The following is a 144,179-nucleotide window of genomic DNA, read 5'->3' as shown; positions in this document are numbered from 1 at the left end:
AGGGAACACAAGAAAATCTGAGGATGCTGATAATCCAAAGCAGCACACAAAATGCTGGACACAGCAGGCCAGGCAGCATGAATGGAAACGAATAAACAGTCGGCGTATCCAGCCGAGGCTCTTCGTCAGGACCCTTCCTCTGTGCTGAAGAAGGGTCTCGGCCCGAAGCGTCAACAGCCGACTCTTTTCCAGAGATGCTGCCTGGCCTGCTGAGTTCCTCCAGCATTTTGTGTGTGTTGCCTCGGCTTAAAGGCACTGATTTGGAAAGTCAACACAGGATATGATGGAGACAGAGCAACCAGGTAGAATCACAGTTCTTGCAGTCAACAGGGTGAAAATAGGTATTGGCATTGCTTTTTTATTATTTTCATGTGTACCAAGATATACTGAAAAACTTTGGGTGCCATCCATGAGACCATAAGAGCAGAATTATGCCATTTGGCCCATCAAATCTGTTCTGCCATTCCATCAGGTTGAAGTATTATCCCCCTCATTCCCATTCTCCTGCTCGTTCCCCATAACCTTTGGAGAATGTGTGGTCCAGATAGCTGTGGGATAGGGCTGTGTTGGAAAAAGTGTGGTCAGGATATCTGTGGGATAGGGGTTGGCTTGTCACGGATATCAGTAGCTAACACATCCCCTGGGATGGGGATAGGATGTTCAGAAAGAGAAGGGAAGAGTCAGACGTGGACCATGTGAGAGTACGAGAACGCTGGAGGTAAGCAGCAGAGGTGATGAAATGTTCAAGTTGTGTATGGGTGTGGGAAGCAGCCCTGATACAGTCATTGGTGTAGCAGGGGAAGGCCTGAGGGTGGGGGGTTGCTGAGCAGGCCTATCACTGGGATTGTTTTACATATCCAGTGAAGAGACAGACAACTTGGAGCTGAGGGAGTTCCCAGAACTCTGCTTTGGACACAGTGAGTGGGATGAACGTAGGAACGGTTCAGTGTGGGAACGAGCTTGGCTGGGCGAGAGGGATTGGTGGTGGAAGCAAAACCGGTTGGTCATCTGCTGGAGGAAGAGGTGGAGGGCTCCCAGACCCTCCTGGTCTGGGACGGAGGTGTAACGGTTTGGGCACCCGTGTGAAAACCAGCGGGATGAGGTCAGAATACTGGGAAGTGTCAAAGCGGAGGATGGTATCAAAGGTGGCAGGGGTGTAAGTGGGATGGAATTGGACGAGGAGAGAAAGGATGGTGTCAAGATAGGAAGACAGAGTGTTGAAAGGCAAGAGCAGACTGAAACCCTACCCGTGGATCCTCGGGGGGGAAGCAGGAGCGGGTTGCACGGCGTTGATCCCCTGAGATCAGTGACTGTCCGATGTGCAGTGATGGGCTCGCCGTCCTCTGGAGGCTTGAGGAGGTGGCTGAGGGACGACTCTTTACCTCCATCATGTAATGTGGAGCATTCCATGTCTCTGGGCCAGCTCTCGATGGAGATCAGAAGGACGAGTGGAGATCTGATTGAAACACACTGAATACTGAACGGCCTGGATGAAGTGAATTCAGAAAGGATGCTTCCATTAGGATGAGAGTAAAGTGATACCCCTTAAAACTGAGGTGAGCGCAATCCCTCCAGCCAGAGGGTGGTGAATCTGTGGAATTTGTTGCCACGGAGAACAGTGGAGGCCAAGTCATTGATTTGAGGCAGAGATTAACAGGTTCTTGATTAGAAATGGAGTTAAGAACATAGAACAGTACAGTACAGCAACAGGCTATTCGGCCCACAGTGTCGTGCTAAAAAGCAAATTAAAAAAACCTGAACACCAATCCCTCCTACCTACACGATGTCCATATCCCTCCATCTTCCTTATATCCATGTGCTCATCCAAACGTCACATAAAATCCTCTAACGTATTTGCCTCTACCACCATACCAGGCAGCGCATTCCAGGCATCCACCACTCTCTGAGTAAAACACTTACCCCTCACATCCCCCTCGAACCTACCCCCTCTCACCTTCAATGCATACCTTCTGGTATTAGACATTTCAACCCTGGGAAACAGATACTCCCTGTCTACTCTATCTATGCCACTCACTATCTTCTAAACTTCTATCAGATCTCCCCTCAGCCTCCGACACCCCAGAGAAAACAACCCAAGTTTGTCCAGCACGTGCCCTCTAAACCAGGCAGCCTCTCAGTAAACCCCTTCTGCACCCTCTCCAAAGCCTCAACATCTTCCCTCTAGTGGGGTGACCAGAACTGTACACAATACTCCAGATGTGGCCACACCAGAGTTCTATAAAGTTGTTACATAACCAGGGCTACCATAAGACCATACGGAGAGAAAGCAGGAGAGAGGGATTGGGAAAAAAAATCACGGAGGAGCAGACTCGATGGGCTGAATGGACTAATTCTGAGGCAGAGGACGGTACACCAAAGGGCAACAGTACCACCATGGTCAGCAGGCTGGGCTGGTCCTTGGAGGGTGGGGTTGGGGAGTGTGGGGGAGGACTGTGAAAAAGCATTTGCAGTTTTTAGCGCAGATACATATATAAAGTCTGTCAGGACAGATGGTGTGTTTTATCTTTCCTCTGTCGGTTCTGCTTACAAATCAAAACTGTTGGTACATTACATGCAAGTGATGATGTCACGGTGTCTCATCAGTATTCTTAAAGCAACGTACACACATGTATAATAGATATTGTCAGCCAATAATATTCCCTACAGTTAAGACGATGTCATTTATATAAGCATTAACTGGGGTTGGATTCTGTGCACCCCACGGAGAACAACCTGCCAGCCACGAGGCTACCGGTGGCCGTGGCCCGCTAAACCTTTACTTCGTGCCACCAAAGTGACCTTTCTCCAACGTGCTGCTTTCCCTGAGATCACCTGCGATTTTACTTACTTGATCAATGAGGGGCTTGTCAAGTGCTTGGTGAAAATCAATTATACTCCGTTAGATGATCCGCACTCAGTCGACATCCAGGCATGACCTCGGCTGCACCGAGTGTCCGAGGTTCACCTCTGTCTGCGGGCTCTGACTCCTGCTGTTCCTCAGGGACGTTTCCAGCCATTGTCCCCCCCCACCACCTCCCTCAGTCTGCTCTGCACCCCATCACCAACTTCTCAGTCCTGCAACTCCAGTCCAGCCGGCACCGGAAGGTGCCTGCACACTCTTCCCTGAGTCGTACCGCACAGAAGCAGGCCCCTCAGCCCCACTCGCCATGCTGACTGCGATACTCAGTGAGCTGGACCCATCTACTTCCACTTGGCCCACTGCCGTCTAAACCTCCTCTGTCCATCTACTTATGGGACGGCCTCATTGGTGAGATCCTTCATAAACTGGGGGGGGGGGGGGGGGGCGCTTTGTCGAGGCACCTCAGCTCCATCCACCAAGAGCAGAATTTCACAGTGGCCAGACATTTTAATTCCCGTTCCCTTTCCGACATGTTGGTCCATGGCCTCTTCTTGTGCCACGATGAGGCCACCTCAGGGTGGAGAAGCAACACCTTATATTCCTTCTGGGTACCTCCAACCTGGTGGCATGAATATCAATTGCTCCTTCTGGCAAAAAATTTCCCTGCCCCTCCCCTCTTTTTCTATTTCCCATTCTGTATTCTTACCTCTTCTCACCTGGCTAGCACCCCACCCCCCCCAGAACCCTCCTCCTTCCCTTAATCCTATGGTCCACTGTCCTCTCCTATCAGATTCTTTCCTCTCCAGCCTTTCACCCATCTGGCTTCACCTATCACCTTCTAGCTATCCTCTGTCCTCTCTCCCACCTTCCCTTTTCCGTCTGGCGTCCTCCCCCTTCCTTCTCAGTCCTGAAGAAGGGTCCCGGCAAGAAACGTCGACTGCTTATCCCTTTCCATAGATGCTACCTGACCTTCTGAGTTCCTCCGGCATTTTGTGTGTTTTGCTTTGGATTTCCAGCATCTGCAGAATTTCTTGTGTTTATCATCTACTTTTCTAGATGGCTTTTGAGTATCACTAATCTGGCTACCTCAACCACAATTTCTGGCAACTCATTCCAGATACCTACCATCCTTTGTGTGAAGAAGCTGCCCCCCGATGTCCCTTTGACCTCATATTTATGCCTTCTTGTTTTTAATCATCCCATCTCTGGGGCAAAAAAGACTGCTTTTACCTGAAGAAGGGTCTCAGCCCGAAACGTCGACTGTTTATTCATCTCCATAGATGCTGCCTGGCCTGCTGAGTTCCTCCAGCGTTTTGTGTGTGTTGCGTGTATTTCCAGCGTCTGCAGATTTTCTCTTGTTTGTGCATTTAGATAGATAGGTATACTTTATTAATCCCGAGGGAAATTTGGTTTCATTAGAGCCGCACCAACCAAGAATAGAGTGTAAATATAGCAATACAAAAAACCCCCAACAATCAAACAACAAAATGCAAACTATGCCAGATGGAAAATAAGTCCAGGACCAGTCTATTGGCTCTATTTACCCTGTCTATAGCCCTCTTGATCTCGTATACCTCTGTCAGGTTATTCATCAATTGCCCATATTCCAGGAAATAAAAGTGCAAGTCTATGTAACCTCTCCTTGTAACTCGGGCCCCCAAGTGCAGGCAAAATCCTGGTACTCTTTCTAGTTTAATAACATCTCAGAACAACGTGAACAAAACTGTGCACAATACTCAAAGCACAGCCTCTCCAATGTCTTATGTAACTGCAATACAAGTTCTCAACTTCTATAATCAATACCCTGCGCCAAATGCCTTCTTCGCCATCTTACCAACCTGTGATGCCACTTTCAGCAAACTACCCACTTGCCCTCCTTGCTCCCTCTTTTCCCTAACACTCCTCACAGCTCTGTCCTTCTCTGTCTAAGTCGTACCCTGAATTGATCTCCAAAATGCACATATATCTTGACTGAAAGCCATTTGTCCTGACGAAGGGTCTCAGACCGAAACGTCGACTGTACCTCTTCCTATAGATGCTGCCTGGTCTGCTGTGTTCACCAGCATTTTTTGTGTGTGTTGCTTGTCAATCCTCAGTCCAGTTACCTAGCTGATCAACATGCCCTGGTAACTTTTTGTAATGTTCTACAACACCACGTATTTTAGTATCGTCTGCCGACTTGCTAAGTCTGCTTTATATGTGCACATCCAAATTGTTTATATAATTTGCAAACAAAGGTCCCAGCACTGACCCCTGTGGCGCACCACTAAACACAGGCCTCCAGTACAAGAAACAACCCTCGACTATCACACACAAAATGCTGGAGGAACTCAGCAGGCCAGGCAGCATCTATGGGAAATAGTAAACAGTTAACGCTTTGGGCCGAAACCCTTTGGCAGGATCACCTTCTGCTTCCTACCACTGAGTCGATCATGAATTTAATCCGCCTTCTACCTCACCTTCCAGACCAGCCTATCATGTCAAAGCCACATTTACTATCCTTTCTATTATAACATCCTCCTCACATTTTGTAATCATATCTTGGACCAATATTATCACACTTCCTCCTATCTCACAGCTTGCCTCAAACGCACACAAAGTGCTGGAGGAATTCAACTGGCCAGGCAGCATTTGTGGAGGGAAATGAACAGTCAACGTTTCAGGACGAGACCCTTTATCTGGGGTGAGGAAGTTGACATACAGCCTCTCATGCCTGCTGTGCAATAGTATTTCAGAAACATCTGAGTAATATTGTAAATATATTGTTTGATTAAGCATTTATTACAGGTTATATGTAAAAGTATGTGAATGGCATACGTCATCACGTCACCATGTCATATGTGTGTGCCTCACTAAAGTGAAACAAAGTAGACATGCATCGTCCGGTATACTTTTCTTTCCATTAGTTTCTGGAGTTACAACACATAACACTGCCCACCTCTAACCCATGTTTCAACAATGGCCCCTGTGTCACACTGTGCCCTCAATTCACTCAATTTATTACTACGATTCTTTGCATTAAATTAAACCAGTTAACCACTGCCAAAAGAACATTTCCTTTTCCTCCTCCTATTTTTTTCTCTCTGTCTTCCAAACTCATTCCGCAGTTTCCTAGACTCCTTTACTAAACTCCCAATCTTCTATGTCTAGCTTTGGTCTTCCTTCTTCTGAAACTGCCCTGAGGTTCCCTGTCCCCTATCAAACAAGTCAAAACCCTCCCCAATAGTACTAGCAAAACTCCCTCCAAGGTTCTCCATTGAACCTTCTAAAGCCAAAAATTATCCCAAGGAGCTTAAACAAATAAAAGGTGGCTCAGAACCTGGTACTACTAGGACCAGTGTTCAAAACCTTGATCAAAGGTGAGAAGGAGACAGAGAGATTTAAGGAGTGATTATAGTTTAGGAAGTCAAGTAATGGTAAGACATATATGCACTGAATGGTTGTGCATGAGGGAGTATTGAGCAACAGAGGAACATTAGTGTTCCAGTCCATAGAAATTCGAAGGTGGTAGCATGGGAAGGTATGGTAGTGAAGAAGACGCCAGAATACTAGACTTCATTGGCTGAGGAGTAGCACATCAGAGCGAAGAAGTAATGGTACAACTTTACAACGCATTGCTGATATCACAGCTGGAATGCTGTAAGCTGCTCCTGGTCTCCTTGCTATGGAAAGTACACGATCGTACTGGAGAGGACACACAAGAGGTTCATCTGGACGTTTCCTATGTTGGAGCATTTTCAGTTCTGAAGGGAAGCTGGATGGGCTCAGCTTGGAGCAGAGGAGACTGAGGAACCTTGTAAAGGTGTATAAAATTATGAGGGGCTGAGAGTGGACATGAAGTATGAAACCTTTCCCCACAGCCGTGCGTCTTTCAGCAGGCAGCGATAGGTTTGTTTAAGGTGAGGAGTCAGAGGCGTACGGAAGAGCTGAGGAAGAAATTTTCCACCCAGAAGGTGATTGGAACCGGGACCACGTGGCCTGAGAAGCTGATGTAGGCAGAGACCCTCGCAGCATTGAAGGAGTCTATAGTCCAGCAGTTGAATAGCTGACGCACTGAAGACGGTGAATCAGGTTCCACAACCCAAGAACCTCACTTTCAAGTACTCTACAACTTATGTTCTCAGTATTATTTTTTATTTATTCTGTTGTATTTCTTTCTTGAAAGAAACACCAGAAAATGAATCTCAGGGTTGTAGATGGTGACACAGACATACTTCGATAATAAATATACTTAGAACTTTGAAGTTCCGGTAAATGGAATCAGTGTGGATAAATGCTCGCTGGTCAGCATGGATTTGATGGGCTGAAGGGCCTGTTTTGTCTTGCATGCGTCCATGAGTTCTGCAGCTCAAAGCCAACAGGCAGGTGGCTCAGCCCTCTGTGGCGGTGTGAAGCAAAGGGGAGGAGACGGGAGAGGCCAGATCCAGAGGAGAGCGGCTGTTCTCCCAGGGCCCTTGGACTGACTGAGATTACCCTAGGAAGCCAGGGAAACACCATCAAGGGCTGCCTGTTCCACTTGCACAATAGAGGGAGGAATGTAAGGCACACCATCAGACACAAGGCCTTGCCACTGGCTCACAGTGTGCATGACATATTAGTCTCACACAGGAAGGGAATTAAAGATGCACAAGATGGAAAAGGGGGATAATTGAGAAACTAATCTCGCTGATGTCACAGTGGCATATGGAAGCTGTCAGATGTGAGAACCTTCATTACTGTTCAAAGCGTTTCGCCGTGCTGTTACAATTGTGACTGTATCAGCCCAAGATTTAGTGACGTGTAATCATGACCTTACAAAGCCCAGCAGCGAGGAACAGAGTCCCAGCAATGGCATTGATTCTATCCCACAGCTAAATACAGAGGCAGAAGTTAAAAATAACCTTTTACTGAAATGGAAACTTCTCTCTAAACTGGTCCTTTACACTTCTCTCACACATGCAAAGGGTGCCCGTCTCTGTCTGTGTGTGTACTGCGCGTCTGTATGTCTGAGTACATATTGCACTGTGCCTGTGAATGTGTGCATGACAGCAAAAACGTCCGTGTCTGAAAGATCGCAATCAAGAGAAGATCTGCAGATGCTGGAATTCCGAGCAACGCACACAAAATGCTGGAGGAACTCGGCAGGCCAGGCAGCATCTTCGGGCCGAAACTCCAACTGTACTTTTTTCCATAGGTGCTGCCTGGCCTGCTGAGATCCTCCAGCATTTTGTGTCTGTTGCTTGAATGAAGGGTTATGTGTGTATGTGTATATATATTAGGTACCTAATAAACTGGCCACTAAGTGTATGTTCATTGTCTTCTGCTGCTGCAACACATCCACTTCAAGGTTTGGGATGTGTTGCATTCAGAGATGCTCTTCTGCACACCACTGATGTAACCTGTGGTTATTTGAGTTACTGTCGCCTTCCTGTCAGCTTGAACCAGTCTGGCTATTCTGCTCTGACCTCTCTCATTACACAAGGTGTTTGCGCCCTCAGAAATGCTGCCCACTGCATGTGTTTTTTTTTGTTTTTCGCACCATTCACTGTAAACTCCAGATACTGTTGTGCATGAAAAACCCAGGAGATCAGCAGTTTCTGAGACACTCAAGCCACCCCATCTGGCACCAACAATCATTCCACAGTCAAAGTCACTTCAATCACATTTCTGATGTTTGAAGTGACAACAGCTGAACTTCTTGACCATGCCTGCGTGCTTTTTTTATGCATTGAGTTGCTGCCAAGCGATTGGCTGATTAGATATTTGCATTAACGAGCAGGGGTACATATAGGCATCTGTTAGTCTCATGAGACCATGGATTTGCGCCTTGGAAGGTTTCCAGGGTGCAGACCTGGGCAAGGTTGTATGGAAGACCAGCAGTTGCCCATGCTGCAAGTCTCTGCTCTCCACGCTACCGATGTTGTCCAAGGGAAGGGCATTAGGACCCACACAGCTTGGCACCGGTGTTGTCACAGAGCAATGTGTGGTTAAGTGCCTTGCTCAAGGACACAACACACTGCCTCAGCCAAGGCTCGAACTAGCAACCTTCAGATCACTAGACGAACGCCTTAACCACTTGGCCACGTGCCAACACAACGAGCAGGGGTACAAATGTACCTAATAAAGAGGCCACTGAGTGCATGTGTCTATGTGTGTGACTGTGTGTGTGCATGTGCATTTATACATTTGTGTGTTTGTGTGATGGTGGAACACAACTAAAATCTTCCAGTTATGGGATGAACAGAGTCACAGAGTACAGCACAGAAACAGACCCTTCAGCCCATCTCATTCATGCTGAACAATGGTTGTATTAGTTGTGGAGCAGCTAAGTTACTGGACTAACAATCTAAGGACCTAGGTTCAAATCCCTCCACGACAGCGTGGAATTTAAATTCTGTGAAGAGTTGACCATATTTATCCGACCACAGAAACCACAGGATTGTTGTCAACCCCTTTGCTTTAGTAAGACAGACCCAGGAGACTGCCAGAGGCTGAAACCTGGAGCAACAGGCAATCTACTGGAGGAAATCAGTGGGCCATGGAGTCAAAGAGCAATACAGCATGGATATAGGCCTTTCTGCCCATTGTCCATGCTGACCATGGTGCCCACCCCGCTAGTCCCAATTTCCTGTATTATCTCTCTAAGCCCCACATATCCATGTGCGTTTTAAATGATAGAGCGGTATCAACCCCCTCAGGTTGCTTTTAAATCTTTCCCTCTCACCCTAAACCTGTGCCCTCCAGTCTTGGACACCCCTACCCTGGGGAATAGCCCATACACATGTGCGTCTTATGTGCATCTCTCATCAATTTAAATGTTTCTCTGAGGTCGTTCCTCATGTTCCTCTATTCCAAGGAACAAAAACCACGCCTGGCTAACCTTTCCCTGTAACTCAAGCCCTTTATTGTGGCAACATCCTGATGAATCTTTGCAGTTTAACCTCGGGAAGCATCTGTGGGGGGAAAGGATTTAAAGGCCCTGAACCAGGGCTTTAACCTGAAATGTCGCCCATTCCTTCCCTGCCCCACCCCCACAGATGATGCTTGACCCACTGATTTCCTCCAGCAGATTGTTTGTTGGTTCAGTAACAATCTATGGTCCTTATCCTGTCTGGGCCCACAGACCCTTAGGCACCCTACGAAAAGGCCAGGCAAGCCACTTCCACTCACCTCAGACATTCCCTCTCTCCCCTCTTCCATAGGCACCATCATCATCATTATGTGCTATTTCATATGACATCATCATTATGTACTGTTTCATATGACATCATCATTACATGCCATGCCGGATGACATCATCATTATGTGCTGTGTTGTATAACCTAGGCGATCATAGTCTTATCCATGACCATGATTGTTCTTGCCAAATTTTTCCACAGAAGTGGTTTGCCACTGCCTCCTTCTGGGCAGAGTCTTCACAAGATGGGTGACCCCAGCCATTATCAATACTCTTCAGAGATTGTCTGCCTGGCGTCCGTGGTTGCATTACCAGGACTTGTGATGTGCACCGGCTGCTCATACGACCATCCACCACCTGCTCCCATGACTTCACGTGACCATGATGGCGGGGGTAGGGGGCAAACTGCAGGCTAGCGGAGGGAAGGAGCGCCTTACACCTCCTCAGGTGGAGACGTATCTCCACACCACCACCCTTTCCATCAGGCAGAAGACACAAAGTCCTGAGAACAACGACCACCAGGCTCATGGACAGCCTGTACCCTGCGGCCATAAGATTATTCTATAGCTCCCTAGTGTGATAAATTGGACTCTTTACTTCACAATCTACCTCATCGTGACCTTGCACCCTATTGCCTTCCTGCGCTGCGCTTTCTCTGCAGTTGCTACACTTTGTTCTGCATCTGTTATTACAACGCACTGTGTAACTTCACGAGGAATCCCACCCACCCTGCTCATGGACTGTTTGTCCCACTCCCATCAGGGAGGAGGCTATGTAGCATCCACACCAGGACTACCAGACTCAAAAACATTTACTGTCTACAAACAGTAAGGAAACACCCACCATCGCTGCTTTATCATTTCACGTCGGTCACCTTTCGTACAGACACTCCTGTGCCTAGCATCACTTTATGGACAGACAATCAATTTGTGTATATAAGCTAACATATATCTTTATGATAATTGTGTTTTTGTTATTGTGTTCTGCATCCTATAGTGTTCTTTTTGCTGCATTGGATCTGGAGTATAATTATTTCAATCTCCTTTACACTTGTGTAGTGGAACTGACATTAAACACTCTTGAAGCTCGAACCTTGATTGCTTTGATCTGTATGAACAGTGTGTAAGACAAGCTTTTCACTGTACCTTCGTACATGAGACAAATATAAACCAGTTCCAAATCCCATCCAGTTGTAGGTGACTCATCAGACCCTTCTGAAGGGCAGTTAGGGGTGGTTAATGCCATTGACACAGAGATTCCCGAATTATAGACTTAAAAGGTCATTGGAGGGAACTTAAAGTGATAATAATCCCAAAAGAGGAAAAAAGACCAAGCAAAGTCCAATCCCAGAATTTTAACAGAAATGGCTGCAGTAGTAGTGGATGATCAATGTTATCAATTTACACAACACAAGGACAGGCCACTCGGCCCATTGAGGCCATGCTGACCATCAAGTGCCCCCTTCCGCTAATATTACCACGCTTGGAGTATCGTACTCATCTCTGGTCACCTCGTTATAGGAAGGATGCAGAAGCTTTAGAGAGGCCACAGAGGAGATTGACCGGGTTGCTGCCTGGATTGGAGAGCACGTCTTATACGAAACGGTTGAGCAAGCTAGGGCTTTTCTCTTCAGAGTGAAGGAGGATGAGACACGACTTGATAGACGTGGATAAGATGATAAGAGGCATAGATAGACTGGAGCTTTTCTCCAGAGTGATAATAGATAGTACAGGAGGGAATACTTTTTTTTTAGATTATGAGGACACACAGTCCTCTTATTGTCATTTAGTAATGCATGCATTAAGAAATGATATGATTTGTTCCTCCAAAATGATATCACAGAAACACAAGACAAACTAAGACTAAAAACAACTGACAAAAATTACATAATTATAACATATAGTTACAACAGTGCAAAGCAATACCATAATTTGATGAAGAACAGACCATGGGCACAGTAAAAAAAGTCTCAATGTCTCTCGGAAGTCCCATCATCTCACGCAGACGGTAGAAGGAAGAAAACTCTTCCTGCCATGAGCTTCCAGCACTGCAGACTTGCCGATGCAGCACCCTGGAAGCACCCAGCCCAAGCACCAAGCACCATCTCTGCCGATGGCTTCGACTCCGGCCCCAGCAACAAGCAATAGGCAAAGCCGAGGATTTTGGGTCCTTCCCTCTGGAGATTCTCGATCGCACAGTAGCAGCGGCAGCGAAGCAGGTATTTCAGAAGTTTCTCCAGATGTTCCTCCGTGCTTCTCACGGCTGTCTCCATCAAATCAGGATTGTGCATGGCATCCTACTTCACAAGTATGATATCAAATCGGAGTGGCCGCACCATGCGCGCTGCATCGCGTCGCGCCACCATCTTCTCCTCCCCCCTCCAACTTTAAGCTGATTGGAGGAAAGTATAGGGGTAATTTATTACTCAGAGCGGGGTAATACATGGAAGGTCTGCACACTGTCAGATGTGAAGGTGGAGGCAGATACATTGAGGACATTTAGGAGACTCTCAGACGGGTGTGTGGATGAAGGAACAATGGAGGGGTATGAGAGAGGGAAGTGTTAGACTGATTTTGGAGTAGGTTAAAGGGTCAGCAGAACATTGTGGGCCAAGGGCCTGTACTGTGCTGTTCTACATGTTCTATAACCTTATTCTCATCAACGCCCCCCGATTCTAACACTCACCTACATGGTGGGGGCCTCTTATAGCAGCTAATTAATCAACCAAATCCACACGTCTTTGAGATGTGGGAGAAAACTGGAGGGCCCAGGAGAAAGTCACGTGATCACAGGGAGAACGTGTGAACTCCGCACGGTCAGCGCCAGAGGTCAGGGTTGAACCTGGGTGTCTGGAGCTGCTCTACCAACCGCACCTTCTTCGTCCCAATGCATTGCACCACCTTGAGTGTGATCTTCCGAAGTTCTCTCGGTCCGTGAAAGGAACCAGCAGAGTGGAAAGAGATGAAAAGCTTGTGTCTGGAGAGGAGGATGACTGAAAACAGGAACTCTAGCCTTAGCCCAATGTCATTCCCTTCAAAAATGCTGGAATCTATCTATTTATTTAGTTATTTAGTTAGTTAGTTAGTTAGTTAGAGATACAGTGCACAGTAGGCCACTCCGGGCCTTTGAACCACATCGTTCAGCAATCCCCCAAATTTCTTTTAATGCTAACCTATTCACGGTACAACTTATAATGACCAACTAACCTACCAACCGGTAGGTCTTTGGACTGTGGGAGGAAACCGGAGCACCCAGAAGAAACCCACGTGGCCATGGGGAGAACGTACAAACTCCTCATATGGACGTAATAGTTGGACATTTAAATCATTATCACACGATTCCATAACACCAACACAGGAGAAAGGGGAGGAGGCGAGGCACCCGAGGGAGGTGATGAACGGGACGAGGAGAAGAGAAGGGGTGAGGGAGAATGGAAAAAGAGGGAAGGGGGAGGGCCGAGAAATGACCTGAAATCAAGGTGATGCGTCTACAGTCAAAGTCAAGTTTATTGTCATATGCACAAGTGCATTGGAACACTTGGTTGCAGTAGCCCAGGTACATGGCATCGTTTGCAAAGAAAAAACGTAAACTAAACAGAAATTATGCAAATGTAAACAATAAAGAACATACTTACAGCACTGTTCCAAAGTCTCTAAGCACATATACTGTATAGAACCAAGGTGCCTAAGACTTTTGCACAGTACTGCCGCCTAAAACACAAAACAAATTTTCTGACATATGTGAGTGATGATAAACCTGATTCTGATATGGGTCTCTGTTGTGCACTGAGAGTGGGAAGGGGGGCAAGGAGAGGGGAATCATGGATGGGGAAAGGGGAGGAAGAGGGAAGGACCAGAGAGACATTCTGTAATGATTAATAAACCAATTGTTTGGAATCAAATGACCTTGCCTGGTGTCTCAGGACTGGGTGTGTCTGCACCCACACCACCCCCACCCCTGGCACTCCTTCTCTGCCACCTGACCTGCACCCGTCCCACGGCGCTCTCCCTCGCCATTCCCAACATCCTTTGCTCCCGCCAGATTTACAAATTTGGCTTCCACTCCATATTGATAAATATAGTACTGTACTGTGCAACGTTCTTAGGCACCCTATATATATATATATATATATATATGTGCTGAAGACTTTTGCACAGTACAGTAGATTTAAAAAAAACAAAGTGCAGATTGGTTGAAGTGACCATCCTGAGGTAGTGATTAGGATGGCACAAATAACTGAGGAATTGGGATTGTCATCCCTTCCTACAAAGGATCCAGGGAAATCTTGCTGCGTTTGTACCGGGCATGATGAGATCACACCAGGAGCAGTGCAGTGGGTCTTTTGTCTAAGGGGGGGATAGGGCAGCATTGGGGTGTGGGTGGAGAGTGATCAATAAGCTGATTCCTGCCTTATAAGAAAAGGGAGAGTAAACTGGGACTTCTCTCTCTGGGGATTCGAAGAATCAGTGGCAGTCTTGTTGAAGGATGTGTGACTCTGGGGCTGGGGGTGGGGGGGGGGGGTTGGGTAATTGATGATGAGTGGATCCTGAGAGAATGTTCTCCTAGTGAGGGTTTGTAGAACAAGGGTATGGATTCAGAATGAAGTCACCCATTTGTATTGTAATCGGTCTATTATCGTCACATGTACCAAGATACGATGGAAAGCATGTCCTGCAGGCTGTTCACACAGATCAAATCGCTACACAGTGCATCGAATTAGATTAGATTATGAGGACACTCAGTCCTCGTTTATTGTCATTTAAAAATGGTACAATGTTCAAATGGTACATTAAAAAATGATACAATGTTCCTCCAGAGAGATATCACAAGAAACACAAGACAAACCAAGACTAAAACTGACAAAACCACATAGTTATAACATATAGTTACAACAGTGCGAAACAATACAATAATTTGATAAAGAGCAGACCATGGGCAAAGTACCGATAGCCTCATCATCTCACGCAGACGGCAGAAGGGAGAAACTCTCCCTGCCATGAACCCCCAAGCGCCTCAAACTTGCCGATGCAGCATTCTGGAAGCTCCCGACCGCAGCCGACTCTGAGTCCGTCCGAAAACTTCGAGCCTCCGACCAGACCTCTGACACCGAGCACCGAGCACCATCCTCTGCCGAGCGCTTCAACCTGCCCTGGCCGCCGAGCAACAGGCAAAGCCGAGGACTCGGGGCCTTCCCTCCAGAGATTCTGGATCACACAGTAGCAGCAGCAGCGAAGCAGGAATTTCAGAAGCTTCACCAGATGTTCCTCCGTGCTCTCACGTCTGTCTCCATCAAATCAGGACTGTGCACGGCATCCTACTTCACAGATAACAGACATCACCACCGGAGTGGCCGCTTCGTGCTGCGTCGCGTCGCTATCTTCTCCTCTATTAGAATAATAGAAACAGTAACAACGCAGAATAAAGTGTGACAGCTACAGAGAGAGTGCAGTGCTGGTAAATGATAAAGTGTGAGAGCGTAATGAGGTAGATCGCGAGGTCAGGAGTCCAACCTTTCATACAAGTGGTCCGTTCAGGAGGCTGGTAACCAGAGGGATAGAAGCAGTCCTGGAACCTGGTGGAAGGAGAACTTTCTCTCAGCGCATGAAAGTTTGGAATTCTCCGCCCCAGAGAGTCATCAGATGTATTTGAGGCTGGAAGAGATGTTTAGGGTGATGGGGAGTTGGTGGGATCAGAGACCACAGTTGTAGTGTAATGAGACGGTGACTGCCCTCCTGCTCACAAGGCTCTTGGTCTTCCCTGGACCACAGTCAAAGATGATGGACTGGGTCTGGATAAGTTGCATTGGAGAGTAGTGCCAGCTGACTGGGGCACTGGCCCACTCCCGTGGAGTGGTGGGAGCTGCCAACATCCTCTCTTCTGCAGCAAAGGTAGAGGGAAAGCTTGGCGGAGGTGCTGGGAATGGCGAGGGGGAGTTTGGTAGGGTTAATAAGGTGGCAGTTTGAGCACAGAGGTTGAAGAGCAAGAAACAGAGAAGCAAGCCGATCCCCTTCTCTCAGAAGGCCGGTGTGGTTTGGGGATAAAGGCTGATTTATACTTGTGTGTACTAGCTTACACCGTAGCCTACACAAGTGGGCTACACCTTTGTGAGCATTTATACTTGTGCGTTGGTGTGTCTGCGTCGCTCTGCAATTCACTGCCAAAACGCTAGTTGGCGCTGAGGTTTCTATGCCACTGAGTTGAGTTTCTTCGTGTTGAAACTCAACACGAAGAAACTCAAACTTCAAACAATATCGACTGTAACTGAAGGAGGGTGAATTTTCTGTGCTTGTCCGGCCTCTGAGAGACATGGACGAGGAAATGCATTGCAAATATTTTCGGATGTTGGCAGGTAGATTTGACGATTTGGTTCATCGTCTCCAACCATTTATTTCGCATCAGTGTACGGACAGTATACTCAGAGACTGGTAATCACCATTCGAGTTTTCACTTCAGGTGGAAGTCAACAGGCTGTAGCAGATAGCTACAAACTGGCGACAAGCACAGGGTCCTCCATAATTTTGGAGGTCTGTAAAGCTTTATGGAAAGCATTGCAGCCAGAGTTCCTTCCCTGCCCTTCAGTCGCCCAGTGGGAAGCTATTGCAGCGTAGGAGGAAATGCGATGCTACCAAGCAGACCAATCACAGTTGTTGCGGTCTGCGACACCACGACGTGTAGTTACATTATGGGAGAGGTGCGCGTTAGGCTGTGGCATAGGGTTGGCGTAGAATACAGTGTAGGGTACACTGCTATGCCATACCTACGGCGTACATTTGACGCACAAGTATAAATCAGACTTAAGCTGTTCACTCCTCATCCCAGGTTCCTGGGTGGTGAGGAGGGGGTCCATGTGCATGTCAGTCTTTTTACCTTCTCTGACCCCTCCTGGAAAGACCACACTGAAGGCCACAGGAAGCCCAAACCTGGGACAGCCCCTGCAGCCTAGAACAGCTTTCTGAAACAGAAGGCAGTCTCTCTGATCCAGTTGTGTGCCAGACCGTCAGCTGGGCTGGGAGGAAGGGAGAATGCACAATACAATACGTTTATTGAGCCGGCTGCAAGCAGTGTATAAATAGCTGGGAGCATAAAAAGCGTGGTTCAGAGATAGACACGGCCCAGATTTGCGTCCCCATGGAACTGGACTAGATCAGCACAGCAATTATTCACTGTTACGTGCTCCAGTTCAAGGCAAAACAAAGAGACAGGGCATCGGGGAGGGGGGGGGGGGGGGGGGGGGGGAGAACAGGCTGCAGAGCCAATTGGCTGGATTCCGTGATACATCCCAGAGATACGTAGAGACAGACCAATCTGCACCAGCACTGTACCCATGAACTCTAAATCCCAGACCCATCCCCACCAGTACTGTACCCATGAATTCTAAGCCCTAGACCCATCCCCACCAGTACTGTACCCATGGATTCTAAGCCCCAGACCAAACCCCACCAGTACTGTACCCATGGATTCTGAATCCTAGACCAAACCCCACCAGTAATGTACCTCAGTGTTATACAGTGACAGACACATCCACACCAGTACTGTACCCCAGTGTTGTACAGTGACAGACCCATCCACACCAGTACTGTACCCCAGTGTTGTACAGTGACAGATCCATACATGCTAGTACTGTACCCATTGTTCGACAGTCAAGGGTCCTCCTGCGCTGATACAGTTCCCTGTCTTTATGCAGAGAGCACCTCCCAAACCCATGACCTTGATCTCTAGAAACCTCAGGCACACAGGAACACCATCACCTAGAGCAGCGGTCCCAACCTGGGGTCTGCGGACCCCTCACCTCATGGTTGGTGTCCATGGCATAAAAAAAGGTTGGGAACCCCTGCTTTAGAGGTTCCCGTCCACGGGGCCCACCATCGCAACTGCGGAACAACTGTGCGGAACTCGCCAATTTCATCAGCTTCGCTACCTACTTCCACCTCATCTGACTGACTTGGTCACTGCTCTTCCCTTTCCTGATCTCTCTGTCTCCATCTAAGGAGATGGAGTACTCAGTGACATTTACTACAAACACGCTGACTCCAACCACTCCCTGGACTGCTCCTCCTCCCACCCTGGCTCTTGTAAGGTTGCCGTTCTCATAAAGCAGTCCAGATGAAGGGTCTCAACCTGAAACGTGGGCTGTCCATTTCCCCCCACAGCTGCTCCTGACCCGCTGGGTTCCTCCAGCAGTTTGCTTTTTAGTTTTGTTTGGATCTGTGGAATTCTCTGCCCAATGAAGCAGTGGGGGCTACCTCAGTAGGCATATTTAAGACAAGGTTGGATAGATTTTTGCATAGTAGGGGAATTAGGGTTATGGGGAAAAGGCAGGTAGATGGAGATGAGTCCATGGCCAGATCAGCCATGATCTTATTGAATGGCGGAGCAGGCTCGACAGGCCAGGTGGCCAACTCCTGCTCCTATTTCTTATCTTCTCATGTTACATATATAACCCGTCCTCATGGTCGATGGGTTAAGTTCCAGGAAGCCTCTCCCAGCAGGGCTGTGGGAGCACCTTCCCTGGAAGAACCACAAAGGTTTCCGAAGGTAGCTCACCATCACCTTCTGATTGTAAAGGATGGACAATAAACACTGGCCATCCCAGTGATACCAGGTTCCAAAAAAATAGACAACCAAAGTAAGGAAAGGTCCTACAGAGTTGTATATGTCCCAGCAAGTCAATATGAGTTTATTGTCATATGCATATGTACAGGTACAATGGAAGATTTCCTTGCATCAGCATCACAGGCGAATGGGTATAGATATCACACAGACTTTAATCATACAAGATAGTGAGGAAAAAGACTGCATGACAAGACAGTCATGCAAAATTACAACTAGAGACACGTCTGTAATAGTGCCAGAGGTGGTCCGTAGTTTTCTGCTACTGAGGTAAGTTTTGGACGGTTCAAGATCCTGGTGGCTTTGTAAATAGCCATCCCTGAACCTGGTGGACACACACAAAATGCTGGAGGACTCAGCAGGCCAGGCAGCATCTATGGAAAAGAGTAAACAGTCAACGGTTTGGGCCAAGACCCTTCATCAGGACCGGGGGGAAAAAAGATGAGGAGTAACGTTAAAAGGTAGGGGGAGGGGAAGGAGAAACACAAGGTGGGAGATGAAACCGGGAGGGGGAGGGGTGAAGTAAAGAGCGGGGAAGTTGATTGGTGAAAGAGATAAGGGGCTGGAGAAGGGGGACATCTGATAAGGAGAGGACAGAAGGCCATGGAAGAAGGAAAAGGGGGGGAGGAGCACCAGAGGGAGGCAATGGACAGGCAAGGAGATAAGGTGAGAGAGGGAAAGGGGAATGGGAATGGTGAAGTGGGGAGGGGGGATTTACCGGAAATTTGAGAAATCGATGTCCATGCTATCGGGTTGGAGGCTACCCAGACCTGAGTGTGGCCTCATCATGACAGTAGAGGAAGCCATGGATTGACATATCGAATGGGAAGTGGAATTATAATGAGTGGCCACCGGGAGATCCTGCTTCTTCTGGTGGACAGAACTTCTGTACCTCCTGCCTGATGGTACCAGCAAGAAGGGTCCACGACCCGGATGGCGGGAATTCTACAGCGAGAAGAGTCCATGGCCCGGATAGAGGGAATTCTTCAGCAAGAAGAGTCCACGACCCGGATGGCGGGAATTCTTCAGCGAGAAGAGTCCATGGTCCGGCTAGAGGGAATTCTTCGGCAAGAAGAGTCCACGACCCGGATGGCGGGAATTTTTCAGCGAGAAGAGTCCATGGCCCGGATAGAGGGAATTCTTGATGATAGATGTCACTTCTAGAGTCAGTGCCCTCTGTAAGTTCTATTATCGGGGCGTGGGGAAGGGTTGCGTCCATGATGGATCAGGCTGTGTCCACCACTCTTTGTGTTCTTGTGTATTCGAATTGCCACACCAGGCCATGATTCCAGCAGTTAGGACGCTTACTGCAGTAGATCTGGAGAAATTTGTTAGCATATTTGGTGATATGCCAAATCCCTTTCAGCTTCTAAGAAAGTACCTAGAGGCACTGACCCACCTTCTCTGTAAGGGTAAGGAAATTGAATTGAAGATAGCAGTAATCCACCAGGAAACATAAAACTGGACTACAAAACTTTCCACAGACATTTACAAAGTAAAGCATTGGTTAGCACAATGCTTTACATTACAGGCGACTGGGGTTCAATTCCCGCCGCTGTCTGTAAGGAGTTTGTACGTTCTCCCCGTGACCGCGTGGGTTTCCTCCAGGTGCTCTGGTTTCCTCCCACAGTCCAAAGACGTACCGGTTGGTAAGTTAATTGGTCATATTAGGCTAGGATTTAATGGGGAGTTGCTGGGTGACCAGAGACCTAGTCCACACTGGATTTCAATCTATCAATCAATCAATCAATCAATAGATAGACAGAGATATAGATAGGTAATTAATAAGTAAATAGATAGAAAGATAGATACAGTGTGTGTGTATATATATATATATATATATATATATATATCAATAACTAAATGGATAACTAGATAGATAAATAAACACAGAAAGATAGATAGATAAATAAGCAGATAGATAGATAGAAAGACAGGCAGATAGATAGATGGACAGACAGGTAGACAGATAGACAGATAAATAAACAGATGGATAAACAGATAGAAAGACAGACAGATAGACGGATAGACAGGTAGACAGATAGATAGATAAATAAATGGATGAATGAATGAATGGAAAAAAATTAACACAGGTTCCTTACTGGCAGAAGTAGGAATTACTTTGGGACACAAGGAACTGGCAGAAACGCTAAACATACTGTATATCCAATGCAACACACAAACATGCTGGAGGAACTCAGAGGGTCAGGCAGCATCTGTGGAGGGAAATGGACAGTTAATGTCCATTTGCCTCTTTGTTGCTCCAGATTTCCAGCATCTGCCACCTCTGTGTCAGTCGACATGGAAAAGGCAGGGCAAACTCCAGGGAAATAGTGGGGAACAAAGGGAATGACGGAAGTGAATAAATCAAAGATATCAATATTGGTGAGAAAAGGTGCACAGGAAAGTACAGAAAACCAGTAACCCCCCAGGATGTGATAGCCTACACTTAATAATAATGATAATAATTATTATAATAAGTGGTTACAGTAATTTAGAAAATTATACGTTAAAATATAGAAGATACAATTATTTGCAGAGCTGTGGATAGTGAGGAAGGTTGCCAAAGGATTTGGTAGAATATATATTAACTGGAAACTTGGGCAGAAGTTAATCTGGTCAAATGCAAGAGGAAAATATACCATAAATGGCAGTACTCTTTGAAGAATTGATGTACAGAGGGATCTTGGGATGTCGGTCTATAGTCCCTGAAAGGGGCAAGTCAAAATAGATAGGGTGGTAAAGAAGGCCTACAGTATGCTTGCCTTCGATGGTCGGGGCACTGAGTATAAAATTTGGTAAGTTATGTGGAAACTGTATAAAAGTTTAGTTAGTCCACGTTTGGAGTTTTGTGTGGACTCCCGGCTGACACACTATAGCAAGGATGCAGTAGCTTTGGATGGGGTGCAGAAGAGGCTGACCAGGACGGTTTCTGGAATGGAGTGTAGAGAGGTTAGACAAGCCCAAGTTGTTTTCTTGGGAGCGTTAGAGACTGATGAGTGAACTGATAGATGTATATAAAATTATGAGACTCCTAGATAGGGTTGATGCCCAGCCTTTTCTTCATAGGATGAGAATGTCAAAAACTAAAGATAGATTTAAGGTTAACAAGGGGAGTTTAAAGGAGATATGAGGAGTAAGTTTTTTCACACAGATTTGTAGATTCCAGGAATGTGCTGCCAGGGGAATCGTTAATGAGGGTAACCTTACTCTACTTGGACGGACTCCCTTTCGTGGGCTTCTGTTCTGAATGCTATTTGCTTGTTTGTATTATTTGCTCGATTTGTTTTTTTTCTCTCTGTACATGTGGTGTTTGATAGTCTTTTTTTATGAGTTATTTTGGGTTTCTTTGTTTTGTGGCTGGCTGTAAGGAGATGAAACTCAAGGTTGTATAATGAATGCATTCTCAGATAATTAATGTACTTTGAAATTTGAACATTGTCTGGTCTAGACTTCTCCAGGAGAGGTAATACTTCTCTGTACCTGAATCAGAATCAGGTGTATTATCACAGTCTTAGATGATGTGAAATTTGTTGTTTTCTAGCTGCAGTCCAGAGCAAAGACATAAAACTTCCAAAAGTTACAAAATAAATAAATAGCATCTCAATAATCCCCTCGAATGCATCAACGTTTATATTTTTTTGTCCTGGAAGGAGTAAGTGGGATGTAGCTGGGTGTGCGTGCATGTGCATGTGTGTGCGTGTGTGCGTGAGTGTGTGTGTGTGTGTGTGTGTGTGAGTGTGTGCGTGTGTGGGCGTGTGTGGAGTTACACTTCCCATTCCCACACAGACACATTTGTCCACGATCTCCTTCCCTGCCACATCGAGACCAGGTGAAAATTAGAGGAACAGCACCTCATATTCTGTCTTAGTGGCCTCCAACCTGACTGCATCGACATCGATTTCTCTGACCTCCAGTAACCACTCAACCATTCTCCCCTGATCAACCCTGCCCTCCCTCACCTACTTCTTTTCCTTTATACCCTCTGGCCCTATTACCCCTTCTCTTTCCCCTCCTGCACCCTCCCCACCTGCCTATCACTCACACCTTCCTCCTCCTGGAGCCCCACCCCCTTCCTTTGCCTACTGTCCTCTTCCATCAGACTCCCTCATCTGCAGCCCTTTGCCCCTCCCTCCCATAACCTCCCAGCTTCTCACATTCCTCCAGTTCCCTACCTTCCCCCTCACCTGGCCTCACCTATCACCTGTCTCCTCCCTCTGCCCCCCCCCCACTCTTTCTTTCCGGCTTCTGATGAAGGGTCTCAGCCTGAAACGTCAATGGTCCATTTCTCCACCCGAGTTCCTCCAGCATTTTGCGAGGTGACTTTGAGTACAGAGAAAATTCAGCATTTAAGGAAAGAATGAGACTGGTTGGTAGCAGGCAACCAACGTTTCAAGAACAGCTTCTTCCCCTCTGCTGTCAGATTTCTGAACATTTCCTCAAACCATGAACACAACTTGACTATTCCTCCTTAGAACAACTGTTTTTGTAATATATGGTCATTTGTATGTCTTACACTGTAATTTTTTCTACAGATGCTGCCTGGCCTGCTGAGTTCCTCCAGCACTTGTGTGTGTGTTGCTCTGGATTTCCAGCGTCTGCAGATTTTCTCTTGTTTGTAATCGCCGAGGTTGAGTGAGGCTAGAACTGGAGGTCATAGGCTAAGGGTGAAAGATGAAATGTTTAAGGGGAATTTCTTCACTCAGAGGGTGGTGAGAGTGTGGAACGGCAGAGGTGGTGGATGTGGGTTCGATTTCAACAGCTGAGAGAAATTTGTTAAGCACGTGGATGGAAGGGGTACGAAGGGCTATGGTCAAGACACAGGTCAATGTAACGGGGTAGAATGGACTAGATGGGCCAAAGTGCCTGTTTCTGGGCTGTGGTGTCTATGACTTCATGTTTGCAATAATTCCTTTAACATTCTCAATCACTCAGCCGCCAGAAGCTTGAGACCTTCCAATTCTCTCAATATTTATCTGCGTCATCTTTATTTAAATTGCAGTAACCTTTTATCTTGAACTACTAATAGATTTTTAATTGAACAAGGGAGATAGGTGGAAGCAAAGTGCAGACTGTGTTGTCACACCTGCCCTTGGACTTCGCGGTGAGCTTCACACGAGGGCTTGAAGACCCTGCCACTGAGCTCCCCCTACAGGCCCCTCGGCCCATTACACCACGGCCCAGGAGCTGCAGGAGACAGGCAGATGTATTCAGAATCTCAATCAGCTTTATTGTCACCGACACAAGTTGTGAAATGTGTTCTTTCATGGCAGCAGTACAGCGTAAGACATAAAAATGACCATACGTTACAAAAACAACAGGAATTCTGCAGATGCTGGAAATTCAAGCAACACACATAAAAGTTGCTGGTGAATGCAGCAGGCCAGGCAGCATCTGTAGGAAGAGGTGCAGTCGACGTTTCAGGCCGAGACCCTTTGTCAGGACTAACTGAAGGAAGAGTGAGTAAGAGATTTGAAAGTTGGAGGGGGAAGGGGAGATCCAAAATGATAGGAGAAGACAGGAGGGGGAGGAATGGAGCCAAGAGCTGGACAGGTGATAGGCAAAAGGGATATGAGAGGATCATGGGACAGGAGGTCCGGGAAGAAAGAAAGAGGGGGGGGGACCCAGAGGATGGGCAAGGGGTATAGTCAGAGTGACAGAGGGCGAAAAAGGAGAGTGAGAGAAAGAATGTGTGCATAAAAATAAGTAACAGATGGGGTACGAGGGGGAGGTGGGGCCTTAGCGGAAGTTAGAGAAGTCGATGTTCATGCCATCAGGTTGGAGGCTACCCAGACGGAATATAAGGTGTTGTTCCTCCAACCTGAGTGTGGCTTCATCTTTACAGTAGAGAAGGCCATGGATAGACATGTCAGAATGGGAATGGAATGTGGAATTAAAATGTGTGGCCACCTACCACCCCACCAGCCTCCGGGTCCAACATATTATTCTCCGTAACTTCTGCCACCTCCAACGGGATCCCACCACTAAGCACATCTTTCCCTCCCCCCCCCCTCTGCATTCCGCAGGGATCGCTCCCTACACAACTCCCTTGTCCATTCGTTCCCCCCCATCCCTCCCCACTGATCTCCCTCCTGGCACTTATCCGTGTAAGCGGAACAAGTGCTACACATGCCCTTACACTTCCTCCCTTACCACCATTCAGGGCCCCAAACAGTCCTTCCAGGTGAGGCAACACTTCACCTGTGAGTCGAATGGGGTGATATACTGCGTCCGGTGCTCCCGATGTGGCCTTTTATATATTGGCGAGACCCGACGCAGACTGGGAGACCGCTTTGCTGAACATCTACGCTCTGTCTGCCAGAGAAAGCAGGATCTCCCAGTGGCCACACATTTTAATTCCACATTCCATTCCCATTCTGACATGTCTATCCACGGCCTTCTCTACTGTAAAGATGAAGCCACACTCAGGTTGGAGGAACAACACCTTATATTCCGTCTGGGTAGCCTCCAACCTGATGGCATGAACATCGACTTCTCTAACTTCCACTAAGGCCCCACCTCCCCCTCGTACCCCATCTGTTACTTATTTTTATGCACACATTCTTTCTTTCACTCTCCTTTTTCTCTGTCCCTCTGAATATACCTCTTGCCCATCCTCTGGGTCCCCCCCTCCTTGTCTTTCTTCCCGGACCTCCTGTCCCATGATCCTCTCATATCCCCTTTTGCCTATCACCTGTCCAGCTCTTGGCTCCATTCCTCCCCCTCCTGTCTTCTCCTATCATTTTGGATCTTCCCCTCCCCCTCCAACTTTCAAATCCCTTACTCACTCTTCCTTCAGTTAGTCCTGACGAAGGGTCTCGGCCTGAAACGTCGACTGTACCTCTTCCTAGAGATGCTGCCTGGCCTGCTGCGTTCACCAGCAACTTTTATACATTACAAAAACAATTGTTCTAAAGAGGAATAGTCAAGTTGTGTTCTTGGTTTGAGGAACCGTTCAGAAGTCTGACGGCGGAGGGGAAGAAGCTGTTCTTAAAACATGCTGGAGGAACTCAGCAGGTCGGGCAGCATCTGTGGAAACCATCAGTCGACGTTTCGGGCCGGAACCCTTCGTCAGGACTGAAGAGGGAAGGGGCAGAGGCCCTATAAAGAAGGTGGGGGGAGGGTGGGAAGGAGAAGGCTGGAAGGTTCCAGATGGAAAACCAGTAAGGAGAAAGATCAAGGGGTGGGGGAGGGGAAGCAGGGAGGGGATAGGCAGGAAAGGCAAAACGTTGACTGATCGTTTCCACGGATGCTGCCCGACCTGCTGAGTTCCTCCAGTGTGTTGTGAGTGTTGCTTTGACCCCAGCATCTGTAGAGTATTTTGTGTTAGCTGTTCTTAAAACATTGGCCGTGGGTCTTCAGGCTCCTGTACCTCATCCCTGATGGTGATAGTGAGAAGTGGGTATGTCCTGGATGGTGAGGGGCCTTAATGATGGATGTTGCCCTCTTGAGGCATTGCCTCTTGAAGATGTCCTCGATGGTGGGGAGACTTGCGCCCGTGATGGCAATGGCTAAGTTTACAATCCTCTGCAGCTTCTTATGATCCTGGGCATTAGTGATGCAAACTGTCAGAATCCGCACCCCCCGCCCCCCCCCCCCCGTACGTCGGTAGAAAATTGCTCGTCTTTGTTGACATACCAGACCTCCTCAGACTCCTCGTGCCTCGCAGCCAATGGCGTGCCTGCGCCATGATTGCATCATTGCCACTGGGCCCGCCCAATATGCCGATGCGACACCCAAGCTGATGGAGGAAGGCAGCATCTGTACATCTGGTCAAAGGGAAGATGGAGGGAAGGGATTGGAGGATCTGTCCTGGTCCACGTGAGAAAGCTCTACAAAGGGTAGTCAAAATTGCCCTTCACTTCACTGGAACCAGGGCACCAGGTTACCCTCCATCAAAGACCTATATCCATAAAGGTGCTGGGAAAAGGCCAGCAATATCACAAAGGATCTCGCCCGCTGCTAATGGACTCTTTCTTCCACTCCCATCAGGGAGGAGGCTACCCAGCATCCACACCAGGATCGCCAGACTCAAAAACAGTTACTTACCCCAAGCAGTAAAGCTGATCAACACCTCCACCCACTAACCCACCCCAACAGACCCCAAAACACCACTACTTTATCATTTCCTGTCAGAATCACCTCGTGCACAGACACTCCTGTAATCGGTAATGGCTGGGGTCACCCGTCTTGTGAAGACCCTGCCCAGGGGAAGGCAATGGCAAACCATTTCTGTAGAAATATTTGCCAAGAACAGTCATGCTCATGGAAAGACCATGATCGCCTATGTCATGGTCACGGATCGAGGAAAGAGGAAGAAAATCAGCAAGGTGGGTCTTTCCCACAGGCAGATTAAAGACAGATGGAAAACCATGATCACTCACGTCATATATCATGACACATAAATGAACAAACATATGCGGTACATCACCATAGACACGTCATACAACATGACACATAACACATGAATGAACATACACGGTACGTCACCATACACACATCATGCAACATGACACATAACAAATGAACAAAGATATACAGTATGTCACCATATACTTCCTTGGGATTCATTTTCCTTGCAGGCATTCACAGGAGAATAGTATGTATGAAAATCTAAACATAGGCAAGACTGTAAACAAACAATGTGCAAAGGACAACAAATGGTGTAAATAAAAAATATGAAACTGAGGAACTGAGTTGTAGAGTCGTTGGAAGTGAGTCTGTAGGTGGTAGGATCTGTTCAGATTTGAGGTGAGTGAAGCTATTAACACTGGTTCAAAAGCCTGATGGTTGAAGGGTGATAACTCTTCCTGAACCTGGTGATGAAGGACCTAGGGTTCTTGAACCCTGGATGCTGGAACATTAGCATCCAGTCCACGGCCCCACTACCTGTCCTATCTCACTGGCTGCAGATCAAATGCTCTGATCCACCTGTCATGACCTAATTGGCCCATAAATGTACCATAAAACTGCCCTACCAAGTGCATTGGCCCACACAATTATGAAATAACTACAGGAGATGTTCCTCCAAGAGGACAATTGCCTTGCCATAGGGTTTGGAGGCTTGCGTGCCTCAATGATCTGGACAGTATGTTGGCTGGAGTCAGGGTTTATGCTTTGGCTCTTGGTAGGGTCACCCATGCCTAACAGGTCAAAGGGTAGAGGCCAGACTAAGAGTGGTCCACCAGTCCTCCAGGTTCAAGGGTTCAGCTCAGGGCTAACAACCCTGACTGGTCAAAAAAAAACTATTACGGAAACAACAATGAAAATTCCTTCTACATCTGAGTGCGACGGTATTCCTGAGACTCGACCTGGGACTTGCATGACTGACAGGAGTGAAAAGCAGGAGGAAGCTACTGACACGATGAAAGAAGCCCTGAACACTGGTAGAGATGGAGGACCTTTGTCACTGCCCTAAATGCCAGCGAAAGCACAGGAGATGTTGGGAACACCTGGGGTAAGGCGTTTTTGGTTAACGTTTCAGGTCTCAGGCACTTCGTCATAACACATCAGAAAAGGCCACACCAGTTGGGCTCCTCCAGTTAGCGGTCCCCGATCACCAGCCCAGTAACCCCCTCCCCATAGCTGCGCACCACGAGCAGCAGAGAGGGTCACGGATAGAGCCGCCTCCTCACAACTCCAGTGGCCCCGAGGGTCACTTCACTTCCTTCCTTTCCCACCTTGATTTAAGACCATAAGACACAGGAGCAGAATCAGGCCTCTTGGCACAGTGAGCCAGGCCCAGAGCCATCAAAAACTCTTTCATCCCCAGAATCATTCTCGTAAAAAACATCCTGTCTGGACCCTCTCCAATTCCAGCACATCCTTTCTCAGATACGGGACCGAAAACTACTCACAATACTCTGAATGCGGTCTGATTAATACCTTATAAATCCTTGCTTTTATATGCTAGTCCTCTTGAATTGAATGCTAACATTGTGTTTGCCTTCCTTGCTTCCAGCTCAACCTGCAAGTTAACCTTTCGAGAATCCTTGCATAAGGACTCCCAAGTCCCTTTGCACTTCCAGATTCTGAATTTGCTCCCCAGTTAGGAACTAGCCTGCACCTTGACTCCTTCTTCCAAAGTGTATGACCGTACACTTCCCTACACTATATTCCATCTGCCACTTCCGTTTTCCCATTCTCCAAATCTGTCCAAGTCCTTTTGCAGGCTCCCTGCACCCTCAACACTGCCTGCCCCTCCACCTATCTTTGTATCAGCAGATCTACCCTACTAAACCTTCAATTCCTCCCGCCCCCACCCCGTCCCAGCTACGGACCATTCTGACTCACTGTCTGCATTCCTTCACTTTCCCTCCAAGCAGAGAGTGGTCAGGGTCAGGGTCAGGACAATGGAAAGGGAAGGGGGCAGTCAATGGCCTTTATCTTTATCCTCTAGGATTGAGAATCACTCATTTCCCTCCCCTCTCCACTCCCCTCAACGATCGCCCAGCCCAACCTGATCTGACTTCCCACCCCCACCCACCGCCCACCAGCCTCAGCAGCATTCCACAGCAAGATCAGTCACAGAGGTGAGTCACTGAGCGACAGTCCTGTTGCAGCATGTGGCTGCCACAGGGAACGTGCCACCGGGCCTGTGAATCACACCAACCAGGCAGTACAAATAACTTCACTCACCGCAACACAGAACTGATCCCACAAACTATGAGCTCACTTTCAAGGTCTCTGCAATTCGTGTCCTCGATATTTATTGTTTATATATTTATCATTATGTTTTATTCCACTTTTTTGTGCTTGTAATCACTTGCACATTCAATGTTTGTCCACCTTGTTGTGTGAGATTTTTCATTTCTATTGTGATTCTTTGTATTTAATGTGACTGGCTGCATGGAAATGGATCTCAGGGTTGTGTGCAGTGACACAGACAGTGCTGTGCAAAAGCATTACAATATTTTGCCTAAAACTTCTGAACAGCCCTGTACTTGTAAACATGGGGCAGGGAGCGTGTTTGTAAATCTGGCGGGAGAAGAGGATGTTGGGAATGGGGAGGGTGGAGCGCTGCAGAAGGGATGTGGGACGTGTGGCAGAGGAGGAGTGCCCTGGGCCCTGAGAAGCCAGGCAAGGTCATTTGATTACAGACAATTGGTTTGTTGATCTTCACAGAATGTCTCTCTAGTGCTTCCCGCTCCCACCCCTCTCCCTTCCCCTTTTCCCAAGCATGATTCCCCTCTCCCTGCCCCCTTCCCACTCTCAGTCCAGAATAGAGAACCAAATCAGAATCAGGTTTATCATCACTCACGTATGTCTTGAATTTTGTTTTTAAATGGCAGCAGTACAGTGCGACACATAAAATTACTACAGTACTGTGCAAAACACTTAGGCACCCTAGCTATATATATGTGTCTTGTAAAAGCCATGAAAAAGACATCATCACGGACACGCAGATGCACACACACAGACTCACAGGCACGCAGGCACACGCCAAAAAAACAATGTGGAATAAAGTGTAAAAACTATGGTGCAGGTAAATGACAAAGTGCAAGATTATAATGAGGTAGATTGTGAGGTCAAGAGTCCATCTTATTGTGCAAGAAGTCCATTCGGGAATATGACAAAAGTCGGGTAGAAACTGTTCTTGCACCTGAAGGACTGACGGCCCGGTATGGGAACACCAACGCCTTTGAGCAGAAAATCCTACAAAACATAGTGGATTCACTACATGACGGATAAAACCCTCCCAACCATTGAGCACATCTGCATGAAACATTGCCGGTGAAAAGCAGCATCCATCGTCAAAGATCCTTGCCAGCCAGGCCATGTTCTTTTCTCACTACTGCCAAGAGGTAGAAGGTACAGGACCCTCAGATCTTGCACCACCAGGTTCAAAATCAGTTATTGCCCCTCAACCATCAGGCTCTTTAACAAAAGGGGATAACTACATTCTTTTAAGGACTGTTTTATCTTGTTAATTCACACTCGTTATTTGTAACCCTCAGTCTCGGCCAGCACGAGTTTGTCTAGGGGAAGACAGCCTCTGGCCCCACCAAACTGAGAAATCTCTTTTGTGTGGATGCTGTGTGATGTGTTGCCCTGTTACAAATCCGAACCGCAAAATATCAGACGGTACACCGTATGCAAATAGATGATTGAACTTTATAAATTTTAATCTGAGTATAGGGTTAGTAAAGAAAAAGGGCCCAGTTGAAGGAAAAAGTCAAATGTACATGTTGGAGCTCACTGATAAGGCCGCTCGTCCACCATCGACCTCCTCCGAGCGTTGCTGACCTTCGGACCCTCGCTCCCCGTCCACTCTCGTCCAGTGGCATACCGACTCTCTCCACACATGTCTTCTCTCACCGACAAAAGACTGCAAAATCCCTGCTCCTAGACTCACAAGAAAGAACAACATGCCTCTCATTGGCTCACATACATTCCAAAGGCCCCGTTATCTCGAGTCATAACCCAAACATTGCTGCGACAGAGAAACCATTACCTCAGCAGTGGAACATTACAGAGCGGCCATTATGTTGTCGTGAAGCCTTACAGCGCGTTACATATTTATATTTGTACTTGCACAGTTTGTTCTCCATCGTTTACAGTTACTCCTCTATAGATTTGCTATGGACGCCTGCAGAAAAAGAATCTCAGAGTCGTACGTGGTGACATGTATGCACTCTGATACTAAACTTTATCTTCAACTTTGACTCTGTGTGTGTGTGTGATGGGCAGATGGAGAGGGTGGGAGAGAGGACAACGGGATCGGGAGGAGGGAAATGACAGAAGGAGAACAATTACTAGAAGCTAGATAATTTGATGCTCATGCCGACAGGTTGGAGACTGCCCTGACGGACTATGAGCTGTTTTTATTTCTCTTTTTAACGAGACACCTTTCCAGCCCTTTGAGCCGCGCCACCCGGCAATTCCTGATCTAATCACGGGACAATATACAATGACCAATTAGCCTACCAACCAGTACGCCTTTAGGCGTTGGGAGGAAACCAGGGCACCTGGAGGAAATCCGTGTGGTCACGGGGAGAACGTACAAACTCCTCGCAGGCAGTGACGGGAATTGAACCTGGGTCGCCCGCACTGTAAACCGTTGTGCTGACCACTACGCTGCTGTGCCGCCTCTGTCGGGTTGTTCCGATAATTAATGTTTAGCCCCGACCTGCAAGTGGAGGAGGCCGTGGACAGACACGTTAGTGCGGGAATGGGAAGTGGAATTAAAATGGTTGGCCACCGGGAAGATCCAGATTATGGTGTCCGCGTCCCTTAGGTGCAGGTGTTGCGGAGAAGGCTGACTTGTCTGCACCTGCCTTCTGTGTAGCGACAGGAAAGGGAGGTGACCTCTTTGAAACATGTCACAATTCAAATGACCTTGCAAGGGTCTGGGCTGTAAAGATGTTTCCCTCTAAACCTCAAGGCAGTGAGTCAGAATTGGGAGTCACCCAGGAGAAACTGAGATGAGTTCCTTCTCTCAGAACGTTGTGGGTCTGAAAGAGTGATTTACAGGAAATTTTACTTTAGGCAGATTAAAAGGATGTAAAATTGGCATAAAAGATCAACAGTGATGAGAAGGGAGTTGACCCGAAACATTAACTGTTTATTCACCGTTCATAGGTGCTGCCTGACTTGCTGAGTCCCTGCAGCATTTTGCACGTGTCGCTCAAGATTCACAGCATCTGCAGATTCTCTTGTCTTTCAGTTTTCTCTCTTTTTGTCTACATCCACCTGCTTGGCTCTGCCTTCCAACAGCCCCTCTGTTGCACACTCCTATCCGCCACGTTGAAATCCTGTCTTATATTCCCACCTTCCTCTCTGTACTGACCGTCTCCCCTCTCCCTTCTCTGTACTGACCGTCTCCCCTCTCCCCTCCGTACTGACCGTCTCCCCTCTCCTCTCTCTGTACTGACCGTCTCCCCTCTCCTCTCTGTACTGACCATCTCCCCTCCTCTCTGTACTGACCATCTCCCCTCCTCTCTCTGTACTTACCGTCTCCCCTCTCTGTACTGACCGTCTCCCCTCTCCTCTCTGTACTGACCATCTCCCCTCCTCTCACTGTACTGACCATCTCCCCTCCTCTCTCTGTACTGACCATCTCCCCTCTCTGTACTGACCGTCTCCCCTCTCCTCTCTGTACTGACCATCTCCCCTCCTCTCTCTGTACTGACCATCTCCCCTCTCCTCTCTGTACTGACCATCTCCCCTCCTATCTCTGTACTGACCATCTCCCCTCCTCTCTCTGTACTGACCGTCTCCCCTCTCCTCTCTGTACTGACCATCTCCCCTCCTCTCTCTGTACTGACCATCTCCCCTCCTCTCTCTGTACTGACCATCTCCCCTCCTATCTCTGTACTGACCATCTCCCCTCCTCTCTCTGTACTGACCGTCTCCCCTCTCCTCTCTGTACTGACCGTCTCCCCTCTCCCTTCTCTGTACTGACCGTCTCCCCTCTCCCCTCTCCTCTCTCTGTACTGACCGCCTCCCCTCTCCCCTCCGTTCTGACCGTCTCCCCTCTCCTCTCTCTGTACTGACCGTCTCCCCTCCTCTCTCTGTACTGACCATCTCCCCTCTCCTCTCTCTGTACTGACCATCTCCCCTCTCTGTACTGACCGTCTCCCCCTCCTCTCTGCACTGACCGTCTCCCCTCTCCTCTCTGTACTGACCGTCTCCCTTCTCCTCTCTGTACTGACTGTCTCCCCTCTCCTCTCTGTACTGACCGTCTCCTCTCTCCTCTCTGTATTGACCCCTCCCCTCCCCTCTCTGTACTGACCATCTCCCCTCTCCTCTCTGTACTGACCATCTCCCCTCTCTGTACTGACTGTCTCCTCTCTCCTCTCTGTACTGACCATCTCCTCCTCTCTCTGTACTGACCATCTTGTCCCTCCACCCTCAGTCCTGAAATGTCAACAATCCCTTTCGTCCTACAGATGCTGCTCAACCCGTTGAGTCCCAGCAGCAGATTGTTCCAGCAGCAGGTTTCTCCGTGGCAGATTGTCCCAGCAGCAGGTTTCTCCATGGCAGATTGCCCCAGCAGCAGATTGCTCCGTGGCAGATTGCCCCAGCAGCAGATTTCTCCGTGGCAGATTGTCCCAGCAGCAGATTTCTCCGTGGCAGATTGTCCCAGCAGCAGATTTCTCCGTGGCAGATTGTTCCAGCAGCAGATTGCTCTGTGTCTCTAGATTCCAGCATCACCGGTCTCTCGTGCAGCCATAGATCTGTAAGTGCTGAGGTGCTTCAGACAGAAACACCGGGGTGGGACATCCCAGTATCGCGTATCTCCTGCCATTTCACTGAGCAGTGCTCAGGTGAGATGCCTATGCCCTTGAAGGTTGCTCCCCTGACAGGCACAGAGGAGAGGGACATTTAATGGAATGGGAAGACCTGGACAATTGGATGCACGCCAGGAGCGAGTCTCCATACACTGGAGGACAGTTGGGCAAATAAAAGAATGGCAAGGTTCAGCACACAGCGGTGAAGCCCCCACGAGGGATGTGTGAGCTCTGCACCCAGCAGGATGCTCGAATGGTTTCTACTTCTCTCCTTGTGTCTGGGCATCTCTGTATCTGTGAATGGAGAGCCCACTGGTGTGAGGGTTCAGGGAAGCAGAGTGCAGTGCTTCCTCCCCAGGATCCACCCCTCGGAGTTCAGCCACCGGCAGTGCTGACTCCCTCGGCAAAAAAACGATGGAGCTCTGAAATAAAGGTGAAAGTGCTGGAAACACTCAGTAGGTCAGGCAGCGTCCGTGCAGATAGAAACTGTATCAATGTTTCAAGTCGAAGACCCTTCGTCAGATGACCTAGCTCTGTTTCCCCCTCCAGAGAGACACGGATGCCTTCTCCAGTGGGAAAATCCTTCTGGTGATCATGGGCTGGGGGATTCAGTACAGGGACCGTCGGCTGCCGGTACCGGTGGGAAGCAATCACTGGTGCTGGTTACACCACACGCATCAGACCAAGTGAGATTATTCCTCTGTATGGAGCTGGCAACCTCTCATGAGTGGCAAATTGGAGTCAAGTCAGAGGTGTGTGGGAAAGAGCCCGTGGTGAGGAGGCTGAGAGTCACTATGACCTTGATCTCCATAGAGAGACCAATCCAGACACAAGTGTACAACTGGTCTTTATTCTGTATTGTTGTTGTTCCGCCTTTGAACGTCAAAATCTACAACACGTTACAGGCCCTTCGGCCCACAATGTTGTGCTGACCATGTAACCTTCTCTAGAAGCTGCCTAGAATTTCCCTACTGCATAGCCTTCTATTATTCTAAGCTCCATGTACCTAAGAGTCTCTTAAAGACCCTATTGTATCCGCCTCCATCACCATCGCTGGCAGTGCATTCCACACACCCACCACTCTCAGTGTGAAAAACTTACCTCTGACATCCCCCTTGTACCTACTTCCAAGCACCTGACAACTATGCCCCCTCGTGTTAGCCATTTCAACCCTGGGAAAAAGCCTCTGGCTATCCACACGATCAATGACTATCATCATCTCATACACCTCGTTCTACTTCAGTGCACTGTGAATGATACAGTCTGTGTGAACAGTAAGACAAAATTTCACTGTATCTTGGTTCATGTGATACTAATAGTGCAATTTGATAAACTAGTCGATCCCCACGGAAACACCACCTTGTATATCCGACCCTGCGAACACTTTGTTCATTGAAGAGGGTGAGAAGAGCTGTCTTATTGCTGAGGACTGTCTCGGTGCGAGTCCCTCTTCCTCCCTGAATGGCCAACCACATCCTGAAATGGGGCACTGGCTCTGCATACACATAGGATCAGCTGACTCCTCCTGGTTGTCCCTGGAAGGAACAGCAGTGTGGGGGAACAGAGGGATCTTGGGGTCCAAGTCCACAGATCCTTCAAAGTTGCCGTGCAAGTTGACAGGGTGGTTAAAAAGGCATGTGGTGTGGTGACCTTTATTAGTCAGTGGATTGAGTCCAAGAGTTACGAGGTAATGCTTCACGTCTGGTTAGACTACACTTAGCTGGCTGGTGGCATAGTGGCATCCACACCAGACTTCGAGGCAAGTGGTCCTGGGTTCGAATTCGGCCGGCCCCTTGCATGCTTTCCACCTGTACTGGGTTGAGCGTCGAGCTGGCAACTCGGCCTCGTAAAATAACAGACAAAAAGTGCTGAAGAAACAGCATGGATGCTGCCTGCTGTGCCACAGGGCAACAAGACTACATTTAGAATTTTGTATTCCGTTCTGGTCACCTCATTACAGGAAGGATGTGGAAGCTTTATAGAGGGTGCATAGAGATTTATCAGGATGCTGCCCAGATTAGACAGTGTAGTTTGAGAAAAGTTTGAGCAGGTTTTGGAGAGAAGGAAGGTGAGAGGCAACTTGATGGAGTTGTATAAGGTTGCAAGAGGAATAGGTAGACAGGGCAACCAGCACCTTTCTCCAGGGCAGCAATGGCCAATATCAAAGGGCTTCCATTTAAAGTGAGTGGAGAAAAGATTCGGGTAGGTGTTTTTTGACACAGAGTGGTGGGTGCATGGAGCTCACTGCTGGGGTTGTGGTAGAGACAGATACATTAGGGGCGTTTAAGAGACTCTAGGTTAGACACATGGGTGTAAAAAATGAAGAGGTGTAGGCTGTGTAGGAGGGAAAGGTTAGATTGATTGCGGACTAGGTTTATATCGGATAGCACAACATTGTGGGCCGAAGGGCCGGCACTGTGATCTACCATTCTGTGTTCTCTGTTCTCTGTCCTACTGAGGCAGCTCATGGACAGTCACAGCACAGAGCCACCGCTCCGGATGAGGTCAGTAGGTGCAGAAATGTGCGTAGCGTGACATTAGCTGGCGGGAAGAGGTCAGGCACACGGTCCGAGATCCAATTCCACTTGGAACTAATCATCAGTGTCCTTCTTCCTGGCAAAAAAACAGAACTTGTGTTGTGTAGAAGCTGAACAGAATCAGAATCAGGTTTATTATCAGGGACATATGTCGGGAAATGTGTTTTGTTCTGTGAGAGCAGTACAGTGCAATACATTAAAAAATGAACTAGATTCAAGTTGCGAGAATGTTTAATGTCATTTCCAGTATGCATGTGTAAAGGAGAACAAAATAATTGTTACTCTGGATTCGATGCAGTACAAAAAAACATAATAAGACAAAGAACAATAATAAAAAACACAATAAATATAGAGAAGGTAGTTTATATACATAGATTGATAGTATGTACATGAAGTGACACTAGGCACGGGAGTGTCTGTACCTAGGGTGATTCTGACAGGAAATGATAAAGTTGTGGTGGAATGGATTAGTGACTGGAGGTGTTGATCAGCTTTACTACTCGGGGAAAGTAACTGTTTTTGAGTCTGGTGGTCCTGCAGTGGATGCTAAGTGGCCTTCTCCCTGATGGACATGGGACAAACAATCTTTGAGCAGGGTGGGTGCAATCGTTCATGATATTACCGGCCTTTTTCTGGTATTTTTCTGTATGTATGTCTTTGTTACAGTAAGAAATAGATTTTTTTAGATAAATAAGTAGTGTACAAAAATAGCAGAATAGTAAGGTGGGATTCAGCCTGATTACAGAGGGGGAAGAAGCTCTTCTTAAAACATAAGCAACACACATCAAAGTTGCTGGTGAACGCAATAGGCCAGGCAGCATCTCTAGGAAGAGGTACAGTCGACGTTTCAGGCTGAGACCCTTCGTCAAAACATAAAGTGTGTGCCTTTGGGTTCCTGTACCACCCACTTGATGGTAGCAATGGGGAGAGGGCATGTCGCGGATGGATGCTGCCTCCTTGGGCCGTACTTTTTGACGAAGTGTGGCCAGTGCCCATGATGGAGTCGGCTGATCTCCGCAGCTTTTCTTTCGATCCTGTGCATCGGAGCCTCCACACCAAGCAGTGCTGTAAACCAGCCGGAATGCTCTCCACGGGGCACCTGTAGACATTTGCTAGTCTTCGGTGGCGGCATACCAGATCTCCTCAGTGGGCGCTGTGTGGATCCATGATCCAGTTTCTATTCGAGACTGAGAGAAAGGAAGACTTTTGGACCATTGGGGGGGTGGGGGGGAGGAAGGGCTACTGGACCAGGAGATGAGGTCAAAGGGCAGTCACAGCATAACAGACCAGTAGGGACAAGTGTCATTCTCCTGCTTCTATTTCCTGCATTCCAACGTAGGGGTCTTTCTGGAGTGAACCCTCAGATTCTTGGACTAAACCCCATGACCGACTTGGTGCCCAATATTAGATTCCAAGTGAATTTCCCAACACTGCTGTGACAGAGAGGGTGGTCCTAACATTCTGAAGAGGACCAACACAGCCCCTCAAGCCTCACAACAATGTAACAGAACAAGAGTAGGACTAAGCCATGGGGCCCTTCAAACCTACCCAACCTTCAATATGATCAGGCCTGATCTACCTCAGGCCTCACTCAGTTCCTGCTCCATGCCAGCTCCCCATCACCCTCGATCCCCCTACCTTACAAAAACTGATCACTTTAAACACTGAACAAGCTAACCTCCACACACCTCTGGCAGAGAAGTCAAGAGAGTCATCACCCTCTGCAAGAAAAAATTCATATGCACCTCAGTTGTAAATAATATTCTTCTTATCTTGAAAATATGTTCCCATATTTGAGACTCCCCCACTAATGAATGCATCTCAATGCCCTCTGATGATCTTACATGTTTCACTAAGATCTCTCTTTGTTCTTTTAAACTCTCTTGGTAGGACAACCCTCTCATCCCAGGAATTAGCCTGGTGAATCTCCTCTGGATTGTCTCCAGTACGATTATATCCCCTCTTGGGTATTGGGACCAAACCTGTGCAAACCACTCCAGATGTTGCCTCACCAATGTCCTCTTTTGCCTTTCATTCAGGTCAGGCCTCATCTTGCTCTTTGACACCACGTTTAAAATTCTCACTGGGTTAAAAAACCACCTGCTTGTTGGAAAGCTGTTGTTTCCAAATTTTCGGAGCTCTTTGGGAGGGAGTTAGGGATTCTCACTGGGGCGTTTCTCATGATGGGCACTCTGAGCTCCCTGTGGTACGGGATCCAAAATGGACTTGGCCCTCCAGATGTGATCATGGTATAGATTCAGATTCAGATTTACCACATACAGTGAAACATGCAGTGAAACGCATCATTTGTTAACAACCAACACAGCCAAGGGCGTGCTGGTGGCAGCCCGCAAGTAGCACCTCACGTTCCAGCACCAACTTGTCATGCCCACAATGTTCAGCAGCACAATACAGGCAGCAACAACAGCAAAACAAACCAAGACAACAGCAGCAAAGCAGGCTCCTTTCCCACCCCCATCTCCTCACACACATACCCAGACCTCCAACCCCAGGGCAGGCTGCCTCTGGGCCTCTAGGCCTTGGTCCCAAACCTTCAAATTCACATGCATTCGGCCTTGAACCTTCAGTTCCGGCCCGACCTCACAGACTCACCCCTCAGGCCTTTACCTCCAGACTCACTGACTTTGGTCCTGGACCTTCAGACCTCTGCATCGGACCTGCTGATCTCGGTCAGGCTTTCTCCCAATGCAGCTGGTACTCACCTTCTGCATCGGCGGAGACTGCGAATGGTTCTGAGAGTTTTCAAACGCATACTTCTCCAGTTTGACCCCCCGTCACCCATCTCTCACCCACTGCCTCAGCAGCCAGAGCATCATTATCTCCAGACCTGACTATTCCCACACAGCCTGGATGGCCTCCCTGTTTCATAACGAGTGTCCCTTTCATCCAGGCCTGCTCTTCCCATAGACCCATCGCTGATTTTAGGGCACAATGTGCGCAGCACTGTAGGGTAAGGCTACTACAGTGCCAGCGACCCAGGTTCAATTCCTGCCATGGTCTGTAAGGAGTTTGTACATTCTCCCCATGACCGTGTGGGTTTCCTATAAATGCTCCAAAGTTGTACGGGTTAGTAGGTTAATTGGTGTAATTGGGTATTGCAGGCTCATTGAGCCAGAAGGCCTTGTTACAATGCTGTATCTTGAAATAAATCAAAAGAATTCAACTTTATATTCCGATTTCTCCATTGCTTCACCTTCCTGCTCTTTGCCACCTCTTTCAAAGTAAATTTTACTATCACATATGCAACCCTGAGATTGATTTTCCTGTGGGCATACTCAGCAAATCTATAGGATAGTAGCTATAACAAGATCGATGAAAGGTCAACCGGAGGGCAGAAGATAACAAACTGTGCAAATGCAAATATAAATAAGTAGCAATAAATAATGAGGACATGAGATAAAGAGTCCTTAAAGGGAGATCATTGGATGTGGGAACATCTCAATGGATGGGCAAATTGAGTGTAGTTATCCCCTTTTGTCCAAGGGTCTGATGGTTGAGGGGTAGTAACTGCTCCTCAAACCTGGTCGTGCGAGTCCTGAGGCTCTCGTACCTTCTACCTGACGGCAGCAGCGAGAAAAAAGCCTGTCCTGGGTGGTAGGATCTCTGATGATGGATGTTGCTTTCCTACGACGGTGCTTCATGTAGCTGTGCTCAATAGTTGGGAAGGCTTCATCCCCATGACGTGTAGCACCTCAACCTCAGATTTTTCTTCATTCCCTCAAGGCTGGCCTCTCTCTCCTCCCAGTTTTACTCAACTCACCATTGACAGCTTGGGAAACAATCCCATCCCTTCCACCAGTTACATCACCAAACACCCCCATTTCTCTAACTCTGAGCCCAACAAATCTATTAGAAGTGGGTGCAGGCCATTTGGCCCTTTGAACCTGCTGCAGTGTACATTCAAGATCATTCAAAGTAAATTTATTATCGAAGTCCATATATGCCGCCACATTCTACATTGAGACTCATTTTCTCGCAGGCATTCACAGTAAAAATAAAGAAAGACAAAATAGGATTAATGAAAAACCGACAAAGGAAGAAAGATTGACAAACAACCAATGCACAAAAGGAGACTGACTACAAATAAAAAGATAAATAATACTGAGAGTGTGAGTTTTGGAGTCCTCGAAAATGAATCCATACGTTGAGGATTAGAGCTGAGGTGAGTGAAATGATCCACGCTGGTTTAGGAACCTGAGGTTGAAGCTAGTTTTGAACCTAGTGGTGTGGGACTGAAGGCTTCTGTATCTCCTGCCCAATGGTAGTAATCAGAAGTGGACATGGCCTGGAGGTGGGGGACCTTGAGCATGGCTATTCTTCCAACTTTGGCATCGATTTCCTGCCTTTATCCTCAAATCCATCAATCCTCTTAACATCCAGAAGCCTGTTTACCAAGGTTTGCCAGGATGTTCTCTGGATTAGAGGGCATTTGCTGTAAGGAGAAGTTGGACCAACTTGGGTTGTTTTCTCTGGAGCTGCAGAGGCGAAGGACATGACCTGATAGAGGGAACAGATAGAATAGAGAGACTGTAGATAGATAGACTGTCATATGTTGAAAGATTGGAGTGACTGGGGTTGTATACACTGGAATTTAGAAGGATGAGAGGGGATCTGACTGAAACATATAAGATTATTAAGGGATTGGACATGCTAGAGGCAAGAAACATGTTCCCGATGTTGGGGGAATCCGGAACCAGAGGCCACAGTTTAAGAATAAGGAGTAGACAATTTAGAACGGAGTTGAGGAAAAACTTTTTCACACAGAGGGTTGTGGTTCTGTGGAATGCTCTGTCTCAGAAGGCAGTGGAGGCCAATTCTCTGGATTCTTTCAAAAAAGAGTTAGATAGAGCTCTTAAAGATAGCGGAGTGAAGAGATATGGGGAGAAGGCAGGAAAAGGGTGCTGATTGTGGATGATCAGCCACAATCACAGTGAATGGTGGTGCTGGCTCGAAGGGCTGAATGGCCTACTCCTGCACCTATTGTCTATTGTCTAGAGAGCCAACATCTTTTCCTCTGGGTTGAAATGTCTATTACTAGGGGGCATGCATCTGAGGTGGGGGGGGAGGAATAATTCAAAGGAGCTGTGTGGGGCAAGTTTTTTTTACACAGACAGTGGTGGTAGTCAGGAAAGTGCTGTCAGGGAGGCGAAGATAACAGAGCCATTTAAGATTAGGCACATAATTACACAACGAATGGAGAGATTTGGACATTTAGTTAGGATTTTAATTACTGGTTTAATTAGCTCGGCACAACCGTGGGGGCAGAAAGGCCTGTTTCTGTGCTGTACTGTCCGTTGTTCACTGATCTCCCTTCTGTATGAGCAGTGTCTGAGCATCCAATGCCCTTGGGAAAGAAATTTCAAAGGTTAATCACTCTCTGAGTGAAAAACCTCTTGACATCTCAGCCCTGAATAGTCTACCCCTTATTCTGAGACCCTCCCTCGTTAACACACTCCACCATACCTGCGGCACCTTTCCAAAAGCAAATTGCTGCCGGAGTTGAAATATCTGATATTGGGGATGCTCAGCAGGTCAGGCAGCATCTGTGGAGAGAAATGTTTCAAGTTGGTGGCTGCTTGTTAAAATCTGAAGATCTCGTTAAGATCTGACACTGATGGTTGGCCTCATCAATGACGATGATGAGATGGCGTACAAAGAGGAGGTAGAACGGTGCGAGCTCAACAACTTGAGTCTCAATGTGGACAAGACCAAAAAGATGATTGTGGGCTTTAGGAAGGCTTGGGCTGACCATTCCTCACCACACGTAAACGGCTCCTCCGTGGAGAGCGTTAGGAGCACCAAGTTTCCAGGAGTGCATGTAATGGACAACTTCAGCTGGTCCATCAACACCATCTCTTTGGTCAAGAAAGCACAGCAGCATCTCCACTGCCTGAGGAGATGAGGTGAGCGAGGTTTCTCCCCTATTTCTCCCCCAGCTCCCCCATTTAACGGAGCACCATTGAGCGTGGCCTGACCAGATGTATCATTGTCTGGTACAGGAGTTGCAGGGCGTTTGACCACAAGCCCCCACAAAGGACTGCAAGGGCTGCTGAGGGGATCATGGGGGTCCCTCTTCCACCCATCAAAGATATTGACCTAGAGAGCTGCATATGCAGCACCTTTAGCATTGTCAGAGATCTCTCCCATCTTCCCAATAATCTCTTCGACCACCTACCATCAGTCAGGAGGTACCGTAGCATTCAGTCAAGAACTGTTAGAAGGGGAAACAGCTTCTTCCTCCAGGCCTTAAGACTATTGTACATCCTGCCACCACCCAGGTCTCATCACCCATGAAGCGCTAGTAGCATTTTAATGTTTACTTTTTAAGTTGAGTCATAAATGCAACCTATTATTTGTTAATTTATTTGTGGATTCCAATTAATTGGGACCAGTGCGCTTTAGCACAATCAAGCCACAGTCCATCTAGCTGACGTTTCATGGAAATAGTTTAAAGAAGACTAACAAGTTGCATATTTGAATGAAATTCAGAACAAATTGGAATACTACCAATGTTAATACAGTAGCGGAGAGCGAGTTTGTAAATCTGGCAGGAGCAAAAGATGTTGGGAATGGCAAGGGTGGAGTGCTGCAGGAGGGATGTGGGGCAGATGGCAGAGAAGGAGTGCTGGGGTTGGGGGGGGGAGTTGGTGCGGGTGCCGACGTACCCACCTGATACACCAGACAAGGTAATTTGATTCCAAACTATTGGTTTATAGATCATTACAGAATGTCTCTCTGGTGCTTCCTGCTCCCTTCCCCTTTTTTCAACCATGATTTTCCTCTCCCTGTCCCCTTCCCACTCTCAGTCCATAATAGACACCCAAATCAAAATCAGGTTCATCATCACTCACATACGTCCTGAAAGTTGTTTGTTTTTGCGGCAGCAGTACAATGCAACACATAAAATTACTACAGTACTGTGCAAAAGTCTTGGGCACCCTAGCTGTATATATGTGCCCAAGGCTTTTACACAGCGCTATGAATTTCAATGTGGCATAGGTGGGATAAATTGGCTTATTATTGTCAGTCATACAGTAAACAAATTGTTTTGCATTCAGATCATTTCATCTCATCAGTGCTTTGAGGTAGCAAGACTGCGACAGTTACTGAGAAAGTGCAGTGCAGGCAGAGAATAAGGTGCAAGGCCACGACAAGGTAGATTTTGAGGTTGAGAGTCCGCCATATGGTGTGGTATAAAGTGGTGTTCAATCATATTATAACTGCAGGACAGAACCTGCTCTTGAGCCCGGTGGTTTGTGAGTTCAGGGTCAAGTTCAATGGGAGGAGAGAGAAGAGAGAACGTCTGGGGGTGGTGTAGGGTTTTTGATCACACTGGCTGCTTTATCCTGGCAGCTTAAAGAGCAGGCAGAGTGAATGGAAGGTAAAGCCACTGCTTGTGAATGAAATGGATTCACACACGACAGACAAAATTTAATCCAAACAGGTGTTCAGTAACATATTTCAGTAGGAAGAATAATGAGAGTTGATATAAATGGTACTGCTCTGAAGAGACTGTGCAGGAAGAACAAATCTAAAGTGTTTATGTATAGAAACCTTTGATGTTAATGATTCATGTTTATAGAAAGTGTGTTTTTTTTTCTGCAGAAAAAGCATACAGACCCTTAGCCCTTCTAGAGATGCATAATACAAAAGCAAGTAGATAGTTCTAAACCTCTAAATAGGAATATGCTTATTATTTACACCAGTTGTAGACATTTAATTCTGCTTCCTATTTCTTGCCAGGGACAATGGGTTGAATCGTCTCCTGAGTCATAACCTTTCTGTGATTGTTCACCTCTTTCCCCTTTTTGCACTCCTCCCCCCCCCCCGCTGTAAATATAACAGCACTGTCTCCTGCAGTTGTTGTCCCCTGGAATTCTCTTCCCCTCTGTTAAAATTGAGGTGAAGAGCCCATTTTAAAAAGGATTGTTGCTAACAGTTCTCACACCAGGATGGATGGGTGCTGTTCAGTCCACCCTGGAGCAATTAACCAGTGGAATCCTTCCACAGTGACACACACACACACACACACACAAAGCTGGTGGGACTCAAGTGAGTCAGGCAGCGTCTATGGAGGGAATTGAACAGTCAAAGTTTTGGGCTGAGACCCTTCGTCAGGACTGGTGAGGAAGGCGGCAAAAGCCAGAATAAGAAGGGGGTAGGGTAGGGGATGGTGTGCAAGCTGGGAGGGGTTAGGCGAGAACAAGCGAGAGAGAAGTGGGTTGGTGGGGAAAGGGGGATGAAGTGAGAAGCTGGGAGGGGATAGGTGGAGCAGGTAAAGGGCTGAAGAAGAGGGAATCTAATAGGAGAGGGCAGTGGACGATGGAAGAAAGGGAAGGAGGAGGGGAGTGATGCAGAGGCCAGAAGAGAAGCGAGAGGGTAACCAGAATAGGAGGCATCCGTTAGTCTTGCGAGACCATGGATCTGCACCTGGAAAGTCTTCACTCTCCAGGGCGCAGGCCTGGGCAAGGTTGTATGGAAGACCGGCAGTTGCCCATGCTGCAAGTCTCCCCTCTCTACGACACCGATGTTGTCCAAAGGAAGGGCATTAGGACCCATACAGCTTGGCACCAGTGTCGTCGCAGGGCAATGTGTGGTTAAGTGCCTTGCTCAAGGACACAACACGCTGCCTCGGCTGGGGCTCGAACTAGTGACCTTCAGGCTAGTCGAACGCCGTAACCACTTGGCCACGTGCTAGAAAAAGAGCGCAGGGAGGAAGGACAAATTAGCAGAAGTTGGAAAAATCCACGGTCACGCCATCAGGTTGGAGGCTATCCAGATGCTGTATGTAGTGATTCTCGTTCAGCCTGAGTTCGGCTTCATCCTGGCGGTAGAGGAGGCCATGGACCGACATGTCGGAATGGGGATGGGAAGTCGAATTGGAATGGGTGATCCTGTCTTTTGCAGTGGACGGACCGAAGGTGCTCGACAGATCTGCGTCCGGTCTCACCGATGTAGAGGAGGCCGCCATAGGGGCACCGGACCCCCGCAGGTGAAATGTCGCCTCACCTGGAAGGGTTGCTTTGGGCCCTGAGTTGGTGGGGAGGGAGGGAGGTGTAGGGGCAGATGTGGCGCTTGCCCCGCTTGCAAAGGGGTAGATTCGTGGGGAGGGACGAGTGGACAAGGGAGTCACGGAGAGCGCCGTCTTTATGGAAAGTGCAGAGGCGGGGGAGATGTTGGATTCCTCTCGGGGTGACAGAAGTTACAGAGAACAATGTGCTGATTGCGGACGCCCGTGGGGTGGAACTTGAGGGCAAGGAGAACCTTATTGCTGTCTTTACAGCTGCCGAAAGTAGTGAAGGCAGCTGGACGGGAAATGGAGGAGATACGGGCGAGAGCAGCTGGTGGTTTCAATATTCTCTTTGGGCCCCAAGCTGATGTACTTTTGTTCTGATTCTGGACCCTGGTCGGGCAGCAGCCGAACAGGAAATGGTCTCTTCATTCCGACTCGAGACGCCGACTGTCCACAGATATTGACTCCATCGCCTTGTTTGTCACTCCAGAATAAATAAATAAACAGAATAAATAGCTGTGGTAAATAAATGAATCCGAGGCAGATACCGGCACTTGCTGTGTCCTTATCTCAGTCTTTTAGGCGGGCCTCCCCATCGGACCCCATCCAAATGCACTGGGAGATACACAATCATCAGAATCGGAATTCAAATCAGAACCAGGTTTATTGGCACTAAAATAAGGCGGGAAATATGTTGTTTTACGACCAAGTAGTGCAAGTACGACAAATTACTCTCAGTGACAAATTAGCGCAAAGGCATGGGTTCGTGGACCGTTCGGAAATCTGATTGCAGAGGGCAAAGGAGCTCTTCTTAACACGTTGATTGTGGGTTTTGAGGGTCCCGTACCTCCTCCCCGGTGAAAGGGAGAACATTCCTTTCGTGGCGGGTTGCCGCCTGCCGGAGGCGCCGATGATGGGGAGGTCTGTGCCCGTGATGGAGCTGGCTGAAGAGACAGGTGGAGATAATTCTACAGACATGCTCGAGTTTTCCACAACATCAAAGAAAGCCGGTTAGTCCCTCGTTCTTGTGCTGTCTCTTCCGCTGCGCCCAGTCGGAACCGCTCCCTTCCCTGGCGACTCCAGAGAGCGCAGATGCCGGATGGGATCTGGAGCAGCAAACCATCTGCTGGAGGAAGATGCACTGCTGAGGGGAACAGAAATGAGCGACGTTCCGGGTCGAAACCCTGCATCGGAACTCGAAACGTCGACAAGTCCTTTTTCCTTCAGCAGTACTGCTCGAACACCCCCCACCTCCATGAGTTCCTCCGGTAGATTGTTCGTTGCGAACCACCCACCCACCCTCCCTTCTCTTTCCACAGCAACGCGCGCAAAATAACCCAGCAGGTCAGGCAGCATCCGTGGAAAATGAATAAACAGTCGACGTTGCTCTCTCCGCAGCCCTTATTAATCGATTATTTCTAACTGTGGCGAAGCGTGAGTGCGGGGAAACGGGTTCCAGCACAGAGTTCTGAGCAGGGAGGGGACGGGCCGACGTTGTCCGGGTGTACTGTGCAGAATGAAGTCTGCTTTCTCGGGAAGGTCCAAGATCTCGTCTCCTCCCCCCCACCATTTCAAAGCCAATTACTGTCTCGTCCTGGCCGATATTTACCCTTTAATCACTATCACTGATGAGTTAACTTGGTAATCGCCACCACACTGTTGGCTGTAAATGAATGGTATCACGGTTGTAACCGCACTCTGTCAGCGCTTCAGCACCGCTGAAGTGCTTCCGGGGGTTTAATGATTGGGTATCTTAGTAGTTGTATAAAATGTGCCCCTCTCCACACCACACACACACCCCCGTTCATTTATCCAGCTCCTTTTTTTTTGAAAGTTACTACCGGACCTGCTGCCATCAGCCTTTTAAGGAGCAGACAGTGCCGGAGGATTTTGGAAAATTCGGGGATCTGGGGACTGCACAGACCGGCAGAAAGAGAAGCTGAGAGATCTCCCCACTCACATTGATCTCATTCCATATTAGTCTATCCATCTACTGAGGGCAAACTGTAAATCTGGGAACCCGGGAATATGCGGAAACGGCTCCTCCCCCTTCCCGCTGCTTTGCCTCAATCAAATGCGGGCTCGTCTATACTTCGACACCATTCCCCTACATATCGTTTATCGAACAAAAATCTCCACCTTGGTAATGACAAACAGCCCCCCGCCCCAGCTCCCACTGAGATTTGGGGCCAAGTTTTTCGCCTTCCACTACCCTTTGTGTGAGAGAAAGTAGCCCTGAAAGAGCAAGAGAATTGTGCCCCGGAATCAAAGGAAATATTTTCTCTCTCTCTTCTCATTCCACCATCCTCGCATACCTAGATTACAAGACCCGCAATCGTTTTAGGAACAAAGAACCTCGCTTATGCACCTCTGCACATGATTTAAATTGTGACTCCTGGCACAATTCTGGCGGATGTGCACCGCACCCACCAACACCATATGCATTTTCCCGCAAGAGAATTTTATGCTACCAATTGCAAATGTGGACGCTTTAAAACTGCGACGAGGAGGCTGTCTGGAAAATGGTTTCCAGTATTGGTGCGAGAGTGGCCTCTCCGTCCCCCAGATACATGTGATGATAGACAGCTCGCCACCGCCGCCACCCCACCCCACCCCCTCCCAACCTTCCAGACTCGCCGGAGCGCAGAGCAATGGATGGGATCGGGAGCGAGCGACGCTCAGCCAGCCGGGTCTGGCAGCGGCGTGAAGCAAACCCGGAGCGCGGGGCGTCACGTGACGCGGAGCAGCAGCGGCGCCGCGGGAGGGGGAGCGCGAGCGGGAATGGAGGCGGCGCGAGCGGCGGTGAGTACCGGGGACCCGGGAGGGCGAGGGGATGAGAACCGGGCCGAGCGGCCGCTGTCGCCGCTTCTTCCTCACCCCCCCGACCACCCTCATGTCCCCGCACCTCAGTCAGTCAGACCCAGGGACGGCTGCTCCCCCTCCCGGGACGCGCTGATTCCCGGGAAGGGTAAAACCTCCCCCCGCATAAAATTACTGGGGATGGGGCGTCCCGGTCAGCCGGCGCCCGGTTATATGTGTGTGTCTGTATCTCTGTGTGTGGCGGAGGGGGGGAGGGGGAGAGAGGAGGGAGGATCCAGGCCATCCATTCCCGCCGCTCCCCCACATCCCCGGCGTTGGATCTGGCGGGGAATGGCGCGCAAGGCATCGGGCCCGGCTCATACCGCACACCGCCCCCCTCCCCACGTCCCCGCCGGCCCACCCCGATCCCGCTGCCGCCGCAGCTTTCATCCCGTGGAATCGACGAGCAGGGCTGCACCCCCCCCCCCAACACCCGGGCCGCCTCCGGTTCCTGAGCCTGACCTACCGCCTCCTCTCTACTCCCCGGAGGGATGTTCACACCGGACCCCGCGGCAACCTTACCCCCCCACCACCAAAACCCGTTCCAATTCCTTATCCCCTATCCATGCCCTCTCGCTTCTCCTCCCCCTCAAAGCTGGTTTCTTTTCCTTGCCTCCCCTCCCCATGTACAAACTTGTAATCCGCTCTTCTCTTTCCCTCTTTACCTGACCTTGTAACTTGTTTCCTCCTCACACACCCAACCTTGTTGTTCCTTGCTCAAAATCGTCTCATAAACTCCTTTGCTCCCAGAACAATCCTATACTCCGTTTCTCCCCCCAGACTCCAAAACGGCACTATAATTCTCCCCCTTGCACCTCCTCGTCGCTGACCTGGCCCTATCTTCCTCCCACGGCCCTGCCCCCCTCCCCTCAATTTCCAGTAGCCTCAACTTCTCTAAAACTTATCCCCTGAAACCTTGTCCCTGCCTGTCCAGCCCTACTAACTTCTGTTGTGGACTCACTGGTGGCTGAGGCTCAGAGGATTAAACACAGAAAATACATGTTAAAAAACTGAGCCCTCTGGGTCACTTTACAACTGGTAACTTGATCTTTCTTGGTGTTTGAGAGGCCACCATCCAAGTAGTACCTTTCAGAACTTCAAGATGCTTTCCTGTGATTGCAAATACACAACTTATGCTGATACCGAACTTGATGATTATGTGGGTAATGAGGAGGGTGCGGAGGGTTTGCGGAAAGATGGTGGATGTGGTAAATGTTGAGGGGGGGGAAGTCTTTAGTTAAAAAATTTTTTGAATTGTGAGGGATTGAGAGGAGTTGAGAGCATTTTGGTGTCATTATACACATCTCTGAACATCTAGGTACAACGTGCAGTTAGAAACAAATGCTACACAAATCTTTATTACAAGAAAGGTTAAGTATGAGTTGATGTGCCTTACTGTAGTTTTACAGAGTATTGATAAAACCACATTGGAAATATTGTGAACAAGTCTGGTTTAGTCAAAATTTCCCACCCCCCCATCCCTAAACCCAAGCAAAGATTTGCTTGTAGTAGAGAGAAGTGGTGTAAGTGAAGGTTCACCATATTGATTTCTGAGGGCATGCGTTTGTCGCATGAGGAGTGATTAAGCAGATCTGGCGATGTTCTCAGGAAGAATGAGGAATAATCTCTTCGAAAAGCCTTACCAGGGTTGATATCTAGAATCGGATTGCAGTTTCAACATATGAGATTGGCTATTTAGGGCAATGAGATTTTTCTTTACCCAGTAAATCTTTGGAATTCTCTGCTGAGGAGGCTCAGTTTTTAAGTACATTTAAGACAATTTTTTAAGATATGAGGAAATGTGCTGATTTTTTTTTGAAAACTGTAATATTGATTTCAGGGCATATTGCTGTAGGATATTTTGCATCTATCTGAGAGGGCAAATGTGGCTGTTGAAGGTTGATACTGTAGTTCCAAAACTATAATGCTCTCTTGATACTAGAGTCACAAATATATATACAATGATAGTAAAATCTCTCGAATTCGTTGTCCATGCTAAAGAATTTCTGAAGAGTGGATTGTGATTTCGGAAGGTGTCCAGAGTTGGGAGTTTTGCTGGTCGATTCAAAATGCGCTGATGATGTCTCATTGTTTAAGAAAGGAGAGTGGAACTGCACTGCCTGCCGTTCTGAAAGATCAATGCCAGTGAAGAGATGATGAATTTGCTATCTGAGCAATTGAATGAGAATGAGCTGATCAGGAAGAAATCGTGTTGATTGAGAAGGATTGAACGCTGCTTGTTTCAGCCACCTGATGCTTTTGAAGAAGCTACTAGCATGGTCAATAGGGCATAATCAATAGATGTTTTCTGTTTCCATTCCCTGTTGAAGGTCCGTGCAAGAGATTAGGGAAAGCATGTGGAATTTGTATGAGATACCACTCTAGGGGGGGGGAAAAAAATGCCCAGTCCATTTCTGTCACATTTATTTGCTTCATACTGGAAATTAAGGATTGAATTTAGAATTAAAATTTCTATTACTTTCAGACCATCACATCCATGTGTGGACCTGGTATATCAGTCTTGCCTTTACCATTAATCACCCAATCTTTCCCTGAATATTATTTTCTTTAAAGGAAATGTTTAGTTCCTTTTGATTCTGACTTTCTATTGTGTTCACAGACCTTGAATGGGCTGACCATAAAAGATTTTATCACTGCCTAATCCCCCTACCTTCCACACTCCAGTCCTTTGTCCATTTCTTTGAATCTGTATCCCTTGAAGAATCAGAATCAAGTTAAATATCACCGGTGTATGTTGTGTAATTTGTTAACTTTGCAGCAGCGGTACAATGCAAATCATGATAATATGGAGGAAAAAATGCTGTTAATTACAGTAAATATATATTTATATTAAATAGTTAAATAAATAGTGCAAAAAAAATAGAAATAAAAAGTAGTGAGATAGTGTTCAAGCATTCACTAATTAGGACAGCTGCTCTTCACTTGCCCTGTCTGAACCTATCATGATCTTGTACATCTATAAAACCTCAGCTCCATTTGGGGAAAAAACATGTTTCTCCTTGGAGCAGAGAACGTTTAAGGAATGAATTAGTGGATGTGTTCAGAATTTAAAGCACAGTAGAGAAAAAAAATGTTTCCATACGCATGTCAGTTGGTAATCAGAGTGTGTTGATTTAAGCTAATTTGTAAAGAAAACAAAGGTAAAAGTGAATTTTATTTTGTACAGTAAGTTAGGATCTGGAATGCACTGCCTTCAAGGATGGCAGAAACAGATTCAGCAGTGATATTCGAAAGGGAATTGGTAGATTTACAGGACTAAGTGGGAAGAGGCAGGTAGTGGAACTGGATTATTTGTTCAGAGAGTTGGGATAAGTATGTTGGTCTGCAGGTTTTCTGTACCACAGAGTTCTGTTCTAACCTTGTATTATTGGGATCAGAGTGCTTGAATGTTTGAGTAAATATTGATGAGTAGAGAGAACCAACATCTAGTGACGAGTATATTGAAATCCACAATGTCATGGTCCTTTGCAGCATCTTAGCTTTTCACTATTTATAGAAGATTTTGCCTTTTCTTCCTTTAGTCGTAAATGAACAGCATCATGCTTTCTCACAGTGAACTCCATTCCTGATGAAGGGTCTCGGTCTGAAGCATCGACTGCTTATTCCTCTCCTTAGATGCTGCCTGACCTGCTGAGTTCCACCAGCATTTTGTGTTTGTTGCTCCATTTCCACTGTTTTGTCCACTTTCTAATATAGCTCTAAGAAGGATTATTTATGTGTGTAGACTGAAGGTGTTGGTTTTGCTGTCAGAGTGGAGACAGCTCAGAGATGTGATAACGGTATTCAGGATCATGAAGATTTTGGATGGTACAGTAAGAGAAACTTCATTGGTTGAAGGGTAAGAAACTTGAATGAATAGATCTAAGGAGACCAAGAGGAAATTGTTTGACTATTGAAGCTAAATCTTACCAAGGGGGTCATGACCAGGACAAACAAGTACGGGTCTGTTGTCTATATGGAGTCAGAATTAGGTTTATTATCACTGACATACGTTGTGAAATTTGTTGTTTTGCAACAACAGTACATAATGTAACAATACATAAAATATACTATAAATTACAATAAGAAATATATATTATAAAATTAAGTAATGAAAAAAGAAAAGCAAAAAGTAGTGAGATAGTGTTCATGGGTTTGTCGTCTGTTCAGAAATCTGATGACGGACGGGAAGAAGCTATTCCTAAAATGTTGAGTGTTTTCAGGCTCCTGTACCGTCTCCCTAATAGTAGTAATAGGAAAAGGGCATATCCTGGGTGGTGAGGATCCTTAATGGGCACAACCTTTTGAAGATGGCCTTGATGGTGGGGAAAGCAAGTTGCCTGTGATGGAGCTGGCTGAGTTTACAACCTTGTGCAACTTTTTCTGATCCTGTGCTGTGGCCTCTCTATACCAGACGATGATGCAACCAGTTAGAATGCTCTTCATGGTCCACCTATAGAAATTTGCTAGAGTCTTTGGTGACATACCAAATCTCCTCAATCTCAAGCTGAAATATAGCCGCCTTTGTAATTACATCAATATGTTGGGCTCAGGACAGATCTTCAGAGATGTTGATACTCAGGAACTTGAAACTGCCCATCCTTTCCACTGGTTGGTTTTCTTTTGGTGTTAGGTTCCTACATTCCACTGTGAGGAAAAACAACAAAAGTAAATAAAATTGGTGGTAACAAACATAAGGAATTAGTAGGAGTTGGCAACTCAGCCCCTCAGACTTTCTCTGCCCTATAATACAATCATGTCTAATCAGACCATAATTTCAATTCTTCATTCCTGTTTGCCTTGGTAACCTTTCATTGATCTCTCTATTTACCTCTTTGAAATATTGGAGAATTTTACTTCCAGTGCTTTGTGAGAAAGAGGCCCAATGACTCTCAACCCTCAGAAAAAGAAAATCACCTTATTCATTGAGTGGCCCTTTTAATTTGTTAGTGACCTTGTTTTAGATTCTCTACAGGAAGAAGCATCCTTTCCAGGTCCACCTCATACAGACTCTTCAGGATGTTATGTTTCAATCAAGTTTTCCCTCATTCATCTAAAGTCCTGTGGATGTCCAACTTTTATTTGTAAGGTATAATCTAGCTATCAATCTTGTAAACTTTATATAAGCTGCATCTAAGTAAGATGTTCAATACTGGACCTCGTATTCCAGATATGATCTCACCATTGTCCTTTATAACCCAAGCACAAAGTGGAGAGATTTTGTTTTGTGTTCAAATCCCCAAGAAATAAACATTATTAGTTTCCTAATTACTTAATTACTTGTAGCTGCACACAAGTGACCCCCCTCCCCCAATGTTATGGCAATTTGGCTAATAATAAATTTGCCTTTATGGAACTCACAAGCCACTACATATAATATAATTAAAAATACTCTTTATGTAGTGGGGGTGAGAAGTAAATAAACACTTTTTTTCTTGTGCATGCAAAGATAATATGGTTCATGTTACAGAAGATCATGATGTGCACTACTCTCTAGGAAATGGTGCCTTTTGCAAATGATTCTTTAGGGCACCAAAACTTCTCAGAGCTGCAATCTTCCACCATTTGGATAATGTCCTTGTTTCATTTTTCCTGCCAACTTGATTAATTTCATATTTTTTACATATTGTACTCCAGCTCTAGATCTATGCCCACTTAATCTTTGTAGCTGCCTTCCCTTCTCTTCACAACAGACTTTCAGATCTATCTATATTAGCAAGTTAAGTGACTGTAGCTTTCTGTCATTCAAGTTAGTTATTAATGCATTGACTTGGTTTGGGTTGATTTGGGGATGACACGCAGAGAGTGCGGAATGGTTGGAAGGAATGAATGGTTACGGTGTTGATAAGGTGCCAGTCAAGTCAGCTGCTTTCCCCTGGCAGATGATTGTTATTAGATCTGTGCTCATTTAGGCAAATAGGGAAGGATGGAGGTTGCTGGAAAGGCTTTGGGTTGTCAGGCAGAGTGAGTCAGTCCTTTGCTGAGGAATACCTAGCCTCTGAGCTACTCTGTCATTGCAGTATTTTATGTGGCTGGTCTGGTCGCCTTTCTGATCAGTGGTTCACCTGCAGCAGTTGATGGTGAGAATTTGGCTGTGATATGTCAGTGAGGGGTAATTACTTGACAAGGAATGAAAAATTTCATATCCGAAGTTGTTTTTGGTGAAGAGTCGGTTGCAGGTTGTATAAATGGAATTGAACTTTAAAAGGGTCATAAAATTAAAGAATGCTACAGCATTGGTAGATCCTGCTTGGTTCGAAGGGTCAACCTAATTCTTTCATAGGAAATTCAATTAATTTCTTGTTTCTTCCCCTATTATCTTAGTTATTTTTTCCAACTATTGATCCAATTTCTTTTGAAAATCTTTCTTTGTTAAGTTGGCAGAGGCAAATTCAGAGCATCTAAATGCCAATTGCTCATTCTGTTTCTGCTCTTTACCTTAAATCAGTTCCCTTAAGTTTTCTACTCTTTAACCATTGGAAGTATGTTTAAATCTAGAAATGGCACAATTTTGAAAACAGTGATCAAATCTCTTAGCCTTCTCCAAGGAGTACAATGTCAATCTCTTTAGTCTATCTCTATTACTAATCCTAGCTAAAATAGATTGCAGTGGAAGCAATGGAAAATGGAGTTCAATGTGAGAAGGCATCATGAGAGGTAATCAAAAAGCTTAAAATATCAAACCATTGATCGAGTAGATACTATTTCCTCTGGTGGCAAAGTCCAAAATTAGAGGAGTGAAATTGGGAAACTTTTTTTTTCACACATGGATTGTTGAATATCTGGAATACCATCCTCCATTTTGGAGGACTCATTAGGAGTCTTCAAGATTGATATTCATTCAGCAAATTTCTAGGAATAATGAAGAGTAAAGAGTTACTAGTCAATTGGATATTGCATGGATGAACAAATTGTAGGGGCTCAATGACCATAGGGTGAAAATGCAATTTGTCCAAGATCCTTTGACATTCTTCATCTTTTAGTAAAAAATCAAACTTGGATCTAATATTTGGCCTCTATCGGTACCCTTAATCTTGCTCTTTCTCAGTGCTTTTCGCTCGTGGTGTGGGGATCTGTGTTCCCTACAAGGTCAGTCTTTGCTGCAGTTGCTTTTTACAGGTTTTCTGTAGGTGCTCATTTTCTGTTGTATCTCTAGTCTTGAGCATTCTCATTTTAATCAGAGTCCATTATTGTGTGTGTGCCCCTCTCATTGCCGTGCGATGCAGATTCCGTCCTAGCAAAGTGCAGTGGAGGCCCACATTCCTCCACCTCCTCCTCTGGCCCTGGCCCCATGTGGCTGTTGACAAGCTGACAGTTTCTGACGGCTATGAATTGTAAATGTGCTCTCCGTTCTTGCAGTTCACTGTACTAAGATGGGCTGCCTGAGGCTGTACGTACCAGTTTGTAAATGTATGGCAAAATATTGTCATTTTTCATACTGGGGTACAGTGCTGGTGGTTACTGGTCTGTCACTCTTTTAAATGTTGCTTTCCTACAGTTTTTATGCAAGACCTGACTCGATGAGATTTCTCATGTTTAATCAGAATTTCTCAAGCATCTAAAATATGGCTGATTTAATTGATCAGAAATTGGATATCCTGTAATTTTTCTCTCCCTTTTGGGGATTAAAAGAAATAAGTTTGAAAATCGGGCTAAATTTTAAAGCAATATTTAAAAAGGTGGAAGGGGGAAAGCTATATATAGTTGCTAACCAGTTGTGTAAGTTGTATTCAATATGGCTTTCCATAGGACATTTAAAAAGGACTCATACAAAAAAGCTGCTGTTAAAAGCATCTGGTATTGGAGGTAACCGCGTGTTGGAGGTTGGTAATTGGTTGACAGATAGTTGGAATAAAAAGAATGTATTCCATTAGGTTGGCAAGTGCAGCTTTGAAGCTTCTGTTGTTGAACATATGTGTAAATGCTTTGAAGGAAAGAACAGCATATTCAAGGTTATAGATGACAATAAATTGTGAGCCGCTGTAAATATCATAAATGGATTTGGGGAGCTGCAAGGAGATACAATACAAGGGCACAGAGCAGCAGTGAACCATACAGTAGAAATGATAGGAAGTTAGTCTTTTTTAATTAGTGTAAGATTGAAAGATTTTTGTGTTCAGACAGACCTCGTACACAAATCATTCAGCCATTTGCAGGTATGTTGCAAGTAACTAGGAAGACAAATGGTAAGTTGGCCTTTACTGCAGGAGTAGAAATGCTTTGCTCCACTTTAGTGCAGAGTCTGGTGAATCTGAATATGGAATATTATGTACCAGTCTGGTTTCCTACCTAAGGAAGGATATATACTCTGTATACATTTATTAGGTACGGGAGTGAGTCTCTGTCATAACCCATCCACTTGTGCATTCAGAGATGCTCTTCTGCACACCACTGTTGTAACTCACAGTTATTTGAGTTACTGTCACCTTCCTGTGAGCTTGAACTAGTCTGGCCATTCTTCTCTGCCTTCTCTCATTAACAGGGTATTTTTGCCCACAGAACTGATACTTTTTGTTTATCGCACCATTCTCTGTAAACTCGAGAGACTTGTGCACATGAAAATCCCAAGGGATCAGCATTTTTTGAGGTACTCAAACTGCCCCATCTGACGCCAACAATCATTCCACAGTCAAAGTCACTTAGATCATATTTCTTCCTCATTCTGATGTTTGGTCTAAACAACAACTGAACTTCTTGACCCTGCTTGCTTTTACGTATTGAATTGCTGCCACTTGATTGGCTGATTAGACATTTGCATTAACAAGCAGGTGGCCACGGTCTACGTTCAAAGCAGAAATTTATTTTTGTATCTAAAAGATCAAGGGGTATAGGTTTTGTGCAGGAAAGTGGTACTGAGATAAGAGGTCAGCTGTGATTTTATTGAATGGTGGGAAAAGCACAAGGGAACAGGTGATATTCCTTTTGATATAGATTCTTATCTGATTCTGCAAATCTCCTTTGCCATTATCTTGGATTGTATCTGATTCTTGATATCACATCCACTTTTCCACCCACTCATTCATGGGTAAAGGCATCTCTGAGAAGGTTAAGTTTTATTACCAATTTTTTTAGTGGTAAACTCCCATCTTGAGCTGTTGCAGCTTAAACTATAAAGGTACTTTTGCAATAACTTTGAAACAGGAATTCCAGAATTTAGCTCTGAATGTCTTGATTGACTTGAATACGCTGGATCATTCCATATCCTCAGTCCAAAGCATTCACAAGCCTTTGAAGAAAGAAATTTCTCATCTCAGTTGTAACTGGTAGTTTATTATGCTGACACTGAATTTTACACACTCCAGTCAGGGAAAACATAGGAAACGGAAAGCATGTAATTTACCAATTTTTCTCTGACCCTTCAGTGAGAGCACTTCAATATTCTAAAGCCTGACCTACAGAACCATTGAAAACTTACAACACACAAGGCCACAGTTCAGCCCACGTCTCTACTATTGGACAAAGAGTTAGCCAACCTAATTGCAGTACTGTTTCTCTAGCCCTGCAGGTCACAGCTCTTCAAGTACATATCCAAGTAGTTTTTAAGTGTCCTGAAGGCCTTTACCTCCATCATAAGAACATAAGAAATAGGAGCAGGAGTAGGCCATCTGGCCCATCGAGCCTGCCCCGCCATTCAATAAGATCATGGCTGATCTGTCCGTAAACTCAACTCCATCTACCTGCCTTTTCCCCATAACCCTTAATTCCTTTACTATGTAAAAACCTACCTAATTGTTTCTTAAATATATTTAGTGAGGAAGCCTCAACTGCCTCCCTGGGCAGAGAATACCACAGATTCACCACTCTCTGGGGAAAAAAACAATTTCTCCTCATCTCGGTCCTAAATCTTCTCCCCTGAATCTTGAGGCAATGTCCCGTAGTTCTAGTCTCACCTACCAATGGAAACAACTTTCCTACTTCTATCTTATCTATCCCTTTCAAAAATTTGTATAATCCTTTAATAATTTTGTATCATCCTTTCAAGCAGTGAGTTCTGAGACCCCCATTTTATCTCCCCTCAATCCGCCTATCTATTACTTTCTCCTACCCCCTGGTTTATGGTCACACAATTATGTGAAATGCATCCTTCATGTATACTCTGAGATTCTTAATTTTATTTAGCCTCCTCTGTTCCATGTAAAATAACCCAAGCTTATCCAATTTCATAGCTAAAATTACATCCTAAGAAATCTCCTGTACACTCTGTATCATGCAAGTGCACCTGTCCTATAATGTGCTGACTAGAATAGAGTCAGAGTTGTACCGTGCAGAAATAAGCCCTTTGACTCACTATATACGTGCCTGCCATTCTGCTTGTTTGTTTAGCTACTTATTTATTTATTTCGCGATGCAGCCCAGAGTAAGCCCTTCAAGCCATGCCACTCCAGCAAACTAACAATAAAATTATGGGACAATTTTATAATGACCAGTTAACCTACCCATACGTCTTTGGACTGTGGGAGGAAGCTGGAGCACCCAGGGAAAACCAAAGCATTCCACAGGGAGGATGTACAGAGACTACTTACAGAACGGTGCCGGAATTGAACTCTGAACACTGGAACGTGCTGAGCTGTAATAGCATCGCGCTAACCACTAAGCCACCATGGCTAATCTATATTAATTGTCAATTTAGGTTATTGTCTAGATGCTTAAATGTTGTGAGAGTACCTGCTTCTTCCATCAGATTCAGGTTCATTTATTTATCACATGTACATCCAAATGTGCAGTGAAATACTTGTGTTAACAATCAGCACAACACAACGATATGTGGAGGGGCAGCCCGCAAGTGTTGCCACACATTCTGATGCCAACATAGCATGCCCTCAACATTCAGCAAATCAACAAAACCAACAGCAACAAAACAAAATACAACAGCTGGACAAGTCCCTTTCACACTCTGCCATCCACCCATAGGGCTCCAGCCACTAGACAGGCCATCTATGGGCCTCCAACCTTCATCTCCTGGCCTGGACTCACAGACATTGAACGTGCTAACCCAGGTGCTTTGAGCTTTAGCTTCAGCCTCCAGTTTCGACCCCAGACCTCACTGATCATGGGACCTTGACCTCTGGACTTGCATGGACCTCTGATGCTGGGGCTCATTGACATGGACCTCTGACCCCAGAATTCATTGACCTGGAGGGATCACCAGTGCTTGTTCTTGGGGCCTCCCAATCACTGTCCTTGGCCACATAGTTCACTATTCTTTGCCCTTGGCACTTGCCGACCCAGCTCCCAGGGATCACTGGACTTAGACCACAGAGTGCCCCCAACCTAGAATCCAACCATCAGCTCCTACCCTTAACTGCCCCGACCTCTAATGCCGCCTTGTCCCTATCCTTAAACCCTAACCTGGCCCCTAAATTTATGCACGATGGACATCGCAGCCTGGCACCGCCTTGAAAATCACCTTGGGCACTGCAACAAGCTCCTGAAACCACTTTCTTTCATGATAGTTAAGTGCAAATTCAGCACCCTGATCTGGTTTGGTGCTCTATTAGAATCAGAAGACTAGATCTGGAATCGTGTTAAATCTCAGTCCTTCATACTTCAACCCTGTAATCCGTAATCAATATTGCAAGCAGTCCTTCCAATACCTTCAAGAAAAGTATAGATGTAGAGAGCAAGACTACCGCAGTGGTGCATGACTTTTTTTCGGGGAAAAGTTTTATTGACAAGCAAAACACTTAAATGCCATTGTCATGGCGACTGCTATTCTGACTTCAGTGTTGTTCAGTTAAATAGTTGCACGCAACAGCACAGTAGTCTGCATACTGCAGCTCCAGGAACCACTCTCTACGGAGTTTGGTGGTTGCGTGGAGCCTCCTGATGTCAAAGAGGTTGCCATTTATTCTGAGGTCCACTGCCACGCCGCTGCTGTCTTCAATCCCGTTGTGGAGAAGCTTGGTAACACACAAGAGGAAGATGTTAAAGAGCACTGGCGCTGGCACACACCCTTTGCGTACAAGGAAGGACTCGGACTCTTGTCCTCCTATGGTTACCCGAGCAGTCATCCCATCGTGAAAAAGGCGGAAGATGTTAAAAAATTTATTGCGATAGCCAAACCTGAGGAGGACATCCCATAAGAGCTCTCCTTGCAGGGTGTTGAATGCTTTGGAGAGGTCGACAAAGGCCATAAACAGGACCTGATGTTGCTCCCTGCACTTTTCCTGACGCTGCCGGGCTGTGAAGGTCGTGTCGATTGTGCTCCTGTTCTTCCTAAATCCATACTGCGATTCAGGCAGCATTGACTCGATGATGTTGCTGATGCGTCTCTGAAGCATCACCTTAGCCAGGACCTTTCCAGCAACAGAAAGCTGTGAAGCTTGGGTAACCTACAGCCGTCACATCAAGTCCTTGGAGCACTTCCACATAATATGCCTCCAGCGCATTCTGGGAATTACCTGGCATGAGCGGGTGCCTCACACTGAAATACTTGTAAAGACCCAACTGCAGGAGTATTGAGGCCATGATCACCCAGCATCAGCTGCAGTGACTGGGGCACATGATAAGGATGCTCCCATGTCGGCTACCCTGCAGAGTGTTATACGGCCAGCTACATCATGATTGACGCTCAGCTGGAGGACCGAAGAAGCGCTATAAGGATCAGATGAAGAATGCTTCAAGGAAGTGTAAGATCAGACCCGAGGACCTGGAGGATGTTGCTGCTGACTGTACCACTTGGCGACAGCTGTGTAGGGACAGGGTTCGTATTCTGGAGATGGAAAGAACAACCAGAAGAGAGCCAGGAGAAATGCAGCCATGGTTGCCACCACTACCAAATATACATGTCCCACCTGCAATAGAGCTTGTGGGTCCAGGATAGGACTGTATAGTCATCAAAGATCTCACCGTTAAAGGAGTGGACGTCGTCATCGGATTTCAATGGACAACCGAAGAGAGAGAGCAGTTAAATAGAGATAATACATTTTATTTGAGAAATCTGAAAGCTAAAAGGATGTCTGGTTAGTCATTGACTTTCAATGGATAGTAATGGATTTTCATGAGAGTGACAAGTTTCAAGTCATTTTCATTGAATTGTTTGGGCTAACAAGTGTACCTTCAGTCTTCTACTTTTTTAATGTTTTAAATTTTGATTAATTTTAATTTTTGATTTTGTTTTAATGTGACTGTAAGTACCTTTCAGAGATATTCAAAGATTTCTGGCAGCTGGTTTTGCCTGGGGGTGTGTGTGTGTGATTTTACCAGCTATCAAACTGGTAAAAGGCCACACACCTTCCTGCACTATATTCCATCTGCCACTTCTTTGCTCTTTCTTCTAATTTCAATAGGTTCATTTAATGTCAGGGAAATGTATACAATATACATCCTGAAATCCTTTTTCTTCACAAACGTCCACGAAAACAGAGGAGTGCCCCAAAGAATGAATGACAGTTAAACGTTAGAACCTCAAAGCTCCCAGCAAAAAAGCACCAAGCACTCAAGCATGCATCAAAGCATCAGTAAAGACACAGACTTGCAGTACCCCAAAGACTACTCATTCACCCAGTAATTCGACATTCTACGGGCTCTCTCTCTCCCTAATAAGGGAAAAAGAGGTGTCCCCATGTCATAGCAAGAGGGGAGACATAACAAACAACTCGCAGATGTATGATGTTAAAAGTCTGTTGTGTCGCTTTTTCCTAGCTCTGCATCCAGAGAGTCGGCTCCAGAAAGGCTCAGGTCTCTGGGCTCGCAGCCCACGGCAGCTAACCTGCTGCTCCTGATGTTCCATGTTCTCATGCACGCCTCAGGCAGGGGCACCGGCCTAGAATCAGCCCATCTCCAGAGCCATGAAAATCCGGCACCCTGAAGGTGCACCAGCCTTCCAGGCCGGGTCCTTGGGATATCAAAAAGCGGCCAGTCATGAGGCTCTGAGAGCAGTTTCCATTCCCACAAAGAACTGAAGTCAGAGTGTAACTCCAAGTCAGGGTCTTCAAAAGAACCTTGAAAAGAAAAAAAAGAGATACCAAATATAGAAATGGAGCTGTTTCTGAAGATGCAAACAAGGGAGTCACCGTTTTAGCTCCTAATTTGTCTAAGTCCTCCTGTAAACTTCCTGATTCCTCACTCTGCTTGCCTCTCCATTTATCTTTGTATTGTCTGCAAACTTGGCTACAAGACCCTCAATTCTGTCATTCAAATCATTGACATATAATGTGATCTCAACACTGACCCTTCTGGAGCACCACTAGTCACCAACAGATAACCAGAACAGGCCCACTTTACTTCCACTCTTTGCCTCCTGCCAGTCAGCCAATCTTCTACCCATGCTTGTATCTTTCCTGTAATACCATGGGTTCTTAACTTGTTAAACATCCTCATGTGTCGCACCTTGTCAAAGGCCTTCTGAAAACCAAGTAAACAACCTCCACTGACTCTCCTTTGGCTGTCCTGTTATTTCCTCAAAGAATTCTAACAGATTTGTCAGGCAAGATTTCCCCTTAAGGAAACCATGCTTACTTTGGCCTCTTTGATAGTGTCCCCATCTAATCAACTTTGGCTAGCTCCTCTCATGCCTCTGCAATTCCCTTTACTTCCACTGTAATGCTGATATATCTGATCTTATTTTCTCCCTCTCAAGCTGCTCTGTGAATACTATCGTATTATGATCACTGCCTCCTAAGGGTTCCTTTACCTTAAGCTCCCTAATCAAATTTGGTTCATTACATGACATCCATACCAGAATTGACTTTACCTTAGTGGGCTCAATCACAAGCTGTTTTAAAAAGCCAACTCATAGGTATTCTGCAAGTTCTCTTTTGGGACCCTGCGTATTAAAATTTTCCATCACTATTGTAACATTGACCTTTTTACATGCATTTTCTATGTCTCACAGTAACTTGGTACCCCAGATCCTGGCTACTGTTTGGAGGTCCGTATATAGCTTCCATCAAGGTCTTTTTACCGTTAGTTTCCTAACTCTCCTCAGAGGGATTCTACATCTTCCAATCCTATGTCACTTCTTTCTAAAGATTTGATTTCATTTTTGTTTACCAACAGAGCCACCCCATCCCATCTGCCTACCTACCTTGTCTTTTCGATACAATGCGTGTTCCTAGATGTTCAGCTCCCAACTACGATCTTCCTTCAGCCACGACTCAGTGATACCCACAGCGTCATACTTGCCAATATCTAACTCTGCTATAAGATCATCTACTTTATTCCATTTTATGTATGCATTCAAATATAACATTTTCAGCCCTGTATTCATCACCCTTTTTGATTTCCCCCCCGTGTTACATTTCAACTCATCCTACTGACTGCAATTTTGCCCTATCATCTGTCTGTCCTACTTCACAGACTCACTATAGTATGGATCGACTGGTATAAAGACCTCCTCATCCTCAGCCCTATCACTCAGGTTCCCACCTCCCCCTTCCCCCCCGCCCCCGGGTAAATTAATTGAAACTCTCGCCATCAGTTCTAACAAACCTGTCCACAAGGATATTGGTCCCCCTTGGTTTCAGGGGTGACCCATCCTTTTTGTACAGGTCATATCTTCTCCAGAAGAGATCCCAATGATCCCGAAATCTGAAAGCTTACCCCTGCATCACTTCCTCAGTCACTCATTCATCTGTACTATCTTCCTTGTTGCTGAGGGGAATGGCCACAGGGGAGCCCTGCAGTGACTACATTACCAGAAGTTTGAGAAATCGATGTTCATGCCGTTAGGTTGGAGGCTACCCAGACAGAACATAAGGTGTTGTTCCTCCAATCTGAGTGTGGCTTCGTCATGACAGTAGAGAAGGCCATAGACTGAAATTTTGGAATGCGAATAGGTAGTGGAATTAAAATGGGTGGCCACTGGAAGATCCCACTTCTTAGATCCCGGCGAAATGGTCTCCTAATCCACGTTGGCTCTCAGGGATATACAGGAGGCCACTCCGGGAGCACTGGAGATAGTATATGACCCCAAAATACTCACAGGTGAAATGTTGCCTCACCTGGAAGGGCTGTTTGGGACCCTGAATGGTAGTGAGGGAGACTGTGGAGGAGCAGATGTGGTACTTGTTCTGCTTGCAAGAATAAGTGCCAGGAGGGAGATCATTTATGATTTTAGTTTTAAGAGTTGGACTTGAATGACTATTCAATCTCCAATCTAAAGATACATGCTGTCATTTTAAAATTCCCATTGTTAATTCTGCTGCTACTTCTAGGCTATGTATTGTGACACCCCTGTTCCTAGGTATAGTGGTAATTCTCCTGTCAATCAAGCCTCCGGAACAAAGTGACTAGGAATTATTTTGCACATATTGTAAAATTATTCTTCACTATTGGAAGAAGTGAGGTGGTGGGATGGAGATGCATCTCTGCCAAAGGAGGTGAAAGGTGTTCCTTCTCTTTGCTAGCCTGCAGGTCACCCTTGGGTAAGGAGTAGCACCTGCTTAACCCCCCCCACCCCCCAAATCAGCGTCACGTTAAGCCATGGGAGCAGGAGGTGGATGACCATATGAGCAACTGGTGCATATGACAAGTCCTGGTTATGCGACCACTCACGCCAGGCAGACAACCTCTGAAGAGTGTTGATAATGGCTGGGATCACACGTCTTGTAAAGGCACCGCCCAGAGAAGGCAATGGCAAACCACTTCTGTAGAAAACATTGCCAAGAACAATCATAGTCACCTATGTCATATGACACAGCAGATAATGATGATGATTTTAAGAAGTTTTTTTGTGGGGAGATGATAGTGTCCTTCGTGTACCTCCCCTTTTTAAATAGATGGTGTGGAATAGATCATTTGCCCCAGTGTATTTGGGTAACAATAGTTGAATAGATTTTAATAAATAAATTAATGGATTAAAATCCACTTTGAATTACACTGAGAGAGTCATGCTGCAAGTTCCAGTCCACAATCAGTCGTGTGGCTGACAATTATGTCATTACACACTTTGCACACGATGGAATCCAGCCATGTAACCATATCGCAATAATTACACCCTTCTGTCTTTGTTGTTACTGTTTCACCACTAAGCAGATTTTAGCTACAGTATTAGAAACTCATGCAGGGAAACTCCTAATATGCATTTAAGAATTTTAGATAAAATAATACACAGACTTTCTCTTAATTTATTTATAGATTTATAGAAAATTAATTCATGGCCTTTATTTTTTGAGATGTTGGTGTTGTCAGTAAATTAATGTCCATTTCTGATGGCCTTGAGAAGGTGATGGTGAACTGCCACTGTGAACTGTTGTATTCATTTGGTGCGGATGCAGAGGGAGCCATTGTATTTAGGCATCTATAAGGTAACAAGGATATTATTCCAAGTTGGTAAGTCTCATTAGGGGAAGGAGTTGGCAGGCAAGGAAAATTTAGGTGCTCATGTTTCCTGGTTCTTTGGTAGTAAAGGTTTCTACTTTGGAAGGTGTCATCGATGTAACTGCAGTTTAGAGTATAAATGATACACTGCAGCGATAATATATCGAGACTTTTCCTGAATGCCGATGAACTTGCGTTGTTGGGGTTCTTCAATGAGACAAGTGAGAAGTATTCTTTCCACTTTCTGACTTGCACCTTGTGGATGGTGAAAGGGATTTGGGAAGTTGGAAGCTAAGAACCTGCTGTAGAGTCTCGGGCTTCGGACCTTTTCTCATACCAACAGCATTTGTATTATTAATCCAATAAAATTTAAAGTCAGTAGTTGCATCATTAATTAGGAACCTTGATGTTATGATTAGCATATTTTCACTATAGTTTATGACCCTATCGAAACCAATGGAGGACTTACGGACATGGAATAGAATGAACACTGGATGTCTGTCAAATAATTTGGATTTTCTTGGTATCATCCCGGAGGTTCTTTCACCATTTTGAGCAAGGAATTCCTAGGAATTGATGGGCTTGTTACACTTTTACAAGGAGGCGTCAAAATCATCCATGTGTTTTTTCTCTCTCCATTTGGTGATCCCTAAAGTTTTCTAATGATCGCTGCCTCCTGGTGGGCCATTGTTCGGAGTCAGTCTTGAAACACCTGTTTTCTCAGGTGACTAAAAGCTGTGTTGATGCACTGAAAAAGGTGATGAATTTCATCACTGGTGCTGAGTCATTGGTAGCTCCTGAGATATGAGAGCTGGTCTGTATGAGTAGGATGTTAAGTGTAAGACCCGTCCTTGTACACTTCACTGAATAAGTTAGCAATGATCTGACCCAGAAATTGGCCTTGAGGAATTCCTACAGTAATGTTCTGGGATCAGATAGTTGATCTCCAACAATATTAATATATCTCTATGAGGGATATATTACTCTACAGACAACAAGTTTATTCTTCATGTCCCATTGGCCAGGTCTGTTAGGGCTCCTCAAAGTTACAATCTGTCAACTTAGCCTTGATTTCAAAGAGTCATTCTTGTCTCACCATTGGAGTTCAGCTCTTTTGTGACATAAGGTCAGTCGATGTAGTTATTAGAGGATGGCTTTTTGGCAAGATGCCAACATGTTAAATTTGAGGTAGGTGGGGAAGATGCCTATCAACCATGTCCCACAGGATGATTATAAAGTATTTGAATTAAACAGTAAAATATATTGATCAGCACCTTACAGCCAATGTCAACTGTTAAAGTTACAATCTTGGTAGTGCAATGCAGCTGATATTTTTGCAGATCTTAGCACTGCCTTTAAGTCCAACCACTGACATACAAAATGTGCTGTGCTGTACTGTGGAGATGGGAATTAATGACGGCGATGATTGATGCTGTAGTGTTTCTGTGTGAAGCCTGGGAATGATTTGGTGGATCTTGCTCAGATGTTGCATGCTGGTCTTGTCAAGGGCTGCCAGCTAATACTGTCGTTATTTATTTGTATGGTAGCCTTGGGATTGATGCTGAACTGTTGGAAATTCTCTTTAGATTATTTTTGGAGCCTTTGTACAGATACCCTTTCTTTTTCTACCCTGCCATCCTTTCCATTATGAGAGATCCAGTTGTTCAGTCCACCCAAGTGTTCATTTTTAAACAGTGCATGTAAAGTGTCCAAGCTATTTAACAAGCTGTGAAAAGATTGCACTATGCCATAAAACATAAAATCATTGTAGAGCACGATAAAAAGATGACACATGTTTGGTAGATTGAAGATTGTTCGGCCCTGGGATCTTGGAGTGGAGGTGGTACTGATCCACATTTTTCAATTATTCTTGTCAAGCCAGACATGGGGATGTCATAATCAGATGCAAGTAATAGCAAGAATTTTTACCGAGATCAAAGACGAGGTAAAAGGGCTGAGATATTTTAGAAAACCTCCAAAAGTGTCTTGAAGATATTGTGTCAGAGAACTGTCAGGAGACCAGGGTGACTCCACAAGAAATCTTGCAGCATCTTGAACTTTGCGTATTCAAACAAGAACATATTTTTCTTGATCCAAGTGTTTTAAGATTATATATAAAGAACAAATTAAAGAGCATTAGGGCATGATGTAACAGCTTTTCTCCATTTAAAATTTCAAACACATACAAATCATCTCCTCTGGAGAGCATTGAAAAATCACAAAAGAATTTCAGATGCTGGAAATTTGGAATATAAACAAAGTGCTGAAAATACTCAATTGATCTGCCAGTGTCTGTGCAGAGCAGAATCGAGTTTATGTTTCAGGTTGATGACCCTTCGTCAGAACTGAACAAGTCAGTGCTCTGGAGAATATTTGCCCAGACTTGGACGGAATTATTGATTTTCATATCTTTTGGATAACCCAGTTTATGTAGAGCAGGGGTTCCCAATGCTCTTATACCAATGGCCATTAACTGAGGGGTCTATGGACCCCAGGCTGGGAACCCCTGATGTAGAGGTGTGATGATGTAGATATCAGTTTGCATACTTGTGATAACGTAAAAATCAAGTAATCAGATTGATGATTTGAATGGGACATGGGTAGAATTCCTTTGATCGTTAAACTAACTCCATGGTTTTTTTGCATACTAAAGGAGGTCTCTGTTTAATATCTCTACCGAATGATGACACCCCTGACAGTACAGCAATCCCTCAGTACTGCTGTGGCATATCAATCAATGGACTGTGACTTAAGCCCACAGCATACTGACCTGAGGTAAGAGTAACCCGCTTAGCTACAGCTGATGTTTTTTTTTGCTCCCATTATGCCATTTGGTTAAGCTGGAATCTGATTTCCCATGCACAGAGCTAATTGTAAATTTGGCAAATGATGGAAATGAAGACGTTTACCTAGCCAGTACCAATTACAACCAAGGGTTGAGTTATTGGGATTTATACTGGGGTTCTGGAAGGATGAATTGAAGCCAAGTTGCTTGTTGGTTTCTCTGGGTAGACTGTGGCGAACACAGCCAGTGTTTTAGACTGGAATTATTCCTGGCATGTCTGTGTTTATTAGCGGCCTGTTTATGTAATTGAAACCTAGTCTTCAGTGATAACAAGCTTGGATCAGCATTCAGTTTACATGCAGATTCGTGGTGTACCTTGTGCTCTTCACACCCACCATGGCTGGTCATGGTCTAGTTAGTAAGGTGAATAACATTGTAACTCCCAGCAGGGCAGAGAGAGTACTGCACTGTGAGGACATGTTGGAGATGAGATTGAGGGTGCTGGGCCACTGGGGGAGTGGTCAGGCATGAAGGTGTGGTCCAGTACCAGGGATTTTGAATAAAGTAGGAGAGAAAGCGTAAACGTTTTCTGCTTCTCAGTGAATGCAAAGAATTCCATGGTGTTGTTCAAAGAACAACGGCAAAATTCTAGTATTTATTTCTTAACCACCATCACTTGAAATAAACCACATAATCGTTCAGCTTATGGAGGAGTTTTTTTAATATAGTTAGCTGGTGTGCAACAATGATTACATGACGAAAAAGCTTCAGTGATTGTAAAGACTGGAGCAACCTTGGCATCAAAAAAAAAAAATTGTATTAATGTAGTCATCATGATCTTCTTTGGACATTGTTTCTCGACGTCTGGTTGTACCAGGATTTTGTTCTGTGGCACCAACCTTGACCCAGGTCACCATTTGCAAGCTGAAGCAGTGTGCGGTATAATTGATGGGAGGGGACAGGTGTTGGGGGAAAAGTGATGGGGATTTTGTGTGTATAGTTACTCTCCCACCAATCCCACACTCTTGTGTTCACTTCCTCATGGGAAGGCGGATGGATAGTTAAGAATCAAAAAGAAAAGTTGATGATTTAGCAAAGTGGTGAATCTTTTCTGGAATTATGCATAAATAGGTCCCACTTATAGCCCATGGGAAAATCTTTCTGACAAAATTGCTAGAGCTCTTTGAGGATATAACAAACAGAAAGTTTTTTTTAAAAAAGGCAATGTTTTTGGATTTCCAGAAGGCATTCTTGTGTGCTGCATTAAAAATTAAGATACAAATTAAAAGCTACTGGCATTGACAGTAATATATTAGCATGAGATAAGAATTGGCAAACGGAGTAGTTGAGATAAATGGGTCATTTCATGTCAGCAAACGGGTGTCACAAGGAACTGTGCCGGGGTCTCAACTGTTTATATTAATGACTTTGATGAAGGGGCACAGTTCACTGTAGCCAAACTCACTGATGCTGCAAAGATGGGAAAGCAAGTAATGAAGACAGGGCTTATCTTAAGAAGAAAGGTTGAGCCAGTTTTCATATTTGCTATGACGTAGACTCAATGAATGACTCCTTTGTCTGCTCACAGAGCAATCAAACACACACTCACTCACTCACTCACTCCCTGTAACTTTTCTTGCACATTCCCATCAACTCCCTTAGATTCTGCTACTCACCCACCCAACGGGGGCAACTTTTGTTTGGTGTCCAATTAGCATACCAACATTTGTGATGTATGAGCCCTTATGGGAAACCCACACAGTCACAGGCTGTGCAAACTCCACACAAACAACACTGGAGATTGAGTTTGAATTCGGACTGCTGGAACTGAGAGGCAGCAGGTCTGCGCTGCCTGGACTATGCCATACCATGGAGTTTGGAAGGATGAGGGGAGTTAATTGAAATGAGAATTTCAGAGGGGGATTGACACGACAGATGCTGAGGGGATGTTTCCACTTATAGAACTCTCGGCTTTCATGAATAATGGGCCATCCACTAAGATGGAGAAAAGGAATTAATTTCCAAGGATTGTGACTCTTCGGACTTCTACCCGGGAGAGCTGTGAAGGCCACGTCATTTATCATCTTCACGGCTAAGACGGATATTTGGTGTATTGGGAAACTGGGACCGTGAAACAGAAACTAAGATAGGGATTGTAAAAGAGAGATGTAGCATGGAAGCGGACGTTTCACCTCATAGGTCCCTGGCAGCCATCGATACTAACCCTCCCTTGATCCCATTAATATTCTGTACATCCCCATCAGCTGGCCCAATAGTACCACTTGCCTGTACAGTAGGTGCAACTTTGTGATCAATTAACCTTCCAGATACCACCTTTGAGATGTGGGAGGAAAGCATCAACCAACACAGTCACAGGGAGAACGCGAAAACTTCACACAGGCAGTGTCCAAGGTCAGGTTTGAACTTGGGTCTCTGGCATTGCAAACCAGTGACTTGTTTAACTGTGCTGCTACCAGCTGACTATTTCTGTTACCAGCTGTGACTTGACCCTAGTCGTAGGGTCCAGTCCAATTTACCTACAATTAATGCTGTATTGATGAAATTGCAGAGGAGATTTATAGGGCCATATTGACATCTCATTTGTTATGCTGCTATATTAGAGTGAGTTGTGGGAAGTGTAGTGGCCACGTTACTGAACATGGACACCATGTTGGAGAGGTGACCGGTTCTTTGAGCTCTGTGCTGGGAGAAACTGCTCAATGCTGAGTCACCAGGTGGAAGGAGGCCAAATAAACCACACCTTAAATTCCCTGGCACAGGAAGGGTGAGGAGGCTGCTCGCTCACAGACATGATTTAGGCCTGCAGTTGTCATGGCAACAGCTGCACTGACACCAAAGGTTTTGGAGGGAGTGCGTTCACTGCCGGTCCCAGGGGAAGACAGTTTGTGGTATGTCTCATTGCATAGCTCTTGGCTTTTGCCATTGCTCTGGGCAAGACCTAAGCTGTGCAGCCAGCCTTGTATATATAAACAGTTCTGCTCTCGTGCTGATGTGATGGTTGAGAGAAAGAAGGGAGGCTTTTGGACTCTGTTCTGGGTTTTGTTGCCATAGTGATATGGTGGTCAGATTCAGTTCTGCCCTTCTCTCCTCTCTGAAAATGTCATTTCCGAGCCGTGAGTCCAGTCTTCTGGGTTGTTTTTCCTGGCTATTTCTGGAGCGTAGACCCAGTGAGCTCCTTCATTGCAGGCAGCTGTTAGATCATGGAGGGGCCTGACTGGGGCAGACTCTGAGTTGCAGTTTGTTTTACTTCCTTTGTGTGAACAGACCAGGACTGCAGCAAGGTTTAACCCTGGTTGTATTTCCTACTCAGCGAACACTAGGTGCTGCAGCCTGCTGTATCTGGCAGTTTACATGGAAGCAGTCTTTAATTGGACCCACAAACTCTGTTTTAAAACTTCCTTTTTTTATATTTAAAGGGCTCTCAAACACAACTGTAGGTTGAAAACTGTGTCAGCTGCAGTGGTAACTTGATCATCCTGGTATGACACTGAATCATTCACATGAGGATAATCTCAGATTAAATCCCTGGTCTGATTTGATTTTGCTGCTCTTGTACAAGGATTGCAGCCTGGATGTGAGAGCCTCCATGCTGGTGGTATAAAGAGGAAAAGTCACCCAGGGTCTGCCTCTTGGTTGTTGTTTGCTGACCTTGTTGAGTAGGCAACTGACCAGGGCAGTTGCTTCCACTTGCCTGTCACTTTAATTTTCCATCCCATTTCCACTCTGACCTCGGTCTTCAGACTCGCACATTCCTCCAACAATGTCCAACCTATGCTTGAGAAACAGTAGCTCATCTTCTGTTTGGACACGTTGCGGTCCACTGCACTCAATACTGAATTCAGCAATTTCAAGTAATCACCTTTTTCCCTCCACAAATGTGGCTATACCTCTTTGTTTCTATTTTTTCCCTCGGTCTCTTAACTGCTGGCTGTTAAAGTAGTTGTTACCTTGACAACTTGGGTCTGCACCCTATCAGAGATTTTCTCTCTGTTCTCTACCCCTCCCCCCTGCAACTTGAAACAGGCTTGTTTTCTCACTTTTCCAGTTCTGCTGAAGGGTCCTTGACCTGAAACAGTGATTCTGTTTCTTTCCCCAGGACACTGCCTGACCCGCTGAGTGCTTCCAGCATTTTCTGCTTTTGTTTAAGCTACACCAGTCAGGGTAGCTCCTTTGACTCATCCTTTCATGATGAAACACAAGGATGGTTCAGATCATTCAGCCCCTCTGCCGTTTAATTAAATTGTGACTGATGTGTATCGAAAGTCCACTTACCTGTCTTTGTTCCATTCCCTGTGATGCAAGCCAACAACAAAACAATCACCTTGCTTTGGAAACAGCAGTTGTCCATCCATCTCCACAATTGCCAAGGTAATTCTCCCTTCCTACAGCCATACAGAAAGGGTACATTTGATTACTCTTAATTCACCATCAGTTCTTACTATCGTTTTAGTGACTCCATAATTCTTAAGAATGGGGGAAAAAAAATCAGTTTCACATCCTTGCAATTTCTTTTTTCCCTTTGGAAAAAAATCATTGATAAAACTATTGAAATGTGCAGCACATCGTGTCTGTACTGGCCTGTTAGCTGTTAATGCTGCGATACCTGCAAGTCTCTGAAAGTTTTTAAGTCTTTATCTAATTCTCTCTTGGAGATTACTGAACCCACCAGCCAATCAGGCAGTGATTTCCAAATCCTCATCCCTCACTGTATGAAGATTTTCCTTGTGCTACTTTCGGTTCTTGAGCCACTCGTCACATTAACTCTGTGTCCTCTTTTTTTTGACTGTTCAGCTACTGAAATTGATTTAACTTTATTTCCTCTACCCTCTCTGCTTTAAGAACAAACCCTTGTTCACATAAACAAACCCAGTTTGTTCACATAACTAATCCCTCATCTTGCCCTCGCCCTTGTGCTTTAGTGGGAGGACAGGTTTATGCAGGTTGGATAGCGGGAGTGCAGGAACTGTCAAACTGATGTGGAGTTCTTGGTATTTGTTAAAATAATTTATCCTTGAGGTGTGGGCTTTATTGGTAAGGTCAATATTTTGTCCATTACAGCATCCTGCAAGTTTGATATTTCAGTGTCTCACAAAGCCCACTGTGGGCTTTCAGCTTCAGCTGCACTGGGACACAGGAATTTATCACAGGGGAAGGATTGGTTTCCTTAAAAATTATTGAGCTTGGTGGGTTTTTATAACAATCTAAAGGCATCTGCTCATTTTTATTGTTGCCAGGTTGTTATTTGCAGATTTAAAATACAGTGGATTCCGGTTAATGGGACACATCGGGACCTGTACATTTCAGCCCAATTAAGCGACTGCCCCAATTAGCCAAAGTTTCATGGAAATAGTTATTAAGGTATAAAAAAGAAAAACTACTGTTTAACTCAGTAATAAATTATGTATTTAAATGAAATGCTGAATAAATACTCTATATTTTATACTTTATTTTATTGTCGCCAAACAATTGATACTAGACTGTACAATCATCACAGCGATATTTGATTCTGTGCTTCCCACTCCCTGGATTACAAATATTAAATATCAAAAATATTAAAAATGGTAAAAAAAATAGTAAATATTAAAAATTTAAATTATAAATCATAAATAGAATAATGGAAAGTAAGGTAGTGCAAAAAAAAACCAAGAGACAGGTCCGGATATTTGGAGGGTATGGCCCAGATCTGGGTCAGGATCCGTTCAGCAGTCTATCACAGTTGGAAAGAAGCTGCTCCTAAATCTGGCCGTACGAGTCTTCAAGCTCCTGAGCCTTCTCCCGGAGGGAAGAGGGAGGAAAAGTATGTTGGCTGGGTGGGTCGTGTCCTTGATTGTCCTGGCAGCACTGCTCCGACAGCTTGCGGTGTAAAGTGAGTCCAAGGATGGAAGATTGGTTTGTGTGATGTGCTGCGCCGTGTTCACGATCTTCTGCAGCTTCTTCCGGTCTTGGACAGGACAACTTCCATACCAGGTTGTGATGCACCCTAGAAGAATGCTTTCTACGGTGCATCTATAAAAATTAGTTAGGGTTTTAGGGGACAGGCCAAATTTCTTTAGTTTTCTCAGGAAGTAAAGGCGCTGGTGGGCCTTTGGAATTAGAATACTACCAGAACTACTACAGTACTATAAAACTGCATTAGTTCCCAGTAGTAATGACAGAGGAATTCATTCAGTGTACGCTGATATTTTCTTTTGATTGACTAAACGAACAAAATCTGTGCAGACACCTAGTGCGGATAACGGACTGCACATCAATTAGTGGTTTTGGCGGTTGCATCCTCAAATCTTCATTTTAATTGTAACATTCAAGATGATTATTGATACCTTCAAATTCTTCATAGTTCCTAACTTGAAGCAGTAAAATTGTTTTATTTTCACTCCCGGCTGTTTCTGGCATCTCCAAGCCTGAATGTTTGAAACCTTACTGAGCAAAACAGTTGTGAATTGTCTTACTATTTATACTTGCCAACTATCAGTGATAAAAATTCACTGCTTTTGGGATACAAACATGCAATTTGTATTTAAAAACTGTTCGTTCTAAGCACAGTGTAGTGTCTCAACGGCCACATGATGTGACACTAGTCAGAAAATGTTCGGGAGTAGTCACCTGCCCCTATTAAGTGGCCTAGTGTCCCAATATAAACAAAGGGAATCCAGGCTATTTTCTTGATTTGTTTTTGTGCTTTTAAGAATTACCCCAAATAATGGCTGCTTCGATTAACTGATGGCCAAATTAACCAGAATCCACTGTATGTGATACAGATCCTTAAAGTGTGCTGTTTTAATTTGAGCTAAAATTCTTGAATTGCCAATACAAACCCCCTAAACACCTTGGCCCTGTGGGTAACATACCCTTGAGTCAGAAGGCAGTATGGGCACCATTCCAGAGCTTTGATGTAAATGTGCAAAACTATGGAACAGAAATCTAAAATAGGTAATAAATTCAGTTGGAAATTGTAGGGAAAAAACTTGTTATCCAGTAAGTTGTAAGAATGTGAAGCTTGCCACAATACTGAATGGGTTGAGGCCAACAACAGAGATAGGAGCCTGGATTAGCATATCCTCGAAGAATGGAATATAAAAAAATGTTGGAAATGTTGAAGGCAGCATTTGTCAGGAAAGGTAACAATTGCAGGAAGGCTTTCAGCATGGAAGGAGCTATGCACCAAATCATGTCCATGATTTGTACATGAGCAGCCCAAGCAGTTGCAATCCACTGTTCACTCCCCATTATCTAATGCCTTTTACAATGATTGAGGCTGCTTCTGCTACCACCCTGCTGGTTTAGTCGGGACCCTAAAATTTGTCTTTGTTCAGCTTTTATTCTTCTATTTTTAGACTTTAACCTTTTTCTTTAGTGTGGCAATCTGTCCTGGACACAATAATATAGTGCTGGCAGAACAACTAGTCTACCATCAGAATTAGAGAATGTGAAACATGCAGAAAAAGAGTAGACAGCTTCCAGTCTCCTGATTTGAATTTATCAATTTCAGATTATCTACCTGCTGGTAAATTTACACCTCTTGGCCATCTATTTCTTCATTTAATTGACCCTTTCTCACTTAATGTCTCTCTTTCTAACCTCAACCTGGACCTTCCCTTTCATTCCTTTCTCTCTTCAACATCCATTTTTGCCCACTACTTTGATCAGTTAAAAAGATGGACTGAGTAACGGCAAATGGATTTCAACTTGGATAAGTGTGAGATAATGATTTTTGGACTTTCAAACCAAGGTAGGACCTGTACAGTAAATGCAAGGCACTGATGAGTGTTGTCGAACAGAGGGATCAGCGCACAGTTCATCAGAAGTCCAATTGCACTTTCCCAAGGAGGTACTCCCACAATTTCCAAGGTGGTAAAGAAAGCATTTAGCATGCTCACCTTCGTCAGTCAGAGCATTGAATTTAGGAGTAGGCGTATTAAGTTGCTGTTATACAAGTCAATGGTGGGAATGCTTTTGTAGTATTGTATACAGTTTAGGTCACCCTGTTATGGGAAAGACATTGTCAAGCTGGAGAGGGTGCAGAAGAAACTTATGAGGATATTGCCTAAAGTAGAAGGCCTGAGTGATAGGGAGAGGTTGTCCATACGGAATCTTTAGTCCCTGGTGCAGGAGAGTGAGAAGTGACAGTCTAAAAGTTTATAAATCATGAGGGGTATGGATAAAGTGAGTAGGCATAGTTTTTTCTCCCCGAGGGTTGGGGTCCAAAATTAGGGTAAGAGAGAAAAGATCCAAGAGACCTGAGAGGGAACAACTTTACACAGTTGGTAGTGAGTACCTTAAGTAGATGGGTACAATTGCAGCATTTAACAGGCATTTGGATAAAAATGTGGAGGGGAAGGGCTTGGAGGATTATGAGCCAAACGCAGGCAGTTGAGGCTAGCAGGAAGGATGTGGTGGTTGGCGTGGACCAGTTGGGTTGAGGGGCCTGTTTTCATGCTGGATTACTCTAATGATTCCCCAAGTTTCTTTGCATCCTAAAGACTTAGAGGATCTAACATTTTCCCATTCTGATTACCTGAAAAGTTGCTTTTATTCTCTCAGAAGTGATCTGCTCTGCTAACTATTTCCAGCATTTCCACTTTGTTTGGGATTTCTGTACTTGCAGTATTTTGTAACAAAGAATAAAATGATGTGCTGTAGGATGGAAGGGGGGAGGAATAACAGACAAAAACATATTTGGCTGAGTGGTTCACTAACACAGGTACCAGAAGCTGCTAAGAAGCCCCTTGACAATTTTCACTGCATTAAACCCACAATTCAAATACCAATTATTGTTACAAACATAGGCTCTGGTGCTGTGTTAATTATCTATTCTGCTCCCAGCCTTTGTAGATTTTGAGCTATTCGTTGTTTGTCTCTGCAGCTCCAGAATATTTCCAGATGTGCAAGCAAGTGTTCCTAGGAAGAGACGCGAAAACTTGTATTCTAGCTGGTAAAGTTCTAGACCATCAGACAGACAGTCCTATTACAATGGGTGCCTCGTGGCAAATCTGAAGATACAAGAGTGAAGGAATGGAATTGAATGGTGAGTGCTGATTTCTCATAAGGCATACGTAAATGGCGAAGACAGGAGAATGGGGTTAAGAGGGATAGTAAATCAGCCTTGATGGAATGGTGGAGCAGACTCATTGGGCCAAATGGCTTAATTCTTCTCCTATGTTTTGTGGTCTAACCTATTTAGCTTGGTAGAAGGTTCCTGTGTAAACCAGGGCTTGACTCTCTGTGAACTTGGGTTTCTCGTTTCTGGGGGAGGTTAAACTAGATTTTCAAGTTGTCAATAAATTTGCAACACTCACAACACGCTGGAGGAACTCAGCAGGTCGGGCAGCATCCATAGTCCTGACGAAGGGTTCCAGCCCGAAACGTTGACTGATCGTTTCCACGGATGCTGCCCAACCTGCTGATTCCTCCAGCGTGTTGTGAGTGTTGCTTTGACCCCAGCATCTGCAGATTATTTTGTGTTGTCAATAAATTTGATAGGGTAAATTACAAACAAAAGGCATTTGGGGAGGGAGAGGAAAAAAACTTTCAGTAGCATCTAGAGAATTGACATTTTAGGTCGATGACCTATGTTTTGATGAAGGGTAATTGTCTGGAAATGTTAACTCTTTATTAGAGGGGTCCCCAACCTTGGGTCCATGGACCCCTTGCTTAATGGTTTTGGTCCATGGAATAAAAATGTTAGGACCCCCTGCTTTAGTGAATGCCATCTTTCCTGCTGAGTATTTTCTGTTGTTTTTTTTTCTCAGAATTTCAAAATCTGCAGTATTTTGCTACTGGGCTCCCTTTTTAAGGAGCTTCCTGAGAAAGGGAGATAAAGTATAACCCACAGTTAGAGCAGAATAGCGCAGAGTGACACAGGAGTCTGGGTCGAGGTCAATGCAGTCATGCTACGTTCCCAAGGGGAAGATTAGTCGATCCTCACTAATTACAAAAAGCTGACACTGGATTCTGGAGGGAATGCTGGGAATAGCATTATGTGAAGGGATGGTTTTATTTTCCTTGTAGAAAGGGGTGTGGTGAGATTTAAGGTTAAAGGGTATTGATAAAGTATTTAGGGAAATACTGGTTCCATTACCAGGTGAGCCAGTTACCATGGGAACCAGATTTAAGATATTTGATAACAGAACCTGAAAGTGAAGTGTAGAATGTTGAGTACTGAGTTGTGCTCAGGTGCGTTCTACCTGAAAAGCAGATTCAATAGTGAGACCAATCGTTTAGCACCATAACAGGGCTGGCACAGTCACAATGGACAATATGGCCTTCCATGCCACACAGTTTTGTTACTAAATTGTTCAGAATCAGGTTTAATATCGCTAACACGTGTCATGGAATTTTTTGCCTTTGTGGCAGCAGAACAATACAATACATAATAGGAAAAAACACCTCTGAATTACAGTAGGTATATATATTAAAGATTTAAATTAATTAAGTGCAAAAATAGAAATAAAAAAAAGTAGTGACGTAATGTTTGTGGGTTCGATGTTCATTCAGAAATCAGACGGCAGAGTGGAAGAAGCTGTTCCTGAATTGTTGAATATAAGCCTTCAGGCTTCTGTACCTACTTTCTGATGGTAGCAATGAGAACAAGGCATGACCTGGGCAATGAGGGTCCTAAATGATGGACACTGCCTTTTTGAGGCACTGTTCCTTAAAGATGCCTTGGATACTACAGAGGCTAGTAGCCATGATAGAGGTGACTAAGTTTACAACTCTCAGCAGCTTATTTTGGTCCCGTGCAGTACCCACCCCCCATATCAGATGGTGATGTGGCCAGTTAGAATGTTCTCCACGGTACATCAGTAGAAATTTGCGAGTGTCTTAGGTGACATACTAAACCTCAAACTCCTAATGAAATATAGCCACTGTTGTGCCTTCTTTGAGGCTGCATCGATATGTTGGGTCCAGGTCAGATCCTCAGAGGTGTTGACACCCAGGAACTTGAAATTTCTCACTCTTTCCACTTTGGATCCCTCTGGGAGGATTGGTGCATGTTCCCTCATCTTACCCTTTCTGAACTCCTAAAGGTCTGAAGTTATTGAAGGTTCCATGGGAAGCAGCCATTTTGGGAGATGTTGTCACGAATGCAGAGCGAGAATCATGTTTATTATTAATGAACAAGAAAATTTGCAGATGCTAGAAATCAAAGTAACACACACAAAATGCTGGAGGAACTCAGCAAGCCAGGCAGCATCTACGGGAAAGAGTCACCATTATTATTACTGGAATATGTTGTCAAGATGTGTCATACAGTGTGGGAATCATGGGTGGCAGGGGTTTTACTGGAACAGAGTACAGTTCCAAGGCACAATGCAGTTCAGACATGAATTTATTTTTAAAAACTTCCTCGACAAACACGTCCATAACAGAAGACAGCAAACCTCAAGAGTGTGAGATCACTGTGCCTTGGCCAAACCAAAAAATTCCAAACAATATAAAGACAACTGCTATGCGCCAGCATTTTGGTATTGAAGAGGTTGCTATTATTAAATAACAGAATGTGATTCTGTCCTCCATGACTCTAGTAGTCAACTGAACAGTTGATACTAACGTGGGTAATATTTTTAGGTTGGGCATGAAGGAATATACAGCCGAGGCAGGCAAGTGGTGTTAAGTAGAAACCAGCTAATGGCATGACGGTACATCCTGGTGATATAATGTGAAATCTGAAAGATTTCAGAATCAGTGGAGCATAAACACCTGGAGAAACCCAACAAAATGAAGGTTGAGGAGATGAACTTTTGTAAACTGTCGAAGCATTGGCAGATTGGGTGCTGAGATAGGTCACAAGCTTGGATGCTAGAGGGAAGTTGGTAGGGAAATGGAACTGATGCGTTGGACGGTCAGAAGCTATTTCATAAGAAAATAACACATGACGGGTTACAAGCTGAGAATTAAAATATGTCTGCAGGGAATTTCCTGAGTGAGACAGAGCAGCATATGAATAAATTGGCAGGAATGATGAAAAGTATGTAACGAATGTTGGGAGTGGAGTGGGGTGGGGGGAGCATTAGTGTCAGGGTGAGTGCCTTTTCCTGTATGAATGGGCTTTGGATTGGGGAGGATTGGATGGGAGGGTAAAACAGAAAGCATCTGTTGAAGAATACAACTACTGTTCCTCCAGTCAGCGAGTGGTTCAAGCTCGATGTGTTCTGGCAAGTGTGAATATACTGTACATTCTTCCTGTCCCAGAATATGTAGTGCACAGCCTTTGAGTGTAACTTCTGACATGTTTGAGTTTATCTACTATCCGAGCAAAAGTTGCAAGTCTCTGGAAAACCTCTCTCAGCCTTGTGCTTCTCCTCTGTTCTCTACCTGTCCCCATGAATCCCTCCTCTCTATTTGGATACCTCTGTTCTTGAGCAGGGACTTTGAGTGTTGGGAGACAACATTAGCTGGATCTGACTTGGCTTCTATGTTGACCCACTCAGATCGCGCTCAATTGTAGGAGTCCCTATAATGTTGAGCTCCTATTCCCTGATTGCCTTCTGGACATAAGCACCACTTCAGCCTTTTTTATTCCAAAATTGTGCTTTGTCTGTAGTTTATGCAGTAAAAACAATTGAGATGTGTTTTTCTGTATGATTATGGTATCATCAATTCAATACTTCTTCTAAAAAGAACATTTGAGCTGTAGTTTATTTCAGGGTGGTATGGGGCAGGGATGAGGATATTAGAAAAAGAAGCAGGAATACACATGCACCTGCTCCACCTTTCATTAAGGTTATGGCTGATCTTTTACTATTGTACAATTTCCCCACACTAATTCATAAACCTTGATAATTTTAATATGTATATATCTATTAATCTGACCAGAACGTGCTCATGGTTCCACAACCCTCTAGGTCGACCCTTGCAAAAGTCTTGTCCTGTATCTGTCCTGAATGCCCAGCCTCTTACTTTGAGGATCTTCCCTAGTTTTTGACACCAGCCTAGAGAAATTTCACTGCTCCCTGCATCTCCCTTGGTCCCTTTAAGAATTTTAGAACATAGAAAAGTACAGCACAGGAACAGGCCATTCATCCACTGTGTTGTCCCATACCAGCTAAAAAGCAAATCAAAAACATCCAACACTAATCCCTCCTACCCTCACAATGTCCATATCCCTCCACCGTCCTTACATCCACGTGCCTATCCAAACATCTCTTTATAACCTGTGATGTACTTGTCTCTACCATGGTACCAGGCAGCGCAGTCCAGGCATCCACAACTCTCAAAGTAAAAAAATTTAACCTGCCACATCTCCCTTGAACCTACCCCTTCTTACCTTCATTGCGTGCCCTCTAGTATTAGGCTTTTCAGCCTTGGGAAACAGACACACCCCGTTTACTCTATGCCTCTCATAATATTATAAACCTCTATCAGATCTCCCCTCAGCCTCCGACACTCCAGAGAAAACAGCCCAAGTTTATCCAGCCTCTCATAATGGCACATGCCCTCTAAGCCAGACAGCATCCTCTTATACACCCTCTCCAAAGCCTCAAGTTGCAACAAAACCTCTTGACTTTTGAACTCATTGCCTTGACATTTGTATGTCTTAATGAACTCAATCTTATTCCATAAATCTTTCTAGGGTATAGATCTAGTTCCTTTTAATCTATTGCTGTACAATAAACTGCCCATTTCAAGAATCAGTCTGGTGAAACTTTGTTCCACTCTTATCATAAGCATATCCTTACCCTGAGTAAGGAGAACAGACCAATACACAGTTTGCTAGAGGATTTTGGTAGAATGCACTGTTTACCTTCTAATTACTTGTTGTGTCTGTGTGTTAAACAAGGACATTCACACATGTCCCTCTGCATGCTTATTTTTTTCAGTCTCTCACCATTCAAATGCTCTGATTTTCTATCATTTTTCTCCAAGGATAGAATAGAATATGGAAAAATGTGAGGTCACATGTTTTAATAGAAACAAAGAAAAGAATCTGGCATTTCAATGAGAGATTGAAACGTGTTGGTGAAACTCAAGTGTGTTAGAGAACAAATCATTTTTAAATTATCATGCTTGTTCAGTAAGCCATACCTTTTGCTAATCTTTTCCATTTTGTTTATCTATAGAAACTTCCATAGTCTGTTATTTTTCTGTTTCTCACTAGATCATTCGTATTCTTTTCCCCTTATCAGTGTCTTGGTGTTCTTTGCTGATTTTGCTTCCGGACTATGAGCGAATTGTTCAGGAGCCAAGAATTGGCCTTCACTCTGACCATGAGTGCTCAGTCTGTTTCTAACCTTCAACACAATTTTATTTTGAAAACGTGAGCTTATTTGTAAAATTGGACAATTATGAATGGACCTGAATATAATGCTAGGATTTTTATTAATTTCTCAATCAGCATTCAATAAATGTTATTAATTGTAGCTTGCAATAAATACTGTAAGTCACCCTATGGAGTTAATGATTACCCCTTGCACTGAATACACTGTGCAGGTGTGCCAACTGACCCTTGCTTTGAGTAAATAGCCAATCTTTACCGATGCATAGTGAGCAAGTCTGCTGAATGAAGTTACTGGGGCATGCCCCCTGAATAAACAGTGCCTGTGTAAAATCAAGGTATGTCAACCTTAGACATGAGATTCTGCAGATGCTGGAAATCCTGAGCAACGCACACAAAATGCTAGAGGAACTCAGCAGGTCAGGCAGCATCTATGGAAAAGAATGAATGAATAATCTGGTTCCATAGATGCTGCCTGACCTGCTGAGTTCCTCCAGCAGTTTGTTTGGTAACTTTGCCTACTCTCATCTTTTGCAAAGCTAACCTAAGTTACAGAAAACCCATGTAAGAGAGTTGTGCCTTTTTAATGTATTTATATGTTGTCTGTGTGTGACACTGGCTGGGCAGAATTCATTGTCCTTCCCTCTACAATGAGTTGTATTTCAGAAGGAAGTACATCTGGTGCCACAAAAGGAAAAGATTCCTACTTCGAATGACTTTGAATCAGAGGAGCCTTAATGTTAATTATGTTCACTATTGCTGAAAATTTTTGATGCAGGTATATTTAATTAAATTTAGATTCCATCACTGTTGTGGGATGGACCTCATTTCTGATCAATTTTACAGGACTCTAGATTCTATACCATACAGTCATACTTGATGTTTTGTTTTCCTGCTTGCTTCATCCATTTGACTTATTTGCCAGCGCCTACTCCTCAGCAAATTTTGAATCTTGGTCCCAATTATCCACTCCCATTATCTCAGATTTCTACCCTCTCCCCATTTTCTATCACCCTCCCTACCCTTGCCCTGGTTTAGGAGTTAGTGACCATGAATTTTAAGAGCATAAGTCACAGGGGCAGAGAAATACGATTCGTCCCCTTGATACTGCTCTACCATTCAAGGTAATGGTTGAATTCCTACTTTAAAACCATTTCCTGTCCTTGCAAGGAATGTAGAGCACAAGAATAGGAAAGTTTTGAAGCAACTTGCTGCAGTTGAGACAGAAGACAGACTTGGTCTCCATATTTAAGGAAGGATACACTAGCAATGGTGAGCAGGTTCACTGTTACTTGCTGAGTAAAAGGGTTGGCATATGAAGTGTGACCAACTTGAATCTGTAGTCATTTGTATTTGGAAGAATGAAGGGTGACCTTATTGAAGTACCAGATTTTGATGGGGGGGGGGTGATTAAGAGTAGATGAAGGGGCTGGCAGAGGATGCTTCCCCCAGCGGCATACCTAGAATGGAATAACTTATTTTCAGAATAAGGAATCGCCCATTTAACAGAGATATGGAGAAATTTCTTCTGCGGGTTGTGACTCAGAACTGTGGAGACAGAATCATTGAATATGTTCAAAGTGGAGGGACTGGTGTATTTGATCTACAAGGGAGCTGGGGCATATGGGAAAAGCTGGAGGTAGTGTTAAGGCCAGAATACATTGGCCTTGATTTCATTGAATACTGGAGCAGGCTGAGCAACTGATTGATCTACACCTGTTTCTTATGCATTAAATCTGGGAGCCAAATATTCAACGTTTAGGAAGGGTGTAAAATGGAAAAGGGGATTGATAAGGGATGGCATCGATAGATTAATTGAAAGGGAACTTGGCATGGTAGATTATAGCTAGAGTTAGAATCAGTTTAGGTGGAGCTATGATTCGGCAGGGGACAGAAATCGTTGGTGGAAATTGCTTGTGGCCTCCAGTTAGTGGTTGTGTTGCAGGGCACAGTATAAAAATATCATTCTGCAGAGGGATTCCTCAAAGTATCCTCATAATATGATAGAGTTTGCATGTAGTGCAAAAGTGGTTTTCACCGTGAAGCCTGGGTTTTCTGTCTCAGCCAGCAAAGATTTGAGGGGCTCGCTGGCTGTCTTGGAATAGAAAACCACATTAAAGTATATGTTATTGAACAGCCATAGCAGATGTTTTTTCTTAAAATACAATTGAACGAATGTGCATTCCTTTAACTCACAAAGACACAACATTGGTTCAACCATGGGCTGTAGAGAAAATTAAATCTAAGGAAAAAGTATTGCAGAGCTACCGGAATAAACAGTAAGCCTGAAAATTGGCAGGATTTTGGAATTCTGCAAAAGAGGCACAAGAAATTATAAAGAAAGGGAAAATAGAATGGGAATAAATTGAAAAACTTCAGTTCTTGGACTCGCCACTTTTAGAATCATAGCGTCGCACAGCTCAGAAACAGGCCCTGTGACCCAACATCAACCACCTATTTTCACTAAATCCACAGTAGTGTAGTGGTTAGCACAACTCCTTACAGTACCAACGATCCGGGTTCATTTCCTGACACTGTCTGTAAGGGAGTTTGTACGTTCTCCCTGTGACCGCGTGGGTTCCCTCTGGGTGCTCCAGTTTCTTCTCACAGTCTAAAGATGCATCGGTTATAAGGTTAATTGTAAATTGGGCTGGGGTTAAATTGGGGGTTGCTGGGCAGCACGGCTGGAAGGGTCTATTCCACGCTGTATCTCAATAAGTAAATAAGCAAACAGGCTTTCCCATCAACACCCCCAGATTCTACCACTCACTTCACTCTAAACCAAGATACAGCAGTCAGCTAACATGCCAAGCTGCAGTTCTAGGGAATGTGGGAAGAAATTAAAACATGGGTCACGGAGAGAACGTGCACGCTCCACACAGGCAGAGTCTGAGGTGTGATTGAACTTTGGTGGGTGGAGTTGTTTCTGTAACTGATCTATTGTACTGCCTGCTGGCAACTTCATAAACCTTTCCCTTGGATTTGATAATATTTTACTTGTGAATGCATACATCAGCTCTTTTTCCTATTTATTTTTTGTACCCAAGGGAAAGTATATTTGGTGCAATTATGCATTATTTCTCTAAATGCCAGCCATTACCCATTAATGTTGTTCTCCCAATTTACCTTAACCAACCTGGCCTTAACACCTTAATTAAAAAAAAAACAAGTACAGATGCTGGAAAGCTGAACTCAACAGAAGTTGCTGGGATACTCAATAAGTCAAGCAGTATCTGTGGAGACAGAGAAACAATTTGCATTCCAAGACATTGATGCTTATCACAACAGTCTGCTAGCTATTTCAAGCACTTTTTGTTCATTCTTTTGTTTCTTAGTTTCACATTGAACTGCACCATGTACAGACAAGGTTAAATTTTCTTTTACTATGGTTAATCTTTCCTAGTGGCTGCTTTATAAATGACTTTTAATTAATTGTACAGGGACAAGATCTAAAATGGCCAGTTTCCTAGTTGGTTCTTCAAACTAAAACCCATCTCTTATTACAATGCAGGAGTTTATCTACTTTCTTAGTAATAGTTTGATTTTCTCCGTATGTAAGTTGAGTCTCCTATGATTACTGGGGCCCCAGTTAGTTCCCTGACTTCTATCCTGCATTGCAATAACTATTTAGAGGGCTACAAACAGCCTACACTCTGCTGCTTAGCTGTGATTATCCCTGCCCTGGGGAAATGATTCTTGCTCCATGTCTCTGGGTACTCTGGATATTGCCGATACTTATTTTTGTTTAACAATCTCGACTCTGCTTGGTTTCTGCAGAACCTGCTGGGGTACGAACCGTGCAACACCGCAGCATGCAGTCCTACCGAGAGCAGAGCAGCTACCACGGGAGCCAGAGGCTGCTGCACCAAGAGGCCCAGGAGTCCGCCCGCCTGAGCGACTATAACCAGCACCACCAGGGCCCAATTTACAGCGGCTACAGCAACCGACCAGTCAGCGAGGGCTGTGACCAACAGCTGTACCCGCCCTTCCGCAGGGAGCCCGCTGATTACTATTACTCAAGGGGGAAGGAACTGACCAGCACCCAGGTTCAGCGCAGGTTGGGTGGGGGGCTGCAGAGTGGCTATGGCGCACAGCAGGCTGGCAGCTACTCCGTGCAGTACTTGAGCGAGGGCCAGTGGCGACCTCCACCCACCTCCATGCCAGGCTATGGACACTTTGAGCAGGACGTATACACCAGTCAGTTTTCTCCAGGTACCTCTCAGCAACAGCTGCGACACCAGTCCTTCCAAGCGACTGCCAGCAGCCAAGGACTGGCCCAAGCCCCTTCCTCCACCACTCACCTTTCCCAGCTTCTCCACCAGGCTGGTTCGGGCCTGCAGGCCAAGTACCAGCACCGAGCAGCCCAGTACAACCCCCAGCAGTTTCAGCCCTCCTCCACCACCTCTACCACCACAACCACCACCTCCACCTCCTCCTCCTCCTCCTCCTACCTGTCTCCTCAAGGCTACAGCCAGCCCCCTGGTCAGGCATTTGATGGCTACCATGCCAGTGCCAGCAGCCAGTGCGATGGCTACACAGTCAATGCTGCAGTTGCCCCCGGTTACGGTACCCAGGCTGGCTACAGCTACCAGCCACCTGTAGCCAAACCCTGCTTCGAACAGGCAAAACCACCGTCGGGCCAGCAGCATACCCAACGAAACCTGCAGTACCCCGCCACCGCCAAGATGGCCCTGCTCAACCAGCAGTTTGGTTCTTATTGCACAGCCGACATTCCTGCCAAATCGCCCATGCCATTCCACCAGAACTTTAGCCCCGGTTCCAACCCCTCACCAGCCACCCCCGTGGCCCAGTCCCCCTCCTGCAGCTCCACCCCGTCCCCCCTGCTGGTCGGCGGCGACGGCCTTCAGTGCAGTGCCGGGTCCATTGGCATCGGGGCAAGGGGCCGCCTCCTGCAGCAGATGCCCCATCCCAGCCCCACCCCAGCGGGGCTGATGTCCAGCCCCAGCTCCCAGTCTGCCACCTACGAAGGCTTCGGCCTGGAGGGCGGTGGGGAGAAGAGAGCGCCGGACCTGGGCCTCAGCAGCCTTACTGCTCTGAGCTCGCAGGTGGCCAACATCCCCAACACAGTGCAGCACCTGCTCCTCTCTGACTCGCTGGCCCTGCAGCGCAGGCAGGCCCGCCGTTCCGCCAAGAGAACGGGAGCCCCAGGGGAGCTGCCAGGCCTGGAGGAACAGCTGAAGTCGCCCCGGGCAGACTCCCTGGATGGAGGCTGCTCCAGCTCCTCGGAGGACCACGCGGAGCGGGTCCGCCAGCTCAGTGGGCAGAGCGGCTGCTCGGAGCGGGCCCTGAAGCCACGCCACCCCGAGGCTGCCAATGCTACCTGCTCGCCGGCCGGCTCCCATGGCGACGGACGGCCGCTCTCCAAGGAGGAGCTGATGGCCCAGATGTGTCAGGAGGGCAAAGGCAGCGCCGTGGCGACGCTGGCGGAGCCAGGACCCCAGCGAGGCGAGAAGCCGGTGGGTGTCATTGTGTCAAGGGAAACTATGGCTGGGAGGGCAGAAGCAATGGGCATTGCTGGGCAAGAAGATGAGCACGCCTACACTGTCGGTAGCGAGAAGGTGCCTGGCCGTGGCCAGCAGCCCAACAATAGCCGCAGCACCACGGCAAGATCAGCAGCCCAGAATGGCAACGGCCTGGGGCACCAAGGTCATCCGGCGCCTGGTGACCCCATGGCTACTAGGTTGGACTCCTCCAAGTCCCCCAGCTGCTTAGCTTACGGTTTCCGGGACATGCCCAGAAATGAAGGGGGGTACCATCAAATGCAGTACCCCAGCACCCCTTACGGCCAGCTGGAGACTGAGCAGTTCACTTCTGGGGACAGGAAGGTCATCCCAAATAAGGCTGAGAAGAGCCACAGTTTGCTTCAGGAAGCCCTGCAAGCCAACTATCCTGCAAGGAAGTTCCATCCAAACTATGTCCCTGACCTGCAATTTTCGGGATTCATGGATCCCTTGCTGCAGCCTGGTTACCCCATGCGACAGATGTCTGAGGTGACGAGAAAAGATGTCCCAAGTCATGCCACAGCTTTGCCCTCTGGTTGGGTAGATGGGAGAGCACAAGTTCCTGGCTTTGGCACCGAGCAGGGCAGGGCTGACCTGGAGACCCAGCTTGAAGGCGGGATGTCAGAGAGGAAGTCCGTCATCTGCGACTTCTCCCCATCAAGGCAGTTTGGCCGTAGCTCTACACCTTTAACCTGTGGGCAGTCTCATGATCAAGAGTTTTTCCGGAACGTGAAGGGTGACAAGTTTTGCAAAGCAGGACAGTCGGTTATCCAGACAGGTCTTCCTGTAATGTCAGAAACACGAATAAAAGGTGAGATGGGCCAAGGTCTAGGTCAGCAAAGGGCTATTGGACACCACGATGACAGAGACCCAAGGACACTCTCACCCCCCTGGAAGTACGATACTTCACAATTGGTCAGGGGTTCCACAATGATTTCTACTCCGATGCCCATGGGATCTGCCAGTAACTTTCCCCATCAGCCTCTGAACAACCGATCCACCAGGGCAAGGCGTCCCTATGGCAGGGGGGCAGGCAGAGGCGGGGTGAGGAGGAGAGGTTCAGCAAGGGCAGATGGCAATGCTTTCCTGACAAGGGCACCACTTATCAAACAGGAAGGTATGCTGGAAGTTGGCAGAGCCGGGCACCTTGGCCAATCTCGTGAACACCTGCCAACATTATTGGACAAGATCGCCATGTACCCTACAAACTCAGATACGCTTTCCTCCCTGTTAGCCAAGCAAGTGAATGCTTGTTCCTCGGGTATGGAGTCGGAAGGCACGGTCAGGTATCCAATTCATCCACCGAAGCAGATGTACAATCTTAAAGGGGTGGGTGATTGGACTAACACAAATGATGTGAAAATGCCTGCTGTAGAGATGTGCAGGAGCAGGATTCAGAAAGAGCCAAGACTCCCTGATGCCACGCAGCAGGAAGCAGGTAGCCACCCCTCGCTCCAAATGTATTTGCCTCAGAGTCATGAGGCCCAAAGCCCACAGCTGGATGATCAGTCAGCATCCATGGGCAAGCATTTGCCTAAAAAGCAAAACAATACGAGTCAGGAGGACTCATCGGTTCAGTCCTCTATTTTGTCAAGGAGAAGGATAAGATCTTTTATATCACCGATTCCAGCCAAGAGATTTTGCCAAGAGCCAAAAGCCAAGGACCCCCTGCACCAGCGTGACCCTGCCGACTCTCCGTGCAGCGCCAGCCTGACCCCCGTACAAAAGCCTGAGGCTGCCGATGAGTGCCAGCAGGTGAACGATGAGAAGGGCAGCCCCGGTGGGAGCCTTTCTCCAGCTGCTTCCCTCGCCAGTCCTGGTAAAACTAAGACACTGCCACCGCGGAAGGGCCGAGGCCTAAAGCTGGAAGCCATTGTGCAGAAGATCACGTCACCCAACGGGAGGAAGTTTCCGCCAACTGGGATGCTGGATGGGGCCTCAGACAGTCTGACACTAGAAGACATCCTGTCCGTCAAAGAGGCTGGTTGGGAGAGAGGCAGCGGGGCAATGGTGCAGGCTGGGTACAAGATGGATGGAGATCCCAAGGAAGGGGCTGAGGAACAGGCTCGGGGCCCTGGGGCTACCTGCCAGGAGCGACATTCCAACTGCTCCCAGCTCTGTGGAGCCTCCTCACCATCTGCTCGGGCTCCGCATCATCCCGAGTCCAATCAGTGCGGTGCCGTATGCCCTCTGCCCTGCCCCCTGGCGCACCAGGCCGGCGAGGGGACCACTGGTGTCACCCCTAAGGCGGAAGTTGTGGTTGCAAAGGGATACTTCCCGTCTGGCAAAAAGCGAGGGAGACCGCTGGGGAGTATTAACAAGCAGAAACGCCTCCGGCAGGAGTGCTCAGGCCCCCGGGCTCGGGATGAGGCAGAGGAGGAGAAGGCCAAGGCTAAGGTGAGGCCCGAGAGGAAGAAACCAGTCTCCCACCCGAGGAGGCGCCGCAAGCGGCTCGACGGCCCTGTCGTGCTGCCCCAGGAACCAGAAATCAAACTGAAACACACTGCTCGAGTGACACGCAGGAGGCGGGGGGAGTCCCAGGATAAGGGCTTCTCTCCCTACGTGTTGCTGGAGAGGAATCGTGAAGTGGCGCTCTGCACTATAATCAACACCCAGGATGATCAGAACAGTATCCAGAAAGGAGTTAAGGGTCACCAGGGGCCAACCTCCACCCCACCACCCAGTTGTGCTGGCAAAGCCTTACCAACATCCTCACACATGGTGCAAGGGCCACTGGTGACTGACTCCCCCACCCTTGGCGTCTTGGTCTGCTGCTTGTGTGGCAAATGTGCCAATCACAGGGACCTGGGCGACCTCTTTGGACCCTACTACCCTCACCAGTATGCTGGCACCCTGCCCAAGAACCCACCCCCGAAGAAGATAGCACCGGCGCAGAGCCGCGTGGTGAGGCACAGGAGCATGCCCGACCTGCTAAAGACTGGCCAGTCGGGAGACGAGAGCAAGGAGTTTGGGTCTGTCCTGGGGCACCCCAGGTTCAAAAGGCGTCACTACAGCGAAGATTGCACCCCTTCCTGGGCCAGTCCCAGGAGCAGCAAAGGGCACCGCCGCTGCTACTGCTGCATAAAGACTTCCTCTGTCGACTTACGGACTCAGAGATTTAAAAGTGAGCTCGGCCCGCAAGTGGAGCTACAGCTCCCTCAACTACCTCTAGACCCCAATGAACTGTGGATCCACGAGTCCTGTGTGCTCTGGGCCAGTGGGGTCTACCTGATCTCTGGGAGACTCTATGGACTGCAAGAAGCTGTAGAAATGGCTAGAGAAACGGTAAGGATTGCTGCTGTGTTTTGTGAGGGTGTTGCCGGTGGTTGGGTGGGGATAGAGTGCGAGTAAGTGGCTATGCTTTGAGAGGGCCTAAAGCTTCCTATTCCTTATGAATTATCCTCCCACCCCTTCTCCAGGAAGAACTATTCTGTCTCTTCACTTTTATATAAGGACTGCTTGTTGCAGTCTGCTGGATTTTTTTTGTCCGTGGACCCCAAAGCTTTGTCCATTAGAGAGCACTTCCAGTAAGGATTGAGTGTTCCTATCTCCAGATCCCATGCCCTCTGCCAACCCATTGCGTACATGTTCAGGATTTCTCCTTAACTCTTTTCAGCTCTCTACTACCCTTCAAACTTAATTCTTCACCCAAGCTTTTCCTCACCTCTCCTAATATCTCCCTCCGTAGACCATGTTAATTATTTTTCAAGCAATGCACACAAAATGCTGGAGGAACTCAGCAGGCCAGGCAGCATCTATGGAAAAGAGTACAGTCGATGTTTTGGGCTGAGACCCTTTGGCAGGACTGGGGGGAGAAAAAGCTGAGTAGATTTAAAAGTTGGGAGAGGAGAGAAATACAAGGTGATAGGTGAAACCTGGAGGGGGAGGGATGAAGCAAAGAGCTGGGAAGTTGATTGGTGACAGAGACAGAAGGCCATGGAAGAAAGAGAAAGGGGGAGAAACACCAGAGGGAGGCGATGGCAAGGAGATACGGTGAGAGAGGGAAAAGGGTAATGGAAGTGGTGAAGGGAGGGGGGTCATTACCAGAAGTTCGAGGAATCAATGTGCATGTCATTAGGTTGGAGACTACCCAGGTGGAATATAAGGTGTTGTTCCTTCAACCTAAGTGTGGCCTCATCACAACAGTGGAGGAGGCCATGGGTAGACATATCTGAATAAGAATGGGAAGGGGAACTAAAATGGGTGGCCACTGAGCGATCCCGTTTTAATTATTTTTTGTTATCTCCTGTGAAGCATTTTGGTTTGTTATCCTTCACTGATAATGTATTTCTGAATCCTGTTTTAAACTAACTGCCTGTTCACAACAACCCTCACAATATTTGTTACAGTCATACCTGGGATTAGGCATTGGATTCTACAGAGCTACCTTGTAGGAGAGATGGGCCAGAACTGAGAACTATTTTGGATTATTTCTCTCACTTTCAAAATTTCTATGCTCTGCCCATTTCCCCCATTCAGTACTGTGGTATTGTATGTGGTAAATTTTTTCTCTGAACTGTACCTGTGTTTTTCAATGTCATTTGTCATTGGTGCTGTTATACTAAGTATTATTTTGTTAGTCCTGCATCTCAATTGTTACTGTGTTACATGGTGTCAGATCTAGTTTACCCTGCACCCAGTACTGGACTTCATTGTTATACACTGACAGATTGATGCCTCCTGTTTATTTAGTATGTCAGTATCACCGATGACAGATATCAGTACTGTAGCTCTTGTATGGTGACACACCCACGTCCATGTACCTCTCTTGCCTCAGTGGAAGACCTTAGTGGTGGATCTGAACCCTCAGAGCCATATCAATAGTGTTGTACCTGTGTTCCCACTGCTGTGCCTCTTGGATAGTGACGTACCTCAGTGGTACCTCCATGCTCTGCAGTGACAAACCTGTGTTCCCAATATTGTGCCTTGTTCAACAACAATGGATATTTGCCCATGTTCTACCATGTCAAATGTTTTCCTGGTGGGTGTATAGCTGTATATTTTTGTATAGTGGCTGATCTGTATCTCACTGTGCAGTGAGGAATCTGAGCTATCCTTGTTGAGTGGTGATTGTTTGTAACAGGAGATAACAAAAATAATTAAAACTGGATCTCTCAGTGGCTACCCATTTTAATTCCCCTTCCCATTCCTATTCAGATATGTCTGTCCATGGCCTCCTCCACCGTTGTGATGAGGCCACACTTAGGTTGAAGGAACAACACCTTATATTCCACCTAGGTAGTCTCCAACCTGATGGCATGCACGTTGATTTCTTGAACTTCTGGTAATTCCCCCCCCCCCCCTCACCCCTCACCATTGTTTGTACCACAGTACTGTGTGTCATATAATCTGAGATCTGTGTGTTGTATCTATCAGTGATAAATCTGATCCCTGTATTGTACCTCTGACCATGAGACCATAAGATATTGGAGCAAAATTAAGTCATTTGGCTCATTGAGTCTTCTCCACCATTTCATCATGGCTGATCCATTTCCCTCTCAATCCCAATCTCCTGCCTTCTCTCTCTATTCCTTCATGCCCTGATTAATCAAGAATCTATCAACCTCTGCTTTAAATATACCCAATGACTTGGCGTCCATAGCCAAGTCCCTCTATTAAGTGGACGTCCTTCTATTCTGAGGCCGTGTCATCTGGCTTTAGACTCTCCCACCATTGGAAACATCCTCTCCATGTCCACTCTATCGAGGCCTTTCAACATTCAGTAAATTTTAATGAGACTCCCCCTCCTGCTCTGATACTTCTAAATTCCTATAAGTACAGGCCCAGAGTCATCCAATACTTCTCATATGATAAGCCTTTCATTCCTGGAATCATTTTCATGAACCTCCTTTGAATCTTCTCCAATGCCAGCACATCCTTTCTTAGATAACTGGCCCAAAACTGCCCTCAGTACTCCAAGTGAAGCTTATAAAGCCTCAGCATTACATCTTGCTTTTATATCTAGTCCTCTGAGCAAATCTATTGTACAATACTATTTTGTTGTGCGTGATCTGTGACCATGCTGTTATACCACTATTATGTAGTGACAAAGCTATCCCCAATGCTGTACCTATAATGTAAATGAAGTACCTATTACCCTCGTGTTGTCAGGGTTCTGATGGATTTGATTCTACCTTTGCCCTCCTGAAAGATTTGATTCCTAAAACTGTAGCTCAAAGCTGTATAGTACTGGGTCTGCATCCCCCATGTTGTGCTTAATCAGATCTGTGCCCATAAATGGACCTCAGAAAGGCATGAAGTACTCGGTGGGTCAGGTGACACCCATGGAGAGAGTCACTCATTGTGTATCTTAGTATTGTGCAGTGACTGATCTGTGTCCCTTAGTGTTATACCTCTGCTGCATAGTGAAATGGCTGTGCCATCGTTGTTGGCTATCAGTTTGTGTCATGGCATAATCTGTGCCCCAGCACTCTGCCTCTCTGTATAGGGATAATCAGATCTTTAGTACTGTACCTCAAAGCTGTATGAGAACTTGTATAGTTGTACCCCCATAACTCTCTATTTATCAAGGCATAACTGTACCCTCAGTACAACTGTTTCTGAATGTGAATGTCCAGTAATGCACTTCAGTATTGCCCAGTTTCTGATCTATATCTCCAGTGTTGTGTCTTGATTGTATTGTTACTCTCTTCTGTGGAAACCCCTCAAGATCAGTGACACGTTTTCACTCTAGGTCTAATGACACCAATGAGGGTATTACAGACTCTGCCACAAATAAAACAAGGTTCTTGACAGGTCAGGGAGATGTTTCCCAACAAAGGGACTCAAGGTTCTTGATGCCCTCTCAAATTCCACTGTTTCAGTGACCATGGCTAAGGAAATCTAACAAGGCAGGAATACTATTTTTTAAGAAGACGTTGCAAGTATCCTTAAATCATTTCCTCTGACCCTACAGAGAAGTATTCTCTTGCCACGATAGAGTTCCTTGGTCATTTCTGGTGTCTGTTATTGTGTGTGGCTTGCCCATTAGAGTGACTGTTGTGGGATCAGTGCTGGGTGGGGTTGATGTAGGTTCAACTGCCAGTAGATCTGGAGGATTTTGCTGGTACCTCTATAAATGTCTAAGGTGTCTAGAACAACAATGTCATGTATAATAGTTAGTACTGCATTTCTCCTGGAGATCATGCCCAGTGTGGTTCTCTGGGCAGATTCTGCACTGCGGTTTGCGATGCAGCTCTCTTGCTGCTGGGAGGAAGCAGTTGAAGAAGACCCTGACTACCCCTCTGTGATCACAGCCATAAACAGAATTATTTCTTTTCTTGAAGATCTTCAATATTACAGCATCTCTGAGGTCCCTTGGGATATAGATAGCTAGATAGATATACTTTATTAATCCCGAGGGAAATTTGATTTCGCTACAGCCGCACCAACCAAGAATAGAGCATAAATATAGCAATACAAGAAACCCCAACAATCAAACACCAAAATGCAAACTGTGCCAGATGGAAAATAAGTCCAGGACCAGTCTATTGGCTCAGGGTGTCTGACCCTCCACGGGAGAAGCTGCACGTTCGATGGCCACAGGCAGGAATGACCTCCCGTACCGCCAAGTGTTGTATCATGCTGGAATGTGGCCGAAGTCGAACAGTAAAAAGTTCAATATCCAGTCTGCAAGCACGTTCCTCGATCGTAATATACCCCGGATTGCACCATCCGTTGTTAGCCAGAACAGTAAGCACCGAACTCCTTTACGCTTACCACTCTCAGTGCACTTCTGGTCAGCCGGAACGGTATTACCCACTGAACTCCTCTTCTCCAAAAGTCTCTGTTGTCTCGACTCAGTCCTCTTTCCTCGGCTTCGTGATCCCCCTCTGTGTGTTTTCCTCCGGATTTCAGCAGGGGTGTCCACCGCTCCGTTCACTAAGCCGACCAGTCTTTGCTGGTCTGTGAAATACACAATGCGACCTTGCTTCTGTCCCGTGTTGGGGTGTAACCATTTCCAGCGCTAAAGAAAACCCAAATAAAACTCTCCACCAGCATGTTAGAGAGGGTGCAGCTTCGACGTGTTACTGTGAGGAAAAAAATACAAAAAATAACGTAAATTAAAAAGTAAGAAGAAGAAAGTAAGAATAGATCGGAACGGCTGTACCAGGCTGCATGCACAACCGGCGCATGCGCACTCAGTGCCCAATTGCTTGTGGAGTGCAAGTGAAGCTGCACTAGGTAGTTTGACCTGGAATGGAGTCAAAACTTACTGTCTCAAGGTCAGATTCACAGTCCGGGAGTTCTTCCTCTTTCATTGGGCTGTGCACCTTTGTCCTTGATAAGTTCTCCTCTGTACTCGGCTCTCAGTGGGGCAAACCTTTGGTGTCTGGACTCTTAAGTCATCTTATGAGGTTGTGGGAAGGTGGGAATGTTCTGGTGAGGGGAAATTTAAGAAGTTAGAACATGGGCAAAAGTATTAGTGCAGCGATGTAAAATGGGTAATGATAACCATTGTGAGTCAGGACATCTCCAGTTGGAATCAGCAAGGGAATATAGAACATAATACGGCACAGGAGCAGGCCCTTTGGCTCACAGTGTTGTATTGCACCAATTAAATTAGTAATCAAATGGCCAACTAAATTCATCCCAAAAATAGCGAAAAGTCAAAATAAAGACTGTCTGAATGCATATTTGTACAAGGATGAGAGAATTAATGGTAAATAAATGGTCACAACGTGATAGCTAATACAGATCCGCGCTTCTGAAGTGACCAAGGTTAGGAAATGAATATTCCAAGGTCTTTTTCTTTTATAAGAGAGGTAGAATAGAAAAAGAAGATAGTCCCTATATCAAAGAACAAGATAAAGGCAGTAGAGTGAAATTACTTTTGATCAGAAAATTGAAAAGTTCTCTAGTACAATGTAGGACAATTTAAGCTAGTAAGTCAGGGGTCTGGGGTCCAGAATGACATTGCAGAAGGTGGAGAGTCTAAATCATTCATTTTTTAAATTTAATAAAACAGGCAAGTCTAATTGGCAGACTGGACCATACTATAAGTGTGACCTAAACAAAATTTTATACAGTTGCACGGTGACTTCCAATATTGTACCGAGTGCCTTGACCTCTAAAGACAAACCTGCCATGTGAAGCCTTTACCACCCTGTTCACCTGTACTACTGCTTTCAGGGAGCTGGAGACTTGCACCCCAAGATCCCTCTGTATATCAATGCTCCTAAGGGCCCTGCCATTCACTTTATATCGACAGAGGGGTGGGGAAGCAAGCAAGAGTAGGTAGATTTAACTGCATTTACTTTAATGCAAGGAACCTCATAGCTAAGATGGATCAGCATGTGGAATTATGATTATGAAATAAGGTTGAAAGAGTGCAGAGAAGGTTTACAAGGATGTTGCCAGGACTTGAGAAACTCAGTTACAGAGAAAGGTTAGGACTTTATTCCCTGGAGCGTAGAAGAATGAGGGGAGATTTGATAGAGGTATATAAAATTATGATGGGTATAGATAGAGTGAATGCAAGCAGGCTTTTTCCACTGAGGCAAGGGGAGAAAAAAACCAGAGGACATGGGTTAAGGGTGAGGGGGGAAAAGTTTAAAGGGAACATTAGGTGGGGCTTCTTCACACAGAGAGTGGTGGGAGTATGGAATGAGCTGCCAGATGAGGTGGTAAATGCAGGTTCTTCTTTAACATTTAAGAATAAATTGGACAGATACATGGATGGGAGGTGTATGGAGGGATATAGTCCGTGTGCAGGTCAGTAAATGGTTCGGCACAGCCAAGAAGGGCCAAAAGGCCTGTTTCTGTGCTGTAGTTTCTATGGTTTCTATGATATTGCTGTACTCATGGAAAGATGGTTCAGTGAAGAGCAGGAGTGGCAGCTCAGTGTTCCAGGGCATACAAGTTTTATCTACGGCACAGGGGTTGCAAAAAGGGAGGTGTGTAGTACTACTGGTCGGGGAAAGCATTACAGCAGTGCTTAGGGAGGATACATTGGAGACATTAGCCAATGAGGCTGTAAACATAGAATTTGGAAATAAGAAAAAGGCCATTGTTTTTAACTATACGTTTCCCAATGGTCAGCAGGACCCACAAGGCCATATATGTAAGTAAATCACAGTAAAGTGTGAAAACGATAAGGTCATGATAGTGGAGAGTTTTAACTTTCCCAATATTGACTAGGATTGCCTTAGTATAAGAGGCTTAGATAAGGTAGAATTCTTGAAAGTTCAGTCAAGAGGGGTTTTAAAAATAGTATGTTGAGAGTCCTAATAGGGAAGAAGCTATTCTTGACCTTCATGGTGGACATGGCTGTATGTCAAAGTAGTCAGTGAAAGAGATAAAGTTGGTAGTGGAGTTCAGGTCTTAAATTGAAGGAGGGCAGTTTTCAGTAGTATAAGGCAAAGTCTGGTGTGAGTCTGAAACGATCGTGATGCCAATCTAAGCTAATCATTTCTGCATACACGTGGTCCACATCCCTTTGTTCCCTATGTGTTCGTGTCTGAATCAGTCAGGTTTATTATCACTGACATATACTGTGTCATGAAATTTGTTTTCCAATAGCAGTACAGTGCAAGACAAAAATACACCATGAATTACAATAAGAAATATATTTTTAAAAATTAAGTAGTGCAAAAATAGTGAGGTAGTATTCATGAGTTCATTGTCTGTTCAGAAGTCTAATGATGGAGCGGAAGAAACCGTTCTTAAAACATTGAACGTCTGTGTGTTCAGGCTCTTGTGCCTCCTCTCTGGTGGTAATGAGAAGAAGGCATGTCCTGAGTGGTGGGAGTCCTTAATGATGAATGTTGTCTTTTTGAAGATGTCCTCGATGGTGTAAAGGCTAATGCCCACAGTGGAGCTGGCTGAGTTTACAACCCTCTACAGCATTTTCCAATCCTGTACAGTGGGCCCCTCCATACCAGACAGTGATGCAGCCAGTTAGAATGCTTTCCATGGTACATCTGTAGATGTAGAGTCTTTGGTGACATACCAGATCTCCTTAAACTCCTAATGAAATATAGCCTCTTGCATGTCTTCTTCATAATTGCATAATATGCTGGGCCCAGGGTTGATCTTCAGAAATGTTGACACCCAAGAACTTGAATTTGCTCACCTGAGGATTGCTGTGTATTCCCTCGACTTCCTCAAGTCGACAGTCAATTCCATGGTCTCATTAACGTTGAGTGCTCACTGTTCCTTCAGTTACTTTCAAATCCCTTACTCACTCTTCCTTCAGTTAGTCCTGACGAAGGGTCTCGGCCTGAAACGTCGAATGCACCACTTCCTACAGATGCTGCTTGGCCTGCTGCGTTCACCAACAACTTTGATGTGTGTTGCTTGAATTTCCAGCATCTGCAGAATTCCTGTTGTTTACCTGTACATCCCTTCTGCATTTGACTTCTCAGAATGCATCACTTCTCATTTGTCTAGATTAAACCCTGATCTGCCATTCCTCCTCACAAGTTTCCATTGGTCTTTGACAGCCTTCCTCATAATTTCACAAATTTTTCACTAATTCCACTAATTTTCATGCTTTCGGACTACCTATATTTTTGCCCAAGTCATCAATAGATGTTAGATGTTACAAGCAACTGAGATCCCAGCATTGATCATTGCAGGGTACCAGTGGTCAAAGGCCTCCAGTCAGAAAAACGGCCCTCTTATTTATGATCAAACTAGTTTTGCATCAAGTTTAGCAGCTCACCATGGATCCCATGTGACTTAATCTTCTGGACCAGCAATGACTACTCACCAGGCTTCTGGAACCTTGCCAATGGCAGGGTCCCAGCCATCTCCTCCCGTGCTTTCCTCAGTATACTGTGGTAGATCTCATCTGGGAACTTATCCACATTAACTGATTTTCAAGACATCCAACACAAGCACCAAGATATTTGCATACCACTCCCAAATTTGACCATTCTGCACATCCTTGGTGTCTACTGATGTGAAATGCTTATTGAGGTCCTGACCCACTTCTCTGGCTCGAGTCGTAGATTCTTTCCTATGTCCTTCAGTAGACCTACCTTTTCCATAGCTACCCTCATGATTCTAGTATACATATAAAATGCTTTTGTATTCTCCTTAATCTTACTTGTCAAGGATATTTCATGGCTTCTTTTAGTTCTCAAAATTTTTTGTCTTTTTCTGCTTCCTTTACATTCCTCAAGGGCCTTGTCCAATATCAGCTTCCTAAACTTTACATATGCTTCCATTTTCTTTTTAACTAAACTTGTCATTGTCAGCTTTCATCCTGACAGGAGCAGGTTGGTCTTAAACTCTTATCATCTCGCCTTCAAAAGATGTTTAATGTGGATTTTCCCAATAATGCCATTTCCAATCTTTTTTCAGTTCCTGTCTAATAATGTTATAATTAGCCTTTCCCCAATCTAGCACTTTCACCTGAGGACAAATCTTATCCATGACTCTAAAGATCTTAAAACTTGCACAATTATGGGCACCGTTCCCAACATGCTCTGCAGCTCAAACTTTGATCACTTGGGTAGGCCCATTCCCCAATAGATGCTGTAGTACGGCACCATCCCTAGTAGAGCTATCTGTACATTAGAACATAGAACAGTATTGCACAGTACGAGCCATTTTGGCCTATGACATTGTGCAGACCTCTTTAAAAACCTACTCCATGATTAATCTAGCCCTTAACCAGATTTTTCTTACATCCATGTGCCTACCTGAAGTGTCTCTTAAATGTTTCTATTCTACCAGCCTCTACCACCACTCCCAGCAGAACATTTCAGGCACCTATCACTGTATGTGTTTTTTTTTTAAATTATCCCCGACATCCTCTTAAACTTTCCTCCACTTACCTTAAATAGGTGTCCTCTGGTATTGGCCATTTCCACACTGGGAAAAAGGTGGTGACTGTCCACTATGTCTATGCCTCTCATGATCTATACACCTCTATCAAGTTGTTTCTTATCCTCCTCTCTCACTCTACCTCTAAACCAGGCAGCATCTTTGTAAATCCTTGCACCCTCTAAAGTTTTCACATCATTCCTATAATGCTGCAATCAGAACTGGACACAATATTCCAAATGTGGTCTAACTTCATAGCTTATGCACTTAATTCCCCAACTAATGAAGGCCAACACACCATATGCCGCTTTAATCACAATATCGATCTGCACGGCAACTTTGACGGATTCATGGACTAGGACCCCGAGAGCCCTCTGTTCCTCCGCACTCCATCCTGCCATTAACCTTGTACTCTGCCTTCAAATTTGACCTTCCAGAGTGTATCGCTTCACGCTTTTCCAGATTGAATTCCATCTGCCAATTCTTTGCCCAGCTTCGCATCTTGTATATGTGTTGTAGCCCACAACAACCTACACTATCCGCAATATCAGCAACCTTCATGTCATCTGCTAACTTACTAACACCCTTCCACTTCCTCATCCAAGTCATTTATTAAATCACATAGAGAAGAAGTCCCAGAACAGATCCCTGTGGCACACGTCACAGACCTTCAGGCAGAATATATCCACTACCACCCTTTGTCTTCTGTGGGCACGCTAGTTTTAAATCCACAGAGCCAAGTTTCCAATGATCCCATGCCTGGTGACTTTCTGGATGAGCCTACCAAAGCGAGCCTGGTCAAATGCCTCACTGAAATCCATGTACACCACATTCACCAATCCACCTTCCTCAATTTGTTTTGCCGCTTCCTCAAAACACTCAGCTGACTATCCCTAATGAGACTTTGCTTCTGCAAATGCTCATAAGTCCTGTCCTTAATAATTCTCCCCATTAGTTTGCAAACTGGTTTTCAAAACTTTCCTGAATGCACTGATGAATTCTGCTTCATCTAAGCAGAGTAAGGGTGTCCCAGTCAATATTGGGGAAGTTGATATTCGTCATAACCATAACTTTTGTTTTTAACATCTGCCTGCATAGTATAACTCCATTGTAGAGATTGCAGCTGAGTTGTATCTGTGTTATCTTGCTGAATGAGCCCTCCAAGTGATGACATTAATGCAACCCTCTGTCACATCTGAAACATACATGCCCTAAAATGCTGGACTGACTGTCCTGCCTTTCTCTCAATCTTTTTTTTATTGGCTACAATTTCATAGCTTGAGGTCTAATTCGGCTCAAAGCTAGTCTGCTTTACCCATTGTACTGCATGTATTAAAATAAATAGAAGGGACAGGTATCTTAGATGCAGTATTGTGCCATGAGAAAGGATTTATTGGTGATCTTGTAGTTAAAGGATCAAAATATTAGAGTTTTGTTCAAATATAGTATGAGAAAGCATGAGGCGCGAGTTCATGCTCATCAATTGGAAAGCTACATTAAATATGTCAGTTAACTAGCCATGGCTAATGTTTTCTTAAAAAATATTTACAGTCTACAAGTGTGATGGAATACTTTCCACTCATCTGGGTGAGTGCAGCTTTAGCAATACTCAAGAAGTTTGACGCCCTACAGAACGTAGCAGCCTGCTTGATAGGCATCTCATCCTCAAGCATTCACCGCCAATGCATGGTAGCAGCTGTTTGTACCATCTACAGGGCGCACTGCAACAACTCCCCAAAACTCCTTAGACAACATCTTCAAAACCTCTACCAGTTAGGGCAGGGCCCGAAGAAACAACACCACACGGAAGCTGCCATCCAAGCCGCACACCATTCTGACTTGGAAATGTGTTGTCATATCTTCACCACTGGGTCAAAATCTTAGAGCTCCATCCCTAACAACGTTATGGGTACATCCATACCTAGAGCATGGCATGGTTCAGGAAGGCAGCTCAGCACCAGCTTCTCAAGGACAATTCGGGATTGGTAATTAAATTGCTTACAAAGCCCACATCCATAAGGCCATAATACATAGGAGCAGAATTAGGCTATTCAATCCATTGAGTCTTTTCCGCCATTCCATCATGGCTGATCCCGCATCTGTACTTGAATGGATATATATATTTATTTAAAGAGGATAGAAGAACAGGTACCTCAAGTGTGCCAGCCAGAAGAAGCTGAAGGTAGATTTGGCTCAAAGTAGAAAACGTAATTACCCTAAAGCCTGAGGTTTGAGAAAATTTCAGTTTATCAAGGCATTACTTGAGTAAGCAAACAGACTGAGTTTGTATAGATAGAGGAAAAGATTAATGTGCATCCACTAGACTGAAACAAAGTATTAAATTGGTCAAGTAGGGGTTTGCTTTGAGAGGAGCTGGCAGAGAAATTTTGTTGCATCTTCGTGGACAAAGACAGGGCAACCCACCTGGAGATAATGAAGATCAATAGCTCTAAAATAAATGAAGCATACAAATAAATCAGACCTCGTTTGGAGAAATTGATGGGAATGAAAGATGATAAATCCCTGGGATCTGGTGACCTTCAGACAACTGGTTGCATTAATTGTCATCTTCTGAAATTCTGTCGATTCTTGTGTAGTTCCTGCAAATTGGAAGGTAGCAAAGATAACCTTTAAAGAGAAAGTTAAGAATTTTTAGACAAGTTAGTGTAGCATCATCATGGTAGGGAACATGTTAGAATCTACCATGTAAAGTGGTATTGATAACAAGACCCTCAAATAATGGGAACAATTGGGGAATAGACAGGACCTTATGAATTGGAAATCATGTTTGACAGCATGTTAGCTTCTTAAGGAGGTAACTAGATAGCCAGTAAATCTTGTGTTTTTAAATAGTGTGAAAATGGATGGGCTTGTCTCAGAGGGACCCTTGTGTCCTTGTTCAAAAATCACCCAGTTAATTAGCAAGTAGTTAGGAGAGACAATAAAGCGAGAAATTACTGGAAACCACAGCAGGTCAGGCAGTATTATTTGGAGAGAAACAGTTGATGTTTCAGGTTGATGATGAAGGGTAATTGGCGTGAAATATATAACTCTGCTTTTCTGTCTGTAGATGCTTCCTGACACACACATTTCCAGCATTCCCCATTTCATTTCTCATTTCCATCTCCTGATTTCCATTTATCATTGATCTTTATTGCAGGATAATTTGAATATAAAAGTAAGCATTTTTGCTCCAATTATATAGAGCTATAGTGAGATTACAGCTGTAACATTATGTTAAGGTCTGGCCTAACTAAAGTTGGACATGTGGCCAAGTGGTTAAGGCGTTCGTCTAGTTATCTCAAGGTCGCTAGTTCGAGCCTCAGCTGTGGCAGCGTGTTTGTGCCCTTGAGCAAGGCACTTAATCACACATTGCTCAAGTCTGTGCGAGGAGTGGTGTCCCACACAGACTTCCAGTCTGCGCCTTGTAAGGCATGAAAATGCCTGACACAGGCCTCTCATGGTCTGAGTCGACGTCCCCTCCCTCCCCTAACTAAATGAAGGATATATTTACAATGGAGGGGATTCCATGAAGGTTTATCAAATTAATTCCTGTAAGTGGCAGATTCGTGAAATGAGAAATTAATCACATTGGTCCTGCACTGTAGTATTTAGAAGATCAAAGTGTAACCTTGTTGAAATCTGGAAAATTCTTAAGGGAATACCTTAAAACCCTGCAAGTGCTGAAATCTGAAATGAAAACAAAAATTGCTGGTCAGGCAGCATCTGTGGTTTAAAGTTTCAGTTTAAAAATCCTTCAACAACACATATATGGAGGGTCTACAACATGAAACGTTAGGTCTTTGTTTCTCCACAGATGCCCACATGAGTGTTACTAGCATTTTGTTTTTGAATTCTTGAGGGGCTTGGCAGCGTAGAATTGAAGTTGATGTTTCCCCTTGCTAAGGTGTCTAGAACCAGGCGTCACAGACTGGGGAAAATGGGGTTGGCATTTAGAAAAGAGAGAGTAATAAATCTTTAAGATTCTCTCGCCAAGATGGACATGGAGGCTGAATATATTCACAGCAGATCAATAGTTCTTTAAATTTACAGATCATAGGGTTAATGATTATCCATGATCTTAATAAATGGAAGAGCAGACACGTGCTTCTCCGTGCTATAGTCGTAGGCTTTTGTGTTGATGGCACGGAAGAATCTGTGCCTGTTCTGGGTACTTTGTGAGTTGCTGACCCTCCTGTGGTATTTCTATCCACCACCTGTTCCTTTGGACACAGGTTTTTTGGCCTTAAGGAGCTTGTAGAGCTGTTTTCTTCTTGAGAAAATGCTGGAATTTCCAATCCAAGCACACCTCACACCTCTGGATAATTACTCTGCAATTTGATCATTCAGCAGTCAAAAATCTCTTCATAGGTGTTGGTCGTCAGAACCAGAATCAGGCTTAATGTCGTGAAATGTGTTGTTTGCAGCAGCAGTACAGTGCAATAGATTAAAAACTGTAAATTACAATACTGTACATATTAAATTAAATAGGTAGTGCAAAAAGAGAGCAAAAATAGTGATGTGATTATTCTCATGGGTCGGTTCATTGTTCACTTAGAAATCTAGTGGCAGAGGGGGAAAAGAAATGTAAGACGTAGGAGCAGAATAAGGCCACTCAACCCAATGAGTCCACTCCACCATTCCATCATGGCTGATTTTTTTAATCCCGCTCCACCCAATTCTCCTGCCTTCTCCTTGTAACCTGTGACACCTGGCCTCCACAGCCATCTGTGGCAATAAATTCCACAGATTCACCAGCCTCTGGCTAAAGAAATTCCTCCTCATCTCTGATCTGAATGGATGTCCGTCTATTTTGAGACTGAGCCCTCTGGTCCTAGCCTAGACTGACCCACTGCACATTCATTCTATCTAGGCCTTTCAGTATTGAATAGGTTTCATTGAGATTCCACCCCCGCCCCTTCTTCTCAACCCTAACAAGTACAGGCCCAGAGCCATCAACCCTCCTTATACACTAACCTTTTCATTCCAGGAATCATTCTTGTGAACCTCCTCTGGACCCTCTCCAATGCCAGTACATCTTTTAGATAAGGGGCCCAAAACTGCTCACAGTACTCCAAGTGCAGTCTGACCAAAGTCTTCTAAATCCTTACCATCACATTCTTGCTCTTATATTCTACTCTTGAAATGAATGCCAACACTGCAATTACCTTCCTTGACACTGACTGAACTTGTAGGGAATGCTGCACAAGGACTCCCAATACACTATATTCCATAGGCCACTTCTTTACCCATTCTCCCAATTTATTCAAGTCATTCTGCAGACTCCCTGCTTTCTCAACACCAGCTGCTGCTCCACCTGTCTCTGTATCATCTGCAAATTTTCAATGGTTCCATTTAATATCAGAGAATGTATACAATATACAGCCTGAAATTCTCTCTCTCCACAGGCATCCTCAAAACAAAAGAAATGCCCCAAAGAATGATTGACAGGGGAAAAAAAAATGCAAGAATCCCAAAGCCCCTACCTTCTCCCATGCACGGGCAGCATCAATTCTTCCCCCTCCCCACACTTATTCTAGTTTAAAGCGACAGCATTCCCACCACCCACCATACAAGCAACAGCAAAGCCCCCAAAGGGAGACCATGGCCAACAAAAAAATCTGTTCGTTCCAACATTTCAACATCTCTCAGGCTGGCTCTCTCTCACTGACAAGGGAGACACAGAGGGGAGACAAACAGTCACTGTTTTGATGTTACAGTCAGTCTGAAGTGTTTTTTTTTATTTCGAGTTCCCCAACTCTAGAATCAGCAACAAAGTCTCACCCACCATTGAGAGAGAGAAAGTGATCAATCACTGAGTGCAATGCAGAGGCCCCCAACAGCTGCTCTCACTATCTTCGATCTTCCGGCTCCCGCTGCACTTCAATTCACAGCACTGGCGAGAATTCACGTCCAAGGGCTGCACTAAACCGTGCCTGGACATGTTGAAAGCACGGCCGATCAGAGAGCTCCAAGAATGCCAACATGCTGCAACGCCAAATCGCAGTTTGAGAGCCACTGTGGATCAAAGACCCTGACATGGTCTCAGCTACCCAGAAAAGGAAAATAGAGACATTAGAAGAGGAAGAAACCATTAATTTTGTCATCCAAATTGTTCACATATAAAGAAGTGGCCCCAATACAGACCCTTGCGGAACACCACTAGTCACTGGCAGCCAACCAGAATAGTCCTCCTTTATTCTCAATCTTTGTCTCCAGCCAGTCAGCCAATGCTCTATCCATGTTAGAATCTTTCCTGTAATATTATGGGACCTTATCTTGTTGAGCAGCTAACGATTTTCTTAAGGAAACCGTGCTGACTTTGACCCACTTTATCCTGCGCTTCCAAGTACCGCAAAACGCCCTTAATAATGGACTCTGACATCTTCCGAACCACTGAAGTCAGACTAACTGGCCTATAATTTCCCTTCTTCTTCCTCCCTCCCTTCTTAAAGAGTGGAGTGACATTTTCAATTTTGCAGTCCTCCAGATCCATTCCAGAATAAAATTATTCTTAAAATATTATTACTAGTGCCTTCACAATCTCTTCAACTGCTGCTTTCACAACCCTGTAGAGTAGACCATGAAAAAGTTCTAGAAGCTGTTTATAAAATGTTGAGTGTGTGTCTTCCAGGCTCTTGTACCCCATCTCTGATGGTAGTAATACGAAGAAAGCATGTGCTGAGTGATGGGGATCCTTAGTGATGAATGCTGCCCTTTGAAGGTGTCCTCAATGTTGGACACCTTCAAAAGGTGATGTTTACAATGGAGCTCATTGAATTTGCAACCTGTGCAGCTTTTTCTGATCCTGTGTAGTGGCCCCTCCGTGCTAGACAGACACGGTGATTTGTGGGGCAGTACAGATGCTATGGGCAGTGCGGTTCCTGTTGGTGAGGTTACTTGTGAGATGCTTTCTGAAAAGACATACCTGTTCTGGGTCTTTGAGATTTTTCTGTAGCTGCCTGTGTTTTAGCACTGGGCTGATGGTGATAAGTGGATTAGATGGTGGTCATTAATATCTGTCATGGCACAGGAAAAGCGTACATCACTTCGATGATATAATTGAGGACTTTGGTAGCTGGCAGACAGCAACATCATGTGCAGGAACCCTCACACTCATTAGGAGCACTCTACTGTTTAACAATCTGGAAAGAGTGCCAGGACTCCTCCACTCCTGTGTTGGTCTGTGCAGCATCTGTTCACTTGTCACTGGGCCTGCACAGATAGAATTGACTGACCATTGCAGAGCATTACGTGTGATCCCCTGTATAAATAACACTTCTCCATTTGAGTTCAAAGTAAATATAATGTCAAAGTACCTGTATGTCACCATATGCTACCCTGAGATTAATCTTCTTGCTTGCATTTACAATAGAACAAAGAAATACAATAGAATCAAAGGAAAACTAGACACACACACACACACACACACACACAAACGAAGACAGTGTGCAAATGTATAAAAAAGACAAATAATAACAACAATAAATAAATACTGAGAACATGAGCTGAAGAGTCCTTGAAATTGATTCCATACATTGTGGAATCAGTTCAGAATCCAAATCAGGTTTAATATCATCGGCATGTGTCATGAAATTTATTAACTTAGCAGCTGCAATGCAATACTTGATAAATATGGAAGAAAATAAAGCAATTACAGTAAGTATCTATGCTCAGACCCTGCTTAACGCTGAGGATGCATTCCTCAGAGGTGAAGTGCTATGTAAATCAGTGTTGTGCCGGGTCATTATAATATTACGTAAATGAACAAACATGCCTGTTTTTTTTTAAAAACAAACCTGAGATGTATGATATATTATGTATACCCAGTAATTCTTGGAGTAACAAGCATGCAAGTAGACCTAATCTGTACATAAGTGGAGCAACAACACATCGCAGCAGCAGTGGAGGGAATCGGTTGGTGGTTACATCTTAGAGGAGGGACCATTCTGTGGGTACTCCTCCAACCTTGGTTTCTTCTTCAAGTAGGTGTCGAGATTTCACTGACTTTTCTTTAGTTTCCTCTCATGAAGCGATTCTCGGGAGCAGGAAGCCATGTCGAAAACACCTCTCTTTGCCTTATTGCTTCGGTCCCAGTCAGGGTCATTATCAATGATCACTGCAAATTTCAAAGAGGAGCCAGCATTAACCTGACGCTCACCAGCATCCAAATGCCGTACCACTTGTAGTTTCACACCCATGCTAATGCTTTTCCTAGACGTCTTAGATGTACTACTGGAAGTTGCTGGCCATTTTCCAGATGTTATGGGTGAAAGAAATGGAATAAATTGGTGAGGGAGCAAAAGCGTTTACATACGCGGGAGAGGCAGAGCGTAAACTAATGCGTGATTGGGTGTGGGTGCCTTAGAGCATATGTAAAGTGCTCTCATTGGCTGATTGAATGTTATTGTAATGGTGGTTCCTCCTGAGAAGTTTTAAGTGTTTAGAATGAAATTTTGTCATTTTTTAAAAATTCAATAAAGAATTGAATAACCATGTTCTAACAAATCAGTGCTATGCAGGGTCTATATGTGTGTGTATATTATATATTTAAAATTTTAAATAGTGCAAAACCAGAGAAAAGGAAGTTCAGCATTGAGGTGAGTGAAGTTATCCACACTGGTCCAGGAGCCTGATGGTTGAAGGGTAATAGCTGTTCCTAAACCTGCTGGTGTAGGGCCTAAGGCTCATGTACCACCTTCCCAATGGCAGCAGTGAGAAAAAAGCGTGCCCTGGATGGTGGGAGTCCTTGATGATGGAAGCTGCTTTCTTCTGACAGCGTTCCTTGTCGTGGTGAGGAGTAAGAGTGAATTCACCTATAAGTAGTCAGGTTATTAAATGTGGCAATCAGAAACCTCTGCAAATCATAGGGGAAATTAGTACTTAGACCACTGGTATAAATTCTTTTGATTGCTTACATTTATGTCAGTACTGTTGCATTGTCCTGTAAAACTAGCATTCATCTGGAAGTTTCCCTCCTGACTTGGAAATATATCACCATTTGTTCGCTGTCAAATTCTTGCAACTCTCCCGAACAGCATTGCAGGTACATCCACACCTCAAAGACTACAGCTGTTCAAGGCAGCTCACACCACCTTTTCCAGCAATTAAGTTTTGGCTCAGCTGCAAAATCCAATTCTTTTGCATGAATAAAGAAAAATTGTCCCAGTTTTCACATTCTACATACCGTTCCTTTCTCTCTGCATTCGTTTGTTCTTTTGTAAGATTCTGCTCACTTGCATCTCCTGTCAGTTGGTCCACTGGGTCTCCCAATCTGCCTGCCTCTTTTCTCCTCGTACCCTTTTCCCTAATCTAGCCTCCTTGACCTTTATGCTATCCTGTTTCTTTCCAGCTTACCCACCGCTGGGAATTAAACATTAAGCTTGTACCTAGGAGGTATCACTTCCTCTCCTTGTATATTGGAAGTAACCTTCCCCAGTAAGAGGTTGTGCCACTGAAATTTACCAAGTTCCATGATATAAACATAGGTAACACCTGTGCCAGTGGTGCAAATGCTGGCTGAAGAAAGGTTTCTAAAGGGCCACTGCTTGCTGACGTGCCGCAATCACACTGTTTATCCACCGCTCTGATACTTGAACTCTCCCTCACTTCTGTGTCCTCTTATCTTCCCCCAGAAATGCTCACACTGCCAGGAGCCTGGCGCTACCCTGGGCTGCTACTGCAAGGGATGCCCACTCAACTATCACTACATCTGTGCTCTGGAAGCAGGTAATTATGGTGAGGACTGGGTGAGTGATGGTTTTGATCACAGGTTGGGAAGTTGGTCTGTCGGCTAGGAAAGGCACGCTCACGGTGCAGCTAGAGCAGCCCTAGATGCTGCTAAAAAGCCTGTGGAACCGATCTAAATTAATTGAGTCCCACACTGCTCCTACACAGCTCAGTACGGGCCTTGTCGTATGGTACATCTATTCATGAACTATTGGCTCCTGTTGCACAGATGGCAATAAAGTACCATTCAGCCATCTTTATCAAATTAGCTTAGAGCTATTGTACTTAATCTGATATCCATAACCTTGCACGTTCCTCATCCTCCTGTACTACAGAAAAGACTCCAGCTGGGCCAGTGGGATCAGAAATCTAGTGGCAAAGGTAAATTGAGTGCCTCTGTGTTAAACCGGTGAGAAGAGATTCTGGTGATAATGTTATGAATCTGAAGGCAGTGGCATTGGGAGTTGAGTATAAAATTAGGAAAACATGGTTTAAAGAAAAAAGGAAATTGTAAAAGAACTATAGCATAAAAAAAACTATTGTAGGTGTATGCCAAGTACCTGGATAATGATGCTAAAAATGGATAGAATAATATTTGGAATCATTTAAAGCAATGATGAAGAGAATCCAAGAAAAGAGTATCTCACTAAAACAAGATTCTCCTACCTATAACAGCGTTAATGAATGAAGGACTAAAATAGGAAGAAAAATCAAACTAGGGAGACAAAGTATAGAATTAAATTATTGAAGGATACAAAGTTCTCTATAAATGTTACAGGTCAAATGAAAAATAAGGATAACTTACAAGAATGACTTTGAAATGGTAGTAATATTAATAAGTTACTGGTAATAGGAAGGATAGACAGATGTGTTGTTAGTACCACATATGAAAGAGATAGTAGTTTTATCCAGGGTAGACAACACAATGGATGTGGTGTTGAAACAACACCCAAAGGATATTTAAGCATTTAAATTAAGAAGTGGAGAAATAATTGATAAAAGTTAACCAGACTCATTCAGGTCTACTACATTTGTGCATATTGAAAGAAGGTGGGACATAGTTGCTGCCCATATCCTATAAGTATTAAAGCAGTCATGTCTGAGGAATGATGAACAACTGATGTGATTGCCATAGTTAAAATGGGAAATAGAACCAACAAACACTTAAAACCTGTTAGATTAAAACTGATGACAGGAAAAATAACCAAAATGTGTATGAATGAAAGTCTAGTTCCTGGAGAGAGGACTGAAGAGTAGAGAAGTAATGTTAAACATAAAAATCCTTTAGTGATCATTTACTGTCCTCTGAATAGCTCTGCTTTTTGTATTTAAACCTGTTTGGAGACAAAAGGGAAGATGTTTTAAGTAAAAGATTCACATGGTGCTAGAGCAAGCAGAATGAGACTTTTCTGGAGTAAGGACACAATGAAGAATTAACTAACAGAGGTCTTTAAGATTATGGCAAACGATAGCATAGGTATAGAGAAGGAGTTTTGTTTTTTGTGTAAAGATCATACATTGGGAGAGAATTTAGAACAAGGTTCTTCACCGGATTGCTGAGAGGTCCGGAAGTTGCTCCTGTAGGAGTGTCCAAATAAAAAGTAAAATAGATGAACGCACGGTTGGAAGGTATGTTGTCTTATATGGAACATAATTGCCTGCTGTAGATCATTTGGCCAAAAACACTCCCAACTCCAAATATTTAGTGTGACATTCCTTCAGTTTTTGTACTCTCCCAGCTTCTAACTTTAGTTTGTTTAAATTTAGGAACCCACAGCAGTTTAGCGGTTAGTACAACACCCTTTGGGCTCAGGGCATCAGAACTCATAGTTCAGTTCCTGCGCCATTTCTATGTCCTTCCCATGAGCCCATGGGTTTCTTCCAAGTGCCCCAGTTTCCTCCTACATTCCAAAGACATACTGGTTAATGAGTTAATTGGTCCTTGTAAATTGTCCTGTGATTAGGCTAGGGTTAAGTAGGTGGGTTGCTGGGCAGGGCAGCTCATTAGGCTGGAAGGGCCTATTTCATTCTGTATCATTAAAAAAGTAGTTAGAAAGCTAGAAAGAATGAACTCTTCCCCGAGATTCAGAATTCACTTACACCATCTCATCACAATATTTTTCTCCTTCAGATTGCTTTCTGAATGAAGAGAATTTCTCCATGAAATGCCCCAAACACAAGGTAAGTAATTTCGACCTGGTAGTCTTTATTCCTGAATGGGAGACAGCTGGAGGCTGAAGCCCTGTGTTCCTTCCCCACCTTTCCCACCACTTCAGCCCAGGGCAGATCCATCATGGCTTGGATACGGAGGTGAAAGACAAGTGTCTCAACGCTGTACCATCTTCCTGTCCTGTGTGAATAAGTTATCTCTGCCACCCCATCAGTATGCTTCCTAGTTTGTGCAATGCTCTGAGTCTTGGGATTGATTCCTCCATGTTTTGGATGTTGGGGGAGGATGTTTTGTCAAGAGCATCTACCCAGGAGGTGTACCTGCTTTTAGGAATATCTTTGTGCTTGCTCTTCCAAAGAGCTGTAAGTAGTTCTTTCCAGTGCTTTTGTCCGAAGTTTTCTCTCAGTTCTCACCTGATTGTAATTGTTCATTGCATCAGATATTCCCCTGCACCCCTACTGCTCTCAAGTCACTCTTCGGCACATTAAACACAAAGGCACAGGAGGACCTCAAAAGGAGGGATAGGAGGGTCAGACAGCACCTATGGAGGGAAATAGACAGTCAACCTGGAACATAATTTATCCATTTTCCTTCATTGATTCTGTCTGATCCACTGCATCCCTCCAGTGTCTTTGTGTGTTGCTGCAGATTTCCAGCACCTTCAGCTTCTCGTATCTCCTCTTGCCATATGAAATTTATTTCATTCAGCCTTTTGAAATTATCCCTCATTGTTTCAACTTCTCAAATAAAGACCTTCATCAAGTCTCCTAAAAGCTACTTGTAGCCTTTGTGGTAAATCTGTGTTGTGTCTTCTGCCCAGCCTGTGTAGCCATAAAACTGATACTACGAATTGGCCACAACACTGTAGCTCGAGCCATGCTGGTGGATTATTTTCCTTTCATTATACTTCCTGGTTTTCGACTCCACATTCGGCCCAACGAGTGCTCTGTCATTCGATCATGGCTAACTTATTCTCAACCCCATTCTCAACTTCTCCCTGTAAAACATTGATCATTACAGGGTACCACTGGTCAAAGGCCTCTAATCAGAGAACCAGCCCTCTACCTCTACCCTCTGTCATCTATAATCAAGCTAGTTTTGGATCCAGTTTACCAGCTCACCATGGATCCCATGTGACTTAATCTTCTGGACGAGCACTGACTATTCACCAGGCTTCTGCATCTCACCTGTGGCTAAAAAGGATACAAGGATCTCTGTCAATGTCCCAGCCATCTGCTCACTTGGTTTCCTCAGTATACTGGGGTAGATCTCATCTGGGAAATTAGCCACGTTACTGTTTTTTAAGACATCCAACACAAACGCCACCTTAATATTAATACAGCCTAGAATATTTGCATACTACTCCCAAGTCTGACCATCAGCCACGTCCTTGGTGAGTACCAAGATCAGACCACTTTTTATGAGTACTTAATGCAGAAAACCAGGTAATTACAAAGAGTTCACAAACTTTTTCTTGCACTATGCATAATGTCACCATATACAATTCTGAGATTCATTTTCTTGTGGGCATACACAATAAATCTAAATCCAGTAACCACAATAGAATCAATGAAAGACTGAGCGGACAACCAGTGGGTAAAGACAGCAAACTGTGCGAAGACAAAAGAAATTATATTCATAAATAAATATGGAGAACATGAGATGAAGAGTGCTTGAAAATGAGTCCATCACTTTTAAGTGTGTGCCTTCAGGCTGTTGTACCACGTCTCTGATGATAGCAATGAGAAAAGAGTATGTCCCGGGTGAGGGGGGTCCTTAGTGATGGACGCCGCCTTTTTGAGGCATCGCTCCTTGAAGATGCCCTGAACACTGGGGAGGCTGGAACTGGCTGAGTTTACAGCTTTTTCCAATCCTTTTAACGATTGCATTCTTTTAAATTTACACCATGTTCTGCATTCCATTATTGCTCTCCCCTTGTGCTATCTCAACATACTGTGTTACGAAATGATCTGTATAGATGACTTTGAAAATAGTTTTCAGTGAACTCAGTACACTTGACAATGCCAAACTAATTGTTCCCCCCCCCCCCCCCCCGCGTCAAGTGCTACAAAGGAAGGAATGATTTAAATTGCAGGCTTTTTTTCTCTCCAGCACAGGGCTACAAAAGGTAGCAGTACAGAGCAGTCGGAGCGAGGCTGAGCAGAGGCCTCCAATTCTCCACGGACACAGCACAAGCAGGTGAGCAGGCTACGAATAACTCGTGAAGAAGGGGAAAGCACCAAGTTAATTTGGGAGAGGAATGGGGAAACAGATAAATTTTGGCAGATGATTTTAGGGGGCAGTTTGCTGGGTGTAGAGCAAGAGGCGTCAGAGTACAGAAGCTGTGTCACCAAGTGTGAGTTTGGAGATTGAGTGGGTGTGGTGTTATAAGATACAGGCAGTGATGTTAGGACGAGATGAAGAGCAGGGGTCGATCAGTGGGAGGGGGCACCTGTGCAGGGTTATGAGGTCACAGCAGAGTCATCTGATTCTTATTTTTTTTCTGGCTTATTCCCTGCAGGTCCTCCTGTTGAAAGACAGTGAATCCGACATGATTCTGGTATCGGACAGGGTGACTCCATGGGTGTGTCTTCAACCCTGAGCGCCCACTGTTTACTGCAACCACAAAGAATTGCCGGTTAAAGGACTTGGAGCAAAAATAACCCTGGACCTGTGCGCTTGCAGCCCCGATATCTTGAAACCACAGGGCAGTGAACAAAACAACAAGAAGACATCCTGACTGGAAAGGGTGGGGTATCCAGGGTGGGGATAGGGGGGATTCCACTGAAACCACCCCCTTCCCCCTAACCTTGCAGAGACCCAGAGCTGAGACCTCATACCCTGGATCGTCCTTGGCTCAATCTTCTAATGTAAATGGCTTCAGTCTGAGAGGATGGACTGCCTAGATTCTATATTTTATTTTTTATTTTAAATATATCAGTGACTCTTGGTTTTCAAATACCTTTTTTTCCTGTTTCTCTGTCCCTTCCTCCTCCATTGGCTGACCATGGCAGGACAGTATAGTGGTGAGAGCTCGCCCATGTATGTTCAGTGTTATTTTGGGTGTTTTATTCAATATATATATATTATATTATATTATATATAGTTATTAAATTGTTTACAACAGTAATGGAATTTGCTGATGATTGTGCATTAGTCCCTGTTGGATGCGGTCAATAAGACCCAAGGTCCAGATTTTGCTACCTATCCCTGACTCCACATGTCTTGGCCATAGATGTGCATTTCTGATGTGACAAAGCAAACTTGTACTTTCTGTCATCATTTCCAGACGTTGAGGGGGCTGAGTCTGCAAAATTATGTTCAATTTTGGTCAATCTGCTCTAGGAAAGGTGCAGAGGAGATTTGCAAGGATGTTGCCAGAACTCGAAGGACCAGGTTATGGAGGAGGCTGAGCTGTTGGATCATAGGAGAATAAGGAGTCATCTTTTAGAGGTGAATAAAATCATGAGGGTCATAGATAGTGTGAATACACACAATCTTTTTCTTAGGGTTGGATACTCAAGCACTAGAGCTCATAGGTTTAAGGTGAGAGGGGAAAGATGATAAGAACCAGAGGGGCAACCTTTTCACCCAGGGGTGTTCAGTCTATGGAATGAGCTGCAGAAGTGGTTAAGGCAGTTAAATTAGCAACCTCAAACAAGTACTTAGATAGGTGCATGGAGAGAAAAGGTTTAGAGGGATATGGGTTTGGTCAGCATGGACCAGTAGGGCTGAAGAGACCATTTCTGCACTGTATAATATATTTATAGTACAAGACCAGCAGTGATTTAACAATGAGACCGATTGCTCAAACAGTTGCTGTAGGGCCAGGTGTTTTACAACTGGTTAAATACAGTGAGGCAGGAATAATTAGTATGAGATCCTTTTGAGGGAGTCTGATCAGAATATGATTAAAATTTTACATTCAGTCAGAGCGTGAAGGCCATATCTTGCAGGCAGTGGCATGGGTGCGAATGGGGTGGAGGTAATAGTGGATGGAAATTTTATTAAAAGTCAAAGTGGGAGATAAGCAGTGCTCGTAATGAATGAAATATTACATTATTCTCATCAAAATATGGAAAAAGGAAAAGCTGGGCTAAATTAAAAATTTATAATGATAAGAATAGGGGTTGTGAGAATTTTAGAAAACAACAGTGACTAAGAGAACAAACAGACTGCTGGAGGAACTCAGTGGGTTGAGCAGCTTCTGTAGGAGGAAAGGAATTGTTGACATTTCAGGTCAAAACCCTGCATCAGGGCTTCAGATTTCAGCATCTGCTGTCTCCAGCATTATCTAAAACTTTGGTAATTGGGGAAGAGAGTAAGCTACCAAGAAATATAATGGTCTGAGTAAAGGAAGGGAATGGCAAAAGTAAGTGCTGGTCTTCTAGAAGTAGAAGTGGGAATTAATGGAGAATAAGGAAATGTTAAATAATTTGTATTTGTCTTCACACAACCTCCAGCTTATCATGGATATTCGCTTCTGATGAAAGGTCAACAGCTTGAATTATTAACCCTTTCTCACTACAAGATGCTGCCCATCCTGAGGATATCCAGATATTTCTGTTTTTATTCTTGTTTTGAGGTACCTGCTGCTTTTTGAACCCAACATTGGTCCTGGGGTCCATCATAAAGAAATAGTAACAAGGTGCATAGAAAATGATGCTGCAGTTAGAGTCAACGTGGACTTATGAAAGAGAAATAGTATTTTTATAATAGTATTGATTTCACTCAAATTGTAACCACAGAGCGGATAAAGTCAGTGTGATCATCTAGATTTCCTATATCAGTCAAGAAAATCCCACAAGAAGATTTGTCTATGAGATAACTTTAAGGGAATATCAAAGGCTAGCAATCTTACAAAACCATAGGGATGAACAAGTCACTTCTAGATTGCTGTTCCTGATCAATGGAAGTAAGTTGCTAGGAGGATACTGAGTGCTGAACACAGCGCTGATCTTCTTTAGCTTCACTTGATGAATTCCTGTTTTAATTATGGCAGTGGTCCTATGTGTCTGGAGTTAAAAATGCCAGTTGATGTTCCTAAAGCAAAGTTCTGGGGGTGGGGGAGGGATTGTTCACTGGATGGATGTTGTGAGGTTGTTTCCACCAGCAAAGAATCTAAAATCAGAGTATATAGTCTCAGGATAGGAGGACCTCCATGCAAGATGGATGAGGAGGATCTTCTCAGGTTTCTGAATCATTGTAATTCTTCATCTTACCACTGTGGATGTGGATTCCCAACGACAGATTAGAGAATATCATAAAATGCATTTTGGACACATTCCCCAAAATGGGCATCAGGGAGGAAATCTGGAATTGCTCTGCAGGGATATCTGTAAGAGCAGTCTTGATCAATGGATGGGAAATGGCCAGAGAAAAGCAAGAGATTGTGAACTTCAGGAAGGGGAAGTCAGGAGAACACACATTAGTTCCCATTGAGGGGTCAGTGGTAGAAAGGGTGAGCAGCTTCAAGTTCCTGAGCATCAAGATCTTGAAAGATGTATCCTGGGTTCAACACATTGATGCAACCACAAAGAAGACATACTTGCAGCTCTACTTAGGAGTGAGGAGATTCTGTTTGTCACTAAAGACTCCAACAAATTTTTATACATGTTCAGCAGAGAGGAATTTGACGGTTTGCATTACAACCAGCTCCATCACAGGTACAACCCTTCTCACCATCGAGGACATTTTCAAAAGATGGTACTTCAAGAAGGCAGCATCCATCAGTAAGAATTCTTGCCATCCAGGAGATGCCACCTCCTCATTGCTACCATCAAGAAGGAGGTACAGGAGCCTGAAGACCTACACTGAACAATTCAGGAACAGCTTCTTCACCTCTGCCATCAGATTTCTGAACCATCCACGAACACTAACTATCTTTTTTTGTAACTTACAGACTTCTTGTATCTTTGCATTGTACTGCTGCTGAAAACCAAATTTCATGCCATATAAGTCAGTGATGATTGAGCAGCTGTGATCTGTGCCTGCTGCTCCTGTTCCTATTTCTAATTTCCATTTTCCTGCCAATCTGAAGTTCATCCTCTCAGTCAGGCTTTGCCTCCCTGTTCCTCAGTCTGTAAGGTCAAACTATGATGAGCTGGTTGATTTTTCCTTTAGGATGACAACTTTGAAGATGGCTGCAGCTTTCAACAAGTAAAAGCCAGAGTAGGACAGGCCAACTCCAGGAAAGAATGCAGAGTCTTCCCTTTCTGCACTTGATGGGTTAAATGAGAAGAACCCAAGAGGGAAAAGTCGGCAAAACTCACTTACTTCTGAGTCCTCTGAGGTCGGCTTCTGATCTAGAGTCTGGTCTGTGATCAGCAGCCCCACAGAGCAGCAGATGTGTACAACACTAAGCTCCTAACTGGCAGCCATAGGGAAGGGCACTATCACATTTGCTGATCAAATTTACAAACTGAAGGGGGTGAATGGTGATCAGCAATTAGTGACCCATCACACCGTTGGATGTGCCTCTACTGTACCCTGAAGGAAATCCTCTGGTCTTGCACTCCTAATGGGTATCATCACTTTGTGTGGGATGGGAGTGGACACTCAAGTTCACAGATAGGAAAGGTTCAGAGGGATCTAGGCAAATGGAACTAACTGGGGTCCTATTCTTCAGCACTGATGAGTTGGTCTGAAAGGCCATTTTCCATGTTTTACTAATCTTATGATTGCTGCCTGATCATCTTGAACCAGAAGACTGTCTGACAGAATACCACATACATATATGATGGATATGCTCTGGGCTTTGAGGAGGGAATCAAAGAATCGTGTCTACCTGTTCTACGCAGATATCCAGAGTACAGTTCAAATTAATGGGTGGGAAGCAAAGCTTCCCCATCAATTCTGGTCAGACAGGGTTATCCACTCTCCCAGCTTGTTTATGTTGAGCATAAAACCCTTTGACAAATCCAGTGAGAAGTACAAGTGCAGAAGAGAGGTGACATCACAGTCAGAGGAGGCACCAGGATTAAAATCTCCCTGTAAGTGGATGTCATCACTATATTCTGTTTGTAACCATGGCCTGCAGATTAATGGCATCTGCATCCAGTTGGAAGCGGTCTAACCTAATATCTTTTGATCTTTTGAAATGTATTCCTCTCCAGCTTGAATATATTGTGACTGAGCCTCCACTTTTGTCTTGGGCAGAGAATTCCAAAGATGCACTACCCTCTAGGTGAAAATATTTCCCTCATCTCTGCCATGAATGAATGCCTCTTTGAGTCTGTGAACCCTGGTTCCAGATACCTCGGTCAAAAGGGAACACTGTAAGACCATAGGTCATAGGAGCAAAATTTAGCCCATCGAGCTGCTCTGCCATTCCATCACGGCTAATTTATTATACCTCTCAACCCCATTCTCCTCCCTTCTCCCAGTAACCTTTGATGCCCTGTTTAATCATGAACATATGAACTATACTGAACATATAAATATGCTCAATGACTTGGCCTCCACAGCTGCCTGTGGCAGTGAATTCCACAGATTCACCACCCTGTGGCTAAAGAAATTCCTTCTCATGCCCTTTCTAAATAAATGTTCCTCTATTGAGGCCGTGCCCTCTGACTCACCCACTACAGGAAACATCCTCTCCACATCCACTCTGTCCAGACCTTCCAATATTCAATGAGATACCCCCTCAGAGCCATCAAATACTCCTCATACATTAACCTTTTCATTCCTGGAATATTCTCGTGAACCTCCTTGGGCTCGCTCCAACGCCAGCACACCTTTTCCTAGAAAAAGAGCTCTAAACTGTTCACAGTACTCCCAAGTGGGGTCTAACCAATGCCTTATAAAGCCTCAGCATCACATTCTTGCTCATATTCTAGTGCTCTGGAAAATAATGCTAACATTGCATTTGCCTTCCTTACCATCAGCTCAACCTGCAAGTTTACCATTAGGGAATCCTGCACAAGAACGCCAAAGTCCCTTTGCAGTTCTGATTTTTGAATTTTCTTCCCGTTTAGAAAATAGTCTATGCCTTCTACCAAGGTGCATGACCATGCACTTCTCGACGCTATTCCATCTGCCACTTCTTTGCCCATTCTCCCAATCTGTCCAAGTCCTTCTGCAGACTCCCTGCTTCCTCAACACTACCTACCCCTCACCTGTCTTTGTTTCATCTGCAAACTAGGCCACAAAGGTGTCAATTTTGTCATCCAAATCATTAACATAGAACGTGAAAAGAAGTCATAATACCAACCCCTGCAGAGCACCAGTTGTTACAGGCAGCCAACCAGAATAGACCCCTTTATTCTGAGTCTGCCTCCTGCCAATTAGCCTATCTATCCATGCTAGTATGTTTCCTGTAATACCATGTGCTCTTGTCAAGCCACCTCGTGTGGGACCTAGTCAAAAGCCAGGAAATCCAAGTACACAACATCCTCTGACTCCTTTGTCTATCCTACCTGTTATTTCCTCAAAAGAATTCCAACAGATTTGCCAGACAAGATTTCCCCTTAAAAAACCATGCTGACAATGGTCTATTTTGTCATGCGCCACCAAGAACCCTGAAACCTCATCCTCAACAATGGATTCCAACACCGTCCCAATCACTGTAGTCGGGCTAATTGGCGTATAATTTCCTTTCTTCTGCCTCCCTTCCTTAAAGAGTGGAGTGACATTTGCAATTTTCCAGTCCTGTACCATTCCAGAATCTAGTGATTATTGAAAGAACAATACTAATGCATCCTCAATGTCATTGGCTACCCGTTTCAGAACCCTGGGGTGTCAAGCATCTAGGCCAGGTGGCTTGCCTACCTTCAGATATTTCAGCTTCCCAAACACCTCATTAATAGAAACTACACTCACACCTGCCCCTTGACACTCTAATTTCTGGCATACTGCTTGTGTCCTCCACAGTGAAGGCTGATGCAAAATACCTATTAAGGTTGTCCGCTATTTCTTTGTCCCATTGTTCCCGATGTTGGGGAAGTCCAGAATGAGGGGTCACAGTTTGAGGATAAAGAGGAAGCCTTTTAGGACCGAGATGAGGAAAAACTTCTTCACACAGAGAGTGGTGAATCTGTGGAATTCTCTGCCACAGGAAACAGTGGAGGCCAGTTCATTGGCTATATTTAAGAGGGAGTTAGATATGGCCCTTGTGGCTAAAGGGATCATGGGGTATGGAGAGAAGGCAGGTACAGGGTTCTGAGTTGGATGATCAGCCATGATCGTAGTGAATGGCGGTGCAGGCTCGAAGGGCCAAATGGCCTACTCCTGCACCTATTTTCTATGTTTCTATGTCCCCATTGCTACCTCTTCAGTTTTTTTTAGGCAGTCCAATATCCACTCTCACCCCTCTTTTACTCTTCATTCTGTGCAGAAGTGGCGCTCAGGTATATAGCGAGGGTGCCTAAGACTTTTGCACTAATGCATTTGTCATTGCAGAGTGGAGAGCAAGTTTGTAAATCTGACAGGACAAAGGATTTTGGGAATAGTGAGGGTGGACCACTACGAGAGGGTTGTGGGACAGGTGGTAGAGAAGGAATGCTGGGGTGCAGACATACCCATCCCTAAGACATCAGGCAAGGTCATATGATTCTAAGCAATTGGTTATTGATCATTACAGAATGTCTCTGGTGCTTCCCTTTTTCTCAACCATGATTCCTCTCTCCCCGCCCCCTTCCCCACTTTCAGTTCACAATAGAGACCCATATAAGAATCAGATTTATCATCACTCACATGTCATGATTTTTTTTTGTGCCAGCAGTACAGAAGTCTTAGGCACCCTATATATATGTGCCTAAGACATTTACACAGTACTCTATATCTGGGGGGGGGGGGCCTGATATTTTAGGCTAGTTTGCCTTCATTTTCTTCTTTTCTGTCCTTATGGGTTTTTTGCTTCCTTCTGGTGGTTTTTTTTTTAAAGCTTCCTAATTCTCTAACTTCCCAGTAATTTCCCACTAATTTTTGTGATATTATGTGCCTTCTCATTTACTTTTATGCTGTTTTTGACTTTCCTCGCCAGCCATGGTTGGTTTGGTACTCCTTTAGAATACTTCAGCTTTGAGATGTATCTTTCAAATTGCTGCCAGAAGCTCCTGCCATTGCTATTCTGCCATCATCACTGCTAGTGACCCCTTCCAATCAACTTTGGCCGGCTCTGTAATCCCCTTTACTCCACAGTAATACTAATACATCTGACTTTACCTTCTCCCTGTCAATGAATACTATCATACAGAATATGATCACTGCCTCCCAAGGGTTCCTTTACCTTCAGCTTCCTAATCAGATCTGGTTCATTGCACAAACCCAATCCAGAATTACTTTTCCCTTAATGAGCTCAACCACAGGCTGCTCTGAAAAGCCATCTCATAGGCATTCTACAAATTCCCTCTCTTGGGATCTAGCACCAATCTGATTATCCCAATCCATCTGCATATTGAAGTTTGCAGATTATTGTAACATTACCCTTTTCACATGCCTTTAACAGTTCCTGCTGAAATTTATATCCCATATCCTGGCAAATGCTCAGGTCCTGTATATAACTCCCTTCTTTTTGCCCTTTTAGTTTCTTAACTCTGCCCACAAGGATTCTACATCTGATTCTATGTGACTTCTTTCCAAGGATTCGATTTCATTTTTTTACCAACAGAGCCACCCCACCCCCACTGCCTACCTGCCTTACCTTTCAATACAAGGTGGATCCTTGGGTGTAAAGCTCCCAACTACGATCTTCTTTCATCCATATTTCAGTGATGCCCACAACATCATACCTGCCAATCTCTCAACTGCGCTACAAGAATTGTCTACTTTATTCCATATACTGCGTGCATTCACTATATTACCTCAGTCCTGTATTCATCACCCTTTAAGGTTTTGCCCCTATGTTACATTTCACCTCATCCCACTGACTGCAATTTTGCCCTATCATCCGCCCGTCCACCTTCACAGTCTCACTACACACTGCACCTACTTGTATACCAACTGCCCCATCCTCAGCCCTATCACTCTGGTTTCCATCCCCCTGCCAAATTAGTTTAAACCCTCCCAACCGCTCTAGCAAACCTACTCACAAGGATATTGGTCCCCCTCGGGTTCAGATGTAACCCATACTTTTTGTACAGGTCATATCTTCCCCAAAAGAGATCTCAATGATCCAGAAATCTGGAACTCTGCCCCCTGCACCACTTCCTCAGCCACTCATTCACCTGTTGCATAATCCTATTCTTGCCCTGGCTGGCAAGGGCATGACACTGGGAGTATTCCAGAGATTACACTACCTTCAGCCTTTTTTTTTTCTAGCTCTCTAAACTCACTGTGCAGAATATCTTCCTCCTTTCTACCAATGTATCCCAATATCTACCCTGTCACTCACCTCAAGAATTTGGTAGGTTCCGATGAGATTACCTCTCATTCTTCTAAACTCTCTGTCTCAATCACAGCGCCCAGATTCCTCAGAACATTCCTTTTAGATACTCCCTTCCACACCATCTGTGCTCCTCCGCCTCCACCACTATGATGAAGTATGTGCACAGCTCTGACTGCAACAGCCCTTCCTGTATGCTTCAAGGCCTTGCAGGAGGAGGAGACGGATTCTGTGTGATGGCTTGCTGAGCAGCTTGGCAGATTGCCTCACTGCCAAAACTCACTGACTGGTGGTGAAAGGAGCCCTCCCCATCGTCTCCTTTCTGTACAGTCAGGGCCTCGGTCTCACTGCAGGCTGCCCTCGAGATGGTTATCCCTCTGCTTTGGGGACTGTGTGTTTGCCAGGAATGGCTGGCAAGGAATGCAGTGTAGCTTGGTTCAGATTCATCCTAAACAGCAGAAGTAACTTGCGGAGTTGACCAGTAGATGTTACACTCCACCCAAGTACATCACGGGCATTGAAACAAACACCAGGTGCTGTTGACAGATGCTGTCTGGCATGGCTGAACTTGCCAGTCCTCCAGTAGAAGGAGCTGTCTGTCCACAGCCAAGTGGCAGACACTGGGCCCGGGAGCATGAGCTGAGGGATGCGCTGAGGCTGGGTTCAGCCACTCCAAAGCTTCTACAGGGGATGGTTTGGTGCCCTCCCTCCCTCGGTGTAATGAGGGGCTGGAACCTGTGTGGGGAAAGCTCTTGGGCTTCAGTAAAGTGGAACGGTGTTGCCGTCCAATGTATATGAATGAGGTGTACTTTTGGAAAGCAAACTAGTCTTGGTGTAGGTAAGCGGGGGGAAGTCAACCTGATTTAATTTTGATCAGGAAGTTAAATATTAAATGTGAGTCCTTGTACTTTAATCCTCTGTTACATTTCAACCACTCTGTTGGGGTCAATGGGGGGGAGTGGAGTATGCTGGAAATGGTCATTGGGCCAAGCGCCATCCAATGGATGAAAAAACAGGCATTTCAGGCAAGAGCCCTTCATCTAGCCTTACTTTCCTCTGTTCTTAGTCTTATCTTCCAACAATGTACCAACTCTGCACCAGGAACAGCACCTCTTTTTCCAATTAAGTACATTCTAATCTTCCAGACTAAATATTGAAAATCAACAGTTTTATAAGACCACAAGATATAGGAGCAGAATTAGGCCGTTTGGCCCATCAAGTCTGCTCTGTCATTCCATCATGGCTGATGCAGTTTTCCTCTCAGCCCCAATCTCCTGCCTTCTCCCCGTATCCCTTCATGTCCTGATCAATCATGAATCTATCAACCTCTTCCTTAAATATATATTAAAAAATTGGCCTCCATGGCTGCCTGTTGCAAAGAATTCCACAGATTCACCATTCTCTAGCTAAAGAAATTCCTCCTCATCTCTGTTCCAAAAGAATGTCCCTCTATTCTGAGGCTGTGTCATCTGGTCTTAGATTTTGTACATCCACTCTATCAAGGCCTTTCACTATTTGATAAGTTTCAATGAGGTCACCCTTCATTTTTCTCAATTCCAGTGAATACAGACCCAGAGCCATCAAATGCTTTTCATATCGCAAGCCATTCAATCCTGGAATCCTTTTCGTGAACCTCCTTTGAACCCTCTCCAGTTTCAGCACATCCTCTCTAAAATAAGGAGCCCAAAACCACACGATTCTGCAGTGCAGCCTCACCAGTGCTTTACAAAGTCTCAACATTACATCTTTGCTTTTCTATTCTAGTCCTCTTGAATAAATGTTAACATCGCATTTGCCTTCCTTACCACAGACTCAATCTGCAAATTAACCTTTCAGGAATCATGCACAAGTACTCCCAAGTCCCTTTGTGCCTCAGTTTTTTTTTGTATTTTCTCTCCATTTAAGAAATAGTCTACCTTTTCATTTATTTGACCAAAGTGCATAACCATACACTTCCCAATACTGTATTCCATCTGCCACCACTTTGCCCATTCTCCTAATGTGTCTAAGTCCTTCTGTAGCCTCCTCTCTACTTAAAACTATCTTCATATTGTCTGCAAACTTTGCAACAAAGCCATCAACTCTATCATCCAAATCATTGACATTAAAAAAAATCAGTCCCAATACAGGCTCCTGGTGAAACATCACTAGTACTGGACCCCGCCTCCACCCCTTCCTCTTTCATTCTGCCATGTAAGGACCTGTAGCAGATGCATTCAATACATTAAGCTCTTTACTTCCACAGGACATGCTGTAGCACATAGTCAGCAGTGGCCCACACGAACCCAATTCATTCAATGCCTACGCCGTTGCCTGCAGGCTGCTGGAAGCCATGCCTATTGTTGGTCTTCAGGCTGAACTGTTTAGAACTCTGCTGATTCAGCAGAAATGGACAATAGAAGAGGAAAAAAAAGTTTAGTTTAGACAAATGCAAGTCCTTTACAGATAGAAATGTATTATTATTTATAAGGTTAAACAAGATCAAAGGAAAATGTATATGTTCCCATACACTATTGAGATTAATTTTGTTGATTTTATGTATTTAGAGATGCAGCAATAGATAAGCCCTTCCAGTTTAATGAGCCGTGCCACCCAGCACCCCACCTATTTTAACACTAGCCTAATCACAGGACTATTTACTGTTTAATAACCAATTCGCCTACTAACCGGTATGTGTTTGGACTCTGTGTTACATATGTGTTATACAAATGATCTTCGTGGAAATGCTCGGGAATTAAGAATCTGGAAAGGAAGAACTAAAGGGAAGCAGTATCAGGAGATGAGAAGTGATATATTACCAGGGCCTGATAATCTGCATCCCAGGATACTAAAGTTGTCAGCTGGTTGCATAACCAGTCTTTTTTAAAACTTCTGACAATTCATTTGCTTTTATATCTACTAACAAAGTCAGGCATCCATGTATCCTTAAATGATCTTATTATTGCACGTAGGGTTTGCAGGTAGTCACTCCAGGTTTTCCCCACTGCCAGCTTAGGAGATGGACATTAATTTCTATGGCCTCTCTTCATCCTATCAAAATCAGCCACTGTGTTTACAGAGAATTACATTTTTCTGGTGCCCATCCACTTTATCAATCTGCCAAAATCCACCCACCCTGTTCTCCTCTGTGTTTACAGAGAGTGAGTCTTGTGCTTTCTGCAAATTTTTAAATTGCCCTAGATCTGAGAAATTACATCTATCAAGAAAAGCTGTGTTCCTAATTTTATTCCACAGGGAGTATCCTTAAAATCGAGTAAAGTACCAGTCCACACCACTCTGTTTCCTGAGCCCCCTGTTCACACTCACACTCGCTCATTGCTGGCTTGCTTTGTTTTTCCAAGTTTAAAAAATTGTCGCAATTTAATTAATCAAGGTGTTCCTACCACAAAGGCTGATGGGCTTCCACTGTATAACCATATAACCATATAACAATTACAGCACAGAAACAGGCCATCTTGGCCCTTCTAGTCTGTGCCGAACTCTTACCCTATCCTAGTCCCACCGACCTGCACTCAGCCCATAACCCTCCATTCCTTTCCTGTCCATATATCTATCCAATTTAACTTTAAACGACAACATCGAACCTGCCTCAACCACTTCTGCTGGAAGCTCGTTCCACACAGCTACCACTCTCTGACTAAAGTTCCCCATCATGTTACCCCTAAACTTTTGTCCTCTAATTCTCAACTCATATCCTTTTGTTTGAATCTTCCCCACTCTCAATGGAAAAAGCCTATCTACGTCAACTCTATCAATCCCCCTCATAATTTTAAACACCTCTATCAAGTCCCCCCTCAACCTTCTATGCTCCAAAGAATGAAGACCTAACTTGTTCAACCTTTCTCTGTAACTTAAGAGATGAAACCCAGGCAACATTTTAGTAAATCTCCTCTGTACTCTCTCAATTTTATTGACATCTTTCCTATAATTCGGTGACCAGAACTGTACACAATATTCCAGATTTGGCCTTACCAATGCCTTATACAAATTCAACATTACATCCCAACTCCTATACTCAATGCTCAGATTAATAAAGGCCAGCAAACCAAAAGCTTTCTTCACCACCCTATCTACATGAGATTCCATCTTCAGGGAACTATGCACTATTATTCCTAGATCCCTCTGTTCTAAAGCATTCTTTAACGCCCTACCATTTAACATGTATGTCCTATTTTGATTAGTTCTACCAAAATGTAGCACCTCACATTTTTCAGCATTAAACTCCATCTGACATCTTTCAGCCCACTCTTCTAACTGGCCTAAATCTCTCTGCAAGTTTTGAAAACCTACCTCATCATCCACAACACCACCTATTTTAGTATCATCTGCATACTTACTAATCCAATTTACCACCCCATCATCCAGATCATTAACATATATTACAAACAACATTGGACCCAGTACAAATCCCTGAGGCACACTGCTACACACCGTCCTCCAATCTGACACACAGTTATCCACCACTACTCTCTGGCATTTCCCATCTAGCCACTGCTGAATCCATTTTACTACTTCCATATTAATGCCTAACGATTGAACCTTCCTAACTAACCTTCCATGTGGAACCTTGTCAAAGGCCTTACTGAAGTCCATATAGACAACATCCACCGTTTTTACCCTCGTCAACTTTCTTAGTAACCTCTTCAAAAAATTCAATAAGATTTGTCAAACATGACCTTCCACGCACAAATCCATGTTGACTCTTCCTAATCAGACCCTGTCTATCCAGCAAATTATATATACCATCTCTAAGAATACTTTCCATCAATTTACCCACCACTGACGTCAAACTCACAGGCCAATAATTGCCAGGTTTACTCTTAGAACCCTTTTTAAACAATGGAATCACATGAGCAATACGCCAATCCTCCGACACCATTCCCGTTTCTAATGACATTTGAAATATTTCTGTCAGAGCCCCCGCTATTTCTACACTAACTTCCCTCTTAAGTTAGTCAAGGGCTCACTGAGGATTTGTGCATCTCTTTAATCACACCCTTGTGCAGAGCCAGAGTCTCACCAAGTTTAAGTTCAGGTAATAAACTCCGATTATATTATTTTACTATGAACGATGCACAGTACAGAGTGCACCTTAGCTGGGATGTGAAGAATATCCACAGGGCCATCGACTGATCACTCAATAGCTCCACTGCGTCCTGGAAAAAGGTTTCTGTACAGTCACTGTAACCATGGACCACCGCCTTCTCCAGAGCCTCCCATGGAATTACCCCGCTGCAGGAAGAGCTCTGGCTGGAGTCTCAGCCATATTCTCCTATTCTTTCTCCATCTTCAACACCTGTTCACCGACTGAACCAGCACTCTTTCAGGCCGTGAGTTCCAGGTTGTAACTGGAGGCATTTGGATGGGTGCATAGATGGGAGGGACTTACAGAATACAGGCAACTGGGTCAAGCAGGGAGGATGCTGTGACCTGACAGACCAGTTGGTCTGAAGGGCCTGTATTGGAATCTGGAAAAACACAGTGAGGAAACAAGTCCTTCAGCCCCACTTGTCAAGGTACCCATCTAAGCTAATCCCACATTAGGCCCATATTCCTGTAAACCTATCCTATACATGTACGTATCCAAAAGTCTCTTGAATGTTGTTATTGCACCTGCCCCTGCCACTCCCTTTATAAAGGACCACCATCTGTGAGCAGAAGTCGCTCCTCAGGGCCCTTTTAAATCTTTCCTCTCTTACCCTAAAGCTACGGCCTCTAGTTTTTAATTCCATTTGCCTGGGGTATATATATATATATATATATACACATACACACACAGTATATATATATTCTCTGTATAAAATGTTTCTCTGCACAATCCTTAGGTCTTTTAGCCAGATGTTAAACTTTGTCCTTGATTCAACTGCCAATGGAGCCGTCAAAATACATTTATTAGCAAAGAACATGTTTGTCACCATATGCTACCTTGAGATTCATTTTTCTTGCAGGTGTTTACGATAAAATAAAGAAATATAATTTATGAAAACTGTACATAAAGAACAACAAGTAACAAATGTGCAAAAGAAAACATGGTTCAAATAAAAATAAAATTGAGAACAAGAGTTGTCAAGTCCTTGAGACTTTCTCTTAAGTGCCCCTTTCCAAACTTTGGTACTTCTCCAGCGTATCTCTGCATCTGAAGTTGAAATTCTTCATCTGGGAACCATTCCAGGAAACCTTTCCTGTAACCCCTCCCGGACCCCGGCCTCTTGACCATCATTTGGCTGTTCTGCACCTCCTCTCCTTTGTGTGCAGTTCTGTGGCCTGTTGCCTCGTGGAGCAGAACTCTCCAGTGTGGGCAAACTCTTCTTCAGTCCCTGTGTCTGGAGCAGCAGATGACCTACTGAGAAAGTCAATGGGCTGTGTGCCATCTGTGGAGTGGAGACTTTGAGATAAGCTAGTCAAGGCCTTCCATCCGGACTGAGAATGCAGGAGTGAGGAGAAGGGTAGAGAGGTCAAAAGAGAAGTTGTTTCAGGGCAAGGATGAGCTCTGCTTGGGCAGGGGTGTGAGTGTTGTGGAGGGAACTGAGTGCTCTTTTGTTGTAGGAAGAAGCAAAGGACTTTAAGAGCTCCCTGATGGATCAGGTCTGTGTAAAGACCAGACATCCATGGTGAGGATAAGGTGGTTGGGGCTGGGGAATCAGAAGCTGACAAAATGGTGGCCATGGGAGGTGTCCCAGATGTAGATGGAAGGGGACTAGACCAGGGAAAACAGGATGGAGTTGAGGTAATGAAGAGTTAAGTTCAGTGGGACAAGAGCAGGCAGAAACAATGGCCCTACCAGGACAGTCTGATACTCTGACTGCTGTCTGCACGTGGGGCACGTGTCCTGGAGTGAAGGGGTTTCCTTGTCCTCGGTTCCCTCTAGAGGTAGAGTTGCCCGATGTTTACCAGTAGGACAGCCACTTTTGTACAATCTGCCCTCTTTAAGTCAGGGATTCCAATTCCCAAAGCGCATGTTGGGATAAAATTTCTTCCACTCAACATTCCATTTGATTTATATCTGTCTTCCTCACCATCCACAACACCGCCAGTGCTTGTGTCACCTTAAATCGTATCTCCATTTCTTTCTCTTTATGCCGTTGACCCTACCTTGCTGCGAGTACTGTGCACTTTTCGTGGCCTTTGGTTTTAACCTCATGATCTCTGTCGTACTCTGACTCTGCTGACGCGCTCCCTGTGTCAATTCCATCAACTGCACTCTTGCGTTCAGAGAGGTTGTGGTGAAGAAAGAAATTTCCAGCCGTGGACCCCCTACCAGTAACTGAGGGGTCCGTGGGCCCCAGATTGGGACCACCGTTCTAAAGTGGAGAGGTAGAGTTTAGAGTGTAGCAGCACCACCTGGAAGTGGGGATAAGTTCAGAAGTCTGTATCAGTGCAGAAGATGCTGATCCTGAGTCTCCAGGTTTTCAAGCTCCTGTATCTTCTCCCAGAGGGTAGAAACAGAAAAGGGGAATGGCCAGGCATCCCTGACCATACCTCAGCTTTCCTGAACCAACGGGATGTTTGATTTCTTAACACAAAAGGCATAAAGAACAAGCAACAAGAGTGGTAATCCTTCGGTTAAATTTGAAGAAACTTGGAAACCTTTTATGCAACATTTTCATATGATGTAATCTGACCTTTCCAAATCTTTTTTCTAAACTTAAATTATATGAGGAGAGGAGCGGAGTTAACAACATTATTGAACATGTCCGATATAAGCTGTTGGTCTAGCCCTGTTTTGTTTTTTTTTCTTGGGGTTTTTTTTTTCTTTTTTTTCTTTAGGGGTTTTTTTTGTTTATTTTTTTTTCTTTTTATTTCCTTTTTGATGTTTAATCTCATTATGAGTTTGGAAGTCTTTTATATCTATGTTACTTAAAATTCATTTTATATATATTGATGAACATTTTTCCAATCTCTGTGTACCAACTTTGTTATTGAGTTTGTAATTTTGAAAAATTAATAAAAAGATTTAAAAAGAAAAAGAAAAGAGTGGTAAGAAGCCATTGTGATGTGACGACACTGAAGGACAGAGCAAACACAAGGAGCTGAATGGCTGCCTCCTGTTTCCGGTGTCCAGAGCCACGGCTCTCCAGGTCGCAATGAAGGCTCAGCCACCGCAGCTGTTCAAGGAGATCAAGCAGTTCCACTTAGGCTTCATCTGCCCTTCCCATCCCTGACCGGCGCACAGATAACGCGAGGGCTGGGTAGAGAAGGCACTGTCTCTCACCCCAGAGCTGGCCCCTGGGCTACAGGAGGAACTGAAGGCCTGGCTGGTGGAAGCTGAGGTGGCCAGGGGGGAATAGAACCAAGTTCTCTGCACCATCACATGATGAGAAGGGGATGTTGCTCAATTTCAGTTTGAATTATGACTAAATCCAAACCACAAGAGGAACTCAACCAAACAGCAGGCTTCCTGCTTTGCACTCCCAGCAAAGTGAGCAGCGAAAGGCAGGAGAATGTCCCTATCCGGGAGAATCCTCATCAGTCTCCTGCTTTACTTGCCGCAAGGTAGGAATCAGCATTCGGGCCAGAGCGTCTTTTGGCGGGGGACGTTCCTGGGAAATCCGGATTTTTGGCGCCCTCAGGAGAGGAAAGGTAGAACTGTCTGCTGGGCACTTCCACGGGTGGGTGAACAAATTGTGTGTGACATTGGGGTGGGCACAGAGACACAGGACAGCTGAGCAAAGACTTAGATTCCAAGGTGGCCAGAGAGAGAGGGATGAAGATGTAAGGAGAGGGAGGTCCAGACGTTGGGAGGAAGTGGGGGGAGGTCTCTCAGCAGCTAAGGGCAAGCACACTGCCAGTGGTGAAGGAATGGGACAATTCCGCCATCTCAGAGTTACAGAGAAAGGAGGAGAATGGGAACATTATCATTTGAGGGGTTACCTAACTGACAGCTGGGGCGGGGCGATGGTGAGAGAGGGGTCCTCAGTGGAGGTTGGGTTGGTGTTTACACAGAAAAGCTGGAAAGCCTTGGGGCAGTCTGACCTAGAGCTGATAAAGGCATGCACCATCCCACACACTCGGAATGCGTTCCAGCAGATACAGGAGCGAAATTAGGCTGTTCGGCCCATCGAGTCTGCTCTGCCATTCAATTATAACTGATTTTATTAATAATTCATTATCTTCCCTCCTCCCTATAACTCTAATCCCTCTTACCGATCAAGAACCCATCAATTTCTGCCTCAAATACACCAAATGATTTGGCCTCCACGGCACTCTGTGGCAATTAGTTCCTCAGGTTCCCCACGCTCTTGGTTTTAAAAGGACATCCCTTTATTCTGAGGCTGTACCCTCCGATCCTAGTAACATCCTCTCCACGTCCAATCTATCCAGATCTTTCGGTGTCCAGTAGATACCCCCCTCCTTCGTCCTTCTGAACTCCATCAGGTACTGACCCAGGTGTATCAAGTTCGGGGTTAATATCACTGACAAATGTAGTGAAATTTGTTGGAGTTTTGCACCAGCAGTACATTGTAATACATAATTTTAAAATATCAATTACAGTAGAAATATGTTTTTAAAAAATTAAATACGTAGTGCAAAAAGAGAGCTTAGAAAGTATTCAGGCAGTGCACACGAGTTCATTGTCCATTTAGAGACCTGATGGGAGCGGAGAAGAAAAGTTCAAGGTACACGTATGTTACCATGTACAACCCTGAGATGCGTTTTATTGCATACACAGTAAATCCAAGAAACACAATCAAATCACTTAAAGACTGCACCAATAAGATGGCAAACAATTAATATGCAGAATGTACAAAAAAGAAAATAATAACAAATAAGCAGTAAGTATCGAGAATATATTGAGAAGCTGTTCCTAAAACATTGAGTACATGTCTTCGGGCTCCAATACCTCCTCCTTGATGACAACGACAAGAGGGCATGTCCTGGGGGACAGGGGTTCTTAATGATGGATGCCATCTTTTTTAAGGCATCACTTTTTGAAGATGTCCTCGATGCTGGGGAGGCCGGTGCCCATGGTGGGGCTGGCTGAGTTCGCAACTTCCTGCAGCTTTTACTGATGCTGCGCAGTCACGCCTCCAGTTAGAACGCTCCGCCTGTTACACCTGTAGAAATGTCCAAGTCTTCGGTGTCATATAAAGTCCCCTCAGACTCCCGATGAGATCGAGCCACTGTCGTGCTTTCTTTGTAACTGTGTCAATATTTTGGGCCCAAGATGGAACTTGGGAGATGTTGACACCCAGGAACTTGAAACTGGCCACCCTTTCCACATCTGATCCCTCGAACAGGACTAGTGTGGTCTTGATCTTGGCTTTATTGACATCCAGTGGAAGACTGTTGCTGTGGACCCACTCAATCAGCTGATCGACTTCACCCCTGTACGCTTTCTCATCACCATCTGAAATTCTGCCAACAATTAGAAAATTTATAAATGGCCTTTGAACTGTGCCAAACCACACAGTTGTGGCTATAGAGAGATTAGAGAAGTGGGTTGACTATGCATCCTTGAGGTGCACTGGTGTTGACGGCCAGTGAGAAGGGGATGTTATTTACGATCTGCCAGACTGTGGTCTCCCAATGAAGAAGTCAAGAGGGAGGTACAGAGGTCTAGGTTTTGGAGCTTTTTGATTAGAACCGAGGGTACGATGGTGTTGAACGCTGAGCTGTAGTCAACAACAGCAGTCTAACATAAGTATTGCTGTTGTCCAGGTGATCGAAGGCAGAGTGAGGAGCTGGTGAGACTGCATCTGCTGTAGACCTATTATGGTGATAGGCAAATTGCAGTGGGTCCAGGTTCTTGCTTAGGCAGGAGTTGAATCTGACGATGACCCACCTCTCAATGCACTTCATCGCACTTCAGGGTGATGGGCATTGAGGCATCTCACCCTGCTCTTCTTGGGCGCTGGTATGATTGTTGCACTTTTGAAGCAGGTGGGAAACTCTGGCTGCAGCAGTGAGAGACTGAAGATGTCCTTGAATACTCCTGCACGTCGGTTGGCACAGGTTTTCAGTCCCCTACCAGATACACGGCCAGGACCAGATACCTTGCACAGGTTCACCCCCTCAAAAGCTGTTCTTACGTTGGCCTCTGAGACCGCAATCACAGGGTCAGCATAAAGCTCCCATCAGCTGTTAAGCCTTTCACTCCAGGAATCATTTGTCCTCTGGACCCTCTCTGGATCCAGCACATCTTTCCTGAGATATGGGGGCTCAGGTACCACACTGCTAGAAACTGCCTAATCTGGTGCAGAGGTGGACTGCTGTAGAATGAAAAAATCTCAGACGCACATAAAAAAAAATCTCCAAAATGAAGATGTTTTCAAAAATAATACAAAAGTTTCTAAGTATTAAAAAATTACCATAAAGAGCAGTAAACAGTAATAAATTAAATCAAATGAATATTTGGTGTGACCACTCTTTGCCTTTGAAACCACGTCAATTCTCAGGTGCGCTGTCGTGCAGTTTTACATGAAAATCAGCTGGTAGGTTGTTCCAAGCATTTGGAGAACTTGCCATAGTTCTTCTGCAGACTTTGGCTGTCTCGCTTGCTTCTGTCAGTCCAGGAAACCTCAGACAGCCTCGACGATGTTGAGATCAGGGCTCTGCCGAGACCATACTATCTGAAAACATACACAAAATCTATGGCACTGTACGTCACACACAGTTCACGGGCACAGAAGTCACCCTTATCCTGGGGCCCAATTTAAGTCGAGCCCATGGAAGGACGAGAGATGACAGGTACCCTGCGGGTGGGAGGGGGTTGGATTTGGTGTCTCTCCCTGCCCCATTGTACCTGAGCAGGGTTCAATGGAAGTCATTCCCCACCCCTTAGCTGGTGCTGGGGAAGGAAACCTGACCCCAGATTAGGGAGCAAACATGGCTCTACGACCTTTGACCTGCTGGAAAATGAAATGGTTTAGGGCAGATGGAAGATTGATGGTCAACGTTGACTTGGTGGGCCAAAGGGCCTACATTCTCTATCCCTCTCTGACTCTATGAGATGGTCTTAGTTGGGATATTCCCTCAAGTTAGCCACAAGTTGGGACAATATTTTTCAGATTTATGAAACACTGGTAAAACATACATATACTGTAATGTTAAAGGACTTGGGTGCTGGGGTGAAGGTATGTCTCTGCCAAAGGGGGTGTGAGGTGCTCCTTCCCGCCGCTAGCCTGCAGGTCACCCTTGGGCAAAGTGTAGCACCTGCTTAGCCCCCAATCGGGGTCACGTGAAGCCGTGGGAGCAGGTGGTGCATATCACAAGTCCTAGTTATGAAACCACTGATGCCAGGCAGACAATCTCTGAAGAGTTTTGATAGTGGCAGGGGTCACCTGTCTGGTAAAGACACTGGCCAGATAAAGGCAATGGCAAACCACTTCTGTAGGAAAAAAACTGCCAAGGACAATCATGGTCAAGACCATGCTTGCCCACAGCACATGATGATGTCATACGACTTGTCCACATCATACAACACAGCACATAATGATGATGTCATACCACACGGCACATAGTGATGATGATAACTGTAAAGGGCAGGACCCTGAAGAACATTGATGAACAGAGGGATCTTGAGGTAGAAGTGAACATTGTGGTAGAGAAGCAATACACACAAAATGCTGGAGGAACTCAGCAAGTCAGGTAGCATCCATGAAAATGAATAAACAGTCGACATTTCGAGCTGAGACCCTTCTTCAGGCTGCATAACACTTTGCTTAGACCATAAGATATAGGTGTAGAATCAGGCCATTTGGCCCATTGAGTCTGCGCTGTTATCTCATCTTGGCTGATCCATTTTTCCTCTCAGCCCCAATCTCCTCCGTTCTCTCCGTATCCCTTCACGCCCTGACCATCAAGAACCTATCAACCACTGCCTTAAATATACATAAAGATTTGACCTCCACAACCGCCCGTGGCAAAGAATTCCACAGATTCACCACTCTCTGGCTAAAGATTTTGCTCCTTGTCTCCATGCTAAAAGGACATCCCTCCATTCTGAGGTTGTCCTCTGGCCTTAGGCCCTCCCACCATAGGAAACATCCTCTCCACATCCACTCTGTCAAGGGCTTTCAGCGTTCGATAGGTTCAGGCCACACCTGGATTACTGCCTACAATTCTGGTCACTGCATTACAGGAGGGAGGTGGAGTATTTGGAGAGGGTGCAGCAGGGCTTCTCTTGGACGCTGTCTGAATTGAGAATGTTAGCAAAACGGAGAGATCAGCCATCCCTGGCTTGCCTTTCTCCAGAGTGCAGGAGGCTGAGGGGTCGACCTGATAGAAGTTTGCACAATTACGAGAGGCGTAGGTACAGTAGACGAGGGGCACTCAAACTTTTTTATGCCTTGGACCAATGCCATTAAGCAAGGGATCCAAATACCCCAGGTCGGGAACCCCTGGGGTAGACAGTCAGAGTCTTCTTTATCGTAAGGTACTGATATCAAATAATAGAGGGCTTAGCTTTGAGCTGGGAGTGGGGGGGGGGGTTGTTAAAGTTCTGCTTTACACAGAGTGGGAGGTGCATGGAACGCACACATGGGTGGTCGTGGAACCCATGTAATGGTGATGTTTAAGACATATTTAGGCAGGCACACAGACAGGCTGGGAGTAGAGGGACATGGACTGTTGTCCCAACTCTCTAAATTTTCCTGACTCTCCCAGACTCTCTGTCTCTCCCCATCTCTCCCTGACTCTCTCTGTCTCTCCCCATCTCTCCCCGACTCTCCCCATCTCTTCTCATCTCTCCCCATCTCTCCCTGACTCTCCCCATCTCTCTCCATCTCTCCCTGACTCTCTCTGTCTCTCCCATCTCTCCTGACTCTCCGCGTCTCTCCCTGACTCTCCCCATCTCTCCCTGACTCTCCGTCTCTCCCCGTCTCTCCCCGTCTCACCCCATCTCTCCCCGTCTCTCCCCATCTCTCCCCATCTCTCCCCATCTCTCCCTGACTCTCCCCGTCTCTCCCCATCTCTCCCCATTCTCCCTGTCTCTCCCTGACTCTCTCTGTCTCTTCCCATCTCTCCCCATCTCTCCCTGTCTCTCCCTGACTCTCTCTGACTCTCCCCATCTCTCCCTGACTCTCTCTGTCTCTCCCCGTCTCTTCCTGTCTCTTCCTGACTCTCCCCATCTCTCTCTGTCTCTCCCCATCTCTCCCCATCTCTCCCCAACTCTCCCCATCTCTCCCCATCTCTCCCCATCTCTCCCTGTCTCTCCCTGACTCTCTCTGTCTCTCCCCATCTCTCCCTGTCTCTCCCCATCTCTCCCCGCCTCTCCCCATCTCTCCCCATCTCTCCCGACTGCCCCGACTCTCTCCGTCTCTCCCCTTCTCTCTCTGATTCTCCCCATCTCTCTCTGACTCTCCCCATCTCTCCCTGACTCTCTCTGTCTCTCCCTGTCTCTTCCTGTCTCTCCCTGACTCTCCCCATCTCTCTCTGTCTCTCCTGACTCTCTCTGTCTCTCCTCATCTCTCCCTGACTCTCTCTGTCTCTCCCCATCTCTCTCGACTCTCCCCGACTCTCCCCATCTCTCCCCATCTCTCCTGACTCTCCCATCTCTCCGCGTCTCTCCCCATCTCTCCCTGACTCTCCCCGTCTCTCCCCATCTCTCCCTGACTCTCCCCGTCTCTCCCCATCTCTCCCCATCTCTCCCTGACTCTCCCCGACTCTCCCTGACTCTCTCTATCTCTCCTCATCTCTCTCTGACTCTCCCCATCTCTCCCCGTCTCTCCCCATCTCTCCCTGACTCTCCCCGTCTCTCCCCATCTCTCCCTGACTCTCCCCGTCTCTCCCCATCTCTCCCCGTCTCTCCCTGACTCTCCCCAACTCTCCCTGTCTCTCCCCATCTCTCCCTGACTCTCCCTGTCTCTTCCCATCTCTCCCTGTCTCTCCCCATCTCTCCCTGACTCTCCCCATCTCTCCCCATCTCTCCCCATCTCTCCCGACTCTCCCCATCTCTCCTCATCTCTCCCCATCTCTCCCTGACTCTCCCTGACTCTCCCTGTCTCTCCCCATCTCTCCCCGTCTCTCCCTGACTCTCCCCAACTCTCCTTGACTCTATCTGACTCTCCCCATCTCTCCCTGACTCTCCCCAACTCTCCCTGACTCTGTCTGACTCTCCCATCTCTCCCTGTCTCTCCCCATCTCTCCCCGTCTTTCCCCATTTCTCCCGACTCTCCCTGACTCTCTCTGTCTCTCCTCATCTCTCTCTGACTCTCCCCATCTCTCCCTGACTCTCTCTGTCTCTCCTCATCTCTTCCTGTCTCTCCCTGACTCTCCCCATCTCTCTCTCTCTCTCCCAACTCTCCCCATCTCTCCCCATCTCTCCCGACTCTCCCCGTCTCTCCCCATCTCTCTCGACTCTCCCCATCTCTCACCATCTCTCCCCAACTCTCCCCATCTCTCTCCATCTCTCCCCATCTCTCCTGACTCTCCCCGACTCTCCCCGTCTCTCCCCATCTCTCCCTGACTCTCCCCAACTCTCCCTGACTCTGTCTGACTCTCCCATCTCTCCCTGTCTCTCCCCATTTCTCCCAACTCTCCCTGACTCTCTCTGTCTCTCCCCATCTCTCTCTGACTCTCCCCATCTCTCCCTGACTCTCTCTGTCTCTCCTCATCTCTTCCTGTCTCTTCCTGACTCTCCCCATCTCTCTCTGTCTCTCCCCATCTCTCCCCATCTCTCCCCATCTCTCCCTGACTCTCTCTCTCTCCCAACTCTCCCCGTCTCTCCCCCTCTCCCGACTCTCCCCATCTCTCCCCGTCTCTCCCCAACTCTCCCCATCTCTCCCGACTCTCCCCGACTCTCCCCGTCTCTCCCCATCTCTCCCTGACTCTCCCTGTCTCTCCCCATCTCTCCCTGACTCTCCCTGACTCTCCCCAACTCTCCCTGACTCTATCTGACTCTCTCCATCTCTCCCTGACTCTCCCCAACTCTCCCTGACTCTGTCTGACTCTCCCATCTCTCCCTGTCTCTCCCCATCTCTCCCCGTCTCTCCCCATTTCTCCCGACTCTCCCTGACTCTCTCTGTCTCTCCCCATCTCTCTCTGACTCTCCCCATCTCTCCCTGACTCTCTCCGTCTCTCCTCATCTCTTCCTGTCTCTCCCTGACTCTCCCCATCTCTCTCTCTCTCTCTCCCGACTCTCCCCATCTCTCCCCATCTCTCCCGACTCTCCCCGTCTCTCCCCATCTCTCTCGACTCTCCCCATCTCTCACCGTCTCTCCCCAAATCTCCCCATCTCTCCCCATCTCTCCCCATCTCTCCCGACTCTCCCCGACTCTCCCCGTCTCTCCCCATCTCTCCCTGACTCTCCCCAACTCTCCCTGACTCTGTCTGACTCTCCCATCTCTCCCTGTCTCTCCCCATCTCTCCCTGTCTCTCCCCATTTCTCCCAACTCTCCCTGACTCTCTCTGTCTCTCCCCATCTCTCTCTGACTCTCCCCATCTCTCCCTGACTCTCTCTGTCTCTCCTCATCTCTTCCTGTCTCTCCCTGACTCTCCCCATCTCTCTCTCTCTCTCTCCCGACTCTCCCCATCTCTCCCCATCTCTCCCGACTCTCCCCGTCTCTCCCCATCTCTCTCGACTCTCCCCATCTCTCACCGTCTCTCCCCAAATCTCCCCATCTCTCCCCATCTCTCCCCATCTCTCCCGACTCTCCCCGACTCTCCCCGTCTCTCCCCATCTCTCCCTGACTCTCCCCAACTCTCCCTGACTCTGTCTGACTCTCCCATCTCTCCCTGTCTCTCCCCATCTCTCCCTCCATTTCTCCCAACTCTCCCTGACTCTCTCTGTCTCTCCCCATCTCTCTCTGACTCTCCCCATCTCTCCCTGACTCTCTCTGTCTCTCCTCATCTCTTCCTGTCTCTTCCTGACTCTCCCCATCTCTCTCTGTCTCTCCCCATCTCTCCCTGACTCTCTCTGTCTCTCCCCATCTCTCCCCATCTCTCCCTGACTCTCTCTCTCTCCGAACTCTCCCCGTCTCTCCCCCTCTCCCGACTCTCCCCGTCTCTCCCCATCTCTCCCCGTCTCTCCCCATCTCTCCCGACTCTCCCTGACTCTCCCCGTCTCTCCCCATCTCTCCCTGACTCTCCCTGTCTCTCCCCATCTCTCTCTGACTCTCCCTGTCTCTCCCTGACTCTCCCCATCTCTCCCCAACTCTCCCTGACTCTCTCTGTCTCTCCTCATCTCTCTCTGACTCTCCCCATCTCTCCCGACTCTCCCCATCTCTCCCCATCTCTCCCTGACTCTCCCCAACTCTCCCTGACTCTGTCTGACTCTCCCCATCTCTCCCTGACTCTCCCCATTTCTCCCCATCTCTCCCTGACTCTCCTTGTCTCTCCCCATCTCTCCCCGTCTCTCCCTGACTCTATCTGACTCTCCCCATCTCTCCCTGACTCTCCCTATCTCTCCCCATCTCTCCCCGTCTCTCCCTGACTCTCCCCAACTCTCCCTGACTCTATCTGACTCTCCCTATCTCTCCCTGACTCTCCCTGTCTCTTCCTGACTCTTTCTGACTCTCCCCGACTTTCTGATTCTCCCCGACTCTCTCCAACTGTCTCTGACTTCCCCACCCCGCCCAACCCTCGACTCTCTCTGACTCTATGTTTGGACGTTACAGGTCAGACACAACTGACTTGCAAAATCAACCAGAAACAGCTGATCACTGTCGCAGTGGTGAATGAAGAAGTGAGCTTCCAGTATGAGTATAAATGTGAAAGCACCAACAAATCAGCACCCCTGAGAAAGGCCATCTCTGTCATCATGCTGCTCTACAAGGATACGCCCTCCAACATTCTGCAAAGTTCCATGGACTCTGTTCCTCCGAAAGCAATTAAGGAATGGAATCTGACTGTGAAGGGCACAAACTACGGTGGGATGTATTACTGTGCCATGAAAATCCAGTCCACACTCTTCAATGGGGCAGGGACCTTATTATACGTGGTGGGTAAGTACTGGCCCTTGGGCAGAGGGAAGCAATGAAGAAATGGACCATGTGTTTAATGAATTCCCAAGAAGTGGCAGTGGTAGAAATGAACTGAAAAGCATAGAAATTACAGAGGTTGCAAAAGCTGTCAAGGATGGGGGATTGTAATTATCACCATGTAAACCAGATTAGTAATAGTGTTACATACAGAGAGAGTGAAGAGCTTCTAAAATGTGTCTAGGATGGTTTCCTGGAACAGTATGTTTCTGATCCAACAAAGAAGCAGGCATTGACAAAAAACACAAGGAACCACAGGTGAAGAAATCTGGAGCAACACAAAAGGAGCTAGAGGAACTCAGTGGACCGGGCAGCATCTGTGGAGGGAAATGGACTGTTAATGTTTTGGCTCCAGGCCATCCTGGTTCTGGGGAGGGAGATTCTTCAAGGGGAGCACTTAGGCAAGAGTGATCATAAAAAAAAGTAAAAATAATTAAAGGCCAGTTTCAATTGGAGTAGTCCTAGAGCCTAGTATAACTGAGACCAAAGGTTGACAGGTCAAACTGTAACAGAACAAGGATGCTGTTTAAGGAAGAGGTGTTTCCGGTACAGTCGGAACACATTCCCTTGAGTGGCAAAGGAAGGACAAGCAAGCCCGGGCTCCCTAGATGATGAAAGAGATGACGAGGAAAATAAAACATCTAACGAGTGCTTACAACATGAGTAGGGTTGCAAGTACTCATGAGAACCAGGCTGACTGTTGAGGAAGGATATTCTTGCTATTGAGGGAGTGCAGAGTAGGTTCACAAGGTTAATTCCCGGGATGGCGGAACTGTCATATGTCGAAAGATTGGAGCGACTGGGCTTGTATACTCTGGAATTTAGAAGGTTGAGAGGGGATTTTATTGAAACATATAAGGTTATTAAGGGATTGGACGCGCTGCAGGCAGGAAGCATGTTCCCGCTGATGGGTGAGTCCAGAACCAGAGGCCACAGTTTAAGAATAAGGGGTAGGCCATTTAGAACGGAGCCGAGGAAAAACTTTTTCACCCAGAGAGTGGTAGATATATGGAATGCTCTGCCCCAGAAGGCTGTGGAGGCCAAGTCTCTGGATGCTTTCAAGAAAGAGCTGGATAGAGCTCTTAAAGATAGCAGAATCAGAGGTTACGGGGATAAGGCAGGAACTGGATACTGATTGTGGATGATCAGCCATGATCACAGTGAATGGCGGTGCTGGCTTGAAGGGCCAAATGGCCTACTCCTGCACCTATTGTCTATTGTCTAAGACAATCCAAGGGACATGAAGACTGAAACAAGAGGGATTAGAGGAGGAATTGAGAAAAGATCAGCAGCCAAAAGAAATGAGAATCTATGTGTTCTATTTGCATTTAACTAGAAAGGGATAGAATATGGAGAAGGGGGGGGCCATTAAATAGAGATTTGTAGGTGGATGTCAAGGACAGCATTAAATGAGTACTTCACCAGGGCGGAGATTGCTACCATACTAGTGGTGATGAAGGAGTGTCACGTGACCAGCAACAATGAATATAGAATTGAGTCAGGTTTTAAAAACAAACAAACATTTATTAAACTCTGCTGAGCAATAGCGAAAAGTATTCAAACGACTAACTTAACCAGAAGTTATCTGCTATACGGCAACTCTGGAACAGTTCTTAAAATGGTAAATTTGAACACAGTCTTAAAATGTTAATTCAAAAGTCCAAGTGATTTACACAGTCAATAAGGAGAGACTTCTCTGGGAACGGATTTCTTCGAAGACGTGACGTTACTGCTGATTCTGTCCAAAGGATTCACAACGAAGGGAAAAAAACGGCTTAAAGGAACTGACCCTTTCCTGGCAAATGAACACTGCACAAACCTTCCTGATCTTACAGGAGTTATCTCAGATGTAGGTCACTATTTCTGAATGAGACTCGATAAGGTCGATCCTTTATGAAACCACCAATTGACACCAACTTTACTCAATCCTTCAGGTTCCTGTACTGTAGTAAGTTCTTCACTCTCCAATACTAGATTTACAATAGAAAGTTAAACTGCACTTTAAAATGAACTGCATCACGAGATGAATATGCAGCATGACGGAGTAACTGACGAATTAAACAATGAATCAACTGCATAACAACAGAGGTTTCCAGTTAAGTACCTGTTGGGAATATGTCACCACATGACCTCACACTGGCGGGAAAATTACATCACCCCACCATCACAAG

General features: G+C 45.4%; 2 protein-coding genes across 5 annotated transcripts in view; both read left to right on the top strand.

Annotated features, from left to right (window-relative positions):
• Positions 1-48,156: 48,156 nt before the first annotated feature.
• Positions 48,157-115,890, top strand: tcf20 (transcription factor 20). 4 transcript variants are annotated; one of them, XR_011887718.1, is made up of 8 exons: positions 48,158-48,232; positions 68,205-68,326; positions 77,221-77,382; positions 86,350-91,379; positions 110,504-110,597; positions 112,729-112,778; positions 114,885-114,966; positions 115,289-115,890. XR_011887718.1 is itself a non-coding variant. In XM_072271791.1 (8 exons), the coding sequence occupies exons 3-7, from the start codon at positions 77,370-77,372 to the stop codon at positions 114,925-114,927; spliced, it is 5,235 nt and encodes a 1,744-aa protein (XP_072127892.1). In that variant the 5' UTR covers positions 48,158-48,232; positions 68,205-68,326; positions 77,221-77,369; the 3' UTR covers positions 114,928-114,966; positions 115,289-115,890. The 4 variants fall into 4 exon arrangements, 2 of the variants coding, with proteins under 2 accessions (XP_072127894.1, XP_072127892.1); XM_072271791.1 differs by having other exon boundaries at positions 114,880-114,966; XM_072271793.1 differs by lacking the exon at positions 68,205-68,326 and having other exon boundaries at positions 48,157-48,232; positions 114,880-114,966.
• A 16,578-nt stretch (positions 115,891-132,468) lies between these two features.
• The window catches only part of LOC140205422 (uncharacterized), a 38,113-nt gene continuing 26,402 nt past the window's right edge, over positions 132,469-144,179 (top strand). Inside the window, exons 1-2 of the mRNA XM_072273021.1 lie at positions 132,469-132,583; positions 141,646-141,972. Of these exons, the coding sequence (XP_072129122.1) occupies positions 132,532-132,583; positions 141,646-141,972 (379 nt within the window). The 5' untranslated portion in view covers positions 132,469-132,531. The remainder of the gene's footprint in view (positions 132,584-141,645; positions 141,973-144,179) is intronic.

Source organism: Mobula birostris, chromosome 11, assembly GCF_030028105.1.
Source record: "Mobula birostris isolate sMobBir1 chromosome 11, sMobBir1.hap1, whole genome shotgun sequence".
NCBI classification, from domain to species: Eukaryota; Metazoa; Chordata; class Chondrichthyes; order Myliobatiformes; family Myliobatidae; genus Mobula; species Mobula birostris.
This window is presented reverse-complemented; position numbering and strand designations above follow the sequence as displayed.

Excerpts from the sequence above, each read along its gene's own strand:
- tcf20 (XM_072271793.1), top strand. Across the intron at positions 91,380-110,503 it reads TAGAAATGGCTAGAGAAACG|AAATGCTCACACTGCCAGGA; the intron begins GTAAGGATTGCT and ends ATCTTCCCCCAG. Across the intron at positions 110,598-112,728 it reads CATCTGTGCTCTGGAAGCAG|ATTGCTTTCTGAATGAAGAG; the intron begins GTAATTATGGTG and ends TTTCTCCTTCAG.